This window comes from Mobula hypostoma, chromosome 13 (assembly GCF_963921235.1).
Source record: "Mobula hypostoma chromosome 13, sMobHyp1.1, whole genome shotgun sequence".
Lineage (NCBI taxonomy): Eukaryota > Metazoa > Chordata > Chondrichthyes > Myliobatiformes > Myliobatidae > Mobula > Mobula hypostoma.
In genome coordinates, this window is record NC_086109.1 from 4,305,029 (window position 1) to 4,426,924 (window position 121,896).

The 121,896-nt window shown below is 45.5% G+C and overlaps 2 protein-coding genes across 3 annotated transcripts; one reads left to right on the forward strand and one right to left on the reverse strand.

Annotated features, from left to right (window-relative positions):
• Positions 1-10,100: 10,100 nt before the first annotated feature.
• On the forward strand, positions 10,101-80,778 carry LOC134355370 (sushi, von Willebrand factor type A, EGF and pentraxin domain-containing protein 1-like). The gene is made up of 12 exons (XM_063065150.1): positions 10,101-10,262; positions 20,336-20,429; positions 33,000-33,085; positions 41,179-41,275; positions 46,788-46,861; positions 48,361-48,546; positions 57,735-57,920; positions 63,519-63,698; positions 65,326-65,520; positions 71,703-71,882; positions 77,267-77,437; positions 80,451-80,778. The coding sequence occupies exons 1-12, from the start codon at positions 10,199-10,201 to the stop codon at positions 80,636-80,638; spliced, it is 1,701 nt and encodes a 566-aa protein (XP_062921220.1). The 5' UTR covers positions 10,101-10,198; the 3' UTR covers positions 80,639-80,778.
• A 13,651-nt stretch (positions 80,779-94,429) lies between these two features.
• Positions 94,430-120,207, reverse strand: LOC134355371 (complement component receptor 1-like protein). Of its 2 annotated transcripts, XM_063065151.1 has the most exons (10): positions 119,833-120,207; positions 115,175-115,271; positions 112,357-112,430; positions 110,807-110,983; positions 107,921-108,058; positions 106,194-106,370; positions 105,442-105,618; positions 102,562-102,699; positions 98,336-98,438; positions 94,430-94,913 (listed from the first exon to the last, which is right to left on the reverse strand). In XM_063065151.1, the coding sequence occupies exons 1-10, from the start codon at positions 119,885-119,887 to the stop codon at positions 94,892-94,894; spliced, it is 1,158 nt and encodes a 385-aa protein (XP_062921221.1). In that variant the 5' UTR covers positions 119,888-120,207; the 3' UTR covers positions 94,430-94,891. The 2 variants fall into 2 exon arrangements, with proteins under 2 accessions (XP_062921221.1, XP_062921222.1); XM_063065152.1 differs by lacking the exon at positions 98,336-98,438.
• Between the last annotated feature and the right edge of the window lie 1,689 nt (positions 120,208-121,896).

Here is a 121,896-nt window from a genome sequence, read left to right on the forward strand (position 1 = left end):
ACACCTTATATTCCGTCTGGGTAGCCTCCAACCTGATGGCATGAACATTGACTTCTCAAACTTCCGCTAATGCCCCACCTCCCCTTCGTACCCCATCCCTTATTTATTTATATACACACATTCTTTTTCTCTCCTTTTTCTCCCTCTGTCCATCTCACTATACCCCTTGCCCATCCTCTGGGCTTCCCCCCTCCCCCTTTCTTTCCATCCCATGATCCTCTCATATTCCTTTTGCCAATCACCTGTCCAGCTCTTGGCTCCATCCCTCCCCCTCCTGTCTTCTCCTATCATTTCTGATCTCCCTCTCCCCCTCCCACTTTCAAATCTATTACTAGCTCTTCCTTCAGTTAGTCCTGACGAAGGGTCTCGGCCTGAAACGTCGACTGTACCTCTTCCTAGAGATGCTGCCTGGCCTGCTGCGTTCACCAGCAACTTTTATGTAGAGCTGTCCTTAAGCCTGTTGATGTATGCTTTCCATCTTTTGTATCTTCTGCCTGATGGGAGAGGGGAGAAGAGAGTGCCTGTGGCAGGTGGGAATGCTAGATATGCTGGCCGCTTTAACGAGGCAGTAAAAAGTGTAGACAGAGTCCATAGAGGGGAAACAATGAAATAAAAGTGCAAAAGAGGGACTATTGAGGTCCATCTCTAAGATCATGGACCATTTAGAAATCAGATGGCAAAGGAGAAGGAGCTGTTCCTAAAACATTGGAAATGGTTGTCAATGAGGAGGAGACGTATTACTATACAAGGCTTTCCCCCATCCATGACCTACCAACAGGTGGAGATGTTAGAATATCCATTTGCAAGGATTCCCATGCTACCTGGCCAAGATGAGCTGGTAAACTATTCCCCTGTAAAATAAGGCCCTCCGCTGGTCGGAGTCGACCATGAATGGTGCATCCTTGTGATCTGCTTGGTACACAAGTAACTGTGCAGGCGAGGGCAGTATGATACAGATAGCAAGCTATGGTGCTGATGGACTGCTTTCTGTTCTGTGCTGTCAAAGATTCTGCAGCCCAGTTGTGATGACATTCAACCGAAACCATAACCCTAATGCAGCACTAACCCAAATACAAACCGAACCCTAATACAACCCTAACCCTAATACAACCCTAACTCTAATACAACACTAACCCTAATACAACCTTAACCCTAATACAACCCTAACTCTAATACAACCGGAACACAACCCTAACCCAAATTCAACCCTAACTCTAATACAACACTAACTCTAATACAACCCGAACACAACCCTAACCCAAATTCATCCCTAACCCAAGTTCAACCCTAACTCTAATACAACACTAACCCTGTGTACATACATCTATTGATGCTTCTGGACACATCTTCAGTGATGTTCCTGGAATCATCGGGTGTTTCGTGTCTTTCAACATCATACAGCCTCCTCCAGGTGACCCAGCCGGGGCTGATCAGACCCCAGCTTGTGTCCAGACGGCTAACTACTTATGACTCCATGGCTCCCCTCTTTTGAGCCACAGCCATCTTGAGGCCCTCTCTGCCGCATCGGTGGACTGCGGATGGCTCTCCTCTTCCTCTGTCCCTCGATGCCCAAAATACTGAAGGCTCTAACTAAGGAACAGGCTACGAATCCCCTACAACCAACCTCCACTGGGAGACACCTTGCTCTCCATCCAGCCTGCTGACAGTTGCTGACCAGTCCTGCGTACTTGGAGAGCTTCCTTTCAAAGGCCTCTTCCAAGCGATCTTCCCATGGGACTGTCAGCTCCAGCAGCACCACTTGCTTAGTAGACTCAGACACCAGGACAATGTCTGGTCGCAGGGAGGTGGCTGCAACCCTAACTCTAATGCATGCACCAGGCTCCCCCTCTCCAGGCAGCTGATGAATCCAAAGGAACAGCAAAATGTCAGTAATGATGACTTGATTCTGATTCTGCTATATAATAATAATGATAAGTTATTTACAGAGCACTTTTCATGCAGATGATGTAATTCAAAGTGCTTTACAATGGGATAAAGTGCAAACATGAAAATAAAACACAAAAAGATGGCAGTTAAAGGTAAAGTTAAATAAATAGGTTTTGAGAGAGAAGGTATTGGGAGGTCTTGAAGAACTTTAAGGTGGATTCATCCACAAAGCCTTTGGATCTATCTAAGGATACCGAAGGAATCAAGGTAGGAGATTGTCAGGACCATAATGGAGATCTTGTTTTTCTCTTTGAGCAAGGCACCAGAAGACTGGAGAATATCCAGTATTGTTCAGCAAGGAAAATCAAAATAATCCGGTAATTTATAATCCAGTGACCCTTGTGTCAGTGGGACAGTAATCAGTGGAGAAGATTCTAAAGGACAAGATTACTCACATTTGGAAAATTGTGGTTTTCATTAATGAAACGACTGTGGATTGTATGGGGAAGTCTATATCGGTAGTGGTGAGCATGGACAAGAGCGAGAGTGGAATCCTGAAGTCATCAGTGAAAGCAGAGGGAAGGCTTGGTGTGTCCATGATATGAACTTTGCAGTCTCTGACTTCTGCTCACAGAAAGTTATTTTCCAGCCACTGTCAGGAAAGGGTGGGGCTGAGTTACTCAGAGCTAGTGTTGACCTCATAGTAGGTCAGAAAAAATTGTTGTGAAACTAATACTGGAAACTCCCTGAATGTGATCACAGCAGGGCTGCAGAGTCAGTGTCAACACCACAGACTTACACAGTCATGTCATAACTCAGGCGTGTTACGACAGCTGACCCTTAGTCTAACTCTACACAATACCCGTCAGAACTGAACACTACAACCTACCCCCAGTTCTGCCGACTACACCGCACCCCAGTCCTGACTCAACACAAACGCTCTTCAATCTGACCCTACACACCAAAGTTCAAAGTCAGTTTTATTATCAATGTACATAAGTCACCTTATACTATACACTGAGATTTGTTTTCTTGTGGACATTCACAGTAAATACAAAGAAACACAATAGAATCAATGGTGCACTCTGTTTCAGTCCAGGGGTAATAACTGTTCCAGAACCTGGTAACGTAGGACCTAAGGCTCCTGTACCTCCTTCTTGGGAACAACAAGAAGAGAACATGGCAGGCCTGGATGGTGAGGGTCCTTGATGATGGATGCTGCTTTCCTGTGACAGTGCTCCTTTTAGATGTGTTCAATGGTGAAGAGGAATTTAGGCTGTACCAATACTTTTTCCACACTTTTCCATTCAAGGGCATTGGCATTTCAATGCCAGGCCATAAGACCATAAGATATAGAAGCAGAATTAGGCCATTTGGCGCCTTGAGTTTGCTCTGCCATTTCATCATGGCTGATTCATTTTTCCTCTCAGCCACAGTCTCCTGCCTTCTCCCCATATCCCTTCATGCTCTGACTAACCAAGAATCTATTAACCTCTTCCCTAAATATACCCAATGGCTTGGCCTCCACAGGCACTTGTGGCAACAAATTCCATAGATTCACCATTCTCTGGCTAAAGAAATTCCTTCTCATCTCTATTCTGAGGCTGTGTCCCCTAGTCTTAGACTCCCCCACCACACGAAACATCCTCTCCACATCCAGTCTATAGAGGCCTTCAACATTCGATAGGTTTCAATGAGGTCACCCCTCATTCTCCTGAACTCCAGTGAGTATAGGCCCAGAGCCATCAAATGCTGTTCGTATGACAAGCCATTCAACCCCAGAATCATATCCATGAACATCCTTTCAACTGTCTCCAATGTCAGCACATTCTTTCTTAGATAAGGAGCCCAAAACTGTTCACAATACTCCAAGTGAGGCCTCACCAGTGCTTTACAAAGCCTCAACATTACCACATTCTTGCTTATATATTCAAACCCTCAATGGTTGTGATGCAACCAGTGAATATACTCTCCACCATGCACCTATAGAAGTTGGTCAAATTTTTAGATGACATGCCAAATCTCCACCAACTTCTAAGAAAGCAGAGGCACTGCCATCTCTCTTGATTTATCCCATGACGGTGGTGTCAGCAAACTTAAATATGTACTGGAGCTGTGCTTAGCCTCATCGTCATAAGTATAAAGTGAGTAGAGCAGGGGTCTTGTGGTGCACCTGTGCTAATGGACATTGTGGAGGAGATATTGTTGGCAATCCAAACTGTCTGGAGTCTACAAGTGGGGAAATCCAGGATCTAATTGCACAAGGAGGTATTGAGAGCTAGGTCTTGGAGCTGATTGATTAGTTTTGAGGTGATGATGGTTTTGAATGCAGAGTTCTGGTCGAAGAAGAGCATTCTGATTTGTGCATCTTCGCTGTCTAGATATTCCGGGATTGAGCGGAGGGCCGATGAAATAGCATCCGCTGTTGATCTGTTGTGACAGTAGGCAAATTGGAGCAAATCCAAGTCGTTCCTCAGGCTGGAGTTGTAATGATTCATCACCAACACTTCAAAGCACTTCATCACAGTGGATGTAAGTGCTACTGGATGAAAGTCATTGAGTCATCTTACCACTTTCTTCTCAGGCACCGGCATAATTGAAACCTGTTTGAAGCAGGTGGGTACCTCAGTCTGCCAAAGTGCAAGGTTAAAGTTATCAGTGAACACAGCAGTCAGTTGATCAGCAGAGATCTTCAGTACTCAACGGGTACACTCTCTAGGCTAGATGCCTTCTATGGATTCACCCTCCTGAAGAATGTTGGCCTCAGGGTCTGTTATCACAGGGTCATCGGGGGTTCTGGGAGTTCTTGAAGGCACCTCCATGTCTTGACGGTCAAAGTGTGCATAAAAGGCGGCCCGCAAGTGCCGCCACGCTTCCAGCTTTCAGCACCAACATAGCATACCCACAACGCGTTAACCCTCGCCCATTCATCATTGGAATGGGGGAGGAAACCAGAGCACCCGGAGGAAACACACGTGGTCACAGGGAGAACGTACAAATTCCTTACAGATAGCAGAGAGAATCAAACTCCAACCCTACAGCTGCCACTGTTAAGTGTGGCGCTAACTGCTACTGCACCATGCCAGCCCAGAATTGTACTGGGAAATCATTCAACAGTCTTTAAACAGTGGAGTAAAGCCTGTCCTTGAATCGGTAGTTCATGCTTTCAGGATTTTATATCTTCTGCCTGATGGGAGAGCGGAGAAGAGAGAATCTCCAGGTTGGGTGCTAAACCAGGCAGGGAGAAGTGTAGACAGCCCTATCCCATAATTCCTTTCCCTTCCCACCACCCCGGGACCGAAACAGTCCATCCTGGTGTAGCTGTGATGCGCGTGCACTTCTTCTGAGCCAGTCCGTGTTCACCACGAGGTCTCCTCGACACTGCAGAAACCAAACACAGACTGGGTGAACTCTCTGTGGAACTCCTGTGTGCAGTCCCCAGGGGGTGACCCTGAGCTGCCCGTTGCTGCCACCGTAGTAGAAGTGCGATCAGTCAAGTGGAGTACGATGTTCTCCTCAGGGGTTGCCTATTGGTGGATCCTCGGGTGGCTGTAGAGACTGATCTGGGATCCACGTATTCTGGTTTAGTGCAGGGCAAGAGCAAGTGGTGGCTGTGGTCAGCGGTTGGGTCTTTCGGTTGCTCAGTGATTCCTTTCGCAGCTGAGGATTGTCCTCTGTGGCACAACAAAGGACACTCTCATGTTGCACGGCTCCCTCTTGAATAGATCTCCTCCAGGTGTATCTACTGAGGGCAATATCTTCAGTTTTTAGATGTAACAATGAATTTCTTCAGGTTGATTTTGATGTTGTTTTTGAAGTACTCCCTTTGCCCATCAGCGGCATCGTGGACTTTCCTTCAACTGGGAGTAAAGGATCTCTTTGGGGAGATGTGAGTTAGGTAACTGGATAACATAAGACCAGAAAACCATAAGACATAGGAGCAGAATTAGGCCATTCAGCCCATCGAGTCTGCTTCACTATTCCACCATGGCCAATCCCGGATCCCACTCAACCCCATATATCTGCCTTCTCACCACATCCTTTAACACCCTGACCGGCTGGGAAACTATCAAATTCTGCCTTAAATATATTCACGGACTTGGCCTCCACCGCTGACTGTGGCAGAGCATTCCACAGATTTATTGCTCTCTGGCTAAAAAAAATCCCTCCTCACCTCTGTTCTAAAGGGTCGCCCCTCAATTCTGAGACTGTGCCCTCTAGTTCTGGATACACCACCATAGGAAACATTCTTCTCCACATCCACCCTATCCAGTCCTTTCAACATTCAGTAAGTTTCAATGAGATCCCACCACGTTCTTCTAAATCCCAGTGAGTACAGGTCCAAAGCTGCCAAGAGCTCCTAAAATGTTAACCCCTTCATTCCCAAAATCATCTTTGTGAACTTCCTCTGTACTCTCTCCAATGACAACACATCCTTTCTGAGTTATGGGGCCCAAAACTCTTGATGATACTCTAAGTGCAGCCGGACTAGCTACCATCTCCTTGCTTTTGTATTCTATTCCCCTTGAAGTAAATGCCAAAATCGCAACTGCCTTCTTTACCACAGGCTCAACCTGTAAATTAACCTCCTGGGAGTCTTGCCAGAATGACCTACACATCTGAGTTGGTGCTGCTTTATCACAGTGGAGGTGCAGTTCAAAGGTTTAAAGGTCCAAAGGTTCACGTTATTGTCAAAGTATGCATGTACAATACAACTCTGATATTTCTCTTCTCCAGATAGCCGTGAAATACAGAAAGACCATGGGAGTTGATAAAAGAAAAGTCACCAAATCCCACCCCTCCCCCGGCAAGGTAAAAAAAGATACAAAACTTGCAGACCCCAAAATCGACCCCCTCCCCCAGAGAAACAAACAGCGACAATAACAATCCCCAACCCCCTCACTCACAGAGAAAAAATCCAGGACAATAACAATCGTGTTCATGTTGGCCTCCTCCAGTATGCTGGTGTTAGTACATCAGTCCTTCCAGCTGATCCTCAAAATCTTTCGTCAGGATCTTTGATGGTATTATTGCAGAATTTTCAAGTGCCTACTGTAGGTAGTCGATGATTCATCCCTATACAGTAATATAGGAAAGACTTTAACTCCCCATCCCAGTACCACTTCGACCTATCGGTCAGCAGCCTCTTGCCCTGTCACAGTGACATCCAACACAAGCCGCATCTTTTCTTTTGCCCAGAGATGGTCTGTGCTCTACATCTCCAAGTCCCTTGCTTTCTCTTTCTCTTTGTATCTGGACCACCATTTGTGCCCCCCACGCCCATCTCTTTGTTTGTTTGTACATTTTTGCTCTGGTCCTCAGATTATACTTGACCCAGCTCATTACACAGTCAAAATCAAACAGTACAACACAGATAAGGCCCTTCAGCCTGCTAGTTCTATGCTGACCACAAATTCAATCTAACAAAACCGATCTGCCTACATATTGTCCATATTCCTGCATACCCTGCCCTGTTCCTGTGGCTTCAAAAGGTGGGGCCTCCGGAAGTTGACATCCATCCTGAAGGGCTGTCACTATCCAGGGTAATGCTACCATCAGGGAGGGGATACAGGAGCCTGAAGACACACACTCAGTATTTAACACTTCACTTGTGAGTCTGTTGGGGTCAACTATTACATCCGGTGTTCCCGGTGCAGCTTCCTCTACATCGGTGAAACCCGACGCAGATTGGGGGACCGCTTCGTCGAGCACCTCTGCTCCGTCCGCCACAACAGACAGGATCTCCCGGTAGCCACCCACTTCAACTCTGCTTCCCACTCCCATTCGGATATGTCCATACATGGCCTCCTCTACTGCCATGATGAGGCTAAACTCAGGTTGGAGGAGCAACACCTCATATACCGTCTAGGTAGTCTCCAGCCCCCTGGTATGAACATAGAATTCTCCAATGTCCAGTAATTCCCTCCCCCTCCCTTCCCCTATCCCTATGTCACTCTACCCCCTCCCCCAGCTGCCTATCACCTCCCTCATGGTTCCACCTCCTTCTACTACCCATTGTGTTTTCCCCTATTCCTTCTTCACCTTTCCTGCCTATCACCTCCCTGCTTCCCCACCCCTCCCCTTTATCTTTCCCCTTACTGGTTTTTCACCTGGAACCTACCAGCCTTCTCCTTCCCACCCGCCCCCCACCTTCTTTATAGGGCCTCTGCCCCTTCCCTCTTCAGTCCTGACCAAGGGTTCCGGCCTGAAACGTCGACTGATCTTTTCCACGGATGCTGCCCGACCTGCTGAGTTCCTCCAGCGTGTTGTGAGTGTTTTGGGAACAGCTCCTTCCCCTCTGGAATTTAATGCAGTCAAGTGAGTGGTTTTGCACTGTGGGAGGACCAGCTAGGGTAGGTCTAACACAGTGAACAGGGGGGCACTGAGGAGTGTGGTAGAACAAAGGGATTCTAGGAATACAGGTCCATAGTTCATTGAAAATGACATCACAAGTAGGAAGGGTTATAAAGAAAGCTTTTGACACATTGGCCCTCATAAATCAAAATATTGAGTACAGGAGATGGAACGTTACGTTGAAGTTGTATAAGACCTTGCTGAGGTCTAATTTGGAGTACTGTGTCGGGTGCCATTTTGGTCACCTACATAAAGGAAAGATATAAATAAGGTTGAAAGAGTACAGAGAAAATTTACAAGGACGTTGCCAGAACTGGAGGACCTGAGTCATAAGGAAAGATTGAATAGGTTAGGACTTTATTCCCTAGAGCACTGAAGAGTCAGGGGAGATTTGATGGAGGTATACAAAAATTATGAGGGGTATAGATAGGGTAAAACAAGCAGGCTTTTTTCTCTAAGTTAAGTGAGACTACAACTAGACGTCATACATTAAGGATGAAGGGTGAAATGTTTAAGAGGAAAAAGAGGGCAAACTTCTTCACTCAGTGGGTGGTGAGATTGTGGAATGAGCTGCCAGCAAAAGTGGTGCATGCGAGCTGGATTTCGACATTAAAGAGAAGTTTGGATAGATATGTGGATGGAAGGGGTATGGAGGGCATGGGACTAGGCAGTTTAAATGGTTTGACATGGACTAAATGGGCCGAAGGGCCTGTTTCTGGGCTGTAGTTTTCTTAGACTAGACCTATTTATTTTATTTGTTGTTATTTACGGCAATATTTTATGTATAGCACTGTACTGCTGCTGCAAAACAACACATTACATGACATATGTCAGTAAAAATAAATCCGATTCTGATTCTGATTGTATCTAAAATTCTCTTAAAGGACAACAGCGTGACCAAGGGACACGGATTCAGAATAGAACGACCTCCATCTAGAATGATGAGGAAGAATTTCTTCAGTCAGACAGTGGTGAATGTGGAATTGGAGGCCGTCTTTATGTATATTTAAGGCAGAGGCTGATAGATTCTTGATTAGTCAGGACATGAAGGGATACGGGGATAAGTCCAGGAGATTGGGGCTGAGAGGGAAACGGATCACCATGATGAAATGGCAGAGCAGACTCGATGAGGCTGATGGCCTAATTCTGCTCCTATATCTTATGGTCTGCTGTTATCTGTTACCACCACATCCCCTGGCAGTCCTCTAGAAACCCACCATTCTCTGTGTAAGGTACGTGTATAAAGCATCCCTGGAAGTTTTTTTTATGTGTGGCCAGAGGCCTCAACCAGATTTTAAACTATTGACCCAATTGAGGTTTATTTTATGTTCATCTCTAATGAGTAAATAGGGATTGGGAATTCACATAAGCCCCATTTCTTTTTTCAAATTTGCAAGCTCTTTATGAAAGATTCACATGATTCCCACGTCCCTCACAGCCACTGTGGAAAATATTGGCACTATTAAGAAATGCTCACAGTGCGCCAGGAGCATTTCTACTCTGCAAGCCCCACCTCGCTGGCGCTGATTCAAAGCGGATTATTCAGGGTGTCCTTACTTTCAACCCCATTCCTTTCCAGTCCTGATGAAGGGTCTCAGCTCAAAGTGCCCACAGTCCACTCTCCTCTGTAGGTGCTGTCTGGCCTGCTGAGTTCCTCCAGCATTCTGCGTGTGTTGCTCTGGATCTCCAGCGGCGGCAGAATCTCTTGTGCTTACTCTGGTTGTGAAATGTTGTCCTTGAACCCCTAGTTCACTGTTAATTTTTTATTTCATTGCAATTTCCCAAAAATGCCACTTAGATTCCTGTAGACATAACCACTTCTAAACAAAGCTGCCCTCTCCAAAGTCAATACCACCCAAAGCGAGCGTACAAAGAGGTTACTTAAAATCAATTTGAATCCAGAATCCAGAGGGACTGCAAGTCGAAAAGCTAGCAGGAGAAGGGGAGACGGACAGAAATGTTTCCGAAAACTGCATTAAAACTAGCACTTCTCTTTGTCCTACAAATCTGCCCTACTCTTGGTAAGAGATGAAAAAGCTTCCTTTGCTTTTATCGTGTAGTTTTTTGACATTGAGTTAGATGTGTAATTTTATTCTTCCTGGCGAGCCTGTACAGACGAAGCAGGAATGTACTCATTTATAAAACATACGCTGTACAGGCCCTTCGGCCCACAATGTTATGCCAGCCTTCTAACCTACTCCAAGATCAATCTAAACCTTCCCTCCCACGTAACCCTCCATTTTTCTGAGATCCATTTGCCTTTCCAAGAGCTTCTTAAACGTTTATTGATGGTAATGGAGAGCATACTGACATACGGAATGACAGTGTGGCACTCCAGATGCAGCAAGGCAGATCACAAAGCACTGGTGATTGGGAACGCTCAGCACATCATTGGGACTCAACTACCGGACTTGAGGACAATCTTCAAATTACAATGCCAACAGCACATTGGTAACATTCTTAAAGACCCATCCCATCTCGGACACTGTCTGTTCAATCTCCTGCCATCCGGTAGAAGGTATAGAAACATCTTAGCCAAGACAGTAAAACTGAAAAACAGCTTCTTCCTGAATAATGCTACACCCCAGATTGCCAATGGCCTTTGAGTGTTATGGACTATTGAAATCACTTGGTGCATGTAACTATGGGATTTTTTAAAAACTAAGCTGTGACACATGTATAGAACACAAAACATAGAACAGTACAACACAGGAAGTGGCACTTTGGCCCACAATGTTGTGCCGAACCTGCTAAAAAGTAAATCAAAGACATCCAAAAGCTAATCCCTCCAGCTTACATAATGTCCGTATCCCTCCATCTTCCTCATGTCTATGTGCTTATCCATACATCTCTTAAAAGCCTCTGATGAATTTGCCTCTACCACCATACCAGGCAACACACTTCAGGCATCCACCACTCTCCAAGTAAAAAACTTGTAAATGTATTGTAAGTATCTATTTTGCACAGACTGGAGTAGCACCACAATCTTGGTGTCTTGAGCAATGGCAATAAAGTTCTGTTCTGTTCTATTCTTACATGCCCCTAATGTCTCTGCCTCTATCACCACCCCAGCAGTACATTCCAGACACCCACCACTCTGTGTAAACGTACCTCTGACATTCCCCTTGAACTTTCCACCAATCACCTTAAAATGAAGCCCCCTCATAATAGCCATTTCCACCCTGGGAAAAAGTATCTGGCCGTCCACTCATTCGATGCCTCTTATCATCGTGTACACATCGTTAATAAGAAACCATCACAGTTGTAAAGGAGCATTGAATGAACCTGTTTGCTGCGAATCATTCTAAAAAACATTCCAGATATTGAATATGAGGGGGATTCAGGGAATGGGAGAGAGAACATCTTCACTCAGGGGGTGGTGCAGGTGTTGAATGAGGCGGTAGATGTGGGGTCAACAGCAGCAAGTCTGTAAGGGGTTTGTACCTTCTCCCCGTGACGGCGTGGGTTGGTGCTCTGGTTTCCTCCCACAGTCCAAAGACCAGTTAAGGTTAGCAAATTGCAGGTACGCTATGTCAGCACCAGAAGTGTGGCGACACTTGCGTATCCCTGGACTGTGTTGGTCATTGACACGAATGACTCATTTCACTATAAGTTTAGGTGAAGGTGTGACAAGTAAAGCTCACCTCATTAAAGGAAGTTTGGATAGGTACATGGATGAGAGACGTAAAGAGGGCAATGGTACAGGTGCAGGTGGGAGATAGGCAAAAAAACCAGGCTGGGCCAGATGGGCCGAAGGGCCTGTTTCTGAGTTGTACGACTCTATGAAGTGCCCTCCCTGTAGGTTTGAGGGAGCTCTGGCCACTCCGATGCTCTAAGATCTGGTCACTACTGAACGCTGAGGAGCCAGCCCTGTGTTAAAGCCCCTCAAACACTGGACAGGTGCATTGTTTAAGAATGGTGATGATGCTTTGTAGAGAATGTACTGAAATGTTAGTACGATCAACACAGGGAAAGGTTGCCACAATTGTCTTTATGTAATATGAATAAGTTTACTTTTGAAATAAATAATGTTCTCAGATGTTCTTGAGCAAAGTGACCTGTAGAAAGGTGCAATTGTAGGCCGCGCACTCCTGCTCAGGCATACAGCAGCCTCTGCTCCTCAGGGAAGGAAGGGAGGGAATGGCCTGCAGACAGAAAAGATACTAATTATCTCACTTTAAGGACTCTTTATCTCATTGTCTCATGTTCTCGTTATTTATTGCTATTTATTTATATTTGTAGTTGCATAAATAATTATAATAATAAGTAAATAAATAGACAATAAATATCAAGAACATGAGATGAAGAGTCCTTCAACATGACTCCATAGGCTGTGGGAGCAGTACGGTGATAGGGTGAGTGAAGATGAGTGTAGTTACCCCCTTGTTTCAAGAGCCTAGTGGCCGAGGGGTAATAACTGTATCTGAAGCTGGTGATGTGAGTCCTGAGGCTCCCGTACCTTCTTCCTGATGGCAGCAGCAAGAAGAGAGCATGTCCTTGGTGGTGGGGGTCTTTGATGGTGGATGCTGCTTTCTTGTGACAGCTCTTCACATAGGTGTGCTCAATGTTGGGAAGGGTTTTACCTGTGATGAGCTGGGCTGTAGCCACGGCTTTTTGCAGGATTTTCCATTCAAGGGCAGCTGTATTTTCATACCAGGCTGTGAAGCAACCAGCCAATAAACTCTCCACCACACACCTATGGAAACTTGTTAACATTTTGGATGTCATACCCAATCTTTGCAAACTTCTACGGAAGTAAAGGGGCTGTTGTGCTTTACTTGTGTCACATACCCATGACAGGTTAAAGAACCAGCAGAAATGGAAACCACTCTGGAGTCTTGTATTGCTATTAACTAATACTTTTTTATTAGTAACTACGCAATACAGTGATATAAATTCAGATATATTAAACGGGTTAGAAGAGACTATATGTATATAAGTGTGGAAACATAGAAACCAAGCTTCTTCAAGCCTGGGGTAAATAGATACAGTCTTACGATGATAAGTAAAGTTCAGTTCAGTTCGTGGTATTGAGTTGAGTAGTGATGGAGAGAGAGAGGTGTTTGGTTCTTCAGGTGAGCTGATGCCATAGATCTTCCCATTGTCCTCCGAAATCCTTTCAAAATCACCGAATGTGACCACAACAAAGGGGACTGTTCTTCTGTGGTGGAATTATCAACCCAGGCGAGGGTTGGTACACGAATAACTCCCCACCAGTCACACCCTTTTCACACTGCGAGAGCTACTGATCGGTCCACCTGATCGATCCTCGAAAACCCACCTTTCTGCGGGCACAACAAAGCTCATCCAGTGTCCGAAACCAGGTGTCTGTGAGTCTATCATCTGACCTTCTATTTATCTCACCATGCTGAACACCAACTGTCCATCAAGCAGCTCCTCCCTTCTCTCTCTGTAGGAACTTAGAAGCTGCCAGTGTCCTTGCAAAAGGGTAAACATGCTGCAGAGAAACCATAACACCATCTCAAAGCTGTCTTCGTCTCTCTCTCTCTCTCTCTGAATAACAAGGTGCCTGTGTCGAGCAACTCTCTCTCTCTCTCTCTCTCTCTCTGAATAACAAGGTGCCTGTGTCAAGCAACTCTCTCTCTCTCTCTCTCTCTCTCTGAATAACAAGGTGCCTGTGTCGAGCAACTCTCTCTCTCTCTCTCTCTCTCTCTCTCTCTCTCTTTCTTTTTAAAAGCACAGTTGATAGGGATAATTCAGGATCCCGTCACAACTTGTATAATGGCACTGAAGTGCTGGACCCAGGACAAATCCTCTGGAGTGATAACACCGAATGATTTGAAGTTGCTGACCCTCTCCGCCTCTGATCCCCCGATAAGGACTGGCTCATAGACCACTGGTTACCTCCTCCTGAAGTAAATAATCAGCTCCTTCGTCTTGCTGTCATTGACTGAGAGGTTGTTGTTGTGGCACCACTCCCTCCCACATGCTGAGTACATGGACGGGAGGGCTATGGTCCAGATCAGGTCAACGGGACTAGGCAAAGTAACAGTTCAGCATGGAGCAGCTGGGCTGAAGAGACTGTTTCTGTGCAGTGGCGCTCTATGACTGTGGCTCAATGGCGGAGGGGTGAGAGATGGGGGTAGGAGGGTGGTCAGAGTGGAGGATAGGGAGAGGACTCAAGTGGGTGGAGGGTGTAGGGGAGAGGTGGGGAGTAAATCAGAGGAATGTTAGGGGTCATTAATGAGGCACAGCTGGGTAGACAATCAGTGTAGGAGAAATCACAGCATGTCATTGTGGTAGGGAGTCGAAATCTGATTGTGAGAGGTGGATGAAGGTGATTTATTTATTGGTTTAGAGAAGTAGAGTGGAACAGGCCCTTCTGACCCAGACAGGCCGCATCATCGAGCAATCCACCTACATTTATGTCATGGTCAAGTCCGTAAAGTCTGCATTCCGGTTTACGGTCCAGTCCGTCCATTCCTTATTCCGGGTTTTCCTGTTTTCCTTTGTTCCACTGGGTGCCTTAATTGAGGCACCTGATTCTCGTTTTGGGCTGGCATATAAATACCTCTCAAACCAAGGATTCCCTGCTGGACTGTTTCCTTCTGCCTGCAACCTTGTCGGTATCCCTGTTGAGTTCAACTGCTGGAGTGAGACTGGAGCCTTGCCATGCCAAGAGAAGGAACTATCTATTGTTGAGTTTGGAACTGTCTCTTTTTGTCTCTGTATTTAGTGTCTGTGTTCTGTGTATGAGTCCTGGCCCTAGGTCCTGTTCCCAAAGAGGGGTCCTGACTCTGTGTAAAGCCCCAGCCCTAGGTCCTGTTCCCAAGGAGGGGTCCTGACTCTGTGTATGAGTCCTGGCCCTAGGTCCTGTTCCCAAGGAGGGGTCCTGACTCTGTGTAAAGCCCCAGCCCTAAGTCCTGTTTCCAAGGAGGGGTCCTGGCTCTGTGTAAAGCCCCAGCCCTAAGTCCTGTTCCCAAGGAGGGGTCCTGGCTCTGTATTCCAAGTTCCAGGTGCTGTGTTCCAGTCTTGTCCAAGTCAAGGCTTTGTGTTCTTGCCCAGCCCACCTCGGCAAGTGACCTTGGCAGTCATCCTGGCCCTGTGTCCCAGAAAGGGTCCTGGCCCTGTGCTCCAAGGAGGAGTCCTGGCTCTGTACCCAAGAGCCTAACCAAGCTGAGTCCAAGAGCCGAGCCAAACCTTGTCCAAGAGCCTCCTCCTGCCCTGGAGTACCTTGTCCAGTCCATGTCCAAAGCTCTGTGTTCCAAGACCAAGTCCAGGTGTTGTGTTCCAGCCCTGTCCAGATCTGAGCTTCGTGTCCTCGTCTGGTTCCGGTGCCTTGCCCAGCCCGGCGCTGGAGATTCCTCGTCCTGTCCTGTAGCCACGTCCTGTCCTTGCCAAGATCCTAGTCCCCAGTCTTAGCCCAGACCTGGGTTCCAATTCCGAGTCAAGACCCAGGTTCCAGTTCCAAGTCAAGATCCAGGTTCCGAGTCCCAACCAAGACCCAGGTTCCGGGTCCTTGTCCAGGCCCTGGTTCTAGAGTTCTGTGTTCCCAGTCCAGGCTTCTCGTTCCTAGTTCCCTGTCCGGATCCCATGTCTCTAGTCCAAGTTCTAGCCCGGGCCCTGAATCCTAGTTTTGTCCAGGGCCTGTGTCAATGTCCAGCATCGTTTCTTCCTTACTCACCTTGCTATCTCGATAAACTTAGTCCTGTTCCTAGTACTTCAGTGTCTGTGTCTTGCAGTTGGGTCTGCTAACAATGCCCTCTTGTAACAATTTAATACTAATGCCAGTCAGAGTGTATGGGAACCCGGGGCATTTATCAGCTCTGAGAATCATTAGGTATGCCAGCTTAATCATCGGCCCGCACAGACCGCTGGAGGAGCTCAGCAGGTCAGGCAGCATCTGTGAAAACGAGTAAACAATTGACATCTTGATTCTCAGCCTAAAACGTCGACTGTGCTCGTTTCCACAGACGCTGCCTGGCCTGCTGAGTTCCTCCAGCATTTTGTGTGTGTCTGCAAATTTTCTCGTGTTTGTTAATTCTACTCAGGTGGGTTTATTTAGAGATACAGAGTGGAATAGGCACTTCTGACCCCACAAGCTACGCCAGCCAGCAACTTAGCCCCGGCCAAACCACAGGATGATTAACCTACCAGCTGGCACGACTGTGGATCGTGGGAGGAAATCAGAGCGGCCAGGGGAAACCCCCCGCAGTCACGGGGAGAACGTACGAACTCCTCGCGGACCGTGCAGGAATTGAACTCCGAGCTCAGACAGCCAAAGCCGCAATAGCATTGTGCTAATCACTAGGCTACCATGGCAACAATGAAAAGCGTTGACAGAAATGGCGGGACCGGACCGGATCCGCGGAGGAAACCTGGGCAAGAACCGCTGTTGAAGGAAGGAAGAAGGGGGTCATTACACTGAACCAGTCAGGTTGAGCCCCTAACACATGCTCTGGAGTTTACAAGGCACCTGAATAACTTAGGCATAAATTTGATTGCAGGCAAATTGCACTGAACAAGCAGTTCAGTTCACGGGTTGTCTTCCTGCAAGTGGCTACGACAAAAGAGCTAGAACACAGTAAACAAAGATCATAAAATCTGCTGGACATTTAGCAGAAGAGGAGAAACTGCTGAGATGATAGAGTAGACCTGCCTGTTTGAGTGTGGGAGGAGGAAGAGGAAAAGACTTTTCAATCTGAAATGGTAACTCTGTCCCTCTTCCCATGAATATGACCTCAGCCACTGACTGTTTCCAGCATTGTTTGTTGCTAGCCAAGGCACAGGCTTATGGAAACTTTTGGTAAAACAGAATTCATTAACACACCCAGATATGATCAGTTGTTTTCCACCCCAATCAGCTGGGATTCAGTGGGAACAGTTTACTGCCATGTTAAATGTTCGAGCAGATGTTGCTTTACAAAGTATCACCACCCTCCCTCTTCAATGTTAATTCAACTAAACAAACTGCCTTTTCTGCCTGGAACAAGTTATCTAGTACTGTGGTACAAATCACAAAGGGACTTGGGAGTCCTTGTGCAGGATTCCCTAAAGGTTCATTTGCGGGTTGGGTTGGTGGTGAGGAAGGCCAATGTGATATTACCATTCATTTGAAGAGGACTAAAATATAAAAGCAAGGATGTAATGTTGAAATGTTATAAAGCACTGGTGAGGCCTCACCTGTACTACCGTGAGCAGCTTTGAGCCCCTTATCTTAGAAAGAATGCACTGACATTGGAGAGGGTTCAAAGGAAGTTCAAGAAAATGATTCTGGGGTTGAACGACTTGTAATATGAAGAGCATATGATGGCTCTGGGCCTATATTCACTAGAATTCAGAAGAATGAGGGGTGACTTCATTGAAGTCTATCGAATGTTGAAAGGCCTTGATAGAGTGGATGTGGAGAGGATGTTTCCTATGGTGGGAGAGTCTAAGACCGAGGACACAGCTTCAGAAGAGAGGGGCGCCCTTTTTGAATTTCTTTAGCCAGAGTGGTGAATCCGTGGAATTTGTTGCCACAGGCAGCTGTGGAGGCCAAGTTTTTAGGTATATTTAAGGCAGAATCGGATAGATTCTTGATTGTTCAGGCCATGAAGGAATACAGGACGAAGGCAGGAGATTGGGGCTGAGAGGTAAACCGGATCAGCCATTTTGGATTGATGGAGCAGACTCGATGGGCCAAATGGCCTGATTCTGCTCCTATATCTTCTTATCGAAAACTTTTTCAGAGTTATCCTGCTGATTCCCATAGTTTCCTCAACTATTCCTCTTCCCACCCTATCTCCCAGGAAAATGCTATTCCCTTTTTTCAGTTTCTTCACTTCCACCACATCTGTTTGCAGGATGCAGCTTTCCACTGAAGGACAACAGAGATGTCCTTCTTTAAAGAATGGGGTTTCCCTCCCTCTATTATTGATGCTTCCCTCTCCCACACCTTTTCCATTTCCCCTGCATCTGCACTCACCCTATCTTCCCACCATTGTAATAGTTAGAGAGTCCCTCTGGTCCTTACCTACCATCCCATCAGCCTGCACATCCTACACATTATCTCCACTTCTAGCCTTTCTCCTACTGTCCACTCTTCTCTTCTATCAGATTTGCTCTCCACATCAGTTCCACCGTGGATGGTCCCAAGCTTGGCTGAAAGGAGGAGGGTTGGGTATGCAGTTACTAACCCCATCCTGTTTAGAAAAATACCTGAGCTACAAAATCAGCAAAGACCTCATCCCCGGGAGAAGAAGGATCTTTGAAGATAGGCTACCAGTTGAAAGACTGGTGGTGGACAGAGGACTCTGGTGAGCTGCTGTTGACGGCCCATGCCCCAGTGGGAGTGATGGGCGTAAGAAGAACCTCTCCTCATCATCTCAGTCCTGAATGGCCAATCCCTTACCGTGAGACAGTGATCCTTGATCCCAGATCCCAAATTCGTCAGACAGGAGGAGCTTCCAGAGCTGAGGACCAGTCACCGATGCCAAAGCCATTAAATTCACAAATAAAGCAGCACAAAGCAATCTTTGCTCTGCATGCAGCCTTCGGTACGCCCACCCTGGAGTCGAGACCTTCAGAGTTCTGACCAATGCTCCTCGCTCAAAAGGCCAGCACTGTGGGCAGGGGGACGATGGACATCTGCGGTTGTTGGCCTGTCCCAGGTCAGTGCATGTCCGTGCACGCAGGAGGCAGTAGGAGGCTTGAAGGCCAGTCAGTCAGCACACTTAAAATTCCAACCGCACGGTCCCATTATCGGCCAGTCTGGGGCTCAGTAACGAAGATCAGAGCCCAGAGTCAGTCGGAAGTCAGGAAATCAAAGCCAGCTGGCTGGGAGACTGGAGGCCTGGAGACCTGGAGACTGGAGGCCTAGAGGCCTGGATACTGGAGACTGAAGGCCTGGAGACTGGAGGCCTGGAGACTGAAGGCCTAGAGGCCTGGAGACTGAAGGTCTAGAGGCTTGGAGACATGAAGCAGGGCTTATTTTGCTGTTGTTGTTATGATGCTTGTGTGTTTTGTGTTGTTCTGCTAAGCATTGTCAGCTTGTTATGCCAGATATCCCACCTCTCCCGGAACTTCCGGGAGTCTCCCGCATATTAATAGTGGCTCCCTGATGCCCGCAAATTATATACAATATCACGGAAATCAATTTTTTTGAGAGCAAGCGAGAGAAAAGCAAGAGAGAGCGCGAGAGCGACCACGAGAGAGAGCGCGAGCGAGAGCGAAGGCAAGCGAGCGTGCGAGCGAGTGAGAGCGAGAGAGGGAGAGAGAGCAAAAAAGCGAGAGAGCGAGTGAGTGAGAAAGCAAGACAGAACGAGAGAGAAAGCAAGCGAGAGCACTTGAGAGTGCGTGAGCGACCACGAGAGAGAGAGCGCGAGAGCGTGCCATGGCAGAGTGTTCCAAAAAATATAAAACGTACGTCACTCCAGACTACACTAAAGTGTACCCCTGCCTAATAGGGGTGAAAAATAATGACAGTGTTGCTCGCTGCACTGTTTGCAACAGTGACTTTTCTATTGCCCGTGGTGGCTTAAGACTGTAAAAGACATGTTGAGGTGAGTTTAACAGGTGTTATTCGTTCATTAGCATAGCTAACGTTATTTAAACTAGCTGGCTAGCTGCTAAGGAGCTACTCTATTGCAGACATCCCACCTCTCCCGGAAGTCTCCCGCAAATTGATGGTGCTACCTCCCTGAAATGAGCTTTTGCAGGGTGGGATGTCTGTTATGCTGGTGCTGAAGTTTATGGTGACAAACTCGTGGGCTGTCCCCACCACATCCTTGGGCGGTGTTAGTTGTTATTGTATTTTTGGAAGTACATGTGTTACGTATATCTGAATCTGAGGGTGGTATAATGGGTAATTTCACAATGTCATGGGAGACTCGTCAGGGAATCAGATTCCCCTATTTATTTTTTTATGCTTTTTTAATTGTGCTTATCATGTTTTTTGTTCAGTCTGCTTCACACTTGTGTACTGGAGAAGAACAATAAGCAACTTGAATCTTGAATACTCTAGCAATCTTCTTAAAGTTGTGAACCCTCCTCGTAGGTCACACCTTCAACGCCTGGATAACAGCACTTGCCGCAGGCTCAGCTTTGGAGAATTCTGTTCAGTAACACCCATCCCTCTCGCTGTTTATTACAGAGGACTGTTCGGCTCCACCGCACATCAGCAATGCAGTTGTGTTCTATGAGGCCACTACCAAGGACAGCAGCGCCCGATATACTTGCAATCCAGGGTAAGCACCCAACACAATGGACACTGCCCACATAGGAGACAGCTGACAGTGTGGGGGGGGGGGTGGGGGTTGCAGCGGCCACTGACCCAGAGGGGGAGGCTGGTCCAAGCCCCAAGGAAGAGGGTCTAGCCTGACCCCTGGGGGGTGGGGGGGAATAGGGTTGAAATGCGAGGGAGGATAGAGCTTATCAGTTCCCAGGGCACGACTGGAGTTTTACCACGGGGAAGGAGCCGGTCTGACCCAGTGGTAGGGGCTAGGGTCTGAACCTGGCGATTGTCTGGCTCCGGGAGGAAAAGTCTGGAGTCTGTCCCCTGAGGGAGGAGTGAGTCTGACCCAAGGGCAGGACTGGAGTCTAACACCAGGGGCAGGGCTGTTGTGACCCCCCCCGGGGGGGAGAGACTGGGGTCAAAGTTCTAACTGAGCTCACCTGTCCCAGAGCACACCCTGGGGAACCTCCTTTGCACCCTCCCCAGTGTATTTGCCGCCTCCCTCCCCTGTGGCCCTTCTCACAGTGTGGGCTGACTCGCATTTTATACCTTCCCACACCTTGAACTCTGTGCCATGAGTGATGGGAGTGATCCTGGGGGAGGTGGGGGTAAAGTTGGAGCCTAGAGGAGGGGTGAAATAGCTTGACTGAAGGAGTGAGCAGAGGATGGAGGCAGTGTGGCGTGGCGTCCATTCTCAGTTGGGGGCTGGCCTCTCCCATCGGTGGAATGACAGGCTGGATTGCCGGGAACTGTCCCATCGATTAGTGGGACATGTCACTCTGGGTATTGCACTATACGTAGCTTCTCTTGTGTAACAATGTCTGATTTTTCTCCCTCATTGTGCACCTCGGCCCCAGAGGAACACTGTCTCGTTTGACTGTACCCATGTATGGTTGGAGGATAATTAGACTTGATTTGAATGCAGGGGCTGGTTGGAGGTTTTGTGCAGGGAACATTAAGACACAGATGTGACATAGTCTTGAGGAGGTAACTGTGACACGATGAAGGCAGGGCAGTTCACAGGGTTTACATGGACTTCAGTACGGATTCTGACAGGGTCCCATACATCAGGCTGGTTCAGAGACTTAAAGCCCAGGGGGTCGCAGGCATGTTGGCAAACTGGTTCCCAAGCAGAGATGCAAGGGACTGCAGATGCTCAAATCTGGAATGTGAATCTCAGGGTTGTATACTGCAAATATACTTCAATAATCAATGCACTTTGAACTTTGAACTTTGAAATGCTGGAGGAATTCAGCGGCCAGGCAGCATCTGTGGAGAAAAATGCATGATCCCGATGAAGAGACTTGACCTGATCAACTTGGCCAATTCCTTCCGCAGATGCTGCCTGACTCACTGAGTTCATCCAGCATCTTGCATGTTGCTGCTCATCGAAGATTCAGGGTTCTACGTTCAAAGTACATTTATTATCAAAGTATGTATATATTATACAACCTTGAGATTCATCCCCTTACAAGTGGCCACAAAACAGACAAACCCAATAGAACCCATTTAAAAAAAAAAGACCATCAAACAGAGAAAAAAAATCGTTCAATCAGTTAAAGTCAGAAAACTGCATTCAGAACTGGAGTTTAACAAAAGACATGAAGCCAGCCATCACTACAGATGGAGCAGACCACAGCCTCAGTTCATTGCAGAGGTGATTAAACATCACAGGACAACAGACGAGAAGCAGGCATCACTGCAGCCGAAGATAGGGGTCAGATGGTAATGGTAGAGAGGTAAATTATAGACACAAGAAATTCTGCAGATGTGTCTGTTGTGGTGGTGGTGGGGGAGTGTTTTTCTGACTGTAAACAGTGGGATATTGCAGGGCCTGTTGCTAGTACTATTGTTTGTTTTATATATAAATAAATGATTTGGATGAGAATCTCAAACACAAGAAAATCTGTAGCTGCTGGAAATCGAAGGCAACACACACAGAATGCTGGAGGAACTCAGCAGGTCAGGCAGCATCTATGGAAAACAGTAAGCAGTCGATGTATTGGGCTGAGATCCTTCATCAGGACTGGAAAGAAAGAGAAGTCGGAGTGAGAAGGTGGAGGGGAGGGGAGGAAGAGTTACAAATTGGTCGATGATAGGTGAAACCAGCAGAGGGGGAGGGAGGGAGGTAAAGAGCTGGGAAGCTGCTTGGTGAAAGAAATAAAGAGTTGGAGAAAGGTAACCCTATTAGGAGAGGACAGAATGCGATGGGAGGAAAGGAAAGGGGAGGATGTGGGTTTACCGACGACATCAGGATTAGTTACAAAGTGATACAGAGGGACATGAATCAGTGGGAAAGTTGGGTGAAGTGCTGACAGTGGAATTTAATACTGATGAGCATGGGGTTATCTATTTTGGGAAATCAAATGCTGACAGGACATTTATAGTAAATATCAGAAGCCTGGGCATTGACAAGTGCGCGTGGTCAGCAACAGGCAGGGCCGTTAGAAGCACTGATGTACAGAGAGACCTGGGGTCCAAGCTCACAGCTTTCTGCAAGTGGTGACCCAAGATGGCCGTGGATATCTTCACTCAGCAAAACTCTGAACTGATTCCTTAACCTACAGACTCATTTGCAAGGGCTCTACAACTCGTGTTCTCAGTATTGTTTGTTCACTTATTTGCAAAATTTGCCTTGTTTGTTCATGTATATTTTTCATAAATTCTATTGTATTTCTTTATTTTCCTGTAAATGCCTTCAAGAAAGTAAATCTCAGGGTAATTCATGACAACAATAAATTTACTTTGACGTTGACAGGGTAGTGAAGCAGCTGTCCCATACATTTGCCTTCAGTACAGTACATTGAGTATAAGAGGTGTGATGGCCTGTTGCAGCTGGACTTGCCATTGGTTAGACTCCATTTGAAGTTCTGTGTCTGCAATACATATCAATCACAAAACCTAGAGAAACACAGTCTGCTGAGGGCCAGATCACTTTCATGGACTCTACAACTCATCTTCCCAATATTTATTGCTTGTCAATTATTATCATTGTTATTTTGTTTTCTTTTTCATTTTGTGTTTGCATGAGTTGTTATCTTTTCCGCATTGTTTGTCACGTGGCTTTTGCTGTGTACAGTTTTTCATTGATTCTGTTATATTCCTTTGGACTTACTGTGAATGCCTGCAAGAAAGCGTACCTCAAGGCAGCCCGGTAGCATCATGGTGAGCACGGCGCTTTACGGCGCCAGCGACTCAGGTTCAATTCCCGCCGCTGCCTGTAAGGAGTTTGTACGTTCTCTCCGTGACCGTTTGGGTTTCATCCGGGTTAACTGGTCATTGTAAATTTCCCTGTGGTTAGGCTAGGGTTAAACTGGGGGTTGCTGGACAGTACAGCTCGAAAAGCCAGGCAGATCTACTCCCCACTGTCTCTCAATAAACAAGCAGATAGATAAATAAATGCATAAATAAATAGATAAATAAGATGCTTAAATAAATACTTTAATAATGAATGTGATTTGCACAAAATGCAGGTGGTATGTTTGTGGACAGCACAGAAATTGGTTGAGTTGCAGATAGCAAGAAGGTTGTCAGGGATAGGATAGGAGGTAGACCAAATGGAAATGTAGGTTAAGACATGATAGCTGGAATTTAATCCAGACAACTGTGAGGTGCTGCACTTTGGGAGGTCAAGTGTTAGAGAGAAGCACACAGTGCAGGACCCTCAGCGGTGTCGATGAGCAGGAGGATCTTGGGGTGTGAGGCTCAGAGCTCCTGGGATGTGCCAAAACAAGTAGATAGGGTGGTAGAGAAGGTGTTCGACTGCCCTAGGCATTAGTGAGACCTGTGGTACATTGGGGGACCACTTCATCAGGCTTTCATCGCCGCAAGCAGAAATTCCTGGTGGCCAAACATTTTAACCCCCATTTCCATTCCCAATCCGATGTGTGCCATGATGAGGTCACCCTCGGGGTGGAGGAGCAACACCTTGTATTCCATCTGCAACCTGCTGATATGAATATCAATTTCTCCTTCCAGTAAACAAATTATTTCTCCCCCTCTATTCCCCACACTGACCTTTTACCTCTTCTCACCAGCCTATTACTTCCCCCTGGGTCCCCTCCTCCTTCTCATTCTCCTGCGGTCCACTCTCCTCTCCTATCAGATTGTTTCTCCTCCAGCCCTGTATCTTTCCCACCCACCTGGCTATACATATCACCTTCCAGCTTTCCTCCTTCCCCTCTCCCCACCTTCCCCTCTCCCCACCTTTTCATTCTAGCACCTTTCCCCTTCCTTTGCAGTACTGAAGAAGGGTCTCGGCCCGAAATGTCAACTGTCTGTACGTTTCCATAGATGCTGCCTGACCTGCTGAATTTTATGTGTGTGGCTTTGTTCAACATGCTTGCCCTGATACACCAAGGCTTTGGTTGTAAAATAGTATTGTACTCACTGGAATTTAGAAGAATGATGAGGGAACTCATTGAAACTTATCAAATATTGAAAGGCCTCGTTAGAGTGGATGTGGAGAAGATGTTTCTTATGGTGGGGGAACCTAAGACCAGAGGGCACAGTCTCGAAATAGAGGGGAAGATGGAGGTGAGGAGGAATTTCTTTAGCCAGAGAGTGGTGAAATAGTGGAATCTGTTGCTACAGGCGGCTGTGGAGGCCAAGTCATTGGGTATGCTTAAGCAGAGGTTGAGTTCCTCCATTGCTCCAGATTCCAGCACATGTAGTTTCTGGTGTCTCTGAAGGAAATCCTACTGTTTTAAACTCTGTTGGAAAGTTTATATGGTATTCTCCAATTGGCCCACATCTTTGACTCCATACTTATTGCTATTCTTTAAAATTTGAAATTGGCAGGATGAGCCGAAGTTCTGTAAATGAATTGTAGATTCTCAGAAATTAACTGTTATCAAAAAGGCAACATCTCTTTGTTTGTCATCTGTACCAATGATCTAAAAGATAATGTGGTTAACTGGATTAGTAAATTTGTGGATGACAGCAAGGCTGGGGCAGTAGTGGACAGCCAGGAAGACTATTAAAGTTTGCAGCAGGATCTGGACCAGCTGGTAAAAAATGGGCTGAAAAATGGCAGGTGGAATCTAGTGCAGATGAATGTGAGGAGGACAAGCCAGGATAGGACTTACACAGTGAACAGTAGGGCATTGAGGAATGCAGTAAAACAGAGGGATCTGGGAATACAGGTCCATAATTCAATGAAAGTGGCATCACAGGTAGACAAGGTCGTAGAGAGAGCTTTTAGCACATTGGCCTTCACAAATCAGAGCGGGATGTTATGCTGAAGTTGTATAAGCTGTCGGTAAGGCTAAATTTGGAATATTGAGTGCAGTTCTGGTTACCTATCTAGAGGAAAGATATCAATAGGATTGAAAGAGAACATTTACAAGGATGATGTCTGGACGAGCACCTGAATTACAGGGAACTGTTGAGAAGGTTTGGACTTTATTCCCTGGAGCATAGGGGAATGAAGAGAGATCTTATAGAGATATTCAAAATTATGAGGGATATAGAGTAGGCGAATGATTGCAGGCTTTTTCCCTTCAGGTTGAGTGAGACTAGAGCTAGAGGTCATAGGTTTAAGTTCAAAATTCAAAGTAAGTTTTATATATATCATCATTTTCAACCCTAAGATTCATTTTCCTGTGGGCATACTCAGTAAATCTATAGAATAATAACTATAACAGGATCAATGAAGAGTGCAGAAGACAAAAAGCTGCACAAATAGAAAAAATAAATATATAGCAATAAATAATGAAAGCATGTGATAAAGAGCATGTGATAAAGATATTGGTTGTAGGAACATCTCAATGATGGGACAAGTGAGTGTAATTTTCTCCTTTGTTCAAGGGCCTGATGGTTGAGGGGTAGTAACTGTTCTTGAACCTGGTGGTGTGAGTCCTGAGGTTTTTTTTTACCTTCTATCTGATGACAGCAGTGAGAAGAGAGCATGGCCTGGGTGGTGGGTGTCCCTGATGCTGCTTTCCTATGGCAGCATTTCACATGCTTAATGGTTGAGAGGGCTTTGCTCGCAATGTAGTGGGTTCAAGTCCTCTCCCTTCTGTGGGGCAAAAGTGAAATATCTAAGGGGGAGCCTCATCACTCAGAGGGTGGTGGGATTGTGGAATGAGCTGCCAGCACAAGTGGTTGGATGCAGGTTCGACTGAAAACTTGCACCTTATTTTTTTAAACTACATTTTCTCTGAGGTTGTACACTTCATTCCACGCCTTTTATCGTTTTATCTTGTCCTGCCACAACACATTGTGTAATAAGGTATCTGTATGAATGGACTGAGAGACAAGTTTTTCACCGCATCTTGGTATTTATGACTATGTTAAACCAATACCAATACCTGAAAACTACCCTCCCCAATAACAGCACTGCTGCTCATTTTTTATAACTTAGGAATTAACAGATTATACCTCCTACATTGATATCCATAACATTAACCTGTATAACAAATATCGATCCCTGTAGTACACTACTGATCACAGACTTCCAAGTTTAAAAATAACTCTTGAGCCTCTCTCTTCTCCTTCTGTCCTCAAACCAATTGCCCTTGAACCCATTGGCTTTAACCTGTTGGATTGTTCTCCTACATGAGTCCTTGTCTAGGGCCACATTCATGTCATATTGCACAGATGCAAGCCCTTCAGCCCAACTGGTCTATGCTGACCAAGATCCCTCATCCAAGCTAGTGTCGGCCAGAAAAAAACTATAATTTACAGTGAAATTGAATGAATCAAGGACGGCGGAAGCAAACAGGCCCATTATATTTTTTCTTGCCACGAGGTCGAAGGAATGGAGGCTGCCATTTTGTGGAGCTGCTCTGTAACCTCTATTTTGTGAACTGCTTGAGAACTGATTCTTGCTCTGGGATAATCTAATTGGAACAATTGAATGTGGACACAAGGAGCTTTTACTATCGACCTGCTAAACCTGAAACCATTCTCAGATAAGCTATGTATTGTGTACAATGACAGGTTTGCAGAGGTAATCTCATTATCTTGGTCCAGTACCTGAGTGACCTGGTTTAAACCTGAGTCGAAGAGAACCAAAATAGTCACCCGGGCATTACCTTTTCCATTCTTGGACTATTCAGGAGAATCAGGAAAACCTAGTGGATATGCACGCAGATGCCGAGTGTATGAGTTCACCTGCTTGTTAGTTTAGACAATAAAGGTACTTGTTGGTGATCACAGATTCCTTCTGTGCGCTCTGATCATCATGATTAGGAGTGATCCTTGCAACAATAGTCACATTCACTAGTATTAGACCCATATCACTCCAAACCAGGGGTTCCCAACCAATACCATTAACCGAGGGGTCTATGAACTCCAGGTTGGGAAACCCTGCTCTAACCCTTTCCAATCCATGTACCCATCCAACCGTCTTTTAAAAGTGGTTATTGTACCTGCCTTAACCACTTCCTCTGGCAGGTGATTCCAGATAAATACCACCCTTTGTGTGAAGTTCAAAGTGAATTTATTATCAAAGTATATATGCCACCATGTACAACCCTGAGATTCATTTTCTTGTGGGCATACTCATTAAATCTATAGAATAACAACTATTACAGAATCAATGAAAGATAGCCCAACAATGCTGTTCAACCAGAGTTTCAACTGTGCAAACGCAAAAGAAGAAATAATAATAATATATAAATAGGTAATAAATATTGCAAACATCAGATGAAGAGCCCTAAAAAGTGAGTCCATAGTTTGTGGGAACCTCCGCTGCCTTGCGGCCAGACCCACCCATGGGAAAGGCTTGGGGAGTAAACCCCAAGGAAGAAATCCGGAGCCAGGGTCCCTAAGGTAGTTTGATGTTGTTTACAACTTCACTCCGGCAACCTCTGCGACGACACTGGTGCCAAGCTGTATCGGTGCTTTCCCTTCCCTTGGACTACATCAGTGATGTGGAGAGGGGGATCCTGCTGCACGGGCAAAAGCCGGTTCTTCAAATCTTCCTGCCCAGGCTTGTGTCCTGGAGAGGACACAGTCTACCCGAGACGCGAACCCATGATCCCCCAGCATCAAAGGCTGCCTACATACAGTTTGTGGGAACATTTCAATGATGGGGCAAGTGAAGTAGAGTGAAGTTATCCGCTCTGGTTCAACAACCTTTTTGAATGAGGTGTAATAAATGTTCCTGAACCTGGTGGTGTGAGTCCTGAGGCTCCCATACCTTCTTCTGAAGGCAGCAGCAAGAAAAGAGTACAACCTGGGTGGTGTGTGTCTCTGATAAATGATGCTGCTTTCCTTTCAAAAAGCTGCCTCTCAAGTTCCTGCTCACCTTCAGCCCTATAAGTCCATGTAGAGTACCAACACAGTTTGCCACTTCCTGAAAAATTCAGTCAAATTGTTCACACAGGACCTCCTCTTAACAAAGTCATGCTGACTGCCTTTGATCAGTCCCTGCCTCTCCAATCATCCTTTCCCTCAGTCTGTTCCCAATAATGCAACAACTGATGATGGACACAGCATCGTACATCTCCCTGGCTTCTCCCTACTGCCCTACAGACATAGTTTCTCCAATGTGGAGGGAGCACAAAAGGCAGTCATCCCACCACAGGAATCAGTGTACTTCCTGGGGGGACGGTCTGGGTCCTTGGAAGGTGGAAAGAGAAGAGGTAAAAGGGTGGCATTGTTTAAGATGCATTTGGATCAGCATGTGAATAGACGGGTAAAGAATGGGTGCAGACAATGGTCGGCACAGCTGTGGTGGGCAGTAAAGCCTGTTCCAGGATTGTACCAGGTATTGCATAGGAACAGAGTCATGGAGTCACACTTCAGGGAACCAGGTGCTTTGGCCCTATGGGCTCATGCGGATCAGGATTCCCATCCACGCTAGTCCGTCTAAATGAGGGGTTCCCAACCGGGGTCCACAGACACTTTGCTCAATGGTATTGGTCCTTGGCATAAAAAAGGTTAAAGCAACACTTTCAGTACACTGGATGAACTCAGCAGGTCGGGCAGCATCAGTCAGAAACGATGAGTCGACGTTTCGGGCCGGAACCCTTCGTCAGGACTGAAGAATGAAAGATGGGGAAGGATTTGAAGAATGCTTGTAGCGTCATTTGAAAGACCAGTAATTTGAAAGACAAAGGGGTGAGGGAGGGGAAGCATTGATGTCATAGCCCTGGAAACAATGAGTAGTAGAAAAAGGAGGCAGAAACTACAAGCATTATTCAAATCCTTCCCCATCTTTCATTCTTCAGTCCTGACGAAGGTTTCCGGCCCGAAACGTCGACTCATCATTTCTGACTGATGCTGCCCGACCTGCTGAGTTCATCCAGCGTACTGAAAGTGTTGCTTTGATCTTTTACAGCATCTGCAGATTATTTTGTGTTTATAAAAAAAGTTGGAAACCCTTGCTCTAAATCTTTGCCTATCCATGTACCTGTCCAAATCAAATGGCTTTTTAAATGTACCTGTTTCAACTCTTCCACTAGCAGCTCATTCCATATACCCACCATGTTCTGTGTGAAACAGTTACCTGTAAGAATCCTACGCCTTAAACCCTCAGTGCCCCTCATGATTTTATACACCTCTATAACATCACACCTCAATCTCCAACAATGAATAAAGTTCCAACCTGTTCAACCGCCTTCCATTTGGAGTATTGTGAGCAGTTTTGGGCCCTTTATCTAAGAAAGGGTGTGCTCACATTGGAGATGGTTCATAGGAAGTTCACAGAAATGATTCTCGGATTGAAAGACTTGTCATATGAAAAGTGTTCGATGACTCTGGGCCTCAACTCACTAGGATTCAGAAGAATGAGGAGTGACCTCATCGAACCTATCGAATGTTGAAAGGCCTTATAGAGTGGATGTGGAGAGAGTGTTTCCAATAGTGGGGTAGTCTAAGACTAGAGGACACAGCCTCAGAATAGAGGTGCATCCGTTTAGAATGAAGATGAAGAGGAATTTATTTAGCCAGAGAGTGGTGAATCTGTGTAATTCATTGCCACAGATGGCTGTGGAGGCTGTCATGGGGTGTATTTAAGACAAAGGTTGATAGATTCTTCATAGCATGAAGGGAGAAGGCTTGAGATTGGGCTGAGAGGGAAAATGGATCAGCCATGATGAAATGGCAGAGAGGATTCGATGGGTCAGATTCTGCTCCTATATCTTATGGTGTTATGGTCTTATAGCTCAGTGCTAGCAACACCCTCATATATCTTCTCTGCATTCTTTCCAGTTTAAAGACCTCTTTCCTATAGGAAGGTGACTAAAACTGAACCCAGTATTCCAAATGAGGCCTCACTAATGTGACGAGGAAACGAGACTCTGTGGTCGGTGAAGTGAGCAGATCCATCTGGAACGGGGAAAGGAGAGGTTGTTAGTGGTACAGATGCCAAAATCTCTGGAGGATGGCCTGTTGAGTGTGGAGGCTGGGACATCTTATCCTTATTCCAAAAGGGAGAAGAAGGCTTGACAGCTGACTTGTTTGAGTGCTCGGTCAAACCCTAGTTCAAAGCGGCAGCGTGGATACATCTCTACCAAAGGCACTCCCTCCATCCACTCGCCTGCAGGTCACCCTTGGGCAAGGTGTAGCACCTGCTTAGCCCCCCGATCAGGGTCACGTGAAGCCATGGGAACAGGTGGTGGATGGTCGTACGAGCAGCTGGTGTATATCACAAGTCCTGGTTATGTGACCACTGACACCAGGCAGACAATCTCTGAAGAGTATTGATAATGGCTGGGGTCATCCGTCTTGTAAAGACACTGCCCAGAAGAAGGCAATGGCAAACCACTTCTGTAGAAACATTTGCCAAAAGCAATTATGGTCACCATGATCACCCATGTTATACAACCAAGCACCCATATGGCACGCTGTGATTCTTTTTTTTTCAGATGTTCTCAGTAAATCCTAGAACCATGATAGAATCAATGAAAAATTGTACCCAATTGTACCCTACAGGGCAGACAAACAATAAATGTGCAAAAGACAACAAGCTGTGCAACTACAAACAAGCAAAATAATGATAATAAACAAATAAATAATAAATATTGATGACATGAGATGACAAATCCTTGAAAGTGAGTCGATAAGTTGTGGGAACAGTTCAGAGATGGGATACTGAAGTTGAGTGAATGAAAAAAGAGGGAACAATGAAAGCAACTTGGAAAGCCTTGTAGGGGGATCAGTGTATCAGCTGAGGAAATCCATCAGCGTGTAACAGGTTGCAGAGTCCGGGTATGGCTGCTGCCGGTGAGGGGGACAAACTGCCAGCCACAGTCACCAAGATGGTGAAGGAATGATTTGGGAAGAAGAGAATGTGCTGGAGAGAAGCATGCTTTAGTGGGAATCGGAAAGTCCTACCCTGGAAACTCACTACGCAACTTGTAATTAATCAAAGCTCGTACTTTATTGTCTCTGCACAAACAACAACATAATTATGTTGACCCTGGGCCAACAACTTAGAACATAAGTTCCACTGTTCTCTCTGTACCAATACTCACTCAGACCATTTTCCCAATTTATAACACTGAAATAGGGGATCACTGTTGGCCAGACAATATAATCAATCCTTCTTCTCCCAGCCCCTGGTATTGGGGTTCTTCCTTGCAATGGTGAATCTCTGGTTATAGCTAACTTGTATTCAAAACACTTGTATTCATTCCTTACCAGTTCAAATGTTGCATATGTGTTATTGGCTATGGGTCATCTGACTGACCTTTAACACCTTATTGGCTCAAGTCCAAGCCAGCATCCACTTATTCCCCTTCTACCGCAAGTGACAACTGGTAATTTATGGCTCTTTGTTTTAAAACAGTTACCAAACCAGCAATCAGCTGAATCTCTCAGGGCAGACACAGACCCCAACATTCACAAACTTGCACGTTATACCTAACCAAAGAACACCTCACAAATAACCTCTTATTTGGAAATGATCTCTAGTCCAGAGGATTACCTGGAACACCATTGTGTCTACTTTAAAACCCTGAAAGCTAAGCAACCCCGGTTCACAAAATGGAGGATTCAGAGCAGCTTCACAAAATGGCAGTCTCCATTCCTTCAACCTCATGGCAAGAACAAACACAATTGGTTTGACTGCTTCCATTGTCATTGACTCATTCAAGTTTGACGTTTTCTTCCATATTTTAATTACTCCATGGCCAACACGAGTAATTTCTCCCTGCTCCCACCTCCCTTTTTAATTCTCCATTCTTGTTCCCCTCCTAGACTTCTGCACACCTGCTCATCACCTCCCTCTGGTGCTCATCTTCTTTCCATTTTTCCCATGGTCCACTCTCCTCTCCTATTAGATCTCTTCTTTTTCAGCCCTTTACCCCTTCCACCTATCACCTCATAGCTTCTCACTTCATCCCGCTTCCCCAACCCCTACCTGGCTTCACCAATCACCTGCCAGCTTGTACTCCTTTCCCTCCTCCAACCTTCTCATTCTGGCTTCTGCCCCGCCTCCTTTCCAGTCCTGATGAAGGGTCTCAGCCTGAAACGTCAGCAGTTTATTCCTCTCCGTGGATGGTGCCTGACCTGCTGTGTTCCTCCATCAATTTTTGAGTGTTGCTCAAAATTTCTAACATCTGCAGAATCTCCTGTGCTTATGATCATACAGACTGACCCTTTTCCCCAATATTTTCTGTGTTATTTTCAGGTACTTATTAAATGGAAGTCCTGTACTGAAATGTTCTGATAAAGGCTGGATTGGTGACCGGGGTCGGAAGAAACCTCAGTGCATTGGTAAGTCCTCATTTCAAAGCTTTGATGGTGGACCAGTCTGGTGGTCCTATAGTTAGATCCTACCTCACCTCTGTACTGCTCTGCACCAGCTTTCCAGGTCCTTGGGAGTAACAGTTTCCTGTTGGTCACTCAGATACAATTAATCCAGGAACAGCGTGAAATGTGGTCAAAAGCTCCCTCTCTCTTGGTTAACCAAATCCAGTTCTTCATAATTACGTGTTTATCTTTTCTGGAAACAGAAATAGATAGATAGATAGATATACTTTATTGATCCCGAGGGAAATTGGGTTTTGTTACAGCCGCACCAACCAAGAATAGAGCATAAATATAGCAATACAAAAACCACAAACAATCAAACAACAGAAATGCAAACTATGCCAGATGGAAAATAAGTCCAAGACCAGCCTATTGGCTCAGGGTGTCTGATCCTCCACGGGAGAAGCTGCAAGTTCGATGGCCACAGGCAGGAACGACCTCCCGTGCCGCCCAGTGTTGTATCTCGGTGGAATATGGCGAAGTCCAACTGCAAAAAGGTCAATATCCGGTCTACAAACACGTTCCTCGATCGTAATATGACCCGGATTGCACCACCTGTTGTTAACCAGAACAGTAAGCACCCAGCTCCTTTACGCTTACCGCTCTCAATGCACTTCCGGTCAGCCCGAACGGTCTGGAAGCCGTCCATGGAGAAGTTTTGATCGGGTATGTCCTCATGCAGCCCCGTTCCAGTGAAACACATAACACTGCGCTCCCGAAATGTTCTCTGATGCCTGGCTAGCGCCGTGAACTTGTCCATTTTATTACCCACTGAACTCCTCTTCTCCATAAGTCTCCGTTGTCTCGACCAGGTCCTCTCTCCTCGACTTTGTGATCCCCCTCTGCATCCTCTGTGTGTTTTCCTCCAGATTTCAGCAGGGGTGTCCGTTGCTCTGCTCGCTAAACCGGCTGGCATAAGCGCAATCAGTTGGTCCCTGGAATACACAATGCTACCATGCTTCTGTCCCGCCAATGAGACTTATGGGGATAAGTTCATCTGCAGCCATAATAATCTTAGTCTAGTCAGTGGTGAAAAAGTGTACAGAACTCAGCAAACTGGAACACACGTCTGGAATTATGTACAGTCCATACAATCAGACTATGTAAATAAGATAATCTTCTGTACATACAGCGACACTCAAGTAGTTACGCGTACACAGTCTTTTAAAGGACTGCTTTTATATTTATATTTATCGTGTTTTTATTATGTTTGTTGTGTTTTTTACTGCTGCCTCAGATGCAGAGTAATAATTATTTTGTTCTCCTTTACTCTCATGCACTGAAGAATGACTCTCAACAATTATGAATATTGAATTTCTGCTGGTAGCATGTGACCTGGTCTGGCAGATCACGCATGTCCTGACCAGGAGTCTACATAGGACTATCAGATCATCAGATATAGGAGCAGGATTAGGCCATTCGGCCCATCAAGTCTGCTGTGCCATTTCGTCATGGCTGAGTCCCTATGTGTGTGTGAGAGAGAGAGAGAGACTAAATGTGCAAATGATTATTATGCAATGCAATTTAAATGAAATTGTTACCTGTAGCAACATGCACACATTCCCATTTGTGTTAGAATTTAGAACCAGACGGGACAAGATTATTTTTTTCTCTGCATTTAAAGATACAACACAATTACAGGCCTGTCTGGTCCTTTGGGCCCACACTGCCATGTGCCCAGAAAACTACAAATCTGTAGGTCTTTGAAATGAGGGAGGAAACCAGAGCACCTGGAGGAAACACAGGGAGAATGTGCAAACTCTTTATAGAAAAGGGTGGGTATTGAACCCCGGTCATTGGCACTGTAATTGTCTTTCACTGACACCACTCTACCACGCTGCCCCAGTGCCCTTTTCTGGGATGTCAGACAGATACAAACAGCCCTCAGTTGGAGATACAGTTATCTTAAACTCCATGGGCAAAACAAAACAAGAAGGCAAAATAAAACAGGGGCAGTTGAGGATTATCGCCTCTGGAATGCTGTTACATCCTAACCAGCCTGCAGCATTACCGGTAGAAGCTTAGCTGGGACTTGTGCACAGACAGAAACAGGAGGTGCAAAGGGATGTAGGAGTCCTTGTGCACGATTCCCAAAAAGGGGTGCCCAACCATTTTTATGTTGTGGACCCCTACAATTAACTGAGGGGTCTGTGAACCCCAGGTTGGGAAACACTGCCCTAAAGGTTAACTTGCATGTTGAGTCAGTAGTGAGGAAAGCAAAAGCATTGTTTGCATTTATATCCAGAGAACTAAACCTTAAAAGCAAGGATGTAATGCAGAGCCTTTATAAGCCATTGGTCAGTCTGGATATGGAGTATTGCGTGGAATGTTGGGCCCTGTACAAGACCATAAGATATAGGAGCAGAATTAGACCATTTGGTGCATCCAGTCTGCTCCATCATTTCATCATGGCAAATCCATTTTTTTCTCTCAGCTCCAGTCTCATGCCTCCCGCACCCCCCCCCCACACCCCGTATCCCTCCATGCCCTGACCAATCAAGAAAATATCAACCTCTGCCTTAAATATACCTAAAGACTTTGCTTCCAAAGTGGCCTGTGGCAATAAATTCCACATATTCAGCACTCACTGGCTAAACAAATTCCTCCTCATCTCTGTTCTAAAAGGACACCCCTCTATTCTGAGGCTGTCGTCTGGTCCTAGCCTCACCCACCACAGGAAACATCCTCTCCACATCCACTCTATCAAGGCCTTTTACCATTCGATAGGTTTTTATGACATCACCCCTCATTCTTCTGAATTCTAGTGAGTACAGTCCCAGAGCCATCAAATGCTGTTCATATGACAAGCCATTCAATCCTGGAACCATTTTCAGGAACTTCCTTTGAACCCTCTCAGTTTCAGCACATCCTTTCTAAGATAAAGGGCCCAAAACTGCTCACAATACCAGACATCCCACCTCTCCTGGAAGTTCCAGGAGTCTCCCGCATATTAATAGAGGCTCCCTGATGCCCGCAAATTATGTACAATATCACGGAAATCAATTTTCTTGAGAGTGAGCGAGCGAGAGAAAGCAAGCGAGAGCGTGAGAGAGAGAGCAAGAGAGAGAGCGAGAGCGCGCCATGGCAGAGTGTTCCAAAAAAAAATAAAATGTACGTCACCCCAGACTACACTAAAGTGTACCCCTGCCTAATAGGGGTCGAAAATAATGACAGTGTTGCTCGCTGCTCTGTTTGCAACAGTGACTTTTAACATAGAACATAGAACATAGAATAGTACAACACAGTACAGGCCCTTCGGCCCACAATGTTGTGCCAACCCTCAAACCCTGCCTCCCATATAAGCCCCCACCTTAGATTCCTCCATATACCGGTCTAGTAGTCTCTTAAACCTCACTAGTGTATCTGCCTCCACCACTGACTCAGGCAGTGCATTCCATGCACACCAACTACTCTCTGAGTAAAAAACCTTCCTCTAATATCCCCCTTGAACTTCCCACCCCTTACCTTAAAGCCATATCCTCTTGTATTGAGCAGTGGTGCCCTGGGGAAGAGGCGCTGGCTATCCACTCTATCTATTCCTCTTATTATCTTGTACACCTCTATCATGTCTCCTCTCATCCTCCTTCTCTCCAAAGAGTAAAGCCCTAGCTCCCTTAATCTCTGATCATAATGCATACTTTCTAAACCAGGCAGCATCCTGGTAAATCTCCTCTGTACCTTTTCCAATGCTTCCAAATCCTTCCTATAGTGAGCTGACCAGAACTGGCCACAATACTCCAAGTGTGGCCTAACCAGAGTTTTATAGAGCTGCATCATTACATGGCGACTCTTAAACTCTATCCCTCGACTTATGAAAGCTAACACCCCATAAGCTTTCTTAACTACCCTATCCACCTGTGAGGCAACTTTCAGGGATCTGTGGACATGTACCCCGAGATCCCTCTGCTCCTCCACACTACCAAGTATCCTGCCATTTATTTTGTACTCTGCCTTGGAGTTTGTCCTTCCAAAGTGTACCACCTCACACTTCTCCGGGTTGAACTCCATCTGCCACTTCTCAGCCCACTTCTGCATCCTAACAATGTCTCTCTGCAATCTTTGACAATCCTCTACACTATCTACAACACCACCAACCTTTTGTGTCATCTGCAAACTTGCCAACCCACCCTTCTACCCCCACATCCAGGTCGTTAATAAAAATCACGAAAAGTAGAGGTCCCAGAACAGATCCTTGTGGGACACCACTAGTCACAATCCTCCAATCTGAATGTACTCCCTCCACCACCACCCTCTGCCTTCTGCAGGCAAGCCAATTCTGAATCCACCGGGCCAAACTTCCCTGGATCCCATGCCTTCTAACTTTCTGAATAAGCCTACCGTGTGGAACCTTGTCAAATGCCTTACTAAAATCCATATAGATCACATCCACTGCACTACCCTCATCTATATGCTTGGTCACCTCCTCGTGATGGGTTAAGACTGTAAAAGACGTGTTGAGGTGAGTTTAACAGGTGTCATTCGTTCATTAGCATAGCTAACATTATTTAAACTAGCTGGCTGGCTGCTAAGGAGCTACTCTATTGCAGACATCCCACCTCTCCCAGAAGTCTCCTGCAAATTGATGGCGTTACCTCCCTGAAATCAGTTTTTGCAGGGTGGGATGTCTGCAATACTCCAAGTGAGGCCTCACTGGTGTTTCATAAAGACTCAACTTTACATCCTTGCTTTTATTTTCTAGTCCTCTTGAAATGAATGCTAACATTGTATTTGCCTTCCTCACCACAGATTCAACCTGCAAATTAACCTTCAGGGAATCCTGCACAAGGATTCCCAGGTCCCTTTGCATCTTAGTTTTTTGTATATTTTTCTCCAGTTATAAAATAGTCAACCTTTTAATTTCTTCTACCTAAGTACATGACGATACACTTCCCAACACTGTATTCCATCTGCCGCTTCTTTGCCCATTCTCATAAGCTAAGTCCTTCTGTAGCCTCTCTACTTCCTCAAAATTACCTACCTCTCCTCCTATCTTCATATCATCATCTGCAAATTTTGCAATTAAGCCATCAATTCCATCATTCAAACTATTGACATATAACATAAAAAGAATCCGTCCCAACACAGACCCCTGTGGAACACTAGTAATCACTGGCAGCCAGCCAGAAAAGGCTCCCTTCATTCCCACACTTTGTCTCTTGCCAATCAGCTACTACTATATCCAAGCTAGAATCTTTCCTGTAATACTCTGGGCTCGTAGCATGTTAAACAACTTCATGTATGGCAACTTGTCAAAGGCCTTCTGAAAATCCAAGTACACATCATCAACTGATTCTCCTTTGTCTATCCAGCTTGTTATTTCTTCAAAGAATTTCAACAGATTTGTCAGGTAAGATTTTCCCGTGAGGAAACCATGCTGACTATGGCTTATTTTATTATGTGCCTCCAAGTACCCCAAAACCACATCCTCAAAATTGACTCCAACATCTTCCCAACAACCGAGGTCAGACTAATTGGCCTATACTTTCCTTTCTTCTGCCTCTCTCCCTTCTTGAAGAGTGCAGAGACATTTGCAATTTTCCTGTCTTCCGGAACAATTCCAGAATCTAGTGATTCTTGAAAGATCATTACTAATGTTTCCACAATCTTTTTAGCCACCTCTTTCAGAACCCTGGAGTGTACACCATTTGGTCCAGGTGACTTATCTACCTTCAGGTCTGCCAGTTTCCCAAGAACCATTTCCCTCCTAATGCTAACTTCACACACTTCATGACACTTGGCACCTCCACCATACTGCTAGTGTCTTTTTCAGTGAAGACTGATGCAAAATACTTACTCAGTCTGTCCGCCATTTCCTTGTTTCCAATTACTACCTCTCCAGCATTGTTTTCCAGCAGTCCGATATCCACTCTCACCTCTCTTACACTTTATGAATCTGAAGAAGCTTGTTGGTGTCCCCTTCAATATTATTGGCTAGCTTACTTTTATATTCCATTGTTACCTTCTTAATAACTTTTTTGGTTGCCTTCTGTTGGTATTTAAAAGCTTCCTAATCCTCTAACTTCCCACTAATTCTTGCTCTATTATATGCCCTCTCTTTGGCTTTTGTACAGGCTTTCAGTTCTGTCGTTCTTGCCTTTAGAAAACTTCTTCTTTGGGACATATATATCTTGCAATATCTTCCAAATTGCTTCCAGAAAGTACAGCCATTGCTCCTCTGCCGTCATCCTTGCCAACGTTCCAACAAAGTATGTGCTGACATTGGAGAGGGTCCAGAGAAGGTTCACAAGAATGATCCCAGTAATGAAAGGGTTAACATGCGAGGATGTCTGGTGGCTCTAGGCCTGTACTCGCTGGAGTTTAGAAGAATGAGAAGAACATTTCATTGAATTCTATCGAATATTGAAAGGCCTAGACAGAGAAGATGTGGAGAGGATGTTTCCTATAGTGGAAGAGTCTAGGACCAGAGAGTAAAAGCCTCAGAATACAAGGACACCCCTTTAGAACAGAGATGAAGAGGAATTTCTTTAGCCAGCAGGTGGTAAAGGTAAACCTGTAGAATTCGTTGCCTCACTCGACGATGGAGGTCAAGTCACTGGGTGTATGTAAGGTGAAAATTGATGATTAGTCAGGACGTCAAGGGTTACAGGAAGAAGGCAAGAAAATGGGGTTGAGAGTGAAAATAAATCAGCCACGATCGAATGACAGAATGGGCTGAATGGCCTAATTCTGCTCCTATGTCTTATGGTCTCTTATAGAGTTATGCACCTTTCAGATTATTCCCACTAGCCTTAAAGTGCCAGAGCTGAGCCGTAACGTTTCCTTCCTAGTCTCAATTCTGTATAACTGATAGGAAAGCTAGGGCAAGACCAGTTGTAAATCTGTCACCCCACATACTTCCTCTGTTCTTCCCACCCTCTCTACAGCTTCATACGTTAGTCTTTTCACCTTCCCTGCTCCTTTAATTTTATGTGTTAAAGCACTGAGCCAATTTGCTTGTTTCTATTGTACAAAGAGAACATTTAGTGGTGGTATTGAATAGATTGAAATTTGAAACTTTTGGTGATTTCCCCCTCCAAGTGGTTCCAGTTCCCCACCATCTGTCCCACAAAGACAAAGTGAGTGGATCCTTCTGAATAGATCACAGAAAAAACCATATAACACACAGTGTCTATAAAAGGTATTCAGCCCCCTTGGAACTTTAAATGAACATTGAATCACATTTGGATTAAATTTGGCTTTTTTTTTGACACTGATCAACTGAAAAAGATTCTGTGGTATCAAAGTGCAAACATCTCTACAAAGTGATACAAATTAATTAAAAATATAAAACACAAAATAATTGATTGCATAAGTACTTATCCCCTTTAATATGACACGCCAAATTATCACTGGTGCAGCCAATTGGTTTTAGAAGTCGCATAACTAGTTAAATGTGGATCACTGTGTGCAGTCAAGGTGTTTCAGTTGATCATAGTAAAAATACACCTGTATCTGGAAGGTCCAACTGCTGGTGAGTCAGTATCCTGGCAAAAACTACACCATGAAGACAAAAGAACACTCCAAGCAACTCTGCAAATAGGTTATTGAAAAGCACAAGTCAGTTGATGGATGCAAGGAAACTTTCAAGTCACTGAACATCCCTTAGTTACGTCAACCATCAAGAAATGGAAAAACTATGGTACAGCTGTAAATCTGCCTAGAGCAAGCGGCCCTCAAAAACTGAAACCGTGCAAGAAGGGGACAAGTGAGGGAGTCCACAAAGAGACCTATGACAACTCTGGAGGAGTTACAAGCTTCAGTGGCTGAGATGGGAGAGACCGGACATACAACAACTGTTGCCTGGGTGAAACACGCTCCAACATAGCAAGCTCAGTCTTGTTCAACATAACAGTAGCACGACCTACAACACAGCAACGGAGGCAGCCTGCCCTGGCATCGGAAGTCTATCTGGGTGTGTGAGTGGGTGGTAGGGATGGGAAAGGGGTAGCTTTACCGTTCCTATCTCGTTTTGTTTTTGCAGCTTGTGCTGTTCTGCTGAAGACTATGGTAAAAGCTGAGTCCGGTAGTTAATGAAATCTGCCATTTTCCTTTCTTAGCAAAATCTTGTGGAAGTCCAGGAGAGATTTTGAACGGACGGTACAATGCCACAAGCAATAACTTTGGAGCCAAAGTCATATTTTACTGTGACGAAGGGTAAGTGTGCTGTGGACTGGTGATAAACATTACGGAAAGTATTTGTCCAAAACTGTCATGGTGGTTTCTAGCAGGACTGGACTCAGGTGCTGAGGAATGGCGGACTGTCTCACAGTGAATGCTGGGAACGACTGAACCCAGGGGCAGAGGAATGGCGGACTGCCCATGAAGAGCTGGAAACAAGAGGTCAGACACAGGAATACCAACAGAGCATTGGAAGCACGACAGAGTAGCATCGCGAGGCAAATTACTCTCCACAAACACAAGGACTCCGTTCCTCCGCACCTGTGGGTTCAGTCGTCTGTAAGCGCACATCGTCATAGCCACAGCAGCATTCTAATCATCAAAGTTGTGGACATTAATAATGATATGGCTACCAAAAGTTTCACCCTAGAATTTGAGTTATAACTCTGGTCCCAGTGTCATTCTATGTGTTTTTTTTCACCAATCTCCCACTCTATTCAGCTTCAGAATCCGGTTTAATATCACTGGCATATAGCGTCAAAGGGGGAAAGAAAACAGCACAGAGACAGGTTCTTTCAGGAGAATAAGGGGGGATCTCATAGAAACATTCCAAATATTAAAAGGTCTGAACAGATTAGATATGGCAAATTTGTTTCCCATGGTATGGGAGTCTAGGACAAGAGGGCACGACTTCAGGATTGAAGGACGTCCATTTAGAACAGATGCAGAGAAATTACTTTAGTCAGAGGGTGGTAAATCTGTGCAATTTGTTGCCACGAGTGGCTGTGGAGGCCAAATCATTGGGTGCATTTAAGGCAGAGATAGATAGGTTCTTGATTAACCAGAGCATTAAAGGGTATGGGAAGAAGGCAGGGGAGTAGGGATGACTGGAAGAATTGGATCAGCCCATGATTGAATGGTGGAGCAGACTCGATGGGCCGAATGGCCTACTTCTGCTCCTCTATCTTATGGTCTTATATAAAACTCTGGTTTGGCTGCACCTGGAGTATTGCATACAGTTCTGATTGGCCCACTATAGGAAGGATGTTGAGGTTTGGAGGGGTGCAGAAGAGGTTCACCAGGATGCTGCCTGGTTTAGAGAGCATGTGCTATCACGAGATGCTAGATAAACTTGGGTTGTTTTTTTTTGGAGCGTCGGAAGCTGAGGGAAGATCTGATAGAGGTTTACAAGATTATGAGAGGCATAGATAGAGTAAAGAGAGAGTATCTGTTTCGCAGGGTTGAAATTCTTAATACCAGAGGGTCTCCCCATAACCTTTGATGCCACATCCAATCAAGAACCTATCAATCTCTGCCTTAAATACACACAACGACCTGGCCTCCACAGCTGCATGTGGAAACAAATTCCACAAATTCACCACCCTTTGGCTAAAGAAATTTCTCTGCATCTCTGTTTTGTTAGGGTGCCCCTCTATCCTGAGGCTGTGCCCTCTTGTCTGAGACTCTCCCACCATGGGAAACATCCTTTCCACATATACTCTGTCTAGGCCTTTCAACATTCGAAAGATTTCAATGAGATCCTCTCTCATGCTTCTGAATTCCAGCGAGTACAGACCCATACCCATCAAATGTTCTTCATATGATAACCCTTTCATTCCTGGAATTATCCTTGTGAACCTCCTCTAGAACCCCCCCCCCCCAATGCCAGCACATATTTCCCAAGATGAGGGGCCCAAAACTGTTCACAAACTTCAAGGTGATGCCTCACCAGTGCCTTATAAAGCCTCAGCATCACATCCTTGCTCTTGTATTCTAGACCTCTTGAAATGAATGCTAACATGGCATTTCCCTTCCTCACCACTGTTTCGACCTGCAAGTTAACCTTCACCGTGCTCTACACAAGGACTCCCAAGTCCCTTTGTGTCTCAAATTTTTGGATTTTCTCCCCGTTTAGAAAATAGTCCACTCATTTATTTCTACTACCAAACTGCATGACCATACATTTTCCAACATTGAATTTCATTTTCCACTTTCTTGCCCATTCTCCTAACCTAAATCCTTCTGCATCCTACTTACTTCCTCAACACTACCTGCCCTTCCACCAATCCTCACATCATCTACAAACTTGGCAACAAAGTCATCTGTTCCATCATCTAAATCATTTATATACAGCATAAAAAGAAGTGATCCCAACACCAACCCCTACGGAACACCACTAGTCACTGGCAGCCAAGCAGAAAAGGATCCTTTTATTCCCACTCGCTGCCTCCTACCAATCAGTCAATGCTCTAACCATGTTAATAACTTTCCTGTAATACCATGGGCTCTTAACTTAGTAAACAGCCTCATTTGTGGCACCTTGTCAAAGGCCTTCTGCAAGTCCAAATATGCAACATCCACTGCATCCCCTTTATCTATCCTACTTGTAATCTCCTCAAAGAATTCCAAAAGCTTCATCAGGCAGGATTTTCCCTGAAGGAAACCATGCTGACTTTGTACTTGTCCTGTGTAACCAAGTACTCCGTCAACTAATCCTTAACAATTAACTCCAACATCTTCCCAACCACTGAGGTCAGGCTAACTGGTCTTTAATTTCTTTTCTGCTGTCTTCCTGCTTTCTTAAAGAGTGGAGTGACATTTGCCATTTTCCAGTTCTCTGGCACCATGCCAGTCCAATGATTTTTGAAAGATTATTACTAATGCCACCACAATCTCTAACGCCACCTCTTTCAGAACCCTAGGGTGCAGTTCATCTGGTCCAGGTGACTTGTGTACCTTTAGGTCTTTCAGCTTCTTGAGCACATTCTTGTAACAGTAACTGCACCCACTTCTCTTCCTTCACAAACTACATCAGGCATACTGCTAGTGTCTTCCACAGTAAGAACTGATGCAAAATACTCATTTAGTTCATCAGCCATCTCCTTGGCTCCCATTTTTATTTCTCCTGCCTCATTTTCTAGTGGTTCTATATCCACTCTCATCTCTCTTTTATTTTTAGCATACTTGAAAAAGCTTTTACAATCCACTTTGATATAATTTGCTAGTTTGCTTTCATATTTCATCTTTTTCCTTCTAATGATTTTTTTTATTTGCACTCTGTAGGTTTTTAAATACTTCCCAATCCTCTATCTTCTCACTAAGTTTTGCCTTGTTGCATGCCCTTTCTTTTGCTTTGACTTCCCCTGTCAGCCATAGTTGTACTATTTTACCATTTGAGTATTTCTTCATTTTTGGAATACACATGTCCTGCACCTTCCTCATTTTTCCCGGAAACGCACACAATTGCTGCTCTGCTGACACCCTGCCAGCAGCTCCTTCCAATTTACTTTGGCCAGCTCCTCTCTCATACCACTGTAATTTCCCTTACTCCATTGAAATACTGCTATGTCAGACTTTACTTTCTCCCTAAATTTCAAGTTGAGTTCTATCATATTGTAATCACTGGTTCCTAAGTATTCTTTTACCTTAAGCTCCCTAGTCGCCTCCGGTTCATTACATAACACCCCAATCCCGTATAGAAGTCTCCCATGACTACCACAACATTGCCCTTTTGACTCACCTTTTCTATTTCCTGCATAAAACGATAACAGGCATTGATAGTGGACAGCCAGCACTTTTTGCCCAGGGCTACCAAGACAGGATATAATTTTAAGGTTATTGAAGGAAAGTATGGGCGGAATGTCAGAGTATGTTTTCACACTGAGAGGTGGTGAGTGCATGTTACACCCTGCTAAGGAGTGGTGGCAGAGGCAGGGACATTGGGAAACTCTTAGTTAGGCACATGGATGAAAAAAAATAGGCGGGGGGGGGTGCTATACAGGAGGGAAGCAAGTAGGTTGATCTTGGAGTAGGCTAAAACATTGTGGGCCGAGGGGCCTTTAGTGTTCTATGTTCTTAAACGTTCTTGCATATCAAGGACATTATCAGTCAAAACACAAAGTGCCAAAGAAAGACAGAAGCGACAAGTTGGGAGAAAAAGTTGGAGATGCTGTGATAGAATTGGAAGAAGTAGGAAATCTTTATCAGGTGATGTTAAAGCAGCCATGGACCATAATTACAGCAGCAGCCAAGACAAATCATTCCACATAAAAAAATACTCGGAGACAGCACTCCACAAATTGTTAAAACTGAGTGCACCCCAGATGGTCCCTCTCCTCTAAGCCCCAGCACACCATCCCATCAGGCAGAAGATACAAAAGCCTGAAAGCATGTACCACCAGCTTCTAAGCCTATTGAACAGTTCCCTAGTATGATAAGATAGACCCTTGACCTCACAATCTACCTTGTTGTGACACTTGCACCTTACTGTTGCCTACAATGCATTTTCTCTGTAACTAACACCTTAGTCAGCATTCTGTTACTGTTCTCCCTTGTGCTAGCTCGGAACTGTGTAATGAAAGGCTCTGTATTAGTGTACAGTGTAAAACAAACTCTTTCGCTCTACCTCAAGACATATGATAATAATCAACCTATTTACCAATTTGAATGTAAAAGAAAAAGGTACCTCTGAAGCTTACATCCAGCTAAAGAGAGAAGGAAATAGAAACATAGAAACAATATGAAAAGCAACACACACAAAAAATGCTGGTGAACGCAGCAGGCCAGGCAGCATCTATAGGAAGAGGTACAGTCGACCAAGGGTCTCGGCCCAAAGCGCCAACTGTACCTCTTCCTATAGATGCTGCCTGGCCTGCTGCGTTCACCAGCATTTTTTGTGTGTGTTGCTTGAATTTCCAGCATCTGCAGATTTCCTCGTGTTTAGAATATGAAAAGGTGTGGTAAAAAGTGATAATAGAAAAGAATTGTTTTCTATAGACACAACAGTTTACAGACATCCCACCCTGCAAAAGCTCATCTCAGGGAGGTAGCACCATCAATTTGCGGGAGACTTCCGGGAGAGGTGGGATGTCTGCAATAGAGTAGCTCCTTAGCAGCTAGCCAGCTAGTTTAAATAACGTTAGCTATGCTAATGAACGAACGACACCTGTTAAACTCACCTCAACACGTCTTTTACAGTCTTAACCCACCATGGGCAATAGAAAAGTCACTGTTGCAAACAGTGCGACGAGCAACACTGTCATTATTTTGACCCCTATTAGGCAGGGGTACACTTTAGTGTAGTCTGGGGTGACGTACGTTTTATATTTTTTTGGAACACTCTGCCATGGCGCGCGCTCTCTCTCCTGGTCGCTCTCGCGCTCTCTCTTGCTTTTCTCTCACTCACTCTCAAAAAAATTGATTTCCGTGATATTGTATATAATTTGCGGGCATCAGGGAGCCACTATTAATATGTGGGAGACTCCCGGAACTTCCAGGAGAGTTAGGATGTCTGAGTTTATCCTTTGAAAGCTGATGATTTTATTATCCTCAGATGGTTTTAAAAGTATGAATTCCTTCCGTTACATACGGCTTTCCTTTCCCTTCCTCTGCTGAGAGGACTATGGGCAAATATATTTTGGCTAAAATTCGTAGCCGCAGACACTTCTGTCAGTAGCTCCCTCATGCCTTCCCTCCCTGTTGGTCACCCAGCTTATTAGCCAACAATAGCTGACTCTTCTCTCACTAACACAGTTGTGTTTCTGTCTAGGTACCATCTGATTGGGAGAGATTACAGGCTGTGTGAAGATGAAGGCTGGTCAGGAGAAGTGCCAAGCTGTGAGCGTAAGTCACACTTGACTGCTCTTTGAGAAACATCAGGCCTGTTTATGAGAATATTACTTCTGTTTGAACAGAAGACATAGGGGCAGAACTGGGCCATCCAGCCATCGAATCTACTCCACTATTCCATCATGGCTGATTTATCTTCCCTTCCAATCTCATTTCCTTGCCTTCTCCCCGTAATCATCGATGCCCTTGCCTGTCAACCTCCACTTTAGATTAGCGTTGATGAGGCTGGTGACGAATACCTGGATTACTATTCTACAAAGGTGTAATATCATGATTATGCAGTTCAAATCCAGAGACCTTGTCTATTAGTGATGCCGTCACAGTAGAAGGGGAGCTCCAATTGTTGATGAAATTAGTCTCGATAGCAATGGTGAGCTTGAAGTTACCAATTTTTTTTATAAATCCATGTGGTTCATTAATATATGTCTGACCCAGAATAGCCTAAATGTGACCTGAAAAACAGAGAAGACCTGCTCTCTGAAAGTGGCCAACAAACGCCCTCTCACCCTCAGCACAGAGAGAGCGGTATCTGGAGGACTATTCTCATGGTCCACTCTCCTCTCCTACCTCATATCTTCTTCTTCAGCCCTTATCTTTTTCACTTTGCACTTTATTTCCCCCTCCCCCCACCACCTACCTTCCCCCTCACTTGGTCTCACCAATCACCTTCTAGCTTTGGGAAGGCGCAATAGTGTAGAGGTTAGCACAGTGCTTTACGGTACAGGCGGCTCGGGTTCAATCTTTGCCACTGACTCTAAGGAGTTTGCACATCTCTCCCCGTGACCAGTTTCCTCCGGGTGCCCCCGTTTCCTCCCGCAGTCCAAAGACGCACCCGTTGGTAGGTTAATTGTTGATTGTAAATTGTCCCGTGATTAGGCTAAGATTGAGTTGGGGGATTACTCGGCGACACAGCTTGAAGGGCCAAAGGGACATATTCTGTATTGTCTCTCAATTTATTCAACAAGTAAGTAAATTCCACTCCTTCCCCTTCCTTTCCACTCCTGATGAAGCATCTCATCCTGAAATGCTGCCTCTTTTCTCCTCTCCATAGAGGCTGCCTGATCTGCTGAGTTCCTCCAGCATTTTCTGTGTTCATCATCATCGTCATCATCAGGTGCCATGCCCAGTTTGAGCTCTGACTGCCATGGCCCACACACTCCTGTTTCAGGTCAAGTGGATCAATTCATTGGTATTCATTTCCAGTTCTCTGGCTGCTGTCTCCAGTGTGCGTTACTTAGTAGTTGAAGGAAGTGACTCACCATACCATATCATTGGTGAGAGGGATGGGCAGCTGAAGGATCTCGATCTGAAATGTCGACTATTTCCCTCAGAGACCTTCCGTAACCAACATCCTTTTCCAGATCCTCACCCAATGAACAGAGAATGTAGAACATTACAGCACAGTTCAGGCCCTTCGATCCAAAATGTTGTGCCAATCTTTTAACCTGCTCTAAAATCAGTCTAACATAGCCCACCATGTCTTACTTTGCCAGCTGTCAAATGTGTAGATCTTCCATCGATTGAAAATGGAGTTGCACCATCTCCACCCAATGGCGAGGCCTGGGAATTTGGATCATTGGCCAAGTATTCATGTATTGGTGACTACTCGTTGATTGGTGCAAAGTCACTTATTTGTTCATCTTCTGGACAGTGGAGTGACAAACCCCCGATATGCAAAGGTAATCAAAACTCGTTCCTACTGATCTCTCCGTGTCTCACCATTTTCCATCTAATATCAATGTTTAAATGGTTTAAAATATTAATCACGGAATAATTTTAAAAAGTAACATGCCTCTGCTGTCTTTGTGATCCAAACCTTGTGGCCCCAGTGACCACATTGATTCATAATAGATGCTAGGTATTTAATGAAGGCCTACAGACCATAAGACATAGGAACAGAATCAGGCCATTTGGTCTATCGAGTCTTCTCCGCCTTTCGATCATAGCTGATTTATTTTTCCTATCAATCCCTTTCTCCTAACTTCTTCCCATAGCCTTTGACGCCCTTATGAATCAATAATCTATCAAACTCAGCTTTAAATATAGCCAATAACTTGGCCTCTAAAGCCATCTGTGGCAATGATTACCACAGATTCACCACCTTCTGGCTTAAGAAATTCTTCTTCTTCTCTGTTCTAAAGGGGTGTCCTATAGGAAACTTCCTCTCCATGTCCACTCTATTGAACCCTTGCGGTATCTCTGGTATTCTGTGAGACTGCCCCTCATTCTTCTAAGTGGTCAGCACGGATCTGTTGGGCCGAAGGTCTTGGCTCTTGTACCTCCCCATCACCCACTGATATAACAAAGGCCACAAAGTTAGAGAAGGCTGTTACTTTTTAAAACTGCTTTACTTAAGTCGTTTATAAGTGTGTTTGTAGCTAATATTATTTTCTTCATAGCACTATAAAGGGGAATAAATTTCTTGACCCGAAACATTAACTGTTTCCTCCCTGCAGGTTGCTTGGCCTGCTGAGGTTCTTCAGCAATCAGTGTGTGGCTCTAGGCTGGGAGGTCCACTTGGCACGTATCTGTTCTAATCATCCCCGATAACTCAGTTCAGGAAAATGACTTCAGGTTAGATCGGCCTCTGAAGGAGTGTGAGCCATGTGGCACTTGTCGTTGAACCCTTGGGTGAATACAAGGGTCAATTCTAGACAGCTACACTCCTGTACCTAATAAAGTGGCCACTGACTATATAACTGAACAGCAATAGTTCGCTCACATGTTACATTAAAGGATAATTAACATGTAATTTTGTCCTCTGTAAATTACATTAAGTTTTGGGGACTACCTGTTAGCTGAATAAACTCCCGTCCCAGCATCAACAATTGATCTATGTATACAAATTATCTTGTGTATTTATACTTGAGGCTTTCCATTGGTTGTTGCATCCCAGCGGTCTACACGATACGCGAGCCAGGCGGTACAATATGGAGAGCAAGCTGTTGCCCATACAGCAAGCTCCCCCTCTCCACACATCTGATGAATCCAAAGGAACGGAAGAGACCGATACAGTTTGGCACCAGAGGCATCACCTGAGTTGCCAGTCAGCGTTGAACTCAGTGTAGGACAGCAGCTACAATTTTTCTTCAGGGTCTACTCCCGAAGCCTTCCCTATGAATGAATACAGCTGCAAGGAAGCGGAGGTTCAAGATCAGAGTTTTCCTTCTCCTAGATGAGCTGCCAACCAAGGCTGACAAGTTCCATCTACCCGAAATGACCGGTTTTAAGGTGCCAGTAACTCACCTTTGCCCCTTCTCCTGTCAGCAGAAACATTTCTCAGTCAGTAGAAATGGTTTCACCAGGCTTAGTAACTAAGCCACAGGTGAAGACAGACGAGAAGCTGGACTTGGTTGTCAGAGGCCATTTGAGATGCATGCCATTGGGAGAATTTAATAGGCAGTGGTACTCATTCTCACTACCATCACTGGCTAAAACAACGTTCAGAAATTATATTATTTTATAAAATTATAATACTATTCATATTTATAGTTTTTTTATTATTATATTATTTATCTGTTGTGCTTCATCAGATCCAGAGTAACAATTATTTCATTCTCCTTTACGCTTGTGTGTTGGCAATGACATTAAACAATCTTGAATCTTGAATCTTGCTATGTAACAAAAAGAAGCACATGTGCTGCCTTCTTACTTGTACAATTCATAGAACATAGAACATAAAACATAGAAATCTACAGCACATCACAGGCCCTTCAGCCTGCGATGCTGTGCTGACCAGGTTACCTACTCTAGAAACTGCCTAGAATTTCCCTACCATGTAACCCTCTATTTTTCTAAGCTCCATGTACCTATCTAGGAGTCTCTTAAAAGACCCTGTTGTATCTGCCTCCATCACAGTTGCCAGCAGTGCATTCCACATACCCACCATTCTCTGTGTTGAAAAACTTACTCCTGACATCCCCTTCCAAGCACCTTAAAACTATGCTCCCTCATGTTAGCCATTTCAGCCCTGGGAAAAAGCCTCTGACTATCCACATGATCAATGTCTCTCATCATCTTATACACTTCTATCAGGTCACCTCTCATCCTCCATTGCTCCAAGGAGAAAAGGTCAAGTTCACTCAATCTATTCTCATAAGGCACACTCTCCAATCCAGGCAACATCCTTGTAAGTCTCCTCTGTACCCTTTCTACAGTAACTACATCCTTCCCGTAGTGAGGTGACCAGAACTAAACACAGTTCTCCAAGTGGGGTCTGACCAAGGTCTTTTTTGCTATAATATTACCACATGGCTTTTGAACTCAGTTCCATAGTTAATGACTGCCAACACACCATAAGTCTTCTTAACAACACCGTCAACCTGCGCAGCAGCTTTGTGTGTCCTAAGGACATGGACCCCAAGATTTCTCTGTACCTCCACACTACCAAGATTCTTACGATTAAAACTATATTCTGTCTTCAAATTTGACCTACCAAAATGAACCACTTCACACCTATCTGGGTTGATCTCCATCTGCCAGTTCTCAATCCAGTTCTGCATCCTGCAGCAACCTCTGACAGCCCTCCAGACTATCCACTACACTCCCAACCTTTTGTGTCATCAGCAAACTTACTAACCCACCCTTCTACTTCTTGATTCAGATCATTTATAAAAATTGCAAAGAGGAGGGCTCCCAGAACAGATCCCTATGGAACACCACTGGTCACTGAGAATTCAATCAGGGGCATAAGGCATGACCTGCCCTGACAAAGCCATAGTAACTAGCCCTAATCAGATTATGTCTCTCCAATTGCTCATCAATCCTGTCTGTCAGGATCTTCTCCAACAACTTGCTCACCATTGAAGTAAGACTCACTGGTCTATATTTACTGGGTTATCTCTACTCCCTTTCTTGAACAAGGGAAATACACTTGCAACCCTCCAATCTTCTGGTAGTTCTCCTATCTCTAAGATCATCACCAGAGGCTCAGCAATCTCCTCCCTCACTCCACAGTAGCCTGGGGTATATCTCGCCCAATCTTGGCAATTTATCTAACTTTATGCTTTTCAAAAGCTCCAGCACATCCTCTTTCTTAATGATTATATGCTCAATCATTTCACTCCACTGTAAGTCATCCCCACAATTGCCAAGGTCCTTTTCCCGGGTGAATACTGAAGCAAAGTATTCATTAAGTTTCTCTGCTACGTCCTCCGACTCCATGTATAGGTTTCTGTTATCACACCTGACTGGTCCTATCTTCACACGACTCATCTTTTTCCTCTTCACATACTTGTAGAATGCCTTTGGGTTTTCCTTAATCCTGCTCGCCAAGGCCTTCTCACAGCCCCTTCTAGCTCTCCTAATTTTATTTTTAAGCTTCTTCCTGGCAGCCTTGTCATTTTCTAGAGCTCCAACAGTACCTAGTTTCTTGAATCTTTCATAATCTTTTCTTTTCTTCTTAACTAAATTTTCCACATCCTTTGTACAAGAAGGTTCTTGCACCCTACCATCCCTTCCCTGCCTCAATGGAAAATACCTATGCAGAACGCCATGCAACGTTTGCGCATTTCTGCCATGCATTTCCCTGAGAACATCTGCTCCCAGTTTATGCTCCCAAGTTCCTGCCTCATATCATATTTCCCTCTACCCCAATTAAAATAGGGTAGAGGGATTGGAGCAGGAGGCAGGGATTCAGATTTCTGGATCAGTGGGACCTCTTTTAGGGCAGGTGGGACCTGTACAAAAAGGACAGGTTGCACTTGAATCCCAAGGGGACCAACATCCTGGCAGGGAGGTTTACTAAGGCTATCAGGGAGAGTTTAAACTAGAATTGCTGGGGGGTGAGAACCCGAACTGAAGTGACGGAGGTAGGGGCAGTTGGTTCACAAATAGAGAAAGCTTGGAGACAGTGCAAGAGGGAGGATAGGCAGATGATAGAGAAGGGACACGCTCAGACAGATGGTTTGAGATGTGTTTATTTTAATGCGAGGAGTATCATGAATAAAGCGGATGAGCTTAGAGCGTGAATCAGTACTTGGAGCTATGATGTTGTGGCCATTACAGAGACTTCGATGTGCAGGGGCAAGAATAGCTACTTCAAGTGCAAGGCTTTAGATGTTTCAGAAAGGACAGGGAGGAGCCAAAAGAGATGGGGGCATGGCACTGTTGATCAGAGATAGTGTCACAGCTGCACAAAAGGAGGAAGTGATGGAGGGGTTGTCTACGGAGTCTCTGTGGGTGGAAGTTAGGAAGAGGAAGGGGTCAATAACTCTTACTGAGTGTTTTTTATAGACCACCCAATAATAACAGGGACATCGAGGAGCAGATAGGGAGACAGATTCTGCAAAGGTGTAATAATAACAGGGTTGTTGTGGTGGGAGATTTTAATTTCCCAAATATTGATTGGCATCTCCCTAGAGTGAGGAGTTTAGATGGCGTGGAATTTGTTAGGTGTGTTCAGGAAGGTTTCTAGACACAATATGTAGATAAGCCTACAAGAGGAGAGACTACACTTGATCTGATATTGGGAAATGAACCTGGTCAGGTGTCAGGTCTCTCAGTGGGAGAGCATTCTGGAGATAGTGATCACAATTCTATCTCCTTTACCATAGCATTGGAGAGGATAGGAACAGACAAGTTAGGGAAATGTTTAATTGAAGTAAGGGGAAATATGAGGCTATCAGGCAGGAACTTGGAAGCATAAATTGGAAATGGATGTTCTCAGGGAAACGTATGGAAGAAATGTAGCAAATGTTCGGGGGATATTTGCGTGGGGTTCTGCATAGGGATGTTCCAATAAGACAGGGAAAGGATGGTAGGGTACAGGAACCATGGTGTACAAAGGCTGTTGTAAATCTAGTCAAGAAGAAAAGAAGATCTTATGAAAGGTTCAAAAAACTAGGTAATGATAGAGATCTAGAAGATTATAGGGCTAGCAAGAAAGAATTTAAGAATGAAATTAGGAGAGACAGAAGGGGCCATGAGAAGGCCTTGGCAGACAGGATTAAGGAAAACCCCAAGGCATTCTACAAATATGTGAAGAGTAAGAGGATAAGACATGAGAGAATAGGACCAATCAAGTGTGTATGGGAACGGAGGAGATAGCAGAGGTACTTAATAAATACTTTGCTTCAGTATTCACTACGGAACAGGATCTTGGTGATTGTAGTGATGACTTACAGCGGACTGAAAAGCTTGAGCATGTAGATATTAAGAAAGAGGATGTGCTGGATCTTTTGGAAAGCATCAAGTTGGATAAGTCACCGGGACCGGATGGGATATACCCCAGGCTACTGTGGGAAGCGAGGGAGGAGATTGCTGTGCCTCTGGCGATGATCTTTGCATCATCGAGGAGAGGAGAGGTTCTGGAAGATTGGAGGGTTGTGGATGTTGTTCCCTTATTCAAGAAAGGGAGTAGAGATAGCCCAAAAAATTGTAAACCAGTGGTTGGTCAGTTGATAGAGAAGATCCTGAGAGGCAGGATTTATGAACATTCGGAGAGGCATAATATGATTCGGAATAGTCAGCATGGCTTTGTCAAAGGCAGGTCATACCTTACGAGCTTGATTGAACTTTTTGAGGATGTGACTAAAGACATTGATGAAGGTAGAGCAGTAGATGTAGTGTATATGGATTTCAGCAAGGCATTTGCTAAGGTACCCCATGCAAGGCTTATTGAGAAAGTAAGGAGGCACGGGACCCAAGGAGACATTGCTTTGTGGATCCAGAACTGGCTTACCCACAGAAGGCAAAGAGTGGTTGTAGATGGGTCATATTCTGCATGGAGGTCGATGACCAGTGGCGTGCCTCAGGGATCTGTTCTGGGACCCCTACTCTTCATGATTTTTAATAAATGACTTGGATGAGGATGTGGAGGGATAGGTTAGTAAATTTGCTGATGACACAAAGGTTGGGGATGTTATAGATAGTGTGGAGGGCTGTCAGAGATTACAGTGGGACATAGATAGGATGCAAAACAGGGCTGAGAAGTGGCAGATGGAGTTCAACCCAGATAAGCGTGAGGTGGTTCATTTTGATAGGTCAAATATGATGGCAGAATAGAGTATTAATGGTAAGAGTCTTGCCGGTGTGGAGGATCAGAGAGATCTTGGGGTCCGAGTCCATAGGACACCCAAAGCTGCTGTGCAGGTTGACTGTGTGGATAAGAAGGCATACGGTTCATTGGCCTTCATCAATCGTGGGGTTGAGTTTAAGAGCCGAGAGGTAATGTTGCAGCTATATAGGACCCTGGTCAGACCCACTTGGAGTACTGTGCTCAGTTCTGGGCACCTCACTACAGGAAGGATGTGGAAAGGGTGCAGAGGAAATTTACAAGGATGTTGCCTGGATTGGGAACATGCCTTATGAGAATAGGTTGAGTGAACTCAGCCTTTTCCCCTTGGAGCAACAGAGGATGACAGGTGACCTGATACAGGTGTACAAGATGATGAGAGGCATTGATTGTGTGGATAGTCAGAGGCTTTTTCCCATGGCTGAAGTGGCTAGCATGAGAAGGCATAGTTTTAAGGAGCTTAGAAGTTGGTACAGAGATGTCAGGGTTAAGTTTTTTTTACGCAGTGAGTGGTGAGTGCGTGGAATGGGCTGCCGGTGGTGGTGGTGGGTCTTTTAAGAGACACCTGGATAGGTACATGGAGCTTAGAAAAATAGAGGGCTATGGGTAACCCTAGGTAATTTCTAAGGTAAGAACACGTTCAGCATAGCTTTGTGGGCCGAAGGGCCTGTGTGGTGCTGTAGGTTTTATTTGTTCTATGTTCTATATTCTAAATGTTTTCCCAGTTTGTTTGCTCCTATCCCTCTCCAGCTCTATGGTAAAGGAGATAAAGTTGTGATCACTACCTCCAAACTGCTCTCCCACCAAGAGATCTGACACCTGACCAAGTTCATTTTCCGATACCAGATCAAGTACTGCCTCTCATCTAGTTGGTTTTTCAACATACTGTGCCAGGAAACCTTCCTGAACGCACCTAACAAACTCCACCCCATCTAAACCCCTTGCTCTAAGGAGATGCCAGTTTACATTAAGAAAGTTCCCCTTCCCATCATAACAACCCTATTATTATTGCACCATTCCAGAATCTGCTTCTCTATCTGCTCCTCAATGTCCCTGTAACTGTTGGGGAGGGGGTCTATAAAAAACACCCTGTAGGGTTATTGTCCATTTCCTGTTTCTGACTTTCACCCACACTGATTTAGTGGATAATCCCTTCCTCCTTTTCTGCAGCCGTGACACTATCCCTGATTAGCAATGCCACACCCCTACCTCTTTTGCCTCCTTCCTGTCCTTTTCGAAACATCTAAAGACTGGCTCACTCAGCAGCCATTCCTGCCCCTGAGACATCTAAGTCTCTGTAATGGCCACAATGTCATAGTTCCATGTATTGATCTACGCTCTAAGTTCATCGGCCTTGTTTATAATACCACTTGCATTAAAATCGACACATCTCAAACCATCAGGTGGAGTGCATCTTTGCTCTATCGTCTGCCTATCCTTCCTCACAAATTCCCTACAAGCTGTCTCCACTTGTGCTCCAACTTTCCCATCCTCTGCCTCTTCACTTCAGTTCCCACCCCTCTGCAAATCTAGTTTAAATCCTCCCCAATATCAATGGCAAACCTCCTCGCCAGGATATTGGTCCCCCTCGGATTCAAGTACAACCCCTCATTTTTGTACAGGTCGCACCTGCCCCAGTAGAGGTCCCAATGATCCAGAAATCTGAATCCCTGCCTCTTGCTCCAATCCATCAGCCACACATTTATCCTCCTCCTCATTCTATTCCTATACTCACTGTCATGTGGCACAGGTGACAATCCTGAGATTACAACCCTTGAAGCCCTGCTTCTCAGCTTCCTTCCTAACTCCCTGTTTTCTGCTTTCGGGACCTCCTCTGCTTTTCTCCCTTTGTCATTGGTACCAATATGTACCGCGACCTCTGGTTGCCCACCCTCCCATTCAGGATATTGTGGATGTGGTCAGAAACATCACGAACCCTGACACCTGGGAGGCAAACTACCATCTGTGTTTCTTTTTCACGCCCACAGAATCACCTATCTGTCCCCTAACTATGGAGTCCCCTATCACTGCTGCTATCCTCTTCTGTTCCCTTCCCTTCTGAGCTGCAGGGTCAGAGTCAGTGCCCGAGGCACGTCTGCTGTTGCTTCCCCCAGGTAGGTCATCCCCACCAACAGTACTTAAAATAGAGTACTTATTGTTAAGGGGGTTGGCCACAGGGGTGCTCTCCACTGCCTGATGCTCTCCCTTCCCTCTCTTGGCAGTCATCCACTTCTCTGTTTCCTGTGGCCCCAGTGTACCTGCCTGTAGCTCCTGTTGATCACCTCCTTACTTTCCCTAACAAGGCGAAGGTCATCGAGCTGCAGCTCCAGTTCCCTAACTCAGTCTGTAAGGAGCTGCTACTTGATTCAGTGCAGATGTGGCCATCAGGGAGGCTGGATGTCTCCCGGATATCCCACATCTGATACCCAGAGCAGAAAACTGGCCTTGCAGTCATACCCACTATGCTTAAGCTAGAGAAAAGTAGAGAAAAGAAGAGAGGTATGAAAGTAACTTACCTTCTTACCTTGCCTAGGCCCATCCTCGATGAAGCCCCGATGAGCCAAAGCCTCACTACCCTGACTCATGCTACTCCAACGACTGCTCCTTTCATGACCACTCCACTAGGCAGTGTGTTCCTTTTATCTCAGAACCTTCCCAGCCCCCTTGTGCAATGACGAGCTACTGTGTCTGCGAACTTCTCCCAATCAAATCTCTCCAGTGTATCTAAATGTCCAATCAAATTTCTGACCACCTTTATGTATTCAGTGCACGAGCATCAGGTAGGGAGAAGATGCAGAAGCTTACAAGCCCACTACTCCTGGACGAAACTGATCCATTATTTTCTCCAAGCAGATGTACAATGTTTCGTTCCGAATCCTCCTTCAAATGGCCGCATCAGATCGAGTTCTTGGAATGTACTGAAATACGAGGAGGAAGTAATGTTCGAATGTGATCACGGTTTTGAAATTGATGGCAGCAACGTCATCAGGTGCAACAACGACAGTAAATTCAGCGATGATCCACCAACCTGTCGGTTTAGTGAGTAACGCTAATCCAAAGTTCGCAATAAAGCACAAACAATATTTGTTGAAAGGTTGACACGAGGAAATCTTCAGATGCTGGAATTTCAAACAACACACATCAAAGTTGCTGGTGAACGCAGCAGGCCAGGCAGCATCTCTAGGAAGAGGTACAGTCGACGTTTCAGGCCGAGACCCTTCGTCAGGACTAACTGAAGGAAGAGCTAGTAAGAGATTTGTAAGTGGGAGGGGGAGGTGGAGATCCAAAATGATAGGAGAAGACAGGAGGGGGAGGGATGGAGCCAAGAGCTGGACAGGTGATTGGCAAAAGGGATATGAGAGGATCATGGGACAGGAGGTCTAGGGAGAAGGAAAAAGGGGGGGGGGAAACCCAGAGGATGGGCAAGGGGTATAGTCAGAGGGACAGAGGGAGAAAAAGGAGAGAGAGAGAAAGAATGTGTGTATATAAATAAATAACGGATGGGATACGATGGGGAGGTGGGGCATTAGTGGAAGTTAGAGAAGTCAATGTTCATGCCATCAGGTTGGAGGCTACCCAGACAGAATATAAGGTGTTGTTCCTCCAACCTGAGTGTGGCTTCATCTTTACAGTAGACATATCAGAATGGGAATGGGACGTGGAATTAAAATGTGTGGCCACTGGGAGATCCTGCTTTCTCTGGCGGACAGAGCGAAGGTGTTCAGCGAGACGACCTCCCAGTCTGCGTCGGGTCTCGCCAATATATAGAAGGCCGCATCAGGAGCACTGGACGCAGTATATCACCCCAGCTGACTCACAAGTGAAGTGTCGCCTTTCCTGGAAGGACTGTCTGGGGCCCTAAATGGTGGTAAGGGAGGAAGTGTAAGGGCATGTGTAGCACTTGTTCCGCTTACAAGGATAAGTGCCAGGAGGGAGATTGGTGGGGAGGAATGGGGGTGACGAATGGACAAGGGAGTTGTGTGGGGGGGGGGGAGGAAAAGATGTGCTTAGTTGTGGGATCCTGTTGGAGGTGGCGGAAGTTACGGAGAATTATATGTTGGACCCGGAGGCTGGTGGAGTGGTAGGTGAAGACAAGGGGAACCCTATTCCTAGTGGTGTGGCGGGAGGATGGAGTGAGAGCAGATGTGCGCGAAATGGGGGAGATGCCCGAAACATCGACTGTACCTCTTCCAATAGATGCTGCCTGGCCTGCAGCGTTCACCAGCAACTTTTATGTTTGTTGAAAGGTTTTTATCTTGGAGAAAGTTTTACAATGATGCCTAGAGATGCTACCTCTCAGCACCAATCCTGATCTCGGTTTGGTGGATTAATTGGCTGTTGTAAATTCCCCTGGTGTGAAAGTGAATCAAGTGGATGCCTTCATAGATTCAAAGGGTCATACAGGCCATTCGGTCCACTCTCTCAAGTTCAAGTGCAAGCTGGAGCCAGAGTGGCCACTGTGTCCATGTGTGTCACAGCACAGGGATGTATGTGACGTGCTGTGCATACCTGGAAGGTCTGGTGAATTGCTGAATTGGTACTGTAAAGCATTGTGCAAACCTTCTGTTAATGCCTGCACATGGTCCTTGCCCCTGCATTCACGTGTCTGTTTAAATATCTCTTATGTGTTGCTATCATACCCCATATTGTATTGTAGCTCTCTATTTTTGTTACTTGCACAGTTTGTCTACTTTTGCAGAGACAGAGAGACAGAGCGAGGGTGTCCTAAGATTTTTGCACAGTACTATACTTGTCAACGTGGAGCTGAGAGAGAATTTGTAAATGTGATTGAAGCAAATCCTTTGCGAATGGGAACGATGAGGGTGGAGTGTCACAGGTGAAGTGTGGGACAGGTGACAGAGAAGGAGTGCTGAGGGCAGAGAGTGCAGACACACCCAGCCCTGAGACACCAGACAAGGTCATTTGATTCCAAACAATCGGTTTATTGATCGTTACAGAAAGTCTCTCTGGTGCTTCCCCTCCCTCCCCTCTCCCTGCCTCCTTCCCACTCTCAGTCCACCATAGAGACCCGTATCAGAATCAGGTTGATCGTCACTCACATATTGAAGCTATCACTGAAGAAGAAATAGTAAGACATTCGGAAAGAAATGGATCCATCAGGCAGAGGCAGCATGGAATCAGTAAAGGCAGGTCCTGTTTGACAAACTTACTGGGGTTCTTTGAGGATATAATAAGCACAGTGGATAGAGGGAAACAGATGGATGTTACTTACTTGGATTTCCAGAAGACATTCGATAAGGTGCCACATAAAAGACTTATCCATAAGATAAGGAAGCATAAAGTTGGGGTGATATATTAGCATGGGTAGAGGATTGGTTAACTAACAGACAGCAGAGAGGTGGGATACATGGGTGTTATTCTGGTTGGCAATCAGTAGTGAGCGGGGTACCGCAGGGGTCAGTGCTGGGCTCACAACTGTTCACGATATACATTAATGATCTGGAAGAGGGGACACGAGTGTAGTGTATCTAAATTTGCTGATGACATTACATTGAATGAAAAAGCAAACTGTGCTGATGATATGGAGAGACTGCAGGGAGGTATAGATAGGTTCATTGAGTGGGCAAGGGTCTGGCAGATGGAGTACAATGTTGGTGAATGTGAAGTCATCCACTTTGGAAGGAAAAATGGAAGATCAGATGATTGTTTAAATGATAAAAGTTTGTAGCATGCTGCTGTGCAGAAGGATGTGGGAGTGCTTGTGCATGAATCGCAAAAGGTTGGTTTGCAGGTACAGCAGGCTATCAAGAAGGCAAATGGAATATTAGCCTTCATTGTTAGAGGGATTGAATTTAAGAGTAGGGAACTTATTCTGCAACTGTACAGAGTACTGGTGAGGCCACACCTGCAGTACTGCGTGCAGTTCTGGTCTCCTTACTTGAGGAAGGATATACTGGCTTTGGAGGTGGTACAGAGGGGGTTCACCAGGTTCATTCCAGAGATAAGAAGGTTAAGCTATGAGCAGAGATTGAGTCTCATTGGACTGTACTCACTGGAATTCAGAAGGATGAGAGGAGATCTTATAAAACCATATACAACTATGAAAGCAATAGATAAGGTCGAAGCAGGAAAGTTGTTTTCACTGGCAGGTGAGACTAGAACTAAGGGACATAGCCTCAAGATTGGGGGGAGTAAATTTAGGACGGAGATGAGGAGGAACTGCTTTTCCCAAAGAGGGGTGAATGTGTGGAATTCTCTGCCCAATGAAGCAGTGGAGGCTACCTCAGTAAATATATTTAAGACAAGGTCGGATAAAGTTTTGCATAGTAGGGGAATTGACGGTTATGGGGAAAAGCCAGGTAGGTGGAGATGATCAACCATGACCATATTGGATGGAGGAGCAGGCTTGATGAGTCGGGTGGCCTACCCCTCCTCCTATTTCTATGTTTATATGTCATGAAATTTGCCTTTTTTTATGGCAGCAATACAGTGCAATACATAAACTTACTACAGTAGTGTGCAGAAGTCCTAGGAACCCTAGATATATGCCTAAGCCTTTGCACAGTTCTGCATTTTGATCATGCACTTATTTTGAACTTTTGAACTTCGAGATGGTGGATGTCTAGAACTAGGGGTCACAGACCAGAAGAAGGGGTTGGGAGCTCAGGACAGAGGTGGGAAGAAATTTATTCATCCAGAGGGTGGTGAGTCTTTGGAATTTTCTACTCAAGATGGTTCTAGAAGCTCAGTCGCCATCTATTCATAACAGAAGGTGAAATATTTTTGAATACTAAGACAGGGATCTGGAGAAAGTGCAGTTTCAGAGGAGAAGCTTACCCTACTTAGCACAAGGGCAAAATGTCTCCATGTCCTCCCGATGTGGTCTCCTTTATATTCATGACACCCATCGTAAATTGGGGGACCGTTTCATCAAGCACCTCCACACCATCCACCACAAATGAGACTTCCTGTGATCAAACATTTTAATTCTGATTCCCATTCCTGTACCGACAATGTCAGTCCACGGCCTCCTCTTGTGCCAAGATGAAGCCACCCTCAGGGTGGAGGAGTAACACCTTATATTCCGTCTGGATACCCTCCAAACCTGATAGCATGAATATCAATTTCTCCTTCTTGTAAACATATTCCACCCCCCCCCCACCTTTCCATTCCTCACTCTGACCTTTTTTCTCTTCTCACCTGCCTATGACCTCTCCCTGAGTCCCCTCTTCCTCCTTTCCCCTATGGTCCACTCTCCTCTCCTATCAGATTTCTTCTACTCCAACCCTTGACCCTTCCCACCCACCTGGCTTCACCTATCACCTTCTAGTTAGCCTCCTTCCCCTCCTCCACCTTTTTTTCCTGGTATCTTCCCCCCGGTGTCATGGATTCTTGATTACCTGACTGGCAGACCACAGTACGTGTGCTTGCAACGCTGTGTGTCCGACAGAGTGATCAGCAGCACTGGGGCTTCACAGGGGACTGTCTTGTCTCCCTTTCTCTTCACCATTCACACCTCGGACTTCAACTACTGCACAGAGTCTTGTCATCTTCAGAAGTTTTCGGGTGACTTTGCCATAGTTGGATGCATCAGCAAGGGAGATGAGGCTGAGTACAGGGCTACGGTAGGAAACTTTGTCACATGGTGTGAGCAGAATTATCTGCAGCTTAATGTGAAAAAGACTAAGGAGCTGGTGGTGGACCTGAGGAGAGCTAAGGTACTGGTGACCCCTGTTTCCATCCAGGGGGTCAGTGTGGACATGGTGGAGGATTACAAATACCTGCGGATATGTATTGACAATAAACTGGACTGGTCAAAGAACACTGAGGCTGTCTACAAGAAGGGTCAGAGCTGTCTCTATTTCCTGAGGAGACTGAGGTCCTTTAACATCTGTCGAACGATGCTGAGGATGTTCTACGAGTCTGTGGTGGCCAGTGCTATCATGTTTGCTGTTGTGTGCTGGGGCAGCAGGCTGAGGGTAGCAGACACCAACAGAATCAACAAACTCATTCGTAAGGCCAGTGATGTTGTGGGGATGGAACTGGACTCTCTGACGGTGGTGTCTGAAAAGAGGATGCTGTCCAAGCTGCATGGCATCTTGGACAATGTCTCCCATCCACTACATAACGTACTGGGTGGGTACAGGAGTACATTCAGCCAGAGATTCATTCCACCGAGATGCAGTACAGAGCGTCATAGGAAGTCATTCCTGCCTGTGGCCATCAAACTTTACAACTCCTCCCTTGGAGGGTCAGACACCCTGAGCCAATAGGCTGGTCCTGGACTTATTACATAATTTACTGGCATAATGTACATATTACTATTTAACTATTTATGGTTCTATTACTATTTATTATTTATGGATGCAACTGTAACGAAAACCAATTTCCCCCTGGGATCAATAAAGTATGACTATGACTATGACTTCTTTTTCCAATCCTGAAGAAGGGTCTCGGCCTGAAATGTCAACTAACTATTCACTTCCGTAGATGCTACCCAACCTCCTGAGTTCCTCCGGTATGTTGTGCACTTTGCTTTGGATTTCCAGCATCTGCAGACTTTCTCTTGTTTATACTTGTGTTTCCACTGCCTCCATCTTCTGATGTGAGAGTTGATACCTTATCCCAGATATAATTCTTTTTCCAGCTGAGGTTATTGTGTTGTCATCTTGGCAGGTGGATGCCACAGACCCGAAAGAATTATTGGTGGATGGATCGAGAATCCTAAAGCAATATATGCAAAACATGAGACTGTCACACTTACCTGCGGGAGAGGATATAAGCTGATTGGCATTGAGACCCTTCGTTGTAAGGGGAACGATAAATATGACCACCCCTCACCTAAATGTCAGGAGAGTAAGTATGCATTTTATCAAGTTTTGTTTTATGAATGTAAAGTACAATGCTATGTCCTCAAGCTTGTTGGATTCTGATGTTTTTAATCCAAGATTCCTTCCAGGTGACTGACCTTTCAGTTGGTGAACACTTAGGGAACAGTAATGACAACCCCTCAACTGTCAGGATAGCTACAGACAAGGATAGGTCCTTGTGGGAGAAGTTTTAAATTGGAGTTGGGCATCAAGGACGCTGGCGAGATGGAGTGCAGAGAGGAAGTGGAGCAGCTGATGGATTGTTATGAGAACGACCTAAGCCTGAACGTGGAGAAGACCAAGGAAATCATTGTGGACTTCAGGAAGGTACAGATGAACCATCCCCCTCTGCAAATACAAGGCTCACCCATAGTGAGAGTTAAGTGAGCATCACAGTCAACATGGGAGCTGTGTAGCCTCAGTTATAGCGAGAACTAGGCCTCAAGCCTCAGGCTTGCTTGCTGCTGCAGACCAGGAGAGCAATGCAAAAGCGCTACAGCGTGGTGAGCTTGGCTGCGGCCTGGTCTCTCCCATCGGTGCTGTCCTCTCGTGTTCCAGTGGTGGAGTGACAGGTTGGATTGCATGTAACTGTACGCTGCCAGGAGACTGTACCATTGGTTGCCGGACATTGTCGTTCAGGGTCTTGGACTATATATGTTTATTTTTGTGAATATGCTTTTTTGCTTGATACTTTGAATATGTTACTCAGCATCTCCTTCATTTCCTGGACATCTGCTCTCACACTATGTCTCCCAGAAAGTGCTTGCTTGGTCCTCACCTATCACCACACCTACATCCACATCCAGCCCAACATTCTTCGAAATTTCAAATTCAATTGTCATTCAACCATAGATGTAAACATAGCCAAACAAAACAATGGTCCTCCAAAGCCAAGGTGCAAAACACACTACCAACAGTCACACACAGCACAGAGTACATGTGGCACAATAACAATGAAACAATATAGCCCAAGTTCCTGCGCGTAATGATCTGTAGACTGATGGTGCCTGGATTGCTGTCCTGGAGTCACATTTCTGCAAGAAGAGTCATACAACAGTCTTCATCACATGGTGGGATCACATTCACCAGCTACAATGTGATCCCACCACCAATTCCATTTTCCCACCCATTCCTGCTTTCCTCAGAAACCACTCCCTCTCCGACCCACTGTTTACTTAGCCCCTCCCCAAGCAATTTCCCCTGCAACTATTGAAGGTGTAACATTTGACCCCACACTTTCTCTTCCACCACCATCCAGGACATAAGCAGTCCTTCCGGGTAAGGCAGAGGATATTGAAGGGGAAATGAAGGAACGCATGTCAGGCATAGGAAATTGTTATCAAACAAGTCACCGAGGTTTAAAGAGTACAAGAGAAAACATGAGAAATCAGGAGGGCAAAGAATAAGCCATAATATTACCTTAATTCTATTTTACAAGGAGAATCCTGTAACGTTTTACATGTAAGATTGTTTAATTAATCCAGAATAACATTGTGGGCTGAAGGGCCCATTTATGAGCTCTACTGTTCTTGGTTCTATGCTCTATGTTACTTTGTGACTCTACTGGTCCTTCATATCACTCGAGTGATGACTAACCTGTTCCTTTTCTGCAGTACGTTGCCAACCACCTTTGCCAATTCAGAATGGAGATTATACACCAAAATATAGCTACTATGCATCATATTATTATCGCTATAACGCTATTATTACGTTCACCTGCAATGAAGGATTTAAACTTGAAGGTTCCAGCGAGAGTAGATGTGGAGATAATGGCGTCTTTAACCCTCACCCGCCTACCTGCACAAGCGGTAAGGCCCCACTACTGAAGTCTAAAGACAGAATGAAAATGCTCCTTAGAGCTGAAATTGTCAGGTTGCTCTGAGGTAGAACCATCTCCCTCAGCTCCCAGGGTGGAGGTGCCTGCATGGCTGGGATGGACTGGGGTTGGGGTTGGGTTTGACTGGAATTGGTTTGGGCTGGGATGGACTGGGGTTGGGGTTGGGTTTGACTGGAATTAGTTTGGGCTGGGATGGACTGGGGTTGGGGTTGGGTTTGACTGGAATTGGTTTGGGCTGGGATAGACTGGGGTTGGGGTTGGGTTTGACTGGAATTAGTTTGGGCTGGGATGGACTGGGGTTGGGGTTGGGTTTGACTGGAATTGGTTGGGCTGGGATGGACTGGGGTTGGGGTTGGGTTTGACTGGAATTGGTTGGGCTGGGATAGACTGGGGTTGGGGTTGGATTTGACTGGAATTGGTTTGGGCTGGGATGGACTGGGGTTGGGGTTGGGTTTGACTGGAATTAGTTTGGGCTGGGATGGACTGGGGTTGGGGTTGGGTTTGACTGGAATTGGTTGGGCTGGGATAGACTGGGGTTGGGGTTGGATTTGACTGGAATTGGTTTGGGCTGGGATGGACTGGGGTTGGGGTTGGGTTTGACTGGAATTGGTTGGGCTGGGATAGACTGGGGTTGGGGTTGGATTTGACTGGAATTGGTTTGGGCTGGGATGGACTGGGGTTGGGGTTGGGTTTGACTGGAATTGGTTTGGGCTGGGATAGACTGGGGTTGGGGTTGGATTTGACTGGAATTGGATTGGGCTGGGATAGACTGGGGTTGGTGTTGGGTTGGAGTGGGTGGGGCCGGAATGGGGTTATGTTGTGATTGTTTTCATTGCAATTCTGTGCGTCTAGAATGGACTGGGATTAGGATGGAGTAGGATTGTGGTAGTCTAGGATTTGGTGGGCTGAGAATGGATTGAGCTGGGATGGCTTAGGACTGGGATTGGGGTGGAATGGTTTTGGGTTGTGACAGGATTGGGCTGGGCTGGAGTGGGATTGGGCTGGGCTGGAGTGAGATTGGGATTGGGCTAGAGTGAGATTGGGATTGGGCTGGAGTGAGTTTGGGATTGGGGTGGAATGGTTTTGGGTTGTGCTGGGATTAGGTTGGTCTGGAAATGGGGTGGACTGGAATTGTCATGTTCAGTGGGTTGCAAAGAAGTCATTTGTTGGTGAGGTAGTGCAAGTTTTTAAAAAAAATCAGCTGGGGGCTTTTGGAACTTTTCAGTGGACTGCCATCATAATGATCTATTAAGCACACAGCAGGGACCAATAAAAGAAGCGAGTTGTAAGCAGAGCAGCCATTATAGTAGTGTCCATTGTTGGAACGGAGAACAGGAAGAGACTAGAACTTAAGCTTGAGAAGTTAGAGATGCAACAAGTGTAGGCAGGTCAGTAGTGTGGCAACTGAATGCCCCTCCTGTGAGATGTGGGAACTTGACAATCTCCCTGATGTCTACATCTGCAGGAAGTGCATCCAACTGCAACTCCTAGCTGCTAAGGTCAAGAAACTGGAGATGGAGTTGGAGCTGGATGCGCTGGGGACCATCCAGGAGGCTGAATACCTTCTAGAGGAGACTTTTACTGAGGTGGTCAAACCCAGAGCGCAACTTCAGGTAGTACCTGGGCGAAGTAAAGGGAGTAATCAGTCAGTGCAGGGTTCCCCTGTGGACATTCCCTTCAGCAGTAAGTATACCCTTTTGGATACTGCTTGGGGTGTGGTGGAAGATGAACTATCAGCAGCCAGGCCAATGGCACTATGGCTGGGTACTGAGGCCCAGCAGAGAAGGGTAAAGTCAGAGAGAGTGAAAGTCATACAAGACTCGATGGATAGGGGAAACAGAAAACAGATAGCAGATTCTGTGGCTACAAAAAATACAGCAGGATGATGTGTTGCCTCCCAGGTGCTAGGGTCCAGGATCACTCAGAGCAGCTGGAGAATATTATCAAGAGGGAGGGTGAGCAGCCAGAGGTCGTGCTGTACAGGGTGTCAATGACATTTATACACTGCCTATGAAAAGTATTCACCACCCTTGGAAGTTCTCATGTTTTATTGATTTACAAAACTGAGTCACAGTGGATTTAATTTGGCTTTTTTGACACTAATCAACAGAAAAGACTCTTTTGTGTCAAAGTGAAAACAAATTTGTCTAAATTTATTACAATTAGTCAACACAATATAATTGATTGCATAATTACTCAGCCCCTTCCCAACTCTGTGCCCAAAGATCTGAGGTCTCTGGGCACACAGCCAAAGATCTTACAATTCCCACAACACACTGATCTCCCGTCGGGACACCGACCTTCGATCTGCCCGTCTCCAGAGCCACGAGATCCCAGGCCCCCAAAGGCGAGCTGAGCTCTTAGACCACGTCCTTGGCATGTCGGATAACAGCCAGTCGTGAGACCCCGAGAGCGGATCCCATTCCCGCAAAGAGCTGAAGTCAGCGTGTAACTCCAGGTCAGGGTCTTCAAAAGAACCCTGAAAGGGAAAAATAGAGATATTAAAGATGGAAATAGAGCTGTTTCTGAAGATTCAAGCAAAGAATTCGCCATTTAACGCCATTGATGTTGTAAAACAACAAAATAGGAGAAGTTCCAAGGGGGACGAATACTTTTTATGGGCACTGTAGGTAGAAAAGGGGAAGTATTGCTGTGCAGTTAGTATAGGGAGTTTGGAAAGAGACGGTAGAGCAGCATCTCCAAGGTAGTTATTTCTGGATTGATCCCAGTACCACATGCTGGTCAGAGCAGGAATGTGATGATAGTACAGGTGGACTGGGATGGGGGTCAGCTTTCTGGATCATTGGGATCTCTCCTGGGGAAGGTATAACCGGTACAAAGAGGACAGGTTACACCTGCACCTGAGAGGGATTCGTATCCATGTGGGCAGGTTCGCTAGAGGTGTTGGGGAGGGTTTAAACTCATTTGACAGGGGATGGGAACCAGAGTGTTGGGGCTGAGGGTGAGACAGTTAGCATACAAGCTGATGCAGTGTGTACTGAGATTCCGAGGAATGACAGGCAGTCGGTGAGATGAGTGGGAGTGTAACATGGGAGCAAAAGTGAAAAGGGTAACGAATACAGGACTGAATGTGTTATATTTGAATACACGCATTGCAGAATAATGCAGATGAACTTGCAGCACAGGTAGTGATTGGCAGGTAAGAGGTTGCAGGAATACAGTGGAATAAAGGGAAATACAGAGGTGTGCAAGTTAATGGAAGAGGACGATATCAGGGAGTCAAAAATAGTATAAAAGCAATAGAGAGGGTATAATATATAGCAAAAATTGGTGGGAAATTAGAGAATTAAAAACTAAATGCAACTAAAAATGCCATAAGGAGAGAAAAGATTAAATATGAAGGTAAGCTAGCCAATAATATAAAAAGACATACAAAAAGTTTTTTTCAGACATATAAGAGTAAAAGAGAGGCAAAAGTGGATATTGAACTGCTGGAAAATGAAGTTGGAGAGGCAGTAATGAGGGACAAAGTAATAGCAAAGTATTTTGTGTCAGTCTTCACTGTGGAAGACACTAGCAGTGCGCAAGAAATTCAAGAGTGTCAGGAGACAGAACTGAGTGCAGTTACTATTACTAAGGAGGAGGTGCTGAGGAAGCTGAAAGGTCTGAAGGTAGATAAGTTACCTAGTCTAGTTGGAATACACCCCAGGGTTCTGAAAAGAGGTAGCTGAAAAGTTTGTGGAGGCATTAGTAATGATGTTTCAAGAATCACTAGATTCTGGAATAGTTCTGGAGGACTAGAAAATTACAAATGTCACTCCACTGTTTAAGAAGGGAGAGAGGAAGAAGAAAGGAAATTATACGTCATTTAGCCTGACTTCAGTGGTTAGGAAGATGTTGGAGTCTATTACTAAGGATGAGGTTTCAGGGTAGTTTGAGTACCAAAGTAGGCCAAAATCAGCATGGTTTCCCTGCCTGACAAATCTGAATTCTTTGAGGAAATAACAGGCAGCATAGGCAAAGTAGAGTCAGAAGGCTTTTGACAAGGTGCGGTACATGAGGCTGCTATTATCGCCCATTGGACTACAGGAAAGACTCTAGTATGGATAGGAGCTCAGTTGGCAGCAGAATATAAACAGTAGGAATAAAAGGGGCCTATTCTGGTTAGCTGCCGGTGACTAGTGCTATTCTACAGTGGTCGGTATTGGGACCACTCCTTTTCATGTTATATGTCAAAGATTTGGATGAGAGAATTGATGGTTTTGTGGCCAAATTTGCAGTCAATACAAACATAGGTAGAGGGGCAGGTAGTGTTCAATGGGCTGAATGGTCGAAGTGTGCAATAATGTCTTATGGTCTTATAGGATTGGGTTGGACTGCTCAGAATAGATAGGGAGACATGAGTGTAGGCAGACTGAGGACAGAAAGTACTGGAGGGTCACTGTATTCACATTAATGAAAGGGGCCTCACACTGTAGATCAGTGCTTGGGATTCTGATCCATTTCCTCAATATGAGCTATACCCTGCACTTCCCCACACGATGCTGCACAGAAGTTGTGTCCATGCCTCGTACTGCAAATCTACTGACGTGATTTCCACCTGCCAGCTCTCAGTGTTTACCTCAGCAGTCATGGTTCTTCATGGACTTACTCATGAGCCTCTGTCTCCCCAATATACAAGTCTCCAGCCCCTCACCACACCCTCGAAGCATATTTACTGCAGTTCACCTCTAAACCTGCCACTGAAACCTACATCCTTTGGCTGGCAAGAGAAAGGAACGCGGAGGGTGGGGTGTTGGAAAACAGCTCATCTGAAACTGGAGAGTTCAACCTTCACAAGCCCCTGCCCACATGGCCGGCTGGTCTGGAATTCGTTCCCATGGAATCCAGGAAGAACAAGTTAAGTGGATTCGAAGTTAGCTCGGAGGTAGGAAGCAGAGCTTGTTTCTCAGAACGGAGGCCAGTAGCTCGTGACGTACCGCTGGGGTCAGTGTTGAGACCCTCGTTATTTGTCATTTATAGAAATGACTTGGATATGAATCTCAGACATCCCACCTCTCCCGGAAGTTCCGGGAGTCTCCCGCGTATTAATAGTGGCTCCCCGATGCCCGCAAATTATATACAGTATCACAGAAATCAATTTTGTTGAGAGCAAGCGAGGGAGCGAGAGAAAGCAAGAGAGAGTGCGAGAGCTACCAAATAAAACGTACGTCACCCCAGACTACACTCAAGTGTCCCCCTGCCTAATAGGGGTCAAAATAATGACAGTGTTGCTCGCTGCACTGTTTGCAACAGTGACTTTTCTATTGCCCATGGTGGGTTAAGGCTGTAAAAGACATGTTGAGGTGAGTTTAACAGGTGTTATTCGTTCACTAGCATAGCTAACGTTATTTAAACTAGCTGGCTAGCTGCTAAGGAGCTACTCTATTGCAGACATCTCACCTCTCCCGGAAGTCTCCCGCAAATTGATGGTGCTACCTCCCTGAAATGAGTTTTTGCAGGGTGGGATGTCTGGAATCCACTATGTTTAATCAGATTTAAAAGGCACCAGTGGGGCAACGTTTCCACGCAGAGGGCGGTGAGTGTATGGAACGAGCTGCCTGAGGAAATGGTTGAGGTAGGTACAATCGTATCATTTAAGGACCACTCCAACAGGTACATGGAGGGGCAAGGCCTAGAGAAGGGGTTTCTCACCTGAGGCTCACAGACCCCTCAGTTAACAGAGTCTCCATGGCATAATGCAACACAGAGCGTCAGAGGAGGTCATTCCTGCCTGTGGCCACCAGTCTTTACAACTCCTCCCTTGGAGGGTCAGACACTCTGAAGCAATAGGCTGGTCCTGGATTTATTTCCTGGCATAATTTACATATAACTATTTAACTATTTATGGTGTTATTACTATTTATTATTTATGATGCAACTGTAATGAAAACCAGTTTCCCCTGGGATCAATAAGTATGACTATGACTATGACTATAAAATAGTTGGAGACCTGTGGCCTGGAGGGATCTGGGCTGAACACAGGACATTGGGTGAGTGGCATATTCAGCATGGATTGGTTAGCAAAAGGGCTTGTGTTCCATGATTCCACAACTCTACGCCATTTGAGTGTAGACTACCCAGGTGGAATATGAGATGCAGTTTCTTCTCCCACAACACCTGAGTGACATACCACCTGTTCCTCTCCAACAGTGTATTGTTATTCACCCACCATTCCGGACCATGGAGACATTCACCCAAAAGAGGAACGCTATAGGTATCACCAAGAAATTACCTTCAGCTGTGATACCGGATATAAACTGGTGGGCAACCACCACAGTAGGTGTGAAGGTGAAGGCACCTTCAAACATCCCCCACCTACCTGCAGGAAAGGTAAGCTGCCGTTACTGAAGTCTGGAGACAGAATGAAAAGGAAAAGCCCCTTGGAGTTGAAATTGTCAAGTCCCACTGAGGCTGAACCATCACTGCAATGTGTCATCCTCTCTTTTGTTACTTTGCGGGATCAAATTCTGTTGGGGCATATAGAATAACTGGCAGGGGTATTCCAATTGTTGTCGGAGATCTTGGTCACAGCTCAGTGGTGGACAGGGTAGTAAGGTCCCTGGATGGGCTGTTCCTCAGCAGTGCCTGAAGTCACATTAACAGCAATTACAGATGCATTGAGAAACTGCCCAGCCTTCTTCAAAGGTTCAAAGGTTTACTTTATTATCAAAGTATGTATGCGGAATACAACTCTGAGATTTGTCTTCTCCAGACAGCCATGAAATATTGAAAGCAGTTGAAAGAAAGACATCAACCCAACACTCCTCCCCAGCATGAAAGGAAAAAGAAACAAAAACTCACAAACCGCAAATCTCTCCCCAGCCCGTCCCTCGCACAAAAAACAACACATCATCCACATGGGGAAAGAACAAGAACATCAAACCCCAAACCCCCAGCCCACCAATCAGCAATAAGAACATCAAACCCCAAACCCCCAGCCCACCAATCAGCAATAAGAACATCAAACCCCAAACCCCCAGCCCACCAATCAGCAATAAGAACAAACCCCAACCCCCCCAGCCCACCAATCAGCAATAAGAACAACAAACCCCAAACCACCAGCCCACCAATCAGCAATAAGAACAAACCCCAAACCCCCAGCCCACCAATCAGCAATAAGAACAACAAACCCCAAACCCCCCAGCCCACCAATCAGCAATAAGAACAACAAACCCCAAACCCCCCAGCCCACCAATCAGCAATAAGAACATCAAACCCCAAACCCCCAGCCCACCAATCAGCAATAAGAACATCAAACCCCAAACCCCTCAGCCCAGCAATCAGCAATAAGAACATCAAACCCTAAAGCCCCAGCCCACCAATCAGCAATAAGAACATCAAACCCTAAACCCCCAGCCCACCAATCAGCAATAAGAACATCAAACCCTAAACCCCCAGCCCACCAATCAGCAATAAGAAAGAATGGGCAAGAACACAACAAAAATATAGAACTGAAAGAGGTCAATATGAACTACAGTTCATTTGGACTACAGTCCAATCCATAAATCTCACCAGTGGCCCCTCCGAGGGCAGCGACCCAGTAAATTGAGTCAAGGAAATTCAATGTAGCTACTAAATCCTGTCTCCTGTTCATGAGAATCTGCATTCTAAAGCCTGATGCCGTAGCTGGTCGAATCCTGAAGGGAATAGAGAGTGCTAGGCATTCTCAACAAGTAGAAGTTGGCAGAGCGAGCCAACCATTCATCCTGGTGACCTCTCCCCAAAGCAGTGCTGCTAGAGGGCCAGTGACACTGTTTCTCTCCCCACAGACCCTGACTGATTGACTGAGAATGTCCAGCCCTTCCTATTTCACTTATCTGTATCCTGCGGGTTAAATTTAAGGTTAATGAACCTAAAACTGTTCATTAAATTTCCATTTAGTGAACACTTCCATCTCATTCGACATTAGAATCAGGTTTATTGTCACTGACATGTCATGAAATTTGTTGTTTTGCAGCAGCAGTACAATGCAAAGACATAAAAAATACTAAAAATTACAATAAGAAAATAAACACACACATATAAATACACTTTGCAATAGGCCAACTAAGCTTAAAAATGTTTTGTTGATGATTTTTATTTGAACTCAGTGCCTGAGGCTTCTTGCTTAAGTGTCCAATAATAATCAGCCAGTATTGATGGATTCCAGTTGCCCTGATACCGTTTCTCCATGACCACAATGTCCTGGTGAAACCTTCACTGTGTGCTGACAGCACCAAGATTTGCAGGGAAGAAGTCTAAACAGGAATGCAGAAAATGAATCTTTAGTGACATGTTGCACTTCACGGTTTTGTATGCTTGAAGCATGTTGTCAACCAGCTGCACGTAGCTTGGTGCTCTGTAGTTGCCAAGAAAGTTTTCAACAACATCCTTGAATGACTTCCATGGGATTTTCTCTGGTTCCACTAGAATTGCCCGTCATTGATGACCTGTTTGATTTGAGGACCAACAAAAATGCCTTCCTTAATCTTGGCATAAGTTATTCTGACTTGAATTTTGAATTGAAAGAACAAATAGAGGTGATTTCAAAAGAATGATGTGTGCTAGGGAAATTTCATGGTGATTTTCATGATCAGTAGCCCAAAATCAAAAAGGCACACCCAAAAGTATTTAGGATTTGTGTTGTCCAGTGTTATGAAAGTACCTATACAATAAGTCACCACATACAAGCCTGAGATTCATTTTCTTGTGGGCATACTCAGCACATCTATAGAATAGTAATGATGACAGGTCTTTCATGTGATGAAAGACTGGATGAACTGGGCTTGTACTCGTTGGAATTTAGAAGATTGAGGGGGGATCTGATTGAAACGTATAAGATCCTAAAGGGATTGGACAGGCTAGATGCGGGAAGATTGTTCCCGATGTTGGGGAGGTCCAGAACGAGGGGTCACAGTTTGAGGATAGAGGGGAAGCCTTTTAGGACCGAGATTAGGAAAAACTTCTTCACACAGAGAGTGGTGAATCTGTGGAATTCTCTGCCACAGCAAACAGTTGAGGCCAGTTCATTGGCTATGTTTAAGAGGGAGTTAGATATAGCCCTTGTGGCTACAGGGGTCAGGGGGTTTGGAGGGAAGGCTGGGTTCTGAGTTGGATGATCAGCCATGATCATAATAAATGGCGGTGCAGGCTCGAAGGGCCGAATGGCCTACTCCTGCACCTATTTTCTATGTTTCTATGTTTCTATAACAGGATCAGTGAAATATCCACCAGAGTGCAGAAGACAAAAGAACCTGTGCAAATGCAAATATAAATAAATAGCAATGAATAATGAGAACATGAGATAACGAGATAAAAGTCCTTAAAGTGAGAGGATTGGTTGTAGGAATATTTCAATGATGGGGCAAGTGAGTGTAGTTATCTCCTTCTATTTAAGAGCCTGATGGTTGAGGGATGGTCACTGTTCTTGAACCTGATGGTGTCCATCCTGAAGCTCTTGTACCTTCTATCTGATGGCAGCAGCAAGAAGAAAGCATGACCTGCGGGGATCTCTGATGATGGACATGACTATCCTACGACAGCATTTCCTGTAGCTGTGCTCAATGGTTGGGATGACTTTACCTATGATGGACTGAGCTGAATCCACCATCTATTGTAGGATTTTCTGGTCAAAGGCACTGCTGTTTCCATTACCAGGCTGTGGTGCAGCCAGTGAATATTCTTTCCACTACACATCAGTAGAAGGTTGTCAAAGTTTTAGATATCTGCTGAGTCTCCGCAGACTTCTGAAAAAGTGGTGGCACTGCTGGGCTTTCTTTGGAATCGCACTTCGGTGCTGGGTCCAGAACAGGTCCTTCAAAATAAAGAGAGAGATACAGAGAGAGAGAGAGAGAGAGAGAGAGAGATACAGAGAGATAGAGAGAGAGTGATATAGAGAGAGAGAATAGAGAGAGAGAGAGAGAGAGAGAGATTCAGAGAGAGAGAGATAGAGAGAGAGAGAGAGATAGATAGAGAGAGAGAGAGAGAGATACAGAGAGATAGAGAGAGAGTGATAGAGAGAGAGAGAATAGAGAGAGAGAGAGAGATTCAGAGAGAGAGATAGAGAGAGATAGAGAGAGAGATAGATAGAGAGAGAATAGAGAGAGAGAGAGATTCAGAGAGATATAGAGAGAGAGATAGAGAGAGAGAATAGAGAGAGAGATAGAGAGAGATTCAGAGAGAGAGAGATAGAGAGAGATAGAGAGAGAGATAGATAGAGAGAGAATAGAAAGAGAGAGAGATTCAGAGAGAGAGATAGAGAGAGAGATAGAGAGAGAGAATAGAGAGAGAGATAGAGAGAGATTCAGAGAGAGAGAGATAGAGAGAGATAGAGAGAGAGATAGATAGAGAGAGAATAGAGAGAGAGAGAGATTCAGAGAGAGAGATAGAGAGAGAGATAGAGAGAGAGAATAGAGAGAGAGATAGAGAGAGATTCAGAGAGAGAGAGAGAGAGATAGAGTGAGATACTGAGAGATAGAGAGAGAGTGATAGAGAGAGAGAATAGAGAGAGAGATTCAGAGAGAGAGAGAGAGATAGAGAGAGATACAGAGAGAGAGAGAGAGAGAGAGATAGAGGGATAGAGAGTGAGAGATAGAGAGCGAGAGAGAGAGAAAGAGAGTGAGAGATATTTTATTTATTTATAAGTTTGACGATGACACCACTGTTGTGGGCCATATCAATGGTGGTGATGATGGATCAGCATACAGGAAGGAAATTGAAAATTGACTGAGTGATGTAATATCAACAGCTTCTCACTCATAGAGTTCAGGAGAGGGAAACCAAAGGTCCATGAGCCATTAATCATCAGAGCCGGAGAGGGTCAGTAACTTTAAATTCCTGGGTGTCACTATCTCACAGGACCTGTCCTGGACCCAGCATATAAATATAATTGCAAAGAAAGCACAACAATGCCTCTACTTCCTCAGGTGGCTGCAGAGGTTTGGCATGTCATCGAAAACCTTGGCGAGCTTCTATAGTGTGTGGTGGAAGGTGCGCTGACTGGCTGCATTACGGCCCGGTATGGGAACACCAATGCTCTTGAGTGGAAAATCTTACAGAAGGTAGTGGATTCAGCCCCGTACATCACTGGTAAAACCTTCCCAACCATTGAGCACATCTACATGAAATTTTGCCGTAGAAAAGCAGCATTGATTATCAAAGTTCCTCACCATCCAGACCATGCTCTTTTATGAATTTGCTAAGTGTGCCCGCAGTAAAAGAATCTCAGGGTTGTATGTGGTGACATGTATGTACTCTGATAACAAATTTTTACTTTGAATATATATGTTCAAAGAGAGAGTGAGAGAGAGAGAAAGAAATAAAATATAAAACAATGGATCAATGGGTTAATTGGGCCATCAGTTAATGGGGCAGCCATTTATTTGGGCCAACTCTTAAAAACGAATCAAGAAAATAGCTGAGATTCCCTTCATTTATTTTGGACTATATGCCACTTAATAGGATCAATAGACTGTTGTTGAACTGTTTCTAACTAGTGTCAGTCACATACAGCCATTAGACCGTGCACCATACTTAGAGTGATCAGTTTTTAAATGGTATCAGTTGCATATGATTATGTTCAAAAAGCAGTGATGCTTGTCACTAATCGTTGGTGAGAAATAAGCGGTAAGACAGTTCAGAACTGTTTTAATCACTGAGGTTTCGAGCATTCTGGCTTGGAATCAGAAATGGCCGGGAGTGAAAATTAAACAATTCAAGTTATTCATCTTCTGCAGTGCAATGTAGACGACCCACGAATTTAATCGTTCAACCGAATCGAATCACCTACAACTATGAAGATCGTGTTACCTTCACCTGTCAACGTGGATTTATACCGAGGGAGAGCACTGAGAGTGTGTGTGTAGAAAGAGACACCTTTGACCCTCCCCCGCCTACCTGCAAGAAAGGTAAGGAGCCGCGACTAAGTCTGAAGACAGAATGAAACGTAAATACTCTCGAGAGCTGCAATTGTCAGGTCCCGTTGAGGTTGCACTGTCCAGAGGCACCTGCAAGGCTGGGCTGGGCTGGGCTGGAAAGGACTGGGAATGAGTTGGGCTAGGATGGACTGGGATTGGATTTTGTTGGGATTTGGATAAACTGGGATTGGGTAGGGTTGGGTTGGGAATTGGCTTTGTTGGGGTTTGGGTGAACTGAGACTGGGTCAGGCTGGGCTGCGATGGGGCTATGCTGGGTTGAGTTGAGCTGATCAGAGTTGGTGAGGAGATGTGAGTATAGGCAGGGTCAGGACAGGAAGTGTGGGAGGGACACTCGGTTAACTGTATTCTATTTCTGATGCAGCATAGAAACAACTCAATAAGCATAAAGAACTCAAAAAGGAAACAAAAACACTGTAAATACATTTATATTTAGTGTTTTCAGTGTTCTTTATGCTTATTGTCTTTTATATGTGCGTCAGAGAATGTTCTGCTCTTTTGGTGTATGAAGAATGGTAGTGTAGTGTTTAGCAATTCCCACTGCAGTCTGTAAGGGGTTTGTATGTTCTCTCCATGACAATATGGGTTTCCTCCGGGTGCTCTGGTTTCCTCCCACAGCCTAAAGACATACTGGTTGGTAGGTGAATTGATCATTGTAAATTCTCCTGCAATCAGGGTGGGGTTAAATCAGGGGATTGCTGGGGGGCGCAGCTCAAAGGTCCGAAAGAGCCTGTTCTGCACCATTTTTTTAAGTTAATAAAAGTAGGAAGTTCACAATTCATCAGCAAGCCAAACTGCAGTCAACTGAACACTGGAGTCAACTCTGGGTGATTTATTTGGGCAGCACACACACACACAACTGAGTGAAATTTAAACTGAGGGGCAATTTACAATGACCAATTAATCTACTATCCAGTACATCTTTGGACTGTGGGAGGACACCAGAGCACCCGGAGGAAACCCACTCATCCACAGGGAGAACGTACAAACTCCTTACAGGCAGCGGCAGGCATTGAACCCAGGTCACCTGTTCCGTAAAGTGCCCCCGCCATGCACGTTATTTTCCATATCCATACTTTAACCTCTAACTTATTTCTATATAATTCTTTATTCTTTGCCATTGTTTAATGTTGTTTTTTCGTTACATGCCATGCTCTGACGAACACACCACTGCAAATTCCTAGTACATGTAAGTGTATACAGCGAATAAAGTTAATCTTTGATCCTCAAATAGTCAGTGGGAATTTCAAAGGATTATTTGGATCGAATGCAGAAAAGTGTAAAAATAATAGGGTTGTGGAAGTGGGGAAATTTTAACTATCCCAGAACGGACTGGAATTGCCTCCATGCAAAGGTTTAAAGGTTAATTTATTATTGAAGTATGTATGCAGTACACACCTCTGAGACTTGTCTTCTCTAGATAGCCACAAAACAAAGAAAAACCATGGAAGTCATTCAAAGAAAAACATCAAACACCTCCTCCCCCCACACAAAACATACAAATCACCCAAAAGTTTTAAATTAGGGGGCTTAGGTGGGAGGTAGTTGTAAAAGGCACTTGCACACGGGTTTTGTGAAACCGTATGAACATAGAATATAGAACGTGGGACAGTACAGCACAGGAACAGGCCCTTCGGCTGGCAGTGATTTGCTGAAACAGGTAAAAAATAAATCATAAACACCCAAACACTAATCCTTCTGACCTACTCCAAGTCCATATCCCTCCATCTTCCTGACATTCGTGTACCTATCCAAATATCTCTTAAAGCCCCTAATGCATTTGGCTCTACCACCACACCAGGCAGCACATTCCAGGCATCCACCTCTCTCTGAGTAAAAAACTTACCCCTCACTTCCCCGTAGTGAATCTCCACTAGTTACTCTATTCTGATCCTAGACTCTCCCTATAGGAAACTTCCTCATGACATCCATTCTGGGCGTTTCAACATTAATAGGTTTCTATAAGATTTCCCCATCCTTCTAAACTCCAGTGACTAAAGACTCAGTGTCATCAAACACTCCTCATATGTTAACTCTTTCATTCCTGGGATAATCTATGACCCTCTCAGAAACAGTTCAGACGTAGTTCCTCCCTTGGTGGGGCTGCCTGGTTCAGAGGGCATGTGTTATCACAAGAGTCTCGGTAAGCAGGTTGTTTTCTCTGGAGCACCAGAGGCTGAGGGGAGATCTGAGAAAAGTTTACAAGATTATGAGAGACGTCGAAAGAGTGGACAGAGAGTATCCGTTTCCCAAGGTTGAAATGTCTAATGCCAGAGGACATGCACTGAAGATAAGAGGGGGTAGGTTCGATTTGCTTTTTTGCAGATTCAGCATTGTGGGCTGACTGGTTTGTTCCTGTTCTGTACTGTTCTATGTTCTATGTTCGAATACAAGAGCTCCCCTTTAGAACAGAGAGGAGGAGCAATTTCTTTAGCCAAAGAGTGGTGAACCTATGGAATTCATTGCCACAGACGGCTGTGGAGGCCAAATCATTGCGTATATTTAAAGTGGAGGTTGGTATGTTCTTGGTTAGTAAGTATATCAAAGTTACGGGGAGAAGTCAGGAGAATGGAGTTGAGCGGGTAAATAAATCAGCCGTGGTGGAATGGTGGAGCAGACTCAATGGGCCAAATGGCCTAGTTCTACTTTTATGTCTTCTGGAGATAGGTAACATTAGTTCTGGACTTCAGCAAGAAGAAGGTGAATTTCAATGGTGTAAGGTAGGACCAAGGAGATGGAAATTTACGTCACAGTACAGGTCTTTCACCCCATGATGTTGTGCCATTGTTGGAAACACAGGCACTCACAGGCTAGGTCTTGCGATACCAAGGTATTATATTGTAGCTTTTGTGGAAACACACTCATAATCCCTTCACACCGTCTGCTGACAGTTCATCAGACAGCATGCCCTGACTTCAGTTCCATGACATTCCCCTCAGGTGAGAGAGCAAAGATCTCAAAACATAATTTCTATTTTCTACTCCAGACGATCCTAAACGGACCATTTCAACATCAACCCGTGGTAATATAAACACCATAATTGAGTGGAGCCACGAAATAATTAAAGAGAAAAGAGAGATTATCCGAATGGAGCATCAACTTCTTCAAAGGGAAGAAAGAATCCTTTTAAAGTACCAAGCTATTGTTCGAAATCTTGAAATACTTCTTAACTGAACAAGCATCCCCAAAACGTTTTGAAGTTCTGTTCAGTTGTTAATGCAAATGTATTTTACTGACAATGCCACAAGTTGATTCTATTGACATTACTGAGGGCATACATTTTTTTCTTCTGAAATAAAGTTCGGCAAAAAGGGTCTACTTTGATTTTATTGGTCATTACCAGGATGACAGCAATGAGCAAAAGAGTCATAAAGCACAGGCCTTTCAACCCAACACATCAATGCTGACCATTGCCCAAAGAGCTAGTCCCATCTGCCCATCAGCATCAGGTTTACGATCACTGGCATACATTGTAAAATTTGTTGCTTTGCAGCAGCATCCTACACAAGGACTACAAAGTCCCTTTGCACTTCAGCTTTTTGTATTTTCTCTCCAGTTAGCAAATAGACAACTCTTTCATTTCTTCTACCAAAGTCCCTACGCGACTCCCTTGTCCATTCGTTTCCCACCCACCATCCCTCCCCACTGATCTCCCTCCTGGCACTTATCCTTGTAAGTGGAACAAGTGCTACACATGCCCTTACACTTCCTCCCTCACCACCATTCAGGGCCCCAGACAGTCCGTCCAGGTGAGGCGACACTTCACCTGTGAGTCGACTGGGGTGATATACTGCGTCCGGTGCTCCCGATGTGGCCTTCTATATATTGGCGAGACCCGACGCAGACTGGGAAATCGTTTTGCTGAACACCTACGCTCTGTCCGCCAGAGAAAGCAGGATCTCCCAGTGGCCACACATTTTAATTCCACATCCCATTCCCATTCTGATATGTCTATTCACGGCCTCCTCTACTGTAAAGATGAAACCACACTCAGGTTGGAGGAACAACCCCTTATATTCCATCTGGGTAGCCTCCAACCTGATGGCATGAGCACTGACTTCTCTAACTTCCACTAATGCCCCACCTCCTCCTCGTACCCCATCCTTTATTTATTTATATACACACATTCTTTCTCTCTCTCTCCTTTTTCTCCCTCTGTCCCTTTGACTATACCCCTTGCCCATCCTCTGGGTTTTCCCCCCCCTCCCCATTTTCCTTCTCCCTGGGCCTCCTGTCCCATGATCCTCTCATATCCCTTTTGCCAATCACCTGTCCAGCTCTCGGCTCCATCCCTCCCCCTCCTGTCTTCTCCTATCGTTTTGGATCTCCCCCTCCCCCTCCCACTTTCAAATCTCTTACTAGCTCTTCCTTCAGTTAGTCCTGACGAAGGGTCTCGGCCCGAAACGTCGACTGTACCTCTTCCTAGAGATGCTGCCTAGCCTGCTGCATTCACCAGCAACTTTGATATGTGTTGCTTCAATTTCCAGCATCTGCAGAATTCCTCGTCTTTGCGTAATAACTTTTTTAGTTGCCTTCTGATGGTATTTGAAAGCTTCCCAATTCTCTAACTTTTTGCTGTATTATATGCCCTCCCTTTGGTTTTTATGTTAGTTGTGATTTCTCTTATTAGCCCTGATTATATCATCTCGTCTTTAGAATAATTCTTCCTCTTTGGGATGTATAGATCTCGTGCCTTCCAAATTGCTTCCAGAAATTCCAGCCATTGCTTCTCTGCCATCATCCCTGCCAGTGTTCCCTTCCAATAAATTCTGGCCAGCTCCTCTCACACACTTCTGTAATTCCCTTTACTGCTCTGTAATACTAATACATTTGACTTTATCATCTGCTTCTCAAAATTCAAAATGAATTCAGTCATATTATGATCACATTTCCCTACAGGTTCTTTTAAGCTCTCTCAGCAATTCTGCATCATTGCACAATACCCAGTCCAGAATAATTGAACCTCCAGTGAGCTCAACCACGAGCTGCTCGAAAAAGTCATCTCATAGGCACTGTAGAAATTCCTCCTCTTGGAATCCAGCACGAACCTGATTTACACAATCTACCTGCATATTGAAGTCCCCCATGACTGTTGTAAATCTTCCCTTTTGGAATGCATTTTCTATCTCCCATTGTAATTTGTCGATCACATCCTTACTATTATTTGGGGGTCTGTATAAACTCCCATCAGAGTCATTTTATCCTTGCAGTTCCTTAAGTCTATCCACAATGATGCAGCACTTTCCAACCCTATGTCAACTCTCTCTAATGATCTGATTTCATATTTTACCAATGGAGCACTCCGCTCCCTCTACCTTCCTGCCTGTCCTTTCAATGCATTGCATATCCTTGGACATTAAGCTCCTAGCAATGATATTCTTTTTGCCCTGATTCAGTGATGCCCACAACATCATTAATGCGCAGCTACAAGTTCACCTACTTTATTCCATATACCGTATGCATTCAAATATAACACGTTGAGTCCTGTATTCACCCTTTTTGATTTTGTCTGCTTTTTACATTGCAAATTATCCTGCTGACTGTAATTTTGGCCTGTCAGCCTCTCCTTGCCTCTGTTTGTAAATCAACTATCTCATTTTCAGCTCTATCACTCCAGTTCCTACACCACCACCACCCACCCGAACAACTCGAGCCAACCTGCCCACAAAGATGTTGAATACCCTCTGGCTCAGGTGTAACCCATCCCTTTTGTAAAGGTCATCCCTTCCCCAGAACAGATCCCAATGATCCATAAATCTGAACCCCTGCCCCCTGTACCATTTCCCCAGCCGTGCATTCGTCTGTCAAATCATCCTATTCTTACCCTCACTGGCGCGTGGCACAGGCAGCAATCCAGAGATTACCTCCCACATGTGTGTGTGTGTGTTGTACTGTGCAAGTCTTAGGCACGTATATATAGCTAGGGTGCCTAAGACTTTTGCACAGTACTGTACTAATTTTATGTATTGCACTGTACTGCTGCTGCGAAAACAAAGTCATGGCCTCTGTGAGTGATGATCAACCTGATTCTGATACGGGTCTCTATTGTGGACTGAGAGTGGGAAGGGGACAGGGAGAGGGGAATCACGGCTGGGAAAAGGGGAAGGGAGAGGGGAGGGAGCGGGAAGCGCAGGAGAGACATTCTGTAATGATCAGTAAACCAATTGTTTGTAATCAAATTGCTTTGTCTGCTGTCTCAGGGCTGGGTGCGTCTGTACCTACGCCACACTCTGCCCCTGGCACTCCTTCTGTGCCACCTGTCCCACACCCCTCCTGCGGCGCTCCACGCTCCCCATTCCCAACATTCTTTGCTCCTGCCAGATTTACAAACTCACTCGCCGTCCACGCTGACAAGTACAGTACTGTGCAAATGTCTTAGGCACCCCAAGACATTTGCTCAGTACTTTAAATAAATAGTGCAAAAAGATGTTAAAAAAAATAAAAATAGTGAGGTCGTGTTCATGGGCTCAATGTCCATTCAGAGATCTAGTGGCAGAGGGGAAGAAGCTGTTCCTGAATCATTGAGTATGTGTCTTCAGATTCTTGTACGTCCTGCTTGATGGTAGCAATGAGAAAAGAAGAGGGTATGTTCTGGGTGATGGGTTCTTAATGATGGGTGCCACCTTTTACAGACACCTCCTTTTGAAGATGTCCTCTAAACTTCTCTTATCCTTGTGCTTATCTAGATGAGTTTTAAATGGTGACGAGAGAGTATGCGGGAGCGAGATAGAACATAGAACGGTACAGCACAGGAACAGGCCATTTGGCCCACAAAGTTGTACTGAACCAGATAAAAAGCAAATCAAAAACATCCAAAACACTAATCCCACCTGCCTACACAATGTCCACATCCTCCCATCTTCATGTGCCTTTCTATACATCTCTTAAAAGTCTCTAATGTATATGCCTCTAGCACTATACCAGGTAGTGCATTCCAGGCAGCCACCATTCTCTCAGTAAAAAAAACAATTACCCCTCACCTCCCCCTTGAATCTACCCTCTTTCACCTTCAATGCATGCCTTCTGGTATTAGACATTTCAACCCTGGGAAACAGATACTCTCTGTGCACTCAATCTATGCCTCTCAAAATCCTATAAACCTCTATCAGATCTCCCTTCAGTCTCCGCTGCTCCAGAGAAAACAACCAAGGTTTATCCAGCCTCTCATGAAGGCACATGCCCTCCAAGCCAGTTAGCATCCTGGTAAACCAGTTTCCAAAGCCTCAACCTCGTCTGCACCCGCTCCAAAGCCTCAACCTCGTCTGCACCCTCTCCAAAACCTCAACCTCTTCTGCACCCTCTCCAAAGCCTCAACCTCTTCTGCACCCTCTCCAAAGCCTCAACCTCTTCTGCACCGTTTCCAAACCCTCAACCTCTTCTGCACCGTCTCCAAATCCTCAACCTCTTCTGCACCGTCTCCAAAGCCTCAACCTCGTCTGCACCGTCTCCAAAGCCTCAACCTCGTCTGCACCCTCTCCAAAGCCTCAACCTCGTCTGCACCCTCTCCAAAGCCTCAACCTCTTCTGCACCCTCTCCAAAGCCTCAACCTCTTCTGTACCCTCTCCAAAGCCTCAACCTCGTCTGCACCCTCTCCAAAGCCTCAACATATTTCCGATAATGAGGCGATATGTCAGCTGGTTGAATAGTATTGCAGCAACAACCTTACACTCAACATCAATAAGACCAAAGAACAGATTGTGGACTTCAGAAAGAGTGAGAACGAGGGAACACACACCTGCCCTCAGAGAGGGATCAGAACTGGAGCGTGGGAGCAATTCCAAGTTCCTGTGTCAATATGGGCCAAACATATCGCTGTAGCTACAAAGAAGGCACAGGAGCAGCTATATTTCATTCAGAGTCTGAGAAGATTTGGTGTATCACCAAAGATGCTCGCAAATTTCTACAGGTGAACTGTGGAGAGCATTCTAACTGGCTGTATCACCATCTGGTATGTGGGGGTGGGGGGCATTGCACAGGATCGAACTATGCTGCAGAAAGTTGTAAACTCGGTCAGCTCCATCATGCGTTCTAGTCTCCCCAGCATCCAGGATCACTTCAGAGGATGATGGCTCAAAAAGGCGGCATCCGTCATTAAGGACCCCCATCACCCAGGACATGTCCTCTTCTCATTGCTACCATCAGGGAGGAGGTACAGAAGCCTGAAGGCACACACTCAGTGTCTCAGGAACAGTGTCTTTCCCACTGGCATTCGATTTCTGAATGGATATTGACCCCGGGAACAACCTCACTACCGTTTTTATTTTCATTTTTGCACTACTTATTTAACAATTTAACAACTTATTTATAATTTAACAATTTTATATATATATGTGTGTGTAATACACTGTAATACACTGTTTTTATTATTATTATGTATTGTAATGTTTTTTCTCGTCCGTGGTGTTGAGACTAGTGCGTGATTACATAGAAAAAACATAGAAAACATAGAAAATAGATGCAGGAGTAGGCCATTCGGCCCTTCGAGCCTGCACCGCCATTTATTATGATCATGGCTGATCATCCAACTCAGAACCCCGCCCCAGCCTTCCCTCCATATCCTCTGATCCCCCTAGCCACAAGGGCCATATCTAACTCCCTCTTAAATATAGCCAATGAACTGGCCTCAACTGTTTCCTGTGGCAGAGAATGCCACAGATTTGGATTTAAGTGAGGGAGAGTTGCACAGTGTCAGCCTCACTCTCTCTTCCCAATTCCCATCTGGATCCAGTGGCAAGACAGAGTCAAGGCGACTGGAGATGGGACTAGGCGCAGTGGATGACCAGGACGTCTTCTGTGTCTTGTCCTGATCTACACGTTCCACGACGCTTGCAGAGACCGCCTTCGTGACCATTGGACCTTCCATTGGTCTCGTCCGCTCAATCCGCCGGAGTCTGTCTTCACATGCTGGGATAGACAACTCCCTATCTCACTGAGGGTTTGAGACCCGTCGGCTACCCTCACCCGGTTTAGCCAGCTTGTTGAAGCCGTTGCCCGGGGTGTGGCCGCTGTCGCATGCAAACAGCTACGGGGAGCCACAGGTGAGAGCTGAGTGCCAGATGGGGACCAAAGGCGGACTAATCGTCTTGAAAAGGACACGACATGTTCCCCCACCAGAGGTGTTACCCCTCCCTGACACCTCATACACCTCATGTGTTGCAATGTACTGCTATTGCAAAGACATCAAATTTCACAACATATGACGCTGATATTAAACCCGACTCTGCTGCTGATTGTGATTCTGATCTTCAGCACCCCCTCCCCGAGAAAAAGACTACGTGCCTCCACCCTGTCTGTCATCAATCTCATCCATTCCAGGGAGTAAAGTCCTCATCCACACAATCTCTCCTTGCACCTAGGCCCCAAATCCAGTCAGTATCCTGGTCAATCCTTCTAGCACAGACGTTAAAAACCCTCTTTGTTGGAGTTGCAGCATTCTGCGATGACTGACAAGGCAGCTTTCCTGCAGTGGGTAAGGAGTCACTGGGGTCAAGTTTCTGAGATCAGAGAAAGTAGATACCTGACTTGGTCCAACCAAGCAGAGTCCACTGCCAAGAAGGCCCACCAGCGCCTTTACTTCCTGAGAAAGCTAAAGAAATTTGGCCTGACCCCTAAAACCCTCACGTATTTTTATAGATGCACCGTAGAAAGCATTCTTCTAGGGTGCATCACAACCTGGTGTGGAAGTTGTCCTGTCCAAGACCGGAAGAAGCTGCAGAAGATCGTGAACACAGCACAGCACATCACACAAACCAATCTTCCGTCCTTGGACTCACTTTACACCGCACGCTGTCGGAGCAGTGCTGCCAGGATAATCAAGGACACGACCCACCCAGCCAACACACTCTTCGTCCCTCTTCCCTCTGGGAGAAGGCTCAGGAGCTTGAAGACTCGTACGGCCAGACTTGGGAACAGCTTCTTTACAATTGGATAAGACTGCTGAACGGATCCTGACCCGGATCTGGGCCATACCCTCCAAATATCCGGACCTGCATCTCAGTTTTTTTTGCACTACCTTACTTTCCCTTTTCTATTTTCTATTTATGATTTATAATTTAAATTTTTAATATTTACTATCGATTTGTAATCCAGGGAGCGGGAAGTACAGAATCAAATATCACTGTGATGATTGTACATCATAGTATCAATTGTTTGGTGACAATAAAGTATAAAGTATATCTGGGGGAAAAATATTGGAACTCAAAATCTACAACTTCAGGTGACGTAATCTCTGTCCATATCAGTCGTCTAACTGTGATGTTGGCTCATTTCAGATGTTTTTTTTTCTGTACTTTTCTTTGTCCTCTGGGAGTGAAGGACATCCCCAGATAAATCTGCTGGGTCTGCCTCCCCTCCTGCTCTCTGTTTTGCAACTTCTACGTGCTGTTGGCTATCAGTCCTGATGAGGATCTTTAACTCACTTTGCCAATCCCCTCGCTGGACTGTGGTGGACTGCAGACTACTGCAGCATTCTGCGGCTCAGCTCAGGACTTTTTATTGCGTGGCTGTATCTTACTGATATCTTTATGTGCTTGCTATCTTGTACATCAGCGGTCTCCAACCACCGGGCCGCGGACCAGTACCAGGCCGCAAAGCATGTGCTACCGGGCCGCGAGGAAACGATATGATTTGCCGATAGGAGTCAGCTGGACCTTTCCTCATTCCCGGTCACGGCCACTGTTGAGCCATTACGCATGCGAGGTCATTACCCACGCGTCATCCATGTCAGCTCGGGAAAGAGATCAACTCCTCGAGCTTGCAAATGATGGCAGGCTGAGAAGTATGTTTGACATAACATCTCTGTCGGCATTCCGGATCAAAGTCAAGGCTAAATATCCTGAGATAGCCACAAAAGCACTGAAAACGTTGCTTCCATTTCCAACATTTTTCTGAGAAGCGGAGTTTTCTGCAATGAATGCAACGAAAACTAAATTGCGGAATAGACTGGACATAAGGAACCCCCTTTGAGTATTGCTGTCTCCCATCACCCCTCGATAGGACCGTCTTGTTGCCGGGAAACAAGCCCAGGGCTCCCACTGATTCAGCAATATTGGTGTGTTGCACTGATTTTATATGTTCATATGGGGAAAATATGCACTGTGTGTTTAATATCCAAACGTTACTTAAAATGTTATGATGATATTGGTTTATATACAAGTATAGCACGGAAACAGGCCATCTCGGCCCTTCTAGTCTGTGCTGAACGCTACTCTCACCTAGTCCCGCCGACCTGCACTCAGCCCATAACCCTCCATTCCTTTCCTGTCCATAAACCTGTACAATTTTTCTTTAAATGATAATATCGAACCTGCTTCTGCCACTTCTACTGGAAGCTCGTTCAACACTTACTTCAAGCTCCCCTGATAATTGACTTATCACTATATTCATGCCAGGAAAATATGTGCTGTGTGTTTAATATTAAATTCATTAGATAAACGCTTTTAGAAATGAAATTGAGCGTATTAGCCACTTATCACCTATATTCCGGTCGTGATTAATACCCCCCCGCCACCCGAACAGAATCGCCAAAAAAGATTTGCAGGGGAAAGAAAATCGGCAGGTGACGACGCGCATGCGTACTGGTGCCCGCGCAAGGCTTCATGGTCATTGTAGTCTTTACGGTGTAAACACAACATATTTGACTGCTACTCTTGTCCGTTGGCAACCCTACCCCCCCTCACCCACCCGGGTCGGCCAGTCCGCAAGAATATTGTTAATATTCAACCGGTCCGCAGTGCAAAAAAGGTTGGGGATCCCTGTTGTACATGCTATGTGTGCTTTGTGCTGTGTGTGACTGCTGGTATTGTGTTTTGTACCTTGGTCCTGGAGTAATGCTGTCTCGCTTGGCTGTATTCATGAGTATTCATGTATGGTTGAATGATTATTAAACTTGAATTGAATTGAAATGAGTTTTGTCCAACAATGATGGTCACCCCAGTTTTACCCCGTCAGAGATAATCCCCTCCAGCCACCCCCCAGCCTGTAGATTAACAAAATTCTTTTGCTTCCTTCCCTAGTATTCAACCTGAAACATTATGTCTGTTATTGTGCCCCACAGTGTGGTCTGAACTGCAGAACATGGCCAGGAGGTTCAGGACATGAATTTCTGGTCCCATCAGACTGATGACAAATCCTCTTTTTTTTCAGCTCTTTGGTCCATTGGACCTTCACTTGCTCTCGAAATCGAAACATATTTTTGAGGTGGTACGGTAGCGTAGTGGTTAGCGTAACACTATTACAGTGCCAGTGACCCGGGTTCAATTCCCACTGCTGTCTGTAAGGAGCTTGTATGTTCTCCACGTGACCATGTGACCTCTGGGTGCTCTGGGTTTCCTCCCACAGTTCGGAGATGTACGGGTTAGTAGGTTAATTGGTTACACGGGTGTAATTGGGCACCATGGGTTCGTTGGGCTGGAAGGACCTGTTACCATTCAGAAGAAGGAGGGGTGACCTATTTGAAACATCGAATGGTGAAAGGCCTTGATAGAGTGGATGTGGAGAGGATATTTCCTATGGCAGGAGAGTCTAGGACCAGAGGACACAGCGTCAGTATAGAAGGGCGTCCATTTAAAACAGAGGAATTTCTTTAGCCAGAGAGTGGTGAATCTGTGGAATTCATTGCCACAAGCAGCTGTTGTGGCCAAATCTTTATGTATATTTAAGGCACAAGTAGATAGATCCTTGATTAGTCAAAACATGAAGGGATACAGGGAGAAGGCAGGAGATTGGGGCTGGGAGGAATAATGGATCAGCCATGATGAAATGGTGGAGCAGACTCGATGGGCCAAATGGCCTAATTCTGCTCCTGTGTCTTATGGTCATATGGTTACCACGCTGTATCTCTAACTAAATAGATAGATAGAAAGACAAGTAACATTTAATCTCATCTCCTCAGCTCTTTATGGGGTTAGTATGAGTCCGTGCTCTGAAATCAAATGACCTGTCTGCTGGATGGGAAACTTTGGCACAGACAGACAATATTATCTAACCGCTAAAGGACTGTATGGAGAACGATCTCATGTGGCCATCTGGGGTAGGGGTGTTCCAGGGCTTCACAGATGCACAGACTCAAACAGCACAGAAAGAGTCCCTTCAGCCCATATAGTCCATTCCAACCCAGCTGCCCATTAACATTCGCTCTAAGTTTTTTTTTAACCAACTGCACAGACCAACTGTTGCTCTGAGCAGGAAATTTTTACATGGCCGAAAAATTGCGTGGCATTTTAAATGTCCACATAAAAGAAAATTCCATCTGCACGGCAACGAAGGCTATGTGCGCGGGAGCATTTCAGTTTCTGCGCAGAAGCACAGATTAGGTGGAATAGTGCTGCCCACAGAAGTTATTAAGTAAATTATCATTAAGTTTAAAACAGTCAACCACTTAATTAGGCTTGTAATATTTTTAACAATGAACTTAAATTTGTGTCATATTTTGGATATTTTTTTAAATCTCCCAATGAGCTAATATTTCCATCGTAACAATGAGCAACCCATGCTTTTCCCCAGCATTAAGGAATTTTTTAACCTAAAATTATTATTTTTTTCCAAGCATTTTCAAATGAATTTTACGGAATATTTTCCAGCTCCCCGGTATCAGGATATTTCCCCAGGCCGGGCAGTCTCAAACCTGGGATCACATCCTCAAGGGGTCGGCCATTCAAGACCAAGATGAGCAGAAATTTCTTCTCTTGGAGGGCTTTGAACCATTGCAAACCTCTCCCCACAGAGAGGCTCAGTCAATATCTGTTTACAAGGCAGAGATCAACAGATTTTAGGACCTGCGGGGACCAACAAGATGAGCAGAAGTAACAAGATCGTGCCAGCTATTTTCCCTCAGGATTCACTATCCTGTCCCATCTTCACATCCCTCTCACATCCAGACATCTGTCAGGGGTAAGTGACTGCGGCAAATCCTAACCCAATAGCATCTTCAATAAGGTGTTGAACTGCAGTCTCCATTCAGGTCACAACTCAGATTTAGTTGATTTTTTTTAGGTTCATAGCTGGTTTGAGGGGTGAGGGGAGTTAGAGAGCAGGTTAGTGTTTAGTGACAGAAATGTAGGAGAATTATAGAACAGGCTAGATTCTAAGCCTCTGTATTCAAAATGGTCTGGTGTTGAACCCACAGACCAGGACAGGCAACTGCTGGAGTCATCAGCGTGTTCTGGGATTAGTGTCCCGTGTGGCCAGGAGAAAGGAGGGTCGTGATCCCCAAGGTACGCAAATCATGAGAGTGGAGTTCGAGGCCTCGTGTCCCTTGTCGTTGTTGGCGAGTCCAGAGCTCCAGGCCTAGATTTTGCATCATCACCCAGAGTCTTAATTCTCCATCATCGGTGAATGCTGGGTCAACAGTGAAGGTCGATCAGAAGTTCAGAAATGGAGGCCTGACGGCCACAGCCCCACGTCTGCAAATCTCTGCGAGTCCGCTGTGGAAGTGGAAGGCGTAATGTCTGCAAATCCACAAGTCCGCTGGGGGGCAGGGGCCAAAGAGGACAACAAGACTGGGGTTATTGGATTTTGTACAGGTGGGTGGGAAGGAGGCACAAGGCTTGTTTTACTGTTGTTGTTTTGTTGCTTGGTATGTTCTGCAGTTTTGCTGAGCACTGAGGGCATGCTGTGTAGCACTGGAATGTACGGCAACACTTGCGGGTTGTTCCCAGTCATCACTGGGTGTGTTAGTTGTTAATGTAAACTGCACATTTCACTGTTCAAAACTCTTTTAGTTACCCTAGATTTTTTATATCAAGCTTCCCAACCTTTTTTTTAATGCCATGGACCACAGGTTGTGAAACCTTGTATTATATGGTCTTTGATCAAATGGCACAAAACCCTGATCTTGACATCATCGAGGCTGTCTGGCATTACCTGGAGAAACAGAAGCAAGTGAGACTTCCAAAGTCTGCAGAAGAACTGTGACAAGTTTCCAAGATGCTTGGAACAACCCACCAGCCAATGTTCTTATAAAACTGCACGACAGTGTACTAAGGGGATTGATGCAGTTCTAAAGGCAAAGGTTGGTCACATCAAATATTGATTTGATTTAGTTTTTTATTGTTTGCTGCTCTTTATTGTAATTTTTTTTATTTGTTAAAAATTTTTCATTTTATTATTTTTGAAAGCATCTTCACGTTGCAGAATTTTTTTACAATGTGCCTAAGACTTTGGCACAGTACTAAATGTTTCTATGTGCATAGAACATAGAACAGTACAGCACAGAACAGGCCCTTCGGCCCACAATGTTGTGCCGAACCAGCTGAAAAGCAAAACAAAAACACCCGAACACTAATCCCTCCTACCTACACCATGTCCATATCCCTCCATCTTCCTTACATCCACGTACCTATCCAAACGCCTTTGTTTTTCAATCTTTTTATCAGTTTCAATATCAAACAGATTACAAAAAGTAAGTACATAATAATTGGGTTTATATTAATTCATAATAATTATTGGAATTTACAGTCAGGTAACACATGGTTAGAGACATCCCAAAATCACACAGATTAGCAACAAAATATATAAGGAGTATACATAAAATATAAAAATATCGTTTAAAAAAAACAGAAAAAGAAAAAAAAAGCCCCTAAAAAAAAGAACTAATCTACCCAAACTAAAGAAAAAAAAAGGGCTATTTTGATACCTTAGATAGAACAAATAGTGTTGTCACTTCCGCTCCTCTCCCTATGTAATGAAATCACAAAGTAGATTTGGCAAGGGTCAAATTACATCACATGGAAGTATTGAATAAATGGTCTCCAAGTCTCATCAAATTTAATAGATGGGTCAGAAATGACACTTCTAATTTTTTCAAGATTTAAACAAGCTCTTAAAAGTGCCTCTTAAAAGCCTCTAATGTATTTGCCTCTACCAGCACACCTGGAAGGGCATTCTAGGCACCATCGTCTGAGCAAAAAACCTACCCCTCACATCCCCTTTGAACTTTACCCCACTCAATGTATATCAAGGGTTTTGGGGAAAAGGCAGGTAGGTGGAGATGAGTCCATGGCCAGATCAGCCATGATCTTATTGAATGGTAGAGCATACTTGACAGGCCAGGTGGCCTACTTCTGCTCCTATTTCTAATGTTCTTATATTCTGGTACTAGACACTTCAAACTGGGAAAAAGGTAATCCTTGTCTACTCTATCTATGTCTCTCATAATCTTGTAAACTTCTATCAGATCTCCTCTCAGCCTCTACCGCTCCAGAGAAAACAACCCAAGTTTATCCAGTATCTCGTGATAGCATAAACCAAACAGCATTCTGGTAAACCTCTTCTGCACCATTTCCAAAGCCTCAGCATCCTTCCTATACAAGGACAACCAGAACTGTATGCAAAACATTTGATAAATAAATCTATATTTGAGAATAAGCAGCCATCAGATGACAAACAGGAAACAACTTCTGCGCCACATGAGTACCAGGCAGCTATCACCTCCTGTAGGGGACAATGTTTCCACCTACCACTGATATTCTTTGCCATACGGCCACCAAACACCTCACCATCATCAGCCCAGGATTCTGACTCGCCCCAAGTTAAGGAGTGGTCAACCATGCAGAAGGGTCTCAAAGGCAAGATGCTGGAAACCTGAAGTAAAAATAGAAGAAATTTTTCCTCATCTCAGCCCGAATGGCCAATTCTTCAGTTTGAGACTTTGACCTCTAGTTTCAGAATCCTCAACTAGAGAATCATCAACAAGTATCTAATGTTCCAATGACATTCCCTTCCATTCTCCTGCCAATCAATCCCACACTGGACAGATGCAGTATCTCAGGAACCAGTCTGGTGAACCTTCACTCTACTCCTCCTCAGCAAGTGCAGTGAACTCTCACATTCCAGCTGTTCAAGTAAAGAAATTTGCCTTTGGAGAATTCCATAAGACATAGGAGCAATTTAGGCTATTCGGCCCATCGCCTGCTCTGCCATTATGACCAACTTAGAATTCACAAATAACTACCGAAAGAAATGAGATAGGGAATAAAACTTTATTCTTACAAATTTATGAGTTTAAAAATTAAGTAAGTGAACAGAAAAGATAAAGACCGATTCGGCCAAAGGTCATAGGCTGATGGTGAACATTGATATTAGCGTCCAGAGTTAGACAGTTGAATACGTGATCAAGACTGGAATTCTGGAATGATTACAAGCACAGGGAAAGACCATTTGCCCATTATGTCCATTTCAATACGCTATTGGTACAAGAGGCTTGAAATTTCCTTAAAATATTCCTATTCACAATGCATTTTTAGTAAACAAAGTAAAATTCTTTTACACTTATACAAAGAAAACTGCTGGAGGATGCAATAACTGATTTGTTCTCAGGTTTTCTTCATTGTCACCCAGAACCTGCTGAGCCAAGGACAGGAATGTTCCCACAGGTGGAGGTTCATCACTAATGTATCTTCAATTATCTCAGTGTGTCTGCTTCTTCATTCATTCTTGAATGTTATAGGATCTAAAATAGAAAAACAACAAAAAAATTAGTGGCAAAGTAGAATGTGATGAACTTTTAAACTTGTAAAAACAGCTGTGCTATCTAAGGTACTGTGAAATGCAAAGTATCCTGCTGACAGTTCAATTCCAGGGATTCAGGAATGGAGAAAGGTCCTGTACTTCCACTCTAACATGGCAGTTAGTCCTCCAAGAGTACCATAACCTTCTCACGGTTTGGAGGCTTGAGTGCCTCAGTGACCCGGAGAGCTATGTCGGCTGGAGTCAGGGCTTTATGCTTTGGCTCTTGGTAGGGTCACCCATGCCAAACAGGTCAAAGGGTAGAGGTCAGACTAACAGTGGTCCACCAGTCCTCCAAGTTCAGGGGTTCAGCTCAGGGGTAACAACTCTGTCTAGTAAAACAAAACTGTTACAGAAACAGCAATGAAGAATCCTTCTACATCTGAGTGTAACGGTATTCCTGAGTCTCCACCGGGACTTGCATGACTCACAGTAAACCATAAGACTATAAGATATAGGAGCTGAATTAGGCCATTTGGCTCATCAAGTCTGCTCTGCCATTTCATCATGGCTGATCCATTTTCCTTCTCAGCCCCAATCTCCTGACCTCTCCCGTATCCCCTCACACCCTGACCAATCAAGATTCTATCAATCTCTGCCTTAAATATACCCAATAACTTGGCTTCCATAGTCATCTGTGGCAAAGAATTCTACAGATTCGCCACTCTGGCTAAACAAATTCCTCCTTATCTCCATCCAAAAAGAATGATCCACTATTCTGGAGCTGTGTCCTCTGGTTTTAGATTCACCCATCATAGGAAACATCCTCTCCACATCCACTCTATCAAGGCCTTTCTATATTTGATAGTTTTCAATGAGGTCACCCCTCATTCTTCTCAATTCCAGTGAATATGGCTCAGAGCCATCAAACACTCTTCACATAACAAGCCATTCAATCCTGCATCATTTTCGTGAATCTCCTTTGAACCCTGAAGTCCCACAATACTCCAAGTGAGGCCTCACTAGTGCTTTATAAAGCCTCAACATTATATCCTTGCTTTTGAAACAGATGCTAACATTGCATTTGCCTTCCTCACCACAGACTCAACATGCAAATTAACCTTTAGGGGATTCTGCACAAGGACTCTCAAGTCCCTTTGCACCTCAAATTTTTGAATTTTCACTCCATTTAGTCTACCCTTGCATTTCTCCTACCAAAGTGCACGACCAGGCACTTCCTGACACTGGATTCTACCTGCCACTTCTTTGCCCATTCTCCTAATCTGACTAAGTCCCTCTGTAGCCTCTCTACTTCCTCAAAACTACCTGCCCCTCCGCCTATATTCATATTGTCTGCGAACTTTGCAACATAGCCATCAATTCCATCATTGAAATCATTGACACTTAACGTAAAATGGAATCGTTCCCAGTATCTAGTCACAGTACTAGTCACTGGCAGCCAATCAGAAAATGCTCCCTTTTTCCCCCACTCTGTGTCTCCTGCCAATCAGCCACTACTTTGTCCATGTTAGTATCTTTCCTGTAATACCATGGACTCTTAACTTGTTTTGCAGCCTCACATGTGGCACCTTTCCAAAGGCCTTCTGAAAATTCAGGACCACAACATCCAACAATTCTCCTTTGTCTATCCTGTTTGTTATTTCTTCAAAAAATTCCTTCAGATTTGTCAGGGAAGATTTTCCCTTGAGGAAACCATGTTAACTATGGCCTATTTTATCATGTGCCTCACATACCCCAGAAATACATCATTAACAATCGACTCCAACAGCTTTCCAACCACTGAAATCAAATTAACTGCCTGATAATTTCCTTTCTTCTGCCTCCCTCCCCTCTCAAAGAATGGAGTGACATTTGCAATTTTCCATTCCTCCAGAACCATGCCAGAATCAATTGTTCTGACTCTTGAAAGATCATTATTAACGCCTCCACAATCTCTTCAGTCACCTCCTTCAGAACCCTGGGGTGTACATCATCTGGTCCAGGTGGCTTACCTACCTTCAGACATTTCAGTTTCCCAAAAACATTATCTATAGTAATGGCAACTTCACACACTTCTGCCCTCTGACACTCTAAAACCAAGCCACCAACATGATGAAGGAAGCCCTGAACACCACCAGAGATGGAGGACCTTCATTACTGCTCTGAACACCAGTAGCATAACGGGCAGTCTGTAAGTCAGTGTTAGCAGCTTCCAACATCACTGTATTTGTATACACCTGTACGTGAGTCATTATATTTTACCATAGTACCATTTAGGAAAGGTTCACAAACTTCATGCCATGGGTTCCTACCGTTAGCCGAGGGTGTCCGTCAAGCCCAGGCTGGGGATCTCTGGTTAGAGGAACAGAGTGCCCAACTGTGGAGCAGCCCAGTGATTGTGTTGCAGATGTAAATCCCACAAGTATCTCAACAGGAACATGAATACCTTAATGGCTGCACCAAATTGTAGTTACATCCCTGCTCCTGTTATGCCCAGGGGCTCTTCACAGCCAATGTAATGCTTCACCGTTAAAACATCAGAAGCACAACAGCCAAATGATGCACAGAAAGCTCCCATAAACTACTGACTGGTCACAGGCAAATGACAATGTTTACTGTGTCTGCAGAATGAACGTTGTCCAGAGCACTGAGGATAATCCTCCTGTTCTCTGAGAAGTAGTGCTGACAGATCGTTCCATTAGACCAATAGATACAGGAGATATAGGGCAGCTTGTCCCATTGAGCCTGCTCCGCCATTCCATCATGGCTGATTCATTATCCCTCTCAATTCCATTCTCCTGCCTTCCCCACGTTACCTTTGCTGCCCTGACTAATCAAGAGCCTATCAACCCAATGTCTTGGCCTCCACAGTTGTCTGTGGCAATGAAGGCTTATACTCTCTGGAATTTAGAAGATTGAGGGGGGATCTGATTGAAACATATAAAATTCGAAAGGGATTGGACAGGCTAGATGCAGGAAGATTGTTTCCAATGTTGGGGAAGTCCAGAATGAGGGGTCACAGTTTAAGGAAAAAGGGGAAGCCTTTTAGGACCAAGATGAGGAAAAACTTCTTCACACAGAGAGTGGTGAATCTGTGGAATTCTCTGCCACAGGAAACAGTTGAGGCCAGTTCATTGGCTATATTTAAGAGGGAGTTAGATATGGCCCTTGTGGCTAAAGGGATCAGGGGGTATGGAGAGAAGACAGGTATAGGGTTCTGAATAGCAGTGCAGGCTCGAAGGGCCGAATGGCCTGCTCCTGCACCTATTTTCTATGTTTCTAATTCCACAGATTCACCACCCACTGATGGAAGAAATTCCTCCTCTTCTCATTCCAACACATTCCCAACCATTACCAAGCAAGTACTGGTAGCATGGTTTGAGATGCTTACAAAGAAGACACTGAGATACGTAGGTTTGCTCTTACCCCTGCTTCATATATCGATTAACGGCTAAGCTGATGGCGACAGTGGTGGTGACGGCAGCGGTGGTGATGCCAGCCACCATGACTCCGATGGAAGTAACTGAAACTGAAACAACGTCTGAGTATAAAACATAGTACAGGAACAGAACCTTCAGCGCACGATGGCCAGGGAGTGGTGGCAGCTATTCCGGCACTTCCCTGCAGCAGCGCTCAAAACCAACCTAACCGCAAGGGACCGATCCGCTCTCCCCCCCCCCCCCATTGTAGGAACATGAAAGAGAGCAGCAGCGTTTGTCCTTTCGAGTCCCCCCCAACTCAACGAGATTAAATCAGAGTTTTACATCACCTCTACCTGCACACCTGACACTACCTAACTTCGCACAGCTTTCACTGAGGTTAACAAAACTGCATTAGTTGGCACACAGTGTGGTCACCACATGAGCCCCTGCTCCTCACTGGACAATAAAGCATTAAGTTCTCTAAGTAGTTTACACCTTCTCACTCACCAATCCTCATAGAGGGGTCAGAAATGGACAGAGTGAGCAATTTCAAGTTCCTGGGTGTCAAGATCTTTGAGGACCTGACCTGGTCCCAACATATTGATGCAGCTATAAAGAAGGCAAGACAGCAGCTATATTCCATTAGGAGTTTGGGAAGATTTGGTTTGTCAACTAAAACTTCTGCACATGTACCTTGGAGAGCAATCTGACAGACCGTATCACTGTCTCTACAGGGGTCCTACTGCACAGGATTGAAAGAAGCTACAGAAAATTGTAAAATTAGTCATTCCATCATGGGAATCAGCCTCCATTGTATCCAAGACAGCTTCAAGGAGCGGTGTCTCAGAAAGGCAGCGTCCATCATTAAGGTCCCACACCATCCAGGACATGCCCCCTTCTCATTGTTACCATCAGGAAGGAGGTACAGAAGCCAGAAGGCACACACTCAGTGATTCAGGTACAGCTTCTTCCCCTCTGCCATCCAATTCCTAAATGGACATTGCACCCATGAACAAAACCTCACTTTTTAATTATTTCCGCTTTTGCACTATTTTTAATTTAGTATATATTTAATGAAATTGATTTAATTATTTTTTTCTACATTATCATGTATTGCATTGTACTGCTGCCGTTAAGTTAACAAATTTCTCAACCAATGCCGGTGATATTAAACGTGACTCTGAAGACGTAAATGTTCAAACTGGGCACACACGCAGTAGGATGGAGCTCAGGCGGATGTGATAGGGAGAAGTCAGGGTATAGCTCCAGCGGACCTGAAAGGGCGAACCAGGGGCGGCCACAGAGAAGGCACCACAGGAAATGGCAGCAGGGTCATGAGCAGGGAGATGGGAAGAAAAACTTGAAGGCACATTTTAAGGTGAGAAGCCAAAGATTTATAGTGGGCCTGAGGGGCAAGCTTTTTACTATGAAGGTGTTGGGTATGTGGAACAAGCTGTCAAAGAAGGTTGTAGATCAGGCACAATTACAAGGGAGGGAGGCAGAAGACAGGATGTTATAGACCAGTTAGCCTGACTTCATTGGTGGGAAGATGTTGAAGTCAGTTATTAGGGATGAGGTTTCGGGATTCTTGGAAGTACATGATAAATTAAGCTAGAGTCAGCGTGGTTTTCTTACAGGGAAATCTTGCCTTATAAATCTGCTGGAATTCTCTGAGGAAATGACAGGTAGGGTAGACAAAGGAGAGTCAGAGGATGTTGTTTACTTGGATTTTCAGGTCTTTGACAAGGTGCTGCACATGAGACTGCTTAACGAGATAACAGCACATGGTATTGCAAGAAAGGTACTAGCATGGATAGAAGGCTGCTGGCAGGCAGGGAACCGAGTGTGGGAATAAAGGAGGTCTTTTCTGGTTGGTTGCCAGTGACTAGTGGTGTTTCACAGGGGTAAGTGTTTGGACCACTCCTTTTCACATTATATGTGAATGATTTGGATGATGAAATTAATGGGTTTGTGACCAAGTTTCCAGATGATATGAAGATAGGTGGAGGGGCAAGTAGTGTTGAGGAAGCAGGGCATCTGCAGAAGGACTTAGACAGATTGGGAGAATGGACAAAGTGCCAGATGGAATACGGTGTAAGGCCGTGCACTTTGGTGGAAGGAATAAAGGTGCCGATTATTTTCAAAGTGGGAAAAAAATTAAAAATCAGAGGTGCAAAGGAACTTGAGAGTCCTTGTTCAGGATTCCCTAAAGTTAATTTGCGGGCTGAGTCAGTGGTAAGGAAGGCAAACACAATGCTAACATCAATTTCAAGAGGATCAGAATACAAGAGGAAGAATGTAATGCTGAGGCTTTATAAGGCATTGGTCAGACCGCACTTTGAGTATTGTGAGCAGTTTTGAGCCCCTTATCTAGGTAAGATGTTCTGGCACTGGAGAAGGTCCAGAGGAGATTCACAAGAATGATTCTGGAAATGAAAGGGTTAATGAGTAAGAAGCATTTGATGGCCCTGGGCCTGTACTCACTGGAATTTAGAAAAATGAGGGGGGAATCTTATTGAAACTAATGGAATATTTAAAGATCTGGGTAGAGTGGATGTGCAAAGGATATATCCTATAGTAGGTGAGTCCGGGACTGGAGGTAACTTACTCTGACGAGAGGGACATCCATTTAGAACAGAGATGAGGAGGTATTTCTTTAACCAGAGGGTAGTGAATCATTGCCACAGATGGCTGTGGAAGACGAGTCATTGAGTATATTTAAAGCAATGGTTGATAGGTTTTTGATTAGTCAGTGTGTCAAAGGTTATGAGGAGAAGGCAGGAGAATGGGGTAGAGAGAGATAATAAATCACCCGTGATGAATTGGCGGAGCAGACCTAATGGGCCAAATGGCCTAATTCTGCTCTTATGTTTTTCAGTCTTATGGTCAAATGTGACCAACGCAAGTAGGTGACTTTGGCCGGGATGGATGAGTTGGGCTGAAGGGCCTGTCTCTGTGCTGTATAACTCTATGAGTGAACTCAGTGACTAGACCTCTATCAAGGCCCCTGCAATCTCCCTCCTCACCTCTCTCAGTATTCAGGGGTAGATTCCACCAGGCCCTGAGGATTTACCCAACCTAACCTTTCTCAATACACCCAACACGTCTAGTTTCTTAATATTTAGCCCAAAATATTAACATACACTCCCTGATCTCACTCTTATCCATGTCCTTCACCTTGGTGAATACCTGGGCAAAATACTCCTAAAAACCTGCCTCCTTTACTCAGTAACAGACACTAACCTCCCCACCATCGAGGACACCCTCAAAAGGTGGTGCCGCAGGAAGCCAGAATCCACCAAGAAGGAGCCCCACCACCCAGGACATGCCTTTTCTCACTGCTCTCATCAGGAAGCTCTCAGCAGGAGCCTAAAGACACACACTAAATGTTTAAAAAGCAGATTCTTCCCCTCTGCTATCAGATTTCTGACAGACGTTGAACCCATGAACACTACCTCACTATTTTTGCTCTCCTTTTGCACTACATATCTATATTTATAATTCATTTTTATTGCAGTTTATTTATTTAGTGATCCAGCACAGCGTAGGCCCTTCTGGGCCTTCGAGCCACGCTGCCTCAGCGACCCCCAACAAACCTAATCACGGGACAATTTACAATGACCAGTTAACCCACCCGGTACGTCTTTGGACAGTGGGAGGAAACCAGAGCACCTGGAGGAAACGCGCGTGGTCACTGGGAGAACTTACAAACTCCTTACAGACTGCAGGGGGAATTGAATCCCGCTTGCTGGGTCCTGCAGGTGGAATCAGTATTAACCTGACAAAACAACGGGCACATGGAAGAAGATTATTTGAAACACCTCTCCTTGTGACAGACGGAAATCCCCTGGAAAAAACACAGCACGCCCTGGCAGCACGGTAGCATAGCAGTTAGCATAGTGCTTTCCAGCGCTGATGAATGGGGTTCAATTCTGCTGCTGTCTATAAGAAGTTTGTACATTCGCCCCACAACAGCGTGCATTTCCCCCAGTGCTCTGGTTTCCTCCCACACTCCAACAACATACAGGTCAGCGTTAGTGAGTGGTGGGCGCTGGAAGCACGGCAACACTTGTGTGCTGCTCCCATCACAATCCTCGGATGTTGTTATTCGCTGACACAAACAACTCATTTCGCTGTATGTTTCCATGTACAAACAAAGATAAACTTTGACATACTGGCCAAGGCGGGATGAAGAGCAACTAATTTACAGGTACATAGATATCCAGTTACCAGTAGCCCATGCTGACGTTCCTTTCATTTCATGCTTCTGAATTAAGGAAGGATTGCTTTTCTGGTCCAAACTATTTGATAGATCTGGGTCGCTCAAAAGCTCCGTGTTTTCTGTTCTACTGTATACGGTAATAGGGCCTGAAACATAAGGCAAAAAGAAACAGTAAGAGACAACCACCCTGTTTCTCTCACCCTCCCCTCCTTTTCAGTCCCTTCCAGGAGGCACTAGTCTATCCAGCATCAAGGGCATCTTCAAAAGGCAGCATCCATCATTAAGGGCCCCCATCACCAGGACATGCCCTCTTCTCATTGCTGCCATTAAGGTGAGGCTACAACAGCCTGAAGACACACACTCCACCATCAACACTACCCTCACCCACATCTCTTCCATTTCACACATGTCAGCCTTAACCCTATCCTCCCCTTGCAATACCAGGGACAGGGTTCCTCTTGTTCTCACCTACCACCCCATTAGCCTCTATGCCCTGCACATAATTCTCCATAACTGCTGCCATCTCCGACAGGATCCCACCACCAAGCACATCTTTCCCTCCCCCATCCCTCAGCCCTCCCGACTTTCCACTTTCCGCAGGGATTGCTCCCTACATGACTCCCTTATCCATTCATGTCACCCCGCTAATCTCCCTTCTGGCACTTATTCTTGCAAGCAGAACAAGTGCCACACCTGCTCCTACACCTCCTCCCTCACTACCATTCAGGGCCTCAAACACTCCTTCCAGGTGAGGCAACACATCACCTGTGAGTCTGTTGGGGTCATCTATAGTATCCAGTGCTTCTGGTGTAGCCTCCTGTATATCAGTGAGACCCGACGTAGATTGGAAGACTGCTTCGCTGAACACCTACACTCCATCCACCAGAAGAAGTGGGATCTCCTTGTGGCCACCCATTTCAATTCTACTTCTGGTTCTCTTTCCAACATGTCAGTCCATGGCCTCCTCTACCACCACAATGAGGCCACACTCAGGCTCGAGGAGCAATACCTTAGATTCCATCTGGGTAGCTTCCAACCTGATGACATGAAAATCAATTTCTTCTTCCAGTATAAAAATTTCCACACCCCCTCCCCTCTTCTTCTTTTCTCCACTCTGGCTTCAAAATTCCAGTAATTGCCCCACCCCCTTCACCATTCACCATTTCTCTTTCCCTCTCTCTTCTATCCTTACCTGCCCATCACCTCCCTCTGGGTCTCCTCCTCCTTCCCTTTCTTCCATTCTCTTCTACTCTCTCCTATCAGATTCCCCCTCCGCCAGTCCTTCATCTCTTTCACCGATCAACTTCCCAGCTCTGTACTTCACCCCCTCCCCCTGTCCCAGTTTCACCTATCACCTACCACCTTGTACTTCTTCCTCATTTCTCTCCCGACCCCCCACCCCCACCTTCTTACTCTGACTTCTCATCCTTTTTCTCTCAGGTCTGAAGAAGAGTCTCGGCCTGAAACGTCAACTGTTTGTTCCTTTCCATAGATGCTGCCTCAGCTGCTGAGTTCCTCCAGCATTTTGTGTGTGTTGCCTGCAAAGATTCAGGAACAGCTTCTTCCCCTCCACCATCAGATTCCTGAATGGTCATTGAACCCATCAACACTACTTCACTACTCTTCTTCCCTTTCCTTCTGCACTACTCACTTTATATATACAGTCTCTACGCATACACATATTATGCATATATATTTCTTATCGTAATTCATATATTTTATTATGATGTATTGCAACGTACTGCTATTGAATAACAACAAATGTCATGACATATGCCAGTGATATTAACCCTGATTCTGATTGTGAATGTGTGAACATTAGTAACGAAGAAGCCAGTCTCTCAGGCTTTGGTCTGTTCCTCTCCAACTCTCTGCAACTCCAATGAAGAGCTGCTGTCTCCGTGGAGAAGGAACAGACCCCACTCACTGACTTCTCTTCTTCTGCATAGACACCTGTTCCAGTCATGAGTGTGAGACTGGATCAGAGGATTCCCTGGTTCTGCCTGGAGCCTGGGAGCCGATGGCCAAAGGGAGGTGGTGTGAGTGCCGGGAGAAAGAGACCATAAAACATAAGAAAACAAAATGCTGGAGGAACTCAGCAGGCCAGGCAGCACCTATGGAAATGAGTACAGTCGACATTTCGGGCTGACACTCTTCCTCACAACTGGGGAAAAAAGGTCTTTTATTCTCCAGTCCAGAGGAAGGGTCTTGGCCAAAACATCGACTATACTCGTTTCCATAGTTCTGCCTGGCCTGCTGAGTTCCTCCAGCATCTTGTGTGTGTTGCTTGGAATTTCAGCATCTTCAGACTTTCTGTTCTTTGTAATAAGACATAGGGTCATTTGCCCATTCAAAGCCGCTCTGCCATTCCATCATAGTTGATTTATTGTCCCTCTCAACCCCATTCTCCCCATAACCTTTGACACCTTTACTAATCAAGAATATTTCAACCTGCACTTCAAACTTGACTTGACCTCCACAACCTCTTGGGCAATGAGTTCCACAGACAGGGACTTTGAATTCCATTCAAAGGGACATCCTTACATTCAGAGGCTGTGCCCTCTGGTCCTGGACTCCCCCACTATAGGCATCATTCTGAGTGGCAGACCACAAGGATATAGAGAATTCACATTGGAAATCTGCATTCTCTGAGCTGCTGGCTTCGCTACTTTTTTTTATTGGAAGAGATGTTCTGGGGGAAATTTGAAGACCGGCTGGCAGGAACCCTGTGAAAAATGAAATGAGCACTATCCCAGGACAATTGTGCAGGTAAACTCCAGAACACCACCCACCCACCCAGTGTAGACTGCCCACACCGATGCTTTCATCGACAGCATCCCACGCAGCCAGTGATCAGCTGCCAGCATTCAACACCTGGGCTACATCACCTGTACAGTTTGGAGGGGGGTGACTCCAGGCACCAGTACCCGTGCAGCGAATGGTCTCTTGACCGGTCAAGCTATGGCCCTCGTCACAGGAATAATTCGCCATGTATCCGTACAGCCATTCCTCTCCCTCAGTCACAGTGCCATGGCTGATCGTCGGTGGATGGTCACACTTTCTTACTGTAAAACAGAGAGTGAAACTGTCGTCACCAGTGGTTACAGGCAGGAGTGATCGGGGAGGTGAGACAAGTGACTGTCCTGACTGAGATCAAACAGATTTACGATGGTCACTTGGAGAGTTTATTCTCAGTAGTACCTGACAGCTGTCACTCCCCAAGGTCAATTCCACCAATCACACTCAGTTATTCCTTCCAGCGGTCATTCCCGGTGGCAATTCCCAGATGTTAATCCCAGCAGACATTCCCAGAGGCCAATCCCCACAGTTACTCCCAGTGGTCACTTCTGATGGTCATGTCCAGCAATTACTGAGACAACTCTTGACATTCACTTTTGGTCCTGAGAAACTCAGGACACTCCTCAAAGCATCCTGTCAGCCTCCGGGAGCTACTACAATCCCTCCCCACAACTCCCAGCAACTCCTGTCCGTTGCCATTTCGACAAATGCCGGGATCAAGAAGGTCTAAGGGATTCGGACCGAACTTCAGCAAGTGGGATTAGCGTAGAGAGTCCGACAGTGGGCTTGGACCATGTGTTCTACAGAAACCTTTCTTCCTGTACAAAGCCTTGACGATCACCTGTACAGATTGGAGGGGGATGACTCCATTCCCCGGTGTCCGTGCAGTAAATGGTCTCTTGTCCGGTCAAGGTATAGCCCTCGTCGCACAAATAATTCGCCTCGGCCTCATACAGCCACTCCTCTCCCTCAGTCACAGTGCCATGGCTGATCGTCGGTGGATGGTCACACTTTCTTACTGTAAAACAGAGAGTGGAACTGTCGTCACCAGTGGTTACAGGCAGGAGTGATCGGGGAGGTGAGACAAGTGACTGTCCTGACTGAGATCAAACAGATTTACGATGGTCACTTGGAGAGTTTATTCCAGCCGGTCACTCCCAGCGGTCACAGATAGTGGTCAGTCAGATGCAGTGGATACCAGCGGTGATCATGAGGTGGATGCTCCTGTAAGGAGTGAGCTGGTTCTGACTGTGCTGTAGGCTTTCTATGTGAGGGAGATGCTACCCTGCAGGGACCCCTCCTGCACTCCACACTTCAATTGCTGGGTCTTTGGTGGGAGCTCCCATCTGTCTCTATGCAGTTAGTGCCCCAGGGATTAGATGTTATACTCTGAAAGGGATTTGGAGCACAGGAAAACTGTTTCGGTCACCAACATATTTCCTTGACAATGTCAAAAGGCTCAGTAAGTCAAGTCAGGTCACGTTTACAGCCATTTAACTACATACATGTATTCTGTCAAACGAGACAACATTTCTCTGAACCAGGGTGTAAAGCACAGTAAAGTACACACAATATCTTATGAAAGTACGGATAAAATCTACAGATTGATCCTGCATAAGTAAACAAACTGAAATATAAATTAAATATTGTAAGGTATGGAACAGATTAACCAGTCACAGTTTGAATGCGATGTGACAGGGATTTCAGAAGCCCAGTGGCCTGGGGGAGAAACTGTTTCCCATCCTGTTTCCCAACCGTTCTTGTTTTTATGCATTACTCCTCCCTGATGTGGAAAGTCAAAAAAGGATGCTGGATGGATGTCTGGGATCCTTGATAATACTAAGGGCCCTGCATGCTCAGCGCTCCTGATAAATGCCAACAGATGGTAGGGGACGCCTGTGATCCTCTCAGCCATTCTCACAGTCCTTCGTATGGACTTCCAGTCCGATGCTCAGCTGCTACATACCAGATAGAGATGCAACTTGGCAGGACTCTCTTAATGTCCAATGTCTCACCCACTACCTCAAAGCTTCCAAGTGTGTATACAGACTCCTTACAGACTGCAGGGGGAATTGAATCCCACTTGCTGGGTCCTGCAAGTGGAATCAGTATTAACCTGACAAAACAACGGGCACATGGAAGAAGATTATTTGAAACACCTCTCCTTGTGACAGACGGAAATCCCCTGGAAAAAACACAGCACGCCCTGGCAGCACGGTAGCATAGCAGTTAGCATAGTGCTTTCCAGCGCTGATGAATGGGGTTCAATTCTGCTGCTGTCTATAAGAAGTTTGTACATTCGCCCCACAACAGCGTGCATTTCCCCCAGTGCTCTGGTTTCCTCCCACACTCCAACAACATACAGGTCAGCGTTAGTGAGTGGTGGGCGCTGGAAGCACGGCGACACTTGTGTGCTGCTCCCATCACAATCCTCGGATGTTGTTATTCGCTGACACAAACAACTCATTTCGCTGTATGTTTCCATGTACAAACAAAGATAAACTTTGACATACTGGCCAAGGCGGGATGAAGAGCAACTAATTTACAGGTACATAGATATCCAGTTACCAGTAGCCCATGCTGACGTTCCTTTCATTTCATGCTTCTGAATTAAGGAAGGATTGCTTTTCTGGTCCAAACTATTTGATGGATCTGGGTCGCTCAAAAGCTCCGTGTTTTCTGTTCTACTGTATACGGTAATAGGGCCTGAAACATAAGGCAAAAAGAAACAGTAAGAGACAACCACCCTGTTTCTCTCACCCTCCCCTCCTTTTCAGTCCCTTCCAGGAGGCACTAGTCTATCCAGCATCAAGGGCATCTTCAAAAGGCAGCATCCATCATTAAGGGCCCCCATCACCAGGACATGCCCTCTTCTCATTGCTGCCATTAAGGTGAGGCTACAACAGCCTGAAGACACACACTCCACCATCAACACTACCCTCACCCACATCTCTTCCATTTCACACATGTCAGCCTTAACCCTATCCTCCCCTTGCAATACCAGGGACAGGGTTCCTCTTGTTCTCACCTACCACCCCATTAGCCTCCATGCCCTGCACATAATTCTCCATAACTGCTGCCATCTCCGACAGGATCCCACCACCAAGCACATCTTTCCCTCCCCCATCCCTCAGCCCTCCCGACTTTCCACTTTCCGCAGGGATTGCTCCCTACATGACTCCCTTATCCATTCATGTCACCCCGCTAATCTCCCTTCTGGCACTTATTCTTGCAAGCAGAACAAGTGCCACACCTGCTCCTACACCTCCTCCCTCACTACCATTCAGGGCCTCAAACACTCCTTCCAGGTGAGGCAACACATCACCTGTGAGTCTGTTGGGGTCATCTATAGTATCCAGTGCTTCTGGTGTGGTCTCCTGTATATCAGTGAGACCCGACGTAGATTGGAAGACTGCTTCGCTGAACACCTACACTCCATCCACCAGAAGAAGTGGGATCTCCTTGTGGCCACCCATTTCAATTCTACTTCTGGTTCTCTTTCCAACATGTCAGTCCATGGCCTCCTCTACCACCACAATGAGGCCACACTCAGGCTCGAGGAGCAATACCTTAGATTCCATCTGGGTAGCTTCCAACCTGATGACATGAAAATCAATTTCTTCTTCCAGTATAAAAATTTCCACACCCCCTCCCCTCTTCTTCTTTTCTCCACTCTGGCTTCAAACTTCCGGTAATTGCCCCTCCCCCTTCACCATTCACCATTTCTCTTTCCCTCTCTCTTCTATCCTTACCTGCCCATCACCTCCCTCTGGGTCTCCTCCTCCTTCCCTTTCTTCCATTCTCTTCTACTCTCTCCTATCAGATTCCCCCTCCGCCAGTCCTTCATCTCTTTCACCGATCAACTTCCCAGCTCTGTACTTCACCCCCTCCCCCTGTCCCAGTTTCACCTATCACCTACCACCTTGTACTTCTTCCTCATTTCTCTCCCGACCCCCCACCCCCACCTTCTTACTCTGACTTCTCATCCTTTTTCTCTCAGGTCTGAAGAAGAGTCTCGGCCTGAAACGTCAACTGTTTGTTCCTTTCCATAGATGCTGCCTCAGCTGCTGAGTTCCTCCAGCATTTTGTGTGTGTTGCCTGCAAAGATTCAGGAACAGCTTCTTCCCCTCCACCATCAGATTCCTGAATGGTCATTGAACCCATCAACACTACTTCACTACTCTTCTTCCCTTTCCTTCTGCACTACTCACTTTATATATACAGTCTCTACGCATACACATATTATGCATATATATTTCTTATCGTAATTCATATATTTTATTATGATGTATTGCAACGTACTGCTATTGAATAACAACAAATGTCATGACATATGCCAGTGATATTATTATTAACCCTGATTCTGATTGTGAATGTGTGAACATTAGTAACGAAGAAGCCAGTCTCTCAGGCTTTGGTCTGTTCCTCTCCAACTCTCTGCAACTCCAATGAAGAGCTGCTGTCTCCGTGGAGAAGGAACAGACCCCACTCACTGACTTCTCTTCTTCTGCATAGACACCTGTTCCAGTCATGAGTGTGAGACTGGATCAGAGGATTCCCTGGTTCTGCCTGGAGCCTGGGAGCCGATGGCCAAAGGGAGGTGGTGTGAGTGCCGGGAGAAAGAGACCATAAAACATAAGAAAACAAAATGCTGGAGGAACTCAGCAGGCCAGGCAGCACCTATGGAAATGAGTACAGTCGACATTTCGGGCTGACACTCTTCCTCACAACTGGGGAAAAAAGGTCTTTTATTCTCCAGTCCAGAGGAAGGGTCTTGGCCAAAACATCGACTATACTCGTTTCCATAGTTCTGCCCGGCCTGCTGAGTTCCTCCAGCATCTTGTGTGTGTTGCTTGGAATTTCAGCATCTTCAGACTTTCTGTTCTTTGTAATAAGACATAGGGTCATTTGCCCATTCAAAGCCGCTCTGCCATTCCATCATAGTTGATTTATTGTCCCTCTCAACCCCATTCTCCCCATAACCTTTGACACCTTTACTAATCAAGAATATTTCAACCTGCACTTCAAACTTGACTTGACCTCCACAACCTCTTGGGCAATGAGTTCCACAGACAGGGACTTTGAATTCCATTCAAAGGGACATCCTTACATTCAGAGGCTGTGCCCTCTGGTCCTGGACTCCCCCACTATAGGCATCATTCTGAGTGGCAGACCACAAGGATATAGAGAATTCACATTGGAAATCTGCATTCTCTGAGCTGCTGGCTTCGCTACTTTTTTTTATTGGAAGAGATGTTCTGGGGGAAATTTGAAGACCGGCTGGCAGGAACCCTGTGAAAAATGAAATGAGCACTATCCCAGGACAATTGTGCAGGTAAACTCCAGAACACCACCCACCCACCCAGTGTAGACTGCCCATACCGATGCTTTCATCGACAGCATCCCACGCAGCCAGTGATCAGCTGCCAGCATTCAACACCTGGGCTACATCACCTGTACAGTTTGGAGGGGGGTGACTCCAGGCACCAGTACCCGTGCAGCGAATGGTCTCTTGACCGGTCAAGCTATGGCCCTCGTCACAGGAATAATTCGCCATGTATCCGTACAGCCATTCCTCTCCCTCAGTCACAGTGCCATGGCTGATCGTCGGTGGATGGTCACACTTTCTTACTGTAAAACAGAGAGTGAAACTGTCGTCACCAGTGGTTACAGGCAGGAGTGATCGGGGAGGTGAGACAAGTGACTGTCCTGACTGAGATCAAACAGATTTACGATGGTCACTTGGAGAATTTATTCCAGCCGGTCACTCCCAGCGGTCACTCTATTTTTATAACAATATTAACTCTTGTTATGCAGCGTGGTGTTGCACTTAACATAAAGGGACAGTACACAGTTAATAGCAGCATCCTCAACAGTGTTAACATTCAGAGGGATGTCAGCGTCAAAGCCTATAGCTCCCTTTCTTTATAACTTTTTTATTCAATTTTCAAACTTGATTACATGGAGTAATAATATCTACCCTCCCCCCTCCTTTTAACCCTTCCCCCCCCCATACATACCCCTACCTAAAAGAAAGGAAGGAAAAAGAAAAAACAACAGAAAAAAAAATGAAAGACCGCCTGGATATTGGAAGGTCTCCACATGCTCCATGGGATTCAAAATAAATTTAATATATGTATTTGTTTCTTTCCCCAAAGGACCAACATCTTTATCCTCGCAGCACCTACATATACAATCCTAACTTTTGTAAATAAGGGTGCCAAATATTAAAAAATGTATCATATTTATTTCTTAAATTATAAGTAATTTTTTCAAGTGGAATACAGCTAAAGCCTATAGCTCCCTTAAAGTGACCACTCATGTTGACAGGGAGTTCAAGAAGGATCACAACATGTTTGCCATCATTAACCGAGACACTGCCTCGGAGAGCAGTATCCAACAACAGGGACCCCCGCCACCCAGGACATGCTTTCATTTCACTGCTGCCATCAGGAAGAAGGTACAGGAGCCTCAGGACCTCACCACCAGGTTCAGGAACAGTTACTACCCCTCAATCATCAGGCTCTTGGACCAGAGGAGATAACTCACACCCATCTCTGAGATGTTCCCACAACCTATGGACTCACTTTCGAGGACTCGTCATCTTATGTTCTCGATATTTGTTGCTTATTTGTTATGATTAGTATTATTATTTCTCTTTTTCCCCCTTCCTTTTTGTTTTTCCACCTTTGTTGCTTTTTGCACGTTGGTTGTTTGTCCATCCTGTTGGGTGCAGTCTTTCATTGATTCCGTTGTGTTTCTCATATTTACTGTGAATGCCCACAAGAAAATGAACTCAGGGTTGTATTTGGTGACATTTATGTACTTTGATAATAGGTTTACTTTGAACTTTGCTCATTACGGACTGACAAGCACCTGAGTGAAGGGATCTCTGCTCCCCACTATCCTAACAGGCCAACACCTAACTTTCTCCACAATTGTTTCATAGTGAAATGGTTTAAAACATAGTAACCAAGTGAGAAGAAGATCTATTCGTCACTTACTCTGACAAGACATATCACCTCTGGTCCATCCATTTTTAGTGCACAGCCTCCTATTTCTCCCATACAGAATATAGCTGAAAAAAAAAGCTTCAGATGAACTGGGCAAGATTCAAGAGTCAGATTTATTTATCAGGCGTACATCGAACCATACAGTAAAAGCTATCATTGGCATTAACAACAAACAAAATGTAAGGCTGTGCTGGGGCAGCCAGCAAATGTTGCCACATATCCTGGAGCCAGCATAGCTTACACATGTGCACAGCAGAACAACATTGGACCATAAGATAAAGGAGCAGAAGTAAGCCATTTGGCCCATCCAGTCTGCTCTGCCATTCAATCATGGCTGGTCCAATTCTTCCAGTCACCCCAACTCCCTTGCCTTCTCCCCATACCCTCTGATGCCCTGGCTAATCAAGAACCTATCCTGATGCACACACAGGGTCACCCATACAAACCAAAACTAACTGAATTACAATGGGTTTCCCATTCCTTACAACTGGGTGGTATTTTTCCCAATAGAGATTAGGAAGCAAAATTCTAAACTCCAAAGCAGTGTGTAGAGCCAGCTTTGCAGACATGTGTGAAACTAGGCCGGTACAAGAACAGGCCATTCAGCCCATCGCTTCTGTGCTGATTACGAGCCCAGTCTAAATAATTCCCTCCAACGCCACTCAGAATCAGGATCAGCTTTAATATCACTGGCCATATGCTGTGAAATTTGTTGTTATGTAGCAGCTGTACATTGCAATACATAATAATAAATAACTCTATTCCAGTAAGTGTATTTAGTATATTTTTCAGTGTGTATAAGTAAGTGGTGGAAAAAAAGCAGTGAGGTGGTGTTCATGGGTTCAGTGTCCATTCAGAAATCTGATGGTGGAAGGAGAAGAAACTGTCCCTGAATTACTGAGAGTGGATCTTCAGGCTCCTGAACCTCCTCCCTGATGGTAGCAGTGAGAAGAGGCCATGTCCTGGGTGGTAGGGAGGGGTGGGGTGTCTTTAGTGATGGATCCTGTCTTCCATAAACATGGCTATCGTATCTGCTTCCAGCTCCTCGACTAGCAGCGTGTTCCAGTCACATAACAGTCTTTTTCTAAAAGACTTACCCGTACATTTCCTTTAAACTTCTCTGCTCTCACCTACACCCATGCCCTCTACTACATGATTTTCTCATAATCATTATACACCAGGTCTTTCATATGAAGAAAGACTGGATGAACTGGGCTTGTACTCGTTGGAATTTAGAAGATTGAGGGGGGATCTGATTGAAACGTATAAGATCCTAAAGGGATTGGACAGGCTAGATGCGGGAAGATTGTTCCCGATGTTGGGGAGGTCTAGAACGAGGGGTCACAGTTTGAGGATAGAGGGGAAGCCTTTTAGGACCGAGGTTAGGAAAAACTTCTTCACACAGAGAGTGGTGAATCTGTGGAATTCTCTGCCACAGCAAACTGTTGAGGCCAGTTCATTAGCTATGTTTAAAAGGAAGTTAGATATGGCCCTTGTGGCTACAGGGGTCACGGGGTATGGAGGGAAGGCTGGGTTCTGAGTTGGATGATCAGCCATGATCATAATAAATGGCGGTGCAGGCTCGAAGGGCCGAATGGCCTACTCCTGCACCTATTTTCTATGTTTCTATGTTTCTATGTATGACATGGGCAAACATGGTCTCACGTCCATGATTGTTCTTGACAAATTGGTCGACAGAGATGGTTGCCATTGCCTCCTTCTAGACGGTGTCTTCACAAGACGGGTGACCCCAGCCATTATCAATACACTACCCTGCCAAAAACACTCCATCTACCCAATCAATGCCTCACATAATCTTATAAACCTCCATCAGGCCATTCCTCAGCCTCTAATGCTGCACAAAAAATAACCCAAGATTGGCCAGGCAGGGAATGGAGACACATGGACCATGTGTAGGCAGGTGGGATTAGTTTAAGTTGGCATCTGGGTCTGCATAGCCATGATGGGCTGAAGGGCTTGTTCCTGTGCTCTATTATTCCACCAGGGAGTGATGGCTTGGAGTGGATCCACCTGGAATTAACTACAACAACACCCTTAGTGGTCATCCCCCAGTGTTCACTCCCAGTGATCACGCTTGGTGTTCACCCCCCAGTAGTCACTCTCAGTTCTCTTAGCAATGGTCACTCCTTGCAGTTAGTCCATTGTTCACACTCAGTAGTCACTCATAATGTCTAGTGTTAAACAGTGAAAATTCTGCCTCCCCCTGACAACACACAGTCTGCAGAGATCCACGGTGGGGGTGGGGGAGAGGGAGACCTGCCTTTTCCTTGGTTTTACTCCTGGGGTCTGACACAGCCCCATCCCTGTAAACCACCACAGGCAGTGAGCTGGTGATTCTGAGCTGAGGGGAGATCTCCGGTAAGGGAGGTGGAGAGGGGGAGATAAAATCATCTGGTTGGTAGCTGCTTACAGGAAGTCAGCCAGCCAGCAGAGATAGATGGGGCTGGGTTTCTCACCAGTTACCTCCCTCCACAGCCCTCCTGCAGGGTGGAGATAAGCTGGCTAAACATTGGATATTGGAGAGACTGATGCAGGTCTCGGCTGACATGGGTGGAGACAACTTAGAACATAAGACCATAAAACATAGGAGCATAATTAGGCCATTCAGCCCATCAAGTCTGCTCTTCCATCATCATGGCTGATTTAATATCCCACTCGACCCCATTTCCTGCCTTCTCTCCATAACCTTTGATGCCCCGACTAAAAAAGAACAGCTTTAAAGATACCAAATATCTCAATCTCAACAGCCGTCTGTTGTCATATGGTCTAATGGAGAGTCAGTGCTTACCCTTCATTACAGGTGTAGTGCGTCCAGCTCCCAACTGAGTAGCTCGGTACACTGTAGTCCCCATTCTCCAGGGCTGGTGGAGTACCACAGCTGTCGGCTGCACAAAACACAAACACCTTCACCATCAATTTTATAAACTCCGATGCCATACATTAAATGCAATTTCAGGAGGATTCAAATCCTTTAGCTTGCAACACTCCTCCGGGGTTTGGACCATTAACTTGGAATTTAAATGTAATCTCTAAAAATTAAATGAGGATCTCAAAATAAATATGAAAATTTGACTAACTTCTACAGAAGTGTAGTGGAGAGTATATTGACTGGTTGTAACACAGCCTAGTATGGAAATACCAATGCCTTTGAATGGAAAATCCGACAAAAGGTAGTGCATTTGGCCCAATAAATCATAGGTATATCCCTCCTATCCACTAAGTACATCTACAAGAAACACTGTTGTAGCACAGATATTCGCCATCAGAGATTCCCACCACCCAGGTCAATAGACAATAGACAATAGACAATAGGTGCAGGAGTAGGCCATTCGGCCTTTGAGCCAGCACCACTATTCACTGTGATCATGGCTGATCATCCACAATCAGTATCCAGTTCCTGCCTTATCCCCATAACCTTTGATTCCGCTATCTTTAAGAGCTCTATCCATCTCTTTCTTGAAAGCATCCAGAGACTTGGCCTCCACTGCCTTCTGGGGCAGAGCACTCCACATATCCACCACTCTCTGGCAGAAAAAGTTTTTCTTCCATTCCGTTCTAAATGGCCTACCCCTTACTCTTAAACTGTGGCCTCTGGTTCTGCACTCAGCGGGAACATGTTTCCTGCCTCTAGCGTGTCCAATCACTTTATAATCTTATATGTTTCAATCAGATCCCCTCTCATCCTTCTAAATTCCAGTGTATACATGCCCAGTCGCTCCAATCTTTCAACATATGACAGTCCCGCCATACCGAGAATTAACCTTGTGAATCAACGCTGCACTCCGTCAATAGCAAGAATGTCCTTCCTCAAATTTGGAGACCAAAACTGCACACAGTACTCCAGGTGTGGTCTCACCAGGGCCCTGTACAGCTGCAGAAGGACCTCTTTGCTCTTATACTCAATTTCCCTTGTTATGAAGGCCAGCATGCCATTAGCTTTCTTCACTGCCTGCTGTACTTGCATGCTTGCTTTCAGTGACTGATGTACCAAAACACCTAGATCTCGTTGTGCTTCCCTGTTTCCAAACTTAACTCCATTTAGTTAATAATCTGCCTTCCTGTTCTTACCACCTCACATTTATCCACATTAAACTGCATCTGCCATGCATCCGCCCACTCACCCAGCCTGTCTAAGTCACCCTGCATTTTCATAACATCCTCCTCACATTTCACACTGCCACCCAGTTTTGTGTCATCTGCAAATTTGCTAATGCTACTTCTAATCCCTTCATCTACATCATTAATGTATATTGTAAACAGCTGCGAACCCAGCACTGAACCTTGCGGTATCTCACTGGTCATTGCCTGCCATTCTGAAAGGGACCCGTTAATCGCTACTCTTTGTTTTCTGTCAGCCAGCCAATTCTCAATCCATGTCAGTACTCTGCTCCCAATACCATGTGCCCTAATTTTGCCCACTAACCTCCTATGTGGGACTTTATCAAAGGCTTTCTGAAAGTCCAGGTACACTACATCCACTGGCTCTCCCTTGTCCATTTTCATAGTTACATCCTCAAAAAATTCCAGAAGATTAGGCAAGCACGATTTCCCCTTCGTAAATCCATGCTGACTCGGACTATCCTGTTACTGCTATCCAAATGTGTCGTAATTTCATCTTTTATAATTGACTCCAGCATCTTTCCCACCACTGACGTCAGGCTAACCGGTCTATAATTCCCTGTTTTCTCTCTCCCTCCTTTCTTGAAAAGTGGGACAACATTAACCACCCTCCAATCCACAGGAACTGATCCTGAATCCAGGTCATGCTCTCTTCTCACTGCTGCCATCAGGTAGAAGGTACAAGAGCCGCAGGACTTACACCTCCAAGTTCAGGAACAGTTCCTACCACTCAACCATCAGACTCTTGAATAGAAGGGGATAACTACTTTCATTTGCACCATCTCAGGGTGGTATATGGTGACATATATGTACACTGATAATAAATGTCCCCACAACCAATGATCGCACTGTAAGGACTCTTTATCTCATTATCTCATGTTCTTGTTATTTATTGCTATTTACTTATATTTGTATTTGCAGTTTGTTGTCTTCTGCACTCTGGCTGATCTTTCATTGATCCTGTTATAGTTACTATTCTATAGATTTGCTGAGTATGCCCACAGGAAAATGAATCTCAGGGTGGTATATGGTGACATATATGTACACTGATAATGAAATTTACCTCGAACTTTGAAATATCACATTCTGAGTGAAGTTCATGTGCACTGAGTTAAGTATTATTTATATGTTTTTGACCTAATTGACATTGGCCAATAAGAAAGGGCCCATGTTTACTTAGAAGCGTTCATGCTTGCAAATGAAGAAGATCTCAAAATCCACAGACGGAGGAGACCAGCAACCAATAATGCAAAGCCTTTCCTTTGCTTGATGGGACAAATGACCTAATTCTGTTCCTACAACTTATTGTCTTATGTCCTTCTAAGTCCGGCCCCTCCACGTACCTATCCAAGTTTTTCTTAAATGACACTATTGTACCTGACTCAACCACTTCCTCTAGCAGCTTGTTCCACACACTCACCACCCTCTACATGAAAATGGTGCCCCCCAGGCCCTTTTTAAATCTTTCCCCTTACATCCCAGAAGAGGGCAGTTGCTGGAGCAACGAGCAATGTGCTGGTGCAGAGTTCCCACCAAGGCCAACCACTGTTCCTTTCCCTCCTCAGACACTGCCCAACTCAGCGGGCTTCCCCTCTTGTCCTCAGAAGAACAAGGGCAGGCGACTCAGGACAGCACCACCACCTGTAAGACCATGAGGCATAGGAGCAGAATCGAGTCATTCGGCCCATCGAATCTTCGCCACCATTCCATCATGATTGATTTAATTTGCCACTCAGACATTTCCTGCCTTCTACCCGTTAGCTTTGACACCCTGTCTAATCAAGAACCTACCGAATTCCGCTTTAAATATACCCAATGACCTGGCCTCCACAGCCGTCTGTGGCAATGAATTCCACAGATACACCACCCTCTGGCTAAAGAAATTCTTCCTCATTTCTGTTCTAAATGGAAGTCCCTCCATTCTGAGACTTTGCCCTCTGATCCTAAACTCCCCCACTATTGGAAAAATCCTCTCCACATCCACTCTATCTAGGCCTTTCTATGGTAGGTTTCAATTCGATCACCCTTCGTTTTTTGAAACTCCGGCGATTACAGGCCCATAGTTGTCAAACTCTCTTCATACATTAACTCTTTCATTCCCAGAATTATTCATGTGAACCTCTTCCGGACTCTCTCCAATACCAGCACAACTTTTCTTAGATAAGGGGCCTAAAACTACTCACAATACTCCAAGTGTGGTCTGACCAATGCCTTATAAACCTCAGCATTACATCCTTGCTTTGACAGCCACTCTGGAGGTCAAGGGCAGGGAACTCAGGGAAGCACCCACAGGTTCACTACCAAATTCACAGCTGACCTTAACGTGTATCACAGTTCCCTCACCACCTCTGGCTCTAAACCCCGGGACTCCTTCCCCACACAACACTGGAGGGTAGAAGCTGTCAGAGTGGCAGAGAGGAATACAGGTGTCCTTGGAGGTGAGTGGGGGCTGACTCCATCAGGACAGAATGAACAGCAGTCCAGGCGAGTACCATTGCTACAGAAAGAGGCATGTGGATAGGTACATGGAGGGTCTTGGAGGGTCACAGGCATTGGGACAACAGAGAGGGTGCTGTAGTGCATGGACCAGTTGGGCCAAAGGGCCTTTTTCAGAGCTGTATGACTCTATTGGGGCTGAGGCTGCAATAACAGGCGGGACGGTTCAGCAGTGAATCACCATGGATCAGCACGACCTGAGCCGTCCCAAGGGGTACAGACGGTATTCAGGGCCAGAATCTGACGGCAGTCCCACTGCTTGTTCCTCGGTAGCAGGGGAGGGTTGGGTGTCCTCGGAGTTGGTGGGTATTAGGGCCGACGAGTTTCGGGACCGGACTCTGGTGGTGGTCCGGGTACCAGGAGACTTAGAGGAGGGGCAGGGACGGTTGTAGAACGGGGGAAGGAGCGGAGGGAGAGAAGAGCAGAGATAATGTAGGGAACAGGAAGGGGAAGGGCCCTGGACGGTGTAGGGTGGGGACGGAGTGGGGAAGGGGAAGGGCCCAGGACAGTGTAGGGTTGGGACAGAGTGGGGAAGGGGAAGGGGAAGGGCCCGGGACGGTGTAGGGTTGGGACAGAGTGGGGAAGGGGAAGGGCCCTGGACGGTGTAGGGTGGGGACGGAGTGGGGAAGGGGAAGGGGAAGGGCCCGGGACGGTGTAGAGTGGGTCGGAGTGGGGAAGGGGAAGGGCCCTGGACGGTGTAGGGTGGGGATGGAGTGGGGAAGGGGAAGGGGAAGGGGAAGGGGAAGGGGAAGGGCCCGGGACGGTGTAGGATAGGGGCGGGTTGGGAGTTGCTTAGGGGCGTGTGGGGAAGGGGAAACAACAGTAACTCACCCTGGCTTCCTCCGACAAACGCAAAAAGCAGCAGCGCAACCAGGAAGGGCTTCATCTTGGCGCCGTGACAGTGATCCGTTTACCGGCTGCGGACACTCACTCGCTCCGTGACGGTGATCGGAGCCCAGGCGGTGGACTCCTGCTGGATCCTGCGATCGGCCGCCTCTGTTCGCCCGGGCTGGGACGGTGACGGCTCCAGCAGAGAGCGAGTGTAGAGCGGAGCGCCTGTCACCAGAGATAAGGGAGGCGGCAACACAGAGAGACGCCCCGGCAAGAGAACAACCCCGCCCGGGAGTGTTGTCCAGGGGGCACCGGAGTGTCGACTGAGAGAGAATGCGAGAGAGGGCATAGGGAGGAAGGAAGGGTGGGGTAGGGAGAGGAAGGAAGGGTGGGGTAGAGAGAGGAGGGGAGAGGGAGGAGTGGAGAGGGAGGAGGGGAGAGGGAGGGAGGGGAAAGGAGGGGAAGAGGGAGGGAGGGGAAAGGAGGGGGAGAGGGAGGGAGGGAGGGAGGGGAAAAGAGGGAGGATGGGAGGGAGGGAGGAGTGGAGGGGAGGGAAAGGAGGGAGGAGGGAGAGGAGGGGGGAGGAGGGAGAGGAGGAGGGGGGAGGGAGGGGGGAGGGAGGAGGGAGAGGAGGAGGAAGGGGAGGTGGTGAGGGAGGGAGGGGAGGGAGGAGGAGGAGGGGAGAGGGAGGGGGGGAGAGGGAGGGAGGGGGAGGAGGGAGGAGGGAGGGAGGGGGAGGAGGGAAAAGGGAGGGAGGGAGGGAGGGGGAGGGAAGGAGGAAGGAGAGGGGAGAGAGGGAGGTGAAAGGTGAAGGGGAACGATTGAATGGATGGAGAGGGGAGAGAGGAACTGGGAGAAGGGGAAAGTAAAGACAGAGAAGAGAGGGGAGACAGAAGAAGGGAGGGGAGGGTGTGGGGTAGAGGAGGGGTAGAGGAGAGAAAAAAGTGGGGGAGTGAGGGGGTGAGGGAAGGGGAGAGAAAGGGAAGGGAGGGTTTGAGGGAAGTGGTGGGAGAGGAGAGGGCAGGGAAGGGGAAGGGAGTGGGGGAGAAGAAGGGTGTGGGAGAGGGGAAAGATGGGGAAAGAGAGAGAGGGCAGAGGGGAGAAGGAGGGGATGGGAGAAGCGGGCAGAGGGTGGAGGGGGAGGTATGGGAGAGGACTGAGGAAGAGAGAAGGGGAGGAGGAGGGAGTGAGGGAGTGAAGAAACAGGGAGAGGAGGAACGAGGACATGATCTCTAATCCAGGCAGCATCCTAGTAAATCTCCTCTGCATCCTCTCTAAATCTTCCACATCCTTCCCATAATGAGGTGACCAGAGTTAAATGTAGAAGTATTGTCCACAGCCCACAGAAATTCACCATGGTTTACCAGTGCCATCTTCCTGCAGCTGGGCTGGGCTGTCTTCCATTGATTCTGTAACGGTTATTACTCTATAGGTTATATGAGTATGCCCAAGGTTGTAAATGGAGACAGATGTACTTTGATAATAAATTTACTTTGAACTTTGGACTTTGTTATTCCATGTAGGTCCCCTACAGACAGAAAAAGGTGAATTTATTATGTGGAGCAAGGACATGGCAAACCAATTGAATAACTACTTTGGTTCTGTCTTCAATAAGGAGGACATAAATAATCTTCCGGAAATAGTAGGGGACAGAGGGTCCAGTGAGATAGAGGAACTGAGGGAAATACATGTTAGTAGGGAAGTGGTGTTAGGTAAATTGAAGGGATTAAAGGCAGATAAATCCCCAGGGCCAGATGGTCTGCATCCTAGAGTGCTTAAGGAAGTAGCCCAAGAAATAGTGGATGCATTAGTGATAATTTTTCAAAACTCTTTAAATTCTGGACTAGTTCCTGAGGATTGGAGGGTGGCTAATGTAACCCCACTTTTTAAAAAGGGAGAGAGAGAGAAACCAGGGAATTATAGACCGGTTAGCCTAACATTGGTGGTGGGGAAAATGCTAGAGTCAGTTATCAAAGATGTGATAACAGCACATTTGGAAAGCAGTGAAATCATCAGACAAAGTCAGCATGGAGTTGTGAAAGAAAAATCATGTCTGACGAACCT

Coding starts and splice junctions, on each gene's coding strand:
- LOC134355371 (XM_063065151.1), bottom strand. CDS start 119,887: ATGAAGCCCTTCCTGGTTGCGCTGCTGCTTTTTGCGTTTGTCGGAGGA. Junction 102,700..105,441: donor CCCCCCTCCAAACTGTACAG/GTGATGTAGCCC, acceptor CTTATGTTTCAG/GCCCTATTACCGTATACAGT. Junction 98,439..102,561: donor AACGTCAGCATGGGCTACTG/GTAACTGGATAT, acceptor ACGTTGTTTCAG/TTTCAGTTACTTCCATCGGA.
- LOC134355370 (XM_063065150.1), top strand. CDS start 10,199: ATGTTTCCGAAAACTGCATTAAAACTAGCACTTCTCTTTGTCCTACAA. Junction 41,276..46,787: donor ATATTTTACTGTGACGAAGG/GTAAGTGTGCTG, acceptor GTTTCTGTCTAG/GTACCATCTGATTGGGAGAG. Junction 77,438..80,450: donor CCCGCCTACCTGCAAGAAAG/GTAAGGAGCCGC, acceptor TTTCTACTCCAG/ACGATCCTAAACGGACCATT.